This window comes from Neoarius graeffei, chromosome 11, assembly GCF_027579695.1.
Source record: "Neoarius graeffei isolate fNeoGra1 chromosome 11, fNeoGra1.pri, whole genome shotgun sequence".
Taxonomy (NCBI): domain Eukaryota; kingdom Metazoa; phylum Chordata; class Actinopteri; order Siluriformes; family Ariidae; genus Neoarius; species Neoarius graeffei.
Window position 1 is genome coordinate 31,285,094 of NC_083579.1, and position 124,726 is coordinate 31,409,819.

Genomic DNA, 124,726 nt, shown 5'->3' on the forward strand with positions numbered 1-124,726 from the left:
GCTGGCCACGGGGCTCAAACCCGGACCTTCTTGCTGTGAAGCGACAGCGCTAACCACTACACCACCATGCCGTCCCTCAAATGTTTCTTTTGGAGTAAATTTGTACGCTGGCCGACGTGTCTCTGGAAACGATTTCTTAAAGTGCACCTTGATCGATGTTTGAATTCTTAGAAATTGCAATCTGATAGCTGTGCATGACCCGAGTGAGAATTTTTTCCTCCCTCCCTCCGACACCATCAATGTTGTGACTGATATCTTAGGAAGGGGAATATAAAACAAACAAAAAAACGTTGCTGAAATGTTAGAAGAATGACCGATACCAGACAACAGGTGCTGCGATTTTTTTTTTTTGGGGGGGGATGAAATTTTAGCACAGCATTCCAAAAAAAAATTTACATAAATTAAAAAAAAAAAAAAAAAAGTGATTTGCTTGAACAAGCCAGCGTCTCTGGGACTGATCATTTGTTCCCACCACCAGTCTGGTCCCACTTATTTAAAAAGATGCTTTGTATGCGTGAAAGCAGTTTGAGGGTTATAGTTACATATGGCTTTAGCGAGCACAACAGGCAGTCCAAAGCATCTTGTGGTTGGCAGCGAGGATTTGAAGCTTTAATTGTTTTTGCCTTCAAATAAAATGTCACAAGAACTTAAGGACAGATCCTGAATATCAAAGATGAGAACTGACACAAAGAAAGAAAGAAAGACGTATAACAGCTCCATATGCTTAACAAAAACATGACCCCAAAAGAAAGAAAAAAAAAATGCATCAAGTGGTTCATCTTGTGGAAGGGACAGAGAGCAGTGCACATTTCCATAAAGGCTGGAAGGTGTTCAGTCTTCACACTCCTCATACGTGGTCTCATCATAGGGCCGATCGAGAGTGGGGAGGATTCTGTGGCGCGAGTATTTCACTTGCAGCAGATCTCCCACCTCACTGATGGCACTCAGAGCCTGCAGAGAGACACACACACGAAGTTACACACAAGATCACTGTTTCATATACAGGTTCATTTTTCAGGTGTTCACCCCCCCACAAAAAAAAAACCCAACCCACACATCTGGATGACAGCCAAGACTGCGTTACCAAAAAAAAAAAAAAAAGGAACAAAATTACTGGGGGGGGAATAGATGAGTAAAACGTGAAGGATAAGGTTTAGTATTGTCATGGTATTCATGAAGAGGAAAAATCAAATCAATTCATGGATGCACTTGTAAAGATTATGCAGCACATACAAAATTATTATGAATAAATTTTTCAGTTCTCATCAGTTTTCCAAAAACTTTATAACATCGAGTTCATCAGGGGCGTAGGGGTGGTGTCATGGTTAGCGCTGTTGCCTCACAGCAAGAAAGTTCTGGGTTTGAGCCCCGTGGCCGGCGAGGGCCTTTCTGTGCGGAGTTTGCATGTTCTCCCCGTGGGTTTCCTCCGGGTGCTCCGGTTTCCCCCACAGTCCAAAGACATGCAGGTTAGGTTAACTGGTGACTAAATTGACCGTAGGTGTGAATGTGAATGGTTGTCTGCATCAGCCCTGTGATGATCTGGCGACTTGTCCAGGGCGTACCCCGCCTCTCACCCATAGTCAGCTGGGATAGGCTCCAGCTTGAATAAGCAGCTACAGACAATGGATGGTCGAGTTCATCACGTCATTTGTTTACCTGGGATTGGAAGTTGCCAATAATGGTGACCTTCTCCTCACTGAGCTCAGACAACGTGGACTGGTGACGGGTGTCATGAGATGCCTTTGAAGACCATTCTGGAGACGATGTGACCTCTCCCAACACACCAAGCTATGGGTCTACAATGCTGCTGTTCGTCTGTGCTGTCCAATGGCGCAGAGACCCGGTCTCTCAGCAAGACCTCGGCCACCCGTGCCCTCAGGGGCTGCGTTGGTACGACCATGTCTCCAACGAGGAGCTCTGCCAGAGGACCAACCAAATACCCTCTGCACCATCACACAGCACTGTGTTCGTTGGCTCAGACATATCTTGCACTGCACAGACTACTCTCAAAAGAGCCATTTACGAGTTTGATCCGCCAGCAGTGGGATGGAGATACTCTCGCGGCCAACCACGTGCCCGTTGGAACGATGTTGTTCAAGACCTCGAGCAGATCAATTTGAGGCTGGAGCCAGCACGGTGGTGTAGTGGTTAGCGCTGTTGCCTCACAGCAAGAAGGTCCGGGTTTGAGCCCCGTGGCCAGCGAGGGCCTGTGTGTGGAGTTTGCATGTTCTCCCCGTGTCCGCATGGGTTTCCTCCGGGTGCTCCGGTTTCCCCCACAGTCCAAAGACATGCAGGTTAGGTTAACTGGTGACTCTAAATTGAGCGTAGGTGTGAATGTGAGTGTGAATGGTTGTCTGTGTCTATGTGTCAGCCCTGTGATGACCTGGCGACTTGTCCAGGGTGTACCCCGTCTTTCACCCGTAGTCAGCTGGGATAGGCTCCAGCTTGCCTGCGACCCTGTAGAACAGGATAAAGCGGCTACAGATAATGAGATGAGATGAGAATGCCCCGGCACTCAGTCAAGACTCAAATGGCAGAGCATGGTGGCACTGGTAGGCTCAACGCCATGCTGGCACGAGGTTTCAGAGGAGGAGGATGATACACGTCAAAATAGTCCTTAAAAATTGCAAAATCATTTTAATTCTATTTTGTAATACTTGACATACTTATCCACCCACAGCACCTTGTGCGTCATGGATATTTCTCCCGATTTCATATTTCTTAAGGTGACCCAGGATCCACATAAACATCCGTCATCTTCAAACACACCAAATGGCTTGTGGTTCGCTGCATACGCTCACTACATCTGGTTGGGGATGGATGAATGCCAGAGGTTCATAAATCCAGCCACAAAAAATAGGAGCCACAACTCATTAAATAATACGGCTCAGGATGTACGCTTTCCTGGGTTCTTAAAATGTATAATTTGGGTGGGTGCGTGTGCAAAAATACACAATAAAAGTATGTTATTTTGAAAATTAAAAGGGTATTAAGCAATTAAACATTTCTAAATTATATAAAAAAAATTATCTGAACAACGTTATGAAAAAAAAAAAAAACTTTTCTATTGCAATCTGAACAAGAAGTAAATTAATAACACTAATTCAAACCGTGCAATTCATTCTGACCGTTTTCCAAGATTAAACACGATATGTTTTATTTCAGTATGAACTTGTCTTTAAAACGCAAAAATTAATAAATCTGGTTGGATAAAGACGCGTTTTATATAACGTGGCTTATAATCTTGACATGCTGAGAGATTCTCTTACGCTACGTTCACACTGCAAGGCTTAATGCTCAATTCCGATTTTTTTGTGAAATCCGATTTTTTTGTGAGGTCGTTCACATTAACAAATATATGCGACTTGTAGGTGATCCTCAGTCTGAACGAAAAGCGACCTAAAAGTGTTCCGCATGTGCACTGCAGGATACGACGACGTCACACGCAGTGAGCATGGCCAGTGTTTACGGAAGTAAAACCGCCCGGTTGCGGTATGACTCATCCAATCTAGCTTGAATAGCTGCATCCCCCCAAATGGAAATCAGCTCCCTAACCTCTGCGTCCTTCCATTGAGAAGATTCAGAACCTTCACAGCCCGAAGCGTCCCTCGCATTGATGTCATGCGCAGGGGCGCAGATACGTTTTTTTGAACTGGGGGGGACAAAAAACTGGGGGGGACAAAGCTGCCAGCAAACCAACCCCAACCCCGATATGCCTGTCAAACTTGTTGTTAGTAACCATAGCAACCAAGCTCGAGCTCGCAACCTGTGCAGTCTGCGCAGCTCAACCAACCGAATATCAGTCTTTGTTTTGTTTTATGTGAGTTGTTGCAACTATATGTATACACTGCTGTGCACCTCAATAAACCGAATGGTAATTAGTCTTTTGATTTTTCCGTGAGGTTTGCCTTATGCAAAGAAAGACAGCATAGACGTTTTTTCCTCCCTATAAGTAGGGGGGACCGAACGAGGTGAATTTAAATATGACTCGTCCCCCCCTCTATCTGCGCCCGTGATTATGCGCCATGTTGTTGTAACTTTTTTTGAGAGACCCGCCGCCTACTTCAGCGCAGAATAGTGACGTTTGTGGCTTGTTGATGACGTGTAAGTCGGATGAATGCGACCTGGCGGTTCAGACTGAAGTCGCATATGAAAAGAGCGGATAGGAATCGGAATTAGCACCACATATCCAAACGGCCTGGGTCGGATTTGAAAAAATCGGATCTGTGTCGTTCATATTGTCAATAAAAGATCGGATACAGGTCACATATGGGCGAAAAGATCGGATTTGAGTCACTTCAGCCTGCAGTGTGAACGTAGCCGTAGTATACAATTTATTTTTATAAACAGAATTTTCTCTCATGGGTGTGGCAGCAATGCGAAAAATAGTCCAGGTTGTTATTATTATTATGCACAGGAATATTGTCTGCTCTGAAACTCGAGATCTTTTCTAACCCTAAAGCTGTCCAAGGTCAAGTGACGGTGACACATGGAGGTGTGTGAAGGGGAGGAAGCTCACAGGTGAGGAAAAAGCCGCAGAAAATCTCACCAGTCACATGTTCAAGAGTAGAAATGCGGCATAAAATCCTAAATAATGCCGAGAGGATCATTGGCAAACCCACATGAAAGGCTGAGAGCTCCGTCACATGCTGATCTCCTTCTGCCTCCTGATGATGCCACAGCTGAAAAACCCCACCTCGCTCACGACGAGACACTCACGGACACGATAAGCGGTCACATCAAAGTCTGGCCTGTTTTCTCAGTGCTGAGGAGGAGGAGGGGTGGAGGGGCGATTTTTCAGTGTGCTTAAAATCAAGGGTCCTTGGGGAGGCAGATTAAGATGCTCTTTGATCTCCTGCCAGAGCAGCCCCCTACGGCAGGCCCTTCTTATGTAAACCCGTCAGCTGAGAGCCGAGAGAGCCGACGCCGTCGATTAATTTACGGCACGGGACACTTTGAAGACACAGCCTCGCATTCCTTTATCAGTGATAGTGTTCAAACAAAGAAAGGCGTATCGAGGTAGAGACAGTAAAGCACACACTGGGGATGAAGGGATTGCTTCCCTCCGGAAAAAAGAAAAAAAAATCAAATCTCTGGGATGAGACGTAATTTCAAGGTCTTGACACCAAGACACCGAAATCCTACATTTAAGGAAAAAAAAAAAGTTTCACATCATGGGTGACATCACAGACCCGGTTTGATCTGTAGCTGGAATTCCTGTGAAAGAAAATCAACCAACAATTTGACTAATCAGAGTCAAGAATTCAACAGAGCTGTGGTGTGAAGAACCATGCAGAGGCTGATGGGATGAAGGTAATGCGTGCCCGTGTGTGTGCATGTATATGCTGTGTTTATTACCATGTCCAGCATTTCTTTGGTGTGAGCTGCAGACAAGCAGAAGCGAGCTCTGGACTCGATGATGGGCGTGGCAGGGAAGCCCACGACAACCACACCGATGTTCCTTTTCAGCATCTCCCGACCAAACGCCCTGAACGAACACACACAGAAATCTTTAATTTCTTTCACATGCATTTTGATTTCACACCTCTCAGCTAACTAATTAAAAGCAAGCGCTGGAGATCTGATTCATCATCAGTAACAGTACGTAAACTGATACAGATCTGATGGACGCTCTCTCATTGAGGAAAATCAAGAGGAAAAAAAAAAAAAAAAAAAAACACAGTATAAGCTGCAAAACACACTTAAAGTGCTGCTCTTGGAACACTGGTAAGGAAATACTCATTCACTCACTAACACTATCCTCGATGTTTGGCTTGTTTTGTTGCTTGACCCCTAATTTGCTTCCTGATTGGCTAAATCTGAAAGGGCATATTCTGGACCAATTTCATCGTTTTTTTTTTTTTTTTAAATATGAAAGTATGTCCCTTTACACACTCATCCAGAAAAGTAATTTTGCACAAGGCCATCTGTCTACAGCAGAAAAATAAAACACGTCTGGAAAAATCCCAAGGGAGTCTGGAGCCAGATTCGTGACGTCACCTGCAGAAGCGCCAGCAGACTGCGCGAGCTTTGCACGGTTTCAGTGCACAGCCTGTGTACACCAAGCGCTCCCATTTCTCTCTCATTGTCCGGTCTTTTGGGAAACGATGAGTACTAATCCCATCAAGATAGGTGTTGCTACACCCTCCTACGATACATCTGTTCACCATTTTAATAATTACGCGATAACGTTGAAGAAATTTGCAGAAAACCACCAGGCCGTTTTCTCAAACAAACCAGCACTGACGTAGGATTCAGAAGGAGGTGTCCCGCACGCGACGTCACGAAAATCAACGTTTCCCAGGAAATCCAAATGGCAAGTTTTTTCAGAGACGGACCAATTCGCCTCAAATGGCTTGATTTCAACTGAATTTTTCTGGTATTGCGCAAGGTAAAAAAAATTGCACTAAATGGGACAGATATTTGACCAAAGTTTAATATAAAATAGGAGAATTACACTGATCTTGCTCCTGAATTTACCCGTGATATGCACTTTAATGTCACTCAGTGCTCTTCTGAAACTTTTGGAAACTCGTGTGACTAAATAAACAGTCAGCAGCTTTCCATAGGATTAGATACAAAACCTGCACTGGTGGGTTTGGAGGCTCTGAGTGTGAAAGCATTCTTAGAAGACCGCCATCCAAATAGGACTTGCTCCCTACCTAGGCAGCCTCTTCTTAAAGTGAGAATTTTTTGCTAGCAAGGATGCGTGGGCCGAATATGACGCGATATTATATAACTGATCGTATTTATGATTATAATAAACAATTATCTTCAAGCTCAGTGAATAATAACCGACTTCATCTCTTATTATCAGGACTGTGAAATAGAAATGACAAAATCCGAGGAAACAATTTTAGCAGGGGGTCTGGGGGGGGCGCAGCTCCCCAGGAGCCGGGGGCCTGGGGGCCGCAGAAGCTGAACAGATTTTGTGTATATTGATAGATTTGAAGCATCTCCTGAAAGCAAATATTTTCAACCATGCCATTTAATTTGAACTGTTATTATTATGTTGAAATAATACAATTTGAACTGATTTACCTTTTAACTGATAAGGGTTCACTTGAATGAAAATATATCAATAACATACCTCATATTGCAAATTCACTTATATTCTTGTGTCGATTTGTATCAATTCATCGGGTACCATAATGTCTTTTCCAGGAGGGAAATTCTAGACTATTAAATAATAGTCGCTAATGTTCTTGAACTGATTCAATACCAAAATGTCTCTCTTGTTCATGTTAGACAGATTCTAGTCAAAAACTATATACAGTGAGAGTAAAAAGTATTTGATCCCTTGCTGATTTTGTTGGTTTGCCCACTAATAAAGACATGATCATTCCATACTTTTAATGGTAAATGTATTCTAACATGGAGAGACAGAATATCAAAAAGAAAATCCAGAAAATAACTTTAAATATATATTAATTGATTTGTATTTCATTGAGGGAAATAAGTATTTGATCCTCTAGTATGCATTAGGAGTTCTGGCTTTCACAGACCAGTTAGACACTCCCAATCAACTTGTTACCTGAATTGAAGACGCCTGTTCTAACTAATCACCTGTATGAAAGACACCTGTTCACAGAATCAGACAGATTCCAAACTCTCCAACATGGGTAAGACCAAAGAACTCTCTCAGGACCTCAGAGACAGGATTGTTGACCTGCACAAATCTGGAATGGGCTACAAAAACATTAGCAAGATGCTGGGTATTAAAGTAACAACCATTGGTGCAATTGTGAGAAAATTTAAGAAGTATAACATGACCATCAATAGACCTCGGTCTGGTGCTCCACAGAAGATTTCACCTCGTGGGGTGGCAATGATCATGAGAACTGTGAGAAATTGGCCTGCAACCACACAGTGGGAGTTAGTGAATGAATGACCTCAAGGCAGCTGGGACCACAGTCAACAGGAAAACAATTGGCAACACTTTGCGCCGCAATGGATTAAAATCCTGCAGTGCTCGAAAGGTACCCCTGCTTAAGAAGGCACATGTGGAGGCCCGCCTAAAGTATGCCAATGATCACCTCAAAGATGTACAAACTGATTGGGAGAAGGTTCTGTGGTTAGACAAGACCAAAATTGAACTATTTGGCCTAAACTCTACTCGTCATGTGTGGAGGAAGAAAAATGCTGCCTATGACCCCAGGAACACTGTGCCCACCGTCAAGCATGGAGGTGGAAGCATTATGTTTTGGGGGTGTTTCTCTGCCAAGGGCACAGGGCTACTTCACCGCATCAGTGGGAAGATGGATGGAGCCATGTACCATGCAGTCCTGAGGGACAACCTCCTCCCCTCTGCCAGGAAGTTGAAAATGGGCCGTGGTTGGGTCTTCCAACATGACAACGACCCGAAGCATACAGCAAAGGCAACAAAGGAGTGGCTCAAGAAGAACCACATTAAGGTCATGGAGTGGCCCAGCCAGTCTCCGGACCTCAATCCAATCGAAAATCTATGGAGGGAGCTGAAGGTCGGAGTTGCCAAGCGACAGCCCACCAACCTTAATGATTTAGAGAGGATCTGCAAAGAAGAGTGAGCCAAAATTCCCCCTGATGTGTGCTAACCTTGTGGTTAACTACAACAAACGTCTGTCCGCTGTGCTTGCAAACAAAGGCTTTGCCACCAAGTATTAAGTGCTTTTGGCTAGAGGGATCAAATACTTATTTCCCCTCAATGAAATACAAATCAATTAAAATATATTCTTTCAAGTTATTTTCTGGATTTTCGTTTTGATATTCTGTCTCTCCATGTTAGAATACATCTACCATTAAAAGTATAGAATGATCATGTCTTTATTAGTGGGCAAACCAACAAAATCAGCAAGGGATCAAATACTTTTTACTCTCACTGTACAACTATTTACAAGTCAATATTTATATTTATTTCCTTTTCTTTGTTAGCAGTTTCTTCAGCTTAGAAAGCCTACCCTTTTCTTTCTGACTTTCTATACAGCTTTTCCTTGCTCTTTTGGTCTTTCATTACATATTCATGATAACAATGAACATTATGAACAATAACAAGTTAAAACTACATAAATAATAAATGTGAACAAGATGGTCTAACTGGTAATCTATAGTTCAACAGCTTCAATTTCACCAATCCCGCATGTTTTTTTCCTTTAACATGGTCAACCAAATGTGTTCTTCCACCAGAACCGTACTTCACATCCTGATGGCACAAGATGCAGTAAGCTTTCCCCGGTTCTTTTATCTTCCGTGTGTGCTCATGGAGATATTCACTACCGGCTTTAAACTCCAGCCATCGCCAATTCCATGGATTTTTGATGCCGTTTTCCTTGTCAATGTTTTTGACATCGTGGGTCTCACCGTCCTCCCTCTGAACGATGTCCCTCCGTGACGCGGACATACCGCGAAATTCTCCTTTTCAAAACCGTCGATATCGAAAGCGTGTTTAAAGAGCACAATGGTAAAACGAAAAGAACACAAGATTTGCGCCATGGTTTGTAAGCATGATACAAATGCCGTAAACTGGTCTGTCATTGTCGCAAAAGAAGAAAAAAAAAAAAAAAAAATACCAAAAAAATTACAATGTCGTTACAGAAAGAACAATTTGCGGTAGGCTCTTTCCCAGACTCGCCGGCTCGGTGACACTCGCTGTAGGAGACTACTAGCGGTCAGTAGACAACAACCCCTACCCCCCCCCAATTTGTTATTGCAAAATTAGATGATTTACTAAAATTATATTTTTGGCGGCCAAATTCGCGGAATTTTCACAGCCCTGTATTATTCACTGATAGTCACTTCACCTTCAGCAAATAGTAGTCAAATACACAGGTGATTTTTATTTATTTATTTTTTTTTTTAAAAACAATTATTTCCAATTTCAAAAGCGGTATGCAAATGTAATAACAGCGCAGCGCAGACTTCTATCACTTATCTACGCCGACTCACATAAAATACCTTGTTTTGAGACTGATAAAATAATCACAATTCCACCTTACCTTTGAATAGTTTTAGACCAAACTTCGGAGCATCTTTAGTGCTTTTAGGAACAGTGTTCTTTCATAATTTGCAATTCCTCACTTACAGTCACGAAGCTATTGGCTGCCATTTTGCCGAGTCGCTTGAGGGGATTATCAAGAAATAGTCAGAATTTCTCGTCCAATCAGCGCGCACGATTTCCTATAAAATCACCTCCATATTTATACTAAAAACTTATTTTATGCAGAAAGTCTGCTCTTGTTAAATTTCCTGGAATGAATTTTAGCACTGCCGTCTTACCTGATGGAAGCTGATGGTGCAGACTTACCCGATTTTGGCGGGCATGTAGAGCATCAGGGGAACGACAGGTGAATCGTTGTTGCCGTAAATGATGAAGCCCATCTCCCTCAGCCTCCTGCGGAAGTAGTTTGTGTTTTCTGCCAGCTGCTGGATGCGATCCCTGCCTGGAATTTATGTAAAAGAAAAAACCACAAACATTTCAAACACTAAAAAGGGGGTGTTTGGGGCTTGGCGTTAATCTACTTTTTCCACGATCCTTTCATGCGATCAGACAATTTAAAAAAAAAAAAAATTACCAATCCACAGGACCCATTATTGGAGTTAATAGGAAACCTGACCATCTGAGCTATAAAAACATCGTGCTGCAATGAGAACGAAGCATGCAGCCGGTCCTGAACCATTAAAGTGGGAATAGTTTATACCTGCTGATTTTACAGGACTTCTTAAAGTTTCCCCTGTGATGTCATCGAACCACGGACGCTGGTTTTTACTCATGTTTGCAGCATGAGGTTTTATCGCACTTGAGCTCTGTGTAAGCCCGTGTGTCCTTGCCAGAAATGCTAAATTCAGCTGGCGAAAAACAAAACCCGCGAGGAGCTTTTCATCTAACGGAGATTGGACAGAGGCAGAAACGCTGTAAACAATCATTTCGAAAAAGTCAACAACTTGCCCGGAACATAGATTTGAGTGCTCTTGTTTGGACAGAAGTGTGCCTGGCTTGTGATGCATTGCGAAAGAATTTGCGAGAGACCACTGGCGTGATCTATTCAGAAGGGCTTGCGTTACTGGAAAGCAGGTCAAACTTTCCATGCATGCCAAGGAATGGCACGAAGGAATTTCCTCTTCGATGCTAAAGTCTCACCGTCGCGTCTCTTCCGTGCCAGGTGTTTCATTATGATGCACTTTGGATCGTGAAAGAAAGAGGTTGGATGAAAGATGAGCAATCAATAGATCTGCTATAGCAAGAGGTCCTTCAGTCTCTGAATGAGTTGGAGTTGAAATCTTCCCAAGTGGTGACCCAGAGGTATTTTGTACTGACAGAATGGGGGCACTTCCTCCCCCCCCTTGCTGAAAGCAGTAATGTGGGTAAGGAATGAAACAAGCCCAGCAGACTTGCGAGTGCATGTTGGGTGGGTTGTATCTGATGAGTAATTGCAAAAGAAGACTTGCCTCACTGAACTCGTAGTCCATATAAGCAAAATACTGACAGACATAGCTTTATCTCTTCGAGTCATGACCAGGGTCACTTGCTTTATGCTAATTAAACGAAACCTCAACAACTTGACAAAACACTTGCTTTGGGAACCAATCCACATTTCTACCAGCTTAAAGCATACGCAGAACCATGGCCTCACTTTGTTTTTAAATGCCTTGAGACCTCAAGAATGGCACAGGAATAGTTAAGCGTTAACAATAAATCTAAGTCATTTTTACGATTAAAGTGATTCATATAGGTAGCGGTCTGAGTGAATGACCTTGATGTCCATAACGTCACAGCAGGAAGTCCATCGGTCTAATCACCATTTCCGCTATACTAAAACACAGCTGACTACAACTCCAATCCTCCATTTTGAGCTATTTATCGCCATGCCACGTAGATGTGTTGCTGGCGGGTGCAGCAACACAACAGAAGGTGGAGTTACGTTACATTCATGGCCCAAGAATGTTCAAACTGCAAAGATTTGGACATGTTTTGTGAGAAGTTCACGGACACATTGGGTGTCTCTCCTCTGCTCTGCACATTTTACTGAAGACTTGTATGAAACCTCTGATCTGTTGAGGAGCGTTTGGCTATAAGCCCGTATTGAAAGAGGGTGCAGTAGCAACAAAGGAAAAGAAAACAAGAAAAGGAAAGCAAGTTCAGTTGCTCCAGTTCTCCTGGAGCGTGAGCCGAGGGTTTTTGGTAAAGCCCGGGATGGAACAGGACATTATTGCTTGGGCAGTGACCTCCCTGTGGTTGTTGCTAAAACCAGGGACGTTCCGTCCTGGGTTTTAGTCATTGCCTGAGCCGAGCAGTAATGGCGGAGTACTCCGTATCGAGAAAACGAGAATGAGTGGAGCAGCTGGCAGCGCAGTGGTGTAATGGTTAGCACTGTCGCCTCACAGCAAGAAGGTCCAGGTTCGAGCCCAGTGGCCGACGAGCACCTTTCTGTGCGGAGTTTGCATGTTCTCCCTGTGTCCACGTGGGTTTCCTCCAGTTTCCCCCACAGTCCAAAGACATGCAGGTTAGGTTAACTGGTGACTCTAAATTGACCGTAGGTGTGAATGTGAGTGTGAATGGTTGTCTGTGTCTATGTGTCAGCCCTGTGATGACCTGGCGACTTGTCCAGGGTGTACCCCGCCTTTCGCCCATAGTCAGCTGGGATAGGCTCCAGCTTGCCTGCGACCCTGTAGAACAGGATAAAGCGGCTAGAGATAATGAGATGAGAAGCTGTCTGATTTCTTCACTGGATATTGCTGCTATCTCGCCCTTATGTGGAAGAAGCGAATGAACAGAGAACTGAACAAACTGAGTCAGACTGTTTCGAAACAATCAGCCATAAGGTCGGCCTTCAAGAAGCGAGAACACAGACAGGTAAGCTCCGACCCATTTGGATACAAAACACTTGTTTACCTGCATTTAGATTAATACATGTAACTTGTGTTCAAGTTAACGGTATAAGATTATTTAATTTGCTTCAGAATGTGATTGTCTCAGTTCATCTGATTATTTAATTCGCCTTTTACGTTTTATCAGTGAAAATGCATGCAGGTACATCTATGTTGCATAAGTTATAGCACCTATCCTGTTTTAATGAGAGTCAACTCACAATCAATGAAGTTAAATCAGTCTTAGTTGAGCAAGTCGGTAACGGTATTTCTTACTTTCGCCGTAAATTTATTTATAGGACTTTGGTCTATAGCTGTCAAAGGCCTCGGCATTAAAACCGGTTACCGCTGTGACGTCACGCACTCAGGGCTGGCTGGCTCAGCGAGGCAGCCCGAATGTCAACTTTGCAGTCGATTTAACTCTCAAATATATATATTTTTATTCCCATTTATGCAGCATACAAGAGTCAAGGATGGAGATACTATCCACTCAAATGTATTTAAAAATAAAAAGGTTCTGTGCATCTCCTTTCAGATCTGAACCACTGCACAACTGATAACTGGCTTTTACTACTGAACAACCAGGTGGAATTTTTTGACCCTACATCAACACACATGGTCTCCTACATAATCGTCATCAAGTCTCATCATCCTTCTCATTAGCAGTGTAACCCCTATCCAGTTCATTGCGGCTACCATAAAAATGGCTGGTACATCCTCAGACCAAGTTTCTTCAAAAAGAAAGCGTGCTCGTCCTTGACATAAATGGAAAGATCAAACAAGAAGGAATGCTTCGTGCAGTGGTGAAACATCTCTCAAAAATTTCAGGATGCATCACAAAACAGACCTTCTCATGGTCTCATGAATTCCTTCACAATAAATCACAAAGCAGGCCTTCCAAACGAGCACTCAAATTCATCTGCTTGGAACAAACTGTTGATATTTCAAAAGGTTGTTTGTTTATAGCATTTCTGTCTTGGATAAGCTCTCTCCATCCAACTGGAGTTGGATGTAGCTTCAAAAAAAAAAAAAAAAAAAAACCACTCTGGAAATAAATCCCCCTGGACTTCTTGCGTGGTATTTATATGAAGTAGACGCCAAGTGGGATCCCAGGACCGAACCAGGTTTGCTGGCCGAGAAAACCCTGAACTGTATCATTCTAGCGACTGTGCAGAGGTCAGTCAAGGCAGAACTTCATGAATACCGGACATCTGCTCTGATCGAGATGGGAGATGCACACAAACCAGCAGCTATTCTTTTTCCGTGTCCAGTTCCTAGGGGAGCCCTTAATTAATGGCAACATTCGCACCACAGAAAGTCGCTACCCAAATGGTGTTAAACAAAAAAAAAGAGCATCTGAAAGCTATAAGGTTTTGCGAGGAGCTTAAACTGCCTGGACTTCCAGCCCTTGAACGGGTGAGCAGATCCTCCAGGAGGTGGGGGTTGGGTGGGGTTGCTGGGATGGAGAAAGGCTCTCCAAAGTAAATCTTTCTGGGGTACCCTTTCAACAGCTAGTTTCACAGTGCACACCCCCCAATAACTCCTTCCAGACATGGGGCTGCAGGATTTGAAGACGTGAGGGAAGGGCCAAGACAGACCGAAAGAGCTTCCAGATGTGGGGGGCCACTTCCCCCTGGTTCCCAACCCCTGAAAAAACCCAGTTCCTCTGCACTTCCTTTTCATCTAAAGGGGCGAGATAAGTACAAACATCCATGTGAAGTTCAGGGTCTCGAGATCAGGGCAAGATGAAACTTTGCAGCAGCTTCCAGGCTTCCCTAAAGCTTCAGCCATCTAATTTTGAACCACATCTTGCCAAGGAGAGAGTGGCCCATCATCTCTGCACTGAAGCATTTCACAGCCGTACAGCTCATTCACAGCTCATCATGCGGAAGATTAACGAGCCTGGATGGGACACCGGATACGATTCTAAATCCAAGCTTGACCTAGTTACACCACGGGCCAATCGTCATCGCTTACGGCTTTAGAATTTGGAACGCTACTCCATATATTAGTGTTTGGGTTTCACAGAAAATTAGATTAGAGCGCAAATAGTAAGGCGTTTATCTCTTGCATTCCCCTGCTGAAAGTTGAACAATAGGAAGCAAACACTCAAACACCTAAACCACATGTTACTGAGTTCACTACCCAATCTGGGTCAACATATTCAGACAGAGATGGATGGCTGATGTTTGTCAAGTCCCCGACACACACACACACACACACACACAATTAGGCTCTACAATGACCTTCAGATATATCGATTCCCAATACCAGGACAGAAACAATGAGGCAGGCAGCAAAGTTAGCAGCTAAAAGTGGAGATTTCTTGGATGTCGACTACAATGGAGTTTGGAAACTTAAAAAGAGAGCTCTATGTAACCATAACCACATCACATTAAAATAAGTCTTATGTTGTGTATTTGATAATGTTTTTCCTCTCGGAACTTGTTAGGTGTAAAGATTTAACTTTAAAAGTTTTTTTTTTTTTTTTAAATAAAGCCCCAAATACAAAAATTAAAACAAGTCAAATCTCAAAAATACAGACTACGTAAAACACACTGAATTCTCTTTATGTATTTTGTAAAATGACAAAATATCAAACTAGCTATTCTTTAAAAACAATAAAAGTTGCCCATAATATCTTGAAAGTGTAACGTGATGTAATTCACAAGTATGACAACGGCTTCTCGTCATATTGCTCAGCCCTGATTAAAATATCCAAAGTTTATATAAAAAACAAAACAAAAATACAGCGTGCAACTCTGTTCTTCACTGAGCCCTTTTCGAAGTGCATCTGTGAAACAAGCCCAAGAATTCCTCAGCGTTCTTCAGCAGCTGTCATCTCAATCCCAAACCTCGTCCGTTAGCAGACAGGTATCAGCCCCGAGCACGTTTACTTTAACGATGAACTCAAACGACGGCCGAGTGACCAAAAATAACAAGAGCTCCATGCAGCTTTGATGCTGGCGCCTGAACCGAACCTGACACCCGCGTAACAGCGGGGTTAACGATGCACACGGAGACGTGAAAGCACATTTACAGCTGATGGCAAATTGACTTGGAGAATCTTAGCCTGCTTTGAAAGTGTTAAACAGCGAGTGGGACATGATCTGCTGAGTGAAGCCAACGGTGACTCCTCCAAAGAGCATACACAGGCCACAGAGGAGCGCTGATTCAGGAATAATACATAGGGTTTATATTCATGTCTGCATGACCTTTCACATCTTAGCAAGAAAATCTGACTGAAAACTTAGCATTTAGTATTACTCCTTATTCGTGCAGAAAAGTTCAGAATAAAAGGGGGAAAAAAAGGTTTAAATAGTTCAAGGAGATATACAGAACCTTCATTTTTAAATAAATTTCTGAGTGGATAGTATCTCCCTATACTTGACATGTATGCTGCATAAATGGGAATTTTATATATATATTTTTATAGATTTTTATCAATAGTATATGTATGCTTAGTTAAACTTGCACATTGGAGACTGGTCAAACGCAATTTCAAACTTCTGTGCTAACCCTGTTACATAGATTTTTGACAATAAAGTACACTTGAACTTATATATATATATATATATATATATATATGAGAGTTAAATCGACCGCAAATTTGGCGTTCGAGCTGCCCCGCCGAGCCAGCCAGCCCTGAGCGCGTGACATCACTGCGGTAACCGGTTTTAGTGCCAAGGCCTTTGACAGCTATAGACCAAGGTCATATAAATAAACATTTATGGTGAAAGAAAGAAACACCATTACCGACTTGCTCAACTAAGACTGATTTGACTTCATCGATTGTGGGTTGACTCATTAAAACAGGATAGGTGTTAACTTATGCAACATACAACATGTACATGCATGCATTTTCACTGATAAAGCGTAAAAGGCTAATTAATCAATCAGATGAACTGCAATTACATTCTGAAGCAAATTAAATAATCTTATACTGGTAACTTAAACACAAGTTACATGTATTAATCTAAACGCAGGTCAACGGTTTTTTTATCATCCAAATGATGGTTGGAGCTTACCCATCTGTGCTCTCGCTTCTTGAAGGCCGACCTTGTGGCCGATTGTTTTGAAACAACCTGACTTTCAGTTGTTCATTCAGTGCTCTGTTCATTTGCTTCTTCCACGTAAGGGCGAGATGGCAGCAACATCCAGTAGAGAAATCAGACGGCTGCTCCACTCATTCTCCATACGGAGTACTCCGCCATTACTGCTCGGCTCAGGCAATTAACTAAAACCCAGGACGGAATGGAACGTTACCGGTTTTAGCAACACCCGTGGGGAGGTCACTGCCCGAGCGATATGTCCCGTCCCGGGTTTTACCACCAACCCTCGGCTCACACTCCAGGAAAACTGGTGCAACTAATCTCACTTTCCTTAAAAAAAAAATAAATAAATAAAAATAAATGCTTTCCTTTAATTGTTGGTACTGCACTCTCTTTCAATATGGGCTTATAGCCAAGGCTCCTCAACAGATCAGAGGTCTCGTACGAGTCTTCAGTAAAATGTGCAGACCAGAGGAGAGACCACTTTGTAGGCGCCCGATGTGCCCGTGAACTTCTCGCAAAATGCATCCAAATCTTTGCAGTTTGAACATTCTTGGCCCATGAATACAACGTAAATCCACCTTCTGTCATGTTGCTGCACCCGCCAGCAATACATCTACGTGGCATGGCGATAAATTAGCTCAAAATGGAGGATTGGAGTTGCAGTCAGCGCTGTGTTTTAGTATAGCGGAAATGGCGATGAGACCGATAGACTTCCTGCTATAACGTTACGGACGTCAAGGTCGTTCACTCAGACCGCTACCTATATGAAAATCACTTTAATCATAAAAGTTACTATAATTAGATTTATTGTTAACGCTTAAAACTATTCCTGTGCCATTCTTGAGGTCTCAAGGCATTTATAAACGAAAGTCAGCCCATGGTTCTACATACAGTGGTGCTTGAAAGTTTGTGAACCCTTTAGAATTTTCTATATTTCTGCATAAATATGACCGAAAACATCATCAGATTTTCACACGAGTCCTAAAAGTAGATAAAGAGAACCCAGTTAAACAAATGAGACAAAAAATATTGTACTTGGTCATTTATTTATTGAAGAAAATGATCCAATATTGCATATCTGTGAGTGGCAAAAGTATGTGAACCTTTGCTTTCAGTATCTGGTGTGAGCCCCTTGTGCAGCAATAACTGCAACTAAATGTTTGCGGTAACTGTTGATCAGTCCTGCACACCAGCTTGGAGCAATTTTAGCCCATTCCTCCATACAGAACAGCTTCAACTCTGGGATCTTGGTGGGTTTCCTCACATGAACTGCTTGCTTCAGGTCCTTCCACAACATTTCGAATGGATTAAGATCAGGGCTTTGACTTGGCCATTCCAAAACATTAACTTTATTCTTCTTTAACCATTCTTTGGTAGAACGATTTGTGTGCTTAGGGTTGTTGTCTTGCTGCATGAACCACCTTCTCTTGAGATTCAGTTCATGGACAGATGTCCTGACATTTTCCTTGAGAATTCGCTGGTATAACTCAGAATTCATTGTTCCATCAATGATGGCAAGCCGTCCTGGACCAGATGCAGCAAAACAAGTCCAAACCGTGATACTACCACCACCATGTTTCACAGATGGGATAAGGTTCTTATGCTGGAATGCAGTGTTTTCCTTTCTCCAAACATAACACTTCTCATTTAAACCAAATATTCTATTTTCGTCTCATCCATCCACAAAACATTTTTCCAATAGCCTTCTGGATTGTTCACGTGATCTTTAGCAAACTGCAGACGAGCAGCAATGTTATTTTTGGAGAGCAGTGGCTTTCTCCTTGCAACCCTGCCATGCACACCATTGTTGTTCAGTGTTCTCCTGATGGTGGACTCATGAACATTAGCCAATGTGAGAGAGGCCTTCAGTTGCTTAGAAGTTACCCTGTGGTCCTTTATGAACTCGGCGACTATTAGATGCCTTGCTCTTGGAGTGATCTTTGTTGGTCGACCACTCCTGGGGAGGGTAACAATGGTCTTGAATTTCCTCCATTTGTACACAATCTGTCTGACTGTGGATTGGTGGAGTCCAAACTCTTTAGAGATGGTTTTTTCACCTTTTCCAGCCTGATGAGCATCAACAATGCTTTTTCTGAGGTCCTCAGAAATCTCCTTTGTTCGTGCCATGATACACTTCCACAACCATGTGTTGTGAACATCTGACTGATAGATCCCTGTTCTTTAAATAAAACAGGGTGCCCACTCACACCTGATTGTCATCCCATTGATTGAAAACACCTGACTCTAATTTCACCTTCAAATTAACTGCTAATCCTAGAGGTTCACATACTTTTGCCACTCACAGATATGTAATATTGGATCATTTTCCTCAATAAATAAATGACCAAGTATAATATTTTTGTCTCATTTGTTTAACTGGGTTCTCTTTATTTACTTTTAGGACTTGTGTGAAAATCTGTTGATGTTTTAGGTCATATTTATGCAGAAATATAGAAAATTCTAAAGGGTTCACAAACTTTCAAGCACCACTGTATATGCTTTAAACATTTTAGACAGATGAGTGCTGATGTATTATTTCCTGGTTAATTTGATGCGACTATCCACATTTCACTGGATATGAGCAATCGCATGCTCTGATAGCCTAGTAGTAGAGTAGCCAATCAGCTCATATACTGTGAGTAGAGAAAACCAATAAAAAATAAATAGTAGCACGAGTTGCTGAACCAACTGAAGACAATAAAACCTCCACTCGCAAATAACCCCCCCCCCCCCAAAAAAAGCAGCAAAATACAGAATAAGAACTATTTTACAAGAATTATTACAGCATTTTTCACAAATTGATACTGTCATCTCACTGGCCTGTTGACATTCTAAGTGGAAATGATTTTGTTGGATACTTTGTATGAAGTTTTTATTTATCGAATTTGCAAAAAATAAAAGCCGCTCCGTTTCTCAAAATCCAGTGAATGTGGATAGAATAAAACTAATTCCACTCACTCAATCTCGCCGTACATGACTTACAGTCAGCTTGGCACTACACGCCTCATCAGCTCACGCACGACTATAACTTAATTATATGGGACTGCTTAAGAATTGGATTAATTCAAAAAGTGAAGCTAACAATAGTGAGTTTAAGCTTGTGTTTAAAAAAAAAAAAAAAAAGCTACTTCAAATGTTAGCAGTTATTTTGTTGAAATGGCCATGTTGGTTCATTGGATTGCTACTGCACTTTTTAAACTCGAAATTTAAAGAATGTGACCTTGGTGCCATTTCTTTGCATACGTAAAAATGTTAGCCAAAGCAAACTTGTGGGGGTTTTTTTGGGGGGACATTTACATAAATAACTTGAGTTGCTGGGGTTGGACAAAAATGATGCCACGTCTTATCCTCTGGCTAGTTCTTGCTTCCCAAAATGCCACGAGTCTGGAATCATGATGCTTTCTTGCTTGTAAGACAGTTTTTTTTTTTTCTTGACTCACTGACTAAACTGCTCAAATAAAGATAATTTAAAAAAGCAAATACGAAACTCCAATCCAGACATGCTTCAGCCCTTTCCACCAGTGTTACCTGGCCTACGGTTGCCAGTTTGACCATGGTTCGCTTCTTCCTAGATTTTTCCAATCCTCACACTTACGTGGGACTGATGTGGATAGGTTGGGTCTTGCCCAAGGGCACAACAGTGGCAACTTAACAGTGCTGGTGTGAACCCCCAACCCTCCAAATCAGTTACCCAGGGCCTGTTAACCCTGACTAACCCTGCCATAGCCCCTGACTATGGCTCGCTGTGGCAGTGAGAACGTGGTCAAGTGTCAGCTGTGAACAGCAAGGAGTCAGGCTGAACCAGCAGATAACCTGTGACGAGTTACCCATGTCTAATAACGTGCTTCTTTCAGATGGCCAATAACAAGAGCGCCATGTTCCCCCTACACGTGTTTGTGTCTTCAGCGTAGCAGTCACTGAAAAGTCCAAGTAATCAAGTGTACCTTGAAGTGTCACGCCTGTCTCCAGTTCATCATTAACCAAATGTAAAACGTTGTTACACTAGCTTTTAAAGCTAGATGGCCTTTCGATTTCATAAAACCAGTGAAATTTAGTCAGTGTGATGTTCATTTCTGTAACATCTTTTTAAAAAAAAAAAAAACACCCACCCCAGGCCATTGTGGCTGAGAAGTTATTTAAATTTAGGAGATTCCCGAGCAAACATCATGCATGAAAAATCGCTCGCTTCATGCAGTCAAGCAGACAGAGGAAGTCCGTGTGCGCATGCACAGGTTTACATTCTTTCTTCTTTTGGGTTTTACGGCAGCTGGCATCCACAGTGTCGCATTACTGCCATCTACAGGTTTACCTTGACCATGCACTGACCGTTCTATCATTCGGTCACTAAACGAACAGCTGATCGCACCGAGGTGCTCGCTGAGCGCCGATATTTATTAGTTTGGTCCTGCGTTTCCTTTCCTTCGTATAGAACATAACATCTTTTCTTCTTGCTTTCCATTATTGTAGTCAGTCTTTCACGTTTCATTCACGCACGTCCTCCATTTTTCTCTCCTGTTTCAAATTTGTATCCCACAATGCCTTGCGCAAACAGGGAAAGCCCACCATGTGATGCATGACGTAGGATCTTGAATTGGGTCATGGTGAAGCAGGAAAAAAAATAGCGGAGAATTTAGGGCCACATGGATCTAAATTCATTAATTGTTCTATTTAAAAAAAACTAAAGTTTTGGAAGTCTGATTCAAATTCAGTAGCTTTCGGTCCACTAAAAAATAACTGGGTGTCGGGGAAAATTCTTTATGACCTACACTTGAAAAAAATCTGAAAGGCAGTCGAGCTTTAAATTAAAATAAATAAAACCTGATGCAGTGACAATGTTCCAAAAAAAAAAAAAAAAAACATTAAGACAAACATTTTCTTCTACTTTAAGATGGTGTTAAACAGGATGTCATCATGCCAGGAAGACTTGAGGACAAGGAAGAAGTGTGTTCTCCCATGAGGCTATCTACCTCACTGACCTCCACTTGATTAGTTTTCTTTGAGCCGCCTCCTCCTCCTGCCCACACATCCACTCAGCCAATTGTTCTTCATGCCTCCCTGTGTAATCTTTCACAGATGCTCTGAAAGAAGTTAATCTGTAATGAAGTCATTAGTTAATCCGCAACCTGCTCTTTTGCTGTTCAGCTGCAATCTCGCTGTGGTTCGGCCATTAAACCTGAAGAGTCGTTCAGAACCGAAATCCGGCCAGCACATTTTTACAACGATTACTTTACCCCATCAATTCACTGTCTGCTCTCTGAATAATAAAGACTCAAATCTTCTCAGAGTAGACAGAATTTGCTTTTGAATAACTTTTACGAATTCCAAAGCCAAACGGATTTGCAAATTAAGTTCTACGTAATTGGACGACTTCCAGAAGTTGTGGTTCTGCTTCACCCTACGCTTCTAGAGATTCGTAAAAACAGGAGCGTCTGCAAAACCTTTGAGAAAGCACCAAATCTCCGGAAACATTTTAGCAAGACATTTTCATTTCAGTCCTATCGCAGGACAGAAGATAGCAGTCACATCACATCACATGACCCTGATCTGTCGAGTGCAACAGTTATAGTTTTGAGCGCATTTTACATTTATTGCACATTTTAAACACTTGAGTGATGAAATTCAACAGCTGCGCCTCAAAAGCTTTTTAAAACTTGGCACTTCTTCAATAAAAATATAATCGTCTGTTCTCGGTTGATACTAACACCAACGTTGAAATCTTTAGTATCAAAAGAAAGACTTGTATCCTGCCATCTCAAGTTTGTGTGGATGGGTTGATTAAATTCTCCAGTCACCAGAAATTTCATCGCTGTCTGTCTCTCGCTAATGTTCGAGTGTAACGATGGTCATTACAAGCATGTTTACCTCCGCCAACTTTGTTGGAGGTTATGTTTTCACCCCAGTTTGTTTGTTCCCAAAGCAGGTCAAAAAGTAGTGAACAGATTTTGAGGAAATTTGAGGAAAGGTGAGCCGTGGGTCAGTGGTGTAGTGGTTAGCACTGTTGCCTCACAACAAGAAGGTTCTGGGTTTGAGCCCAGCAGCTGACAACAACCTTTGTGTGGAGTTTGCATGTGCTCCCCATGTCTGTGTGGGTTTCCGCCAGGTGCTCTGGTTTCCCCCACAGTCCAAAAGACATGCAGGTTAGGCTAATTGGTGGCTCCAAATTGTCCATTGGAGAGGCATCAAGCTTATGCTGTGTTCATACTTATACCAGTATGAAAGTGGTATAACTGTACCGATACAAAGTATACCGGTACAGTTTAGTGCATCTGTCCACACTAGCAAGAAATGTTTGCGGTTTTCTTTCACGGTAGTTGAAATGCGCGTGTGCGAAATGTTCCCGTGGTTACCGAGTATCTTCCTTCCGAGAATATATGGCATCCGTTATTTCAAGAAAACAAAGCAATTATTTCATGATCTCAGCTGGATCACTGTATCTCCATCGGTAGAGACGAAGCCGGGCTAGTCTTCTGCGGAGGTGCCACGGACTAATTTTGAAATGATCCCTTATTAAAAGACTTAATGCAATCTCTCCCTGCGTCAACCCCTGATCAAAATATTGCCTTATTAGGTGATCGATTATTCCAGACATTCTAATGACCAAAGTTGCGTCTATACAGAATGAGAAATAGCCCCAAAATCAGCATATCACAACTCTCTTGGCGCACCTGAATGAACCATTTCTCAGCTGTTTACTCGAGATCATGAAATTGTTTTGTTTTCTCGAGATCTCGAAATAACGGTTTTGTTTTCTCGAGATCTCGAATTAGTTGTGTTGCTTTCTCGATATCCTGAATTAATTATGTCGTTATCTCGGGATAACAAGGTGAATAAAAAAAAAAAAAAAGATTATATGAAGGGCCTCTCTTGGCTTCCGTACGGATGAAACAACGTGTGTGTGCTTTTTGTTGTCAATGTACAGTCTGTATTTCTGGTGGTCATTTCTTCAGTCAAATCGTATAAAACACGCGAGGCAGTTGAGAAAGAAACAAACGAATCTCCGTTCTTCACTATTTTATTCAGCGAAGACGTCGATTGAGGTGTGTGACTTTGCGCATGCGCATTATATTTGTATCGATACAGAGCTGCTTCATCTGTCCACACTACACGAAGCACTACAGTACCGATACTGTACCGGTACGAAACCCATACATTTGTGGGTTTTGTACCGATACAGTTATACCACTACAGTACCGGTATAGTTGCTAGTGTGGACAGGTGTTGCGGTACGAAAGTAGTTTCGTATTGGTACAAAATCCCTAGTGTGGACAGGGTATTAGAGGGATGGACTCTGCCAAGTTTAAATGCCTGAGACACCAATGATGGACTTAAAATGGTCATCAGTGGTGCCGCTACGGCCCTTGCTGGCTATGGGACGAAGAAGAGCCGTGGGCAAAGGAACAAGCAATTAGATTTTGATGCAAATCCAGATATGTGGATCCAGGATTTGTTTCCAACGTAACTCAAAAAGTAGTGAACAGGTTGGGATGAAATTTGGTAGACAGCTTTAGTATGACCCCAGGTTCAAGGGACTTGATTTTGATATTATGTAGCATGGAGGAGGAACGGACTCTACCGAGTGCCCTTCGAGTTTAAATCTGTTACTGCACGTTTTAAACATCCAACTGAATCCACCTGTCTCTAGATTTTGATGAAACCCCAGTTTCTGGTTTATGAATTTTCCATTTTAACCCCCCCTCCAATAAGGGGCACTATTTGACATGCTTATCCACATCAGATTGATCAACACACCCCAGACTTTATTTAAATGGCATGCTCAAAATAATGTAAGCTGGCTTTTTTTTTTTTAAGTGGTAGATCAGATAAGATTCCATTCAGCTAGCATGATACTGAACAAGTCAAAAGACGAGTTAGCTGAATGGAATAGATCTGATACCATGAAAAAAAAAAAGGAAAGAAATAATAGCCATTATTATTATTATTATTATTATTATTATTATTATTATATGGGTGGCACGGTGGTGTAGTGGTCAGCGCTGTCGCCTCACAGCAAGAAGGTCCTGGGTTCGAGCCCCGTGGCCGGCGAGGGCCTTTCTGTGTGGAGTTTGCATGTTCTCCCCGTGTCCGCGTGGGTTTCCTCCGGGTGCTCCGGTTTCCCCCACAGTCCAAAGACATGCAGGTTAGGTTAACTGGTGACTCTAAATTGACCGTAGGTGTGAATGTGAGTGTGAATGGTTGTCTGTGTCTATGTGTCAGCCCTGTGATGACCTGGCGACTTGTCCAGGGTGTACCCCGCCTTTCGCCCGTAGTCAGCTGGGATAGGCTCCAGCTTGCCTGCGACCCTGTAGAACAGGATAAAGCAGCTACAGATAATGAGATGAATGAGATTATTATTATACATACACATTCTTCATACCAGCATTCTCGAAGGCCAAATGCTAGCTTACCTGCGACTTGGTGCGGTTAGTGCAGCAACCTTCCAGCTGGTATCGCGTTCAGCAGTAGTGTTAGCAAAGGCCAGTGCTATCGAGAGCAAGTAGCACAGGCCAACGACCAAGAAACTAAGATTTCTGTCTCTAGACTCTTCTTCCACACACGCTCACTACAGTGTTTTTCCACTCGGACTTTTCATTTCCCTGGGTAATTTACCTAGTTACTTTTAAAAATCAACATCTACACACAACGGAGCGACCAGGCAGCCAAAATTCTCTCAAAATCTTCTCTATTTAAATGAAGCGAACCTGGCAACTATGTTTGTTTACAAATTGACAGTTGCTCGCTAGCATGGAAGTTCTACATCTCTGACGTGTGACGTCATGTCTTGACAACCATGCAGTATCGTAAACCATATTCATCCAACGCTCATTCTCCATTGGGTAGAGTGACGCAATACACGCAAGATAAGCGATATGCTAACAATATTGCATGCCAACAAACCAAATGAACAAAACCTGCTAGAAGGGAATAGAAGTTTTTATTCCATGGAAAGTGCCCAATATGTTTAATAATTTTATTTATTGTACAGTTTATATCTTTACTGGCCAAATCCAACAACTGCCCCGAGCTCACTTCGATCTGCGAGTTTAAATTCCACAGGTTTTCTGGTGACCCCCCATTCCAGTGCACGGCCACTTGATAATTCTTATCCATGATAGATATGAAAAATGCTACAGATGTCATGGGCAGAATTTAAAAAAGGCTGGAGTATTCCTTTCATGAAGAACCCGAGCCTGGTCCAGAACATTAACTCTCCTGGACCTGCAGCTGAACTTAGACATGCTTCTCAGAAAAGACTTCAGTCAATCAGCAAATGACCGAAGTGTCCAAGCTCACGGGTTTCAGCACGACCCTGTCCGGCTCAGGAGAACCAGCTTGCGGCCACGTGGAACAAAAGGCTTTTGTGGAACCCACATGTGCATAAGAGATGGGCAAAGCCTCCGTCGCTGACCTACTTTCGCTCATATTAGTCACAGTGAACACTACCTGGGCCTGACAAGCCTGGAGGGCCTGTTTGCTGTAGCTGCCGGCTGTGATTGAGTGGTGCAGGAGAAGAGAAGCCATTTGAGAGTCCAATCAAAGAAGCGGCTCGGGCCCGAGCTGCACGCAGGTAATTGTTAACACATTTCTGGAGTTTAAACTCCGAGCTAAATATTTTACCTGGACGCTGCCTGGACATCTGTAGAAGCAATCAGTCTTATTTCATGAGCAGTGAGAAATTGTACAAAGAAAGGAAAAAAAGAAGTTATATATTCATTCTCCCTCCTCTTCATGCTCTCGCTTTGAAAGACCAGATTCTGATTCGGGTCCAAGCTTATGTGCGGCATCTTGAGCAAATAAACGTCTCAAGGGCTGTACTTGCATCGTAAAATAAAAACAGCCGCTAAAGCAGTTAAAAGAATGGGAAATGTCGACAGTGCGTGCAGCTGAGTCATGCCTTTATCACAGGAGTGTTTTGCTCCAAAAACAAACAAAAACCACCCATACGGTCCAGTGCGTCATTTCTAGATATTTAAATTAATATTTCAGGGGAGGGGGGACCTCCCTATTTTCTTCTTTAGTTTTGAACTAGAAAAATAACCATGTTTATAAACGTGCTTCAAGTGACTAACCTCCATAATCACATTTTCAAATTAACTTTTGTGAAGTTTGCTTCTTTAGTTCTGCACTAGAGCTACAAGACTTGCATCGCAAACCATTTTTATTCTATCCGCATTTACCGGATATGAACAATCGCGTGCTCCGATTGGCTACCTGACTACTAGGCTATCAGCTCACATACCTTGAAGAAAGAAAAACAAAATGGCTGCGCGCATTGCTGAACCAACCGAGGACGAAATAAAAACCTACTCGAAAACAAAAAGCCCCCCCCCCCTTTTTTTAATTTAAAAAAAAAAAAAAAAAAAAAAGTTTGATGGTGGGCGGCACGGTGGTGTAGTGGTTAGCGCTGTCGCCTCACAGCAAGAAGGTCCTGGGTTCGAGCCCCGGGGCCGGCGAGGGCCTTTCTGTGTGGAGTTTGCATGTTCTCCCCGTGTCCGCGTGGGTTTCCTCCGGGTGCTCCGGTTTCCCCCACAGTCCAAAGACATGCAGGTTAGGTTAACTGGTGACTCTAAATTGACCGTAGGTGTGAATGTGAGTGTGAATGGTTGTCTGTGTCTATGTGTCAGCCCTGTGATGACCTGGCGACTTGTCCAGGGTGTACCCCGCCTTTCGCCCGTAGTCAGCTGGGATAGGCTCCAGCTTGCCTGCAACCCTGTAGAAGGGTTGTATTGTACTGTATAAAGCGGCTAGAGATAATGAGATGAGATTGATGGTAAGAACTTTTTTTTTTTCAGGAATTATAGCATTTTTCACAAATTGCTACCGACATTTTGCCAGTTTCACATTCGAAGTGGAAATTTTGTTGGACGTTTTGTATAAAGTTTATTGAATTTGTGCAAAAAAAAAAAAAACCTCCGTTTCTCAAAACCCAGTGAACGTGGATAGAATAAAACTTCTTCCACTCACTCAATCTCATCATACACGGCTTATACCCGACTCAGTGCTACGCGCTTCATCGGCAATCAGCTCACGTACGACTTGATTTTGTGGAATAACATCTAGCGCTACCAGTTTAATGTCACAATAATCAAGCAGACATTTCTCGATTCTCATTGGTCAGAAATTTTTTTTTGCTCCAACACATTGTTTCTATAGTAACAACTCATTGACCGGGACTTGTACAGCAAGAAACTGTCAGAAAATTGTTTTTTTAATATTTATGGAAGGAGTCTCCAGTGTCAGTACCTTGTAGTTTCTTGGAAACATAAGCTGCGTTTTTCCCAAATCTTAACTTCACAAGGGGGAGGGAGCCGGTTGGTGAAGGAGTGACTTTATAGCTGCAGTAACATAAGCAAGAACAGGAACTAACTTGTTTCGAGGAAGCGCCAGGACATTAACAGGACAATGAACATGTAAAAAGTATATTCTTACACTGAAATGAAAATGTTAGTTCTGGCAAAATGCAGGAAGGAAAAACAAAAACTTCAGGACAGGCTGTTATAGGAAAATTAACAAGACCAACACCACGACACTACAGTACTTTGTAAAACTATTATATTTACATTACAGTATTTTTAAAAATCTATTTTGATATTTTGTGAATCCTTTACAGCTTATCACAAACTAAGTCAGTAATTCTAACACAAACATATCCATTACAATCGACTCCATTTGGAGAAAAGCAGAATACTGTGTGCACGCACACACGCACCTCATCACCGGCTCACTGTTCCTGCACAACAGATTACCAGAAAAGGCCCGTGTTTCCCCCCTGCTGGCTCACGTGTATTCGTTTCGCACACTAAAGCTGCAGATAGGAAGTGATCCAAGATGTGGAAGTAATCATAAAGCTGTGTGCACGCAGTGGTGTGGAAACACTGGCACTCCAGCTAAACAGCTTTCACAGAAGGCGTGAACTCGACACCAAGGCAAAACACTGAACAAAAAAAAAAAAAAGTCCAACACAAATATTACAGGTTTCTTTTCTGACAATTGATCAGTTAATACTTTTTTCCTCTTCTCTTTTCTGCATGCTGCAACATGAACACACATTATGTACACAGGGTCCAGTGCTGGGTTAGTCCTGCCCCCTAGTGGCACACAATATCAGGCACACCTGCACACACACGCACTTTCAGGGTTTCCCAAAATTGTCATCTTTAAGGATTTTTTTTTTTTTAAATATAGTATAAATACTCCCATCTCTTCCAAAAACTAACTCAAATTATTCAAAAACTTGCATGTCTAAGGGAGGAGGAGGAGAAGAAAAAAAAAAAAACCCACCCCAAACACTCCATGCCATGGTATTCTAGGACAGCCTCTCTCAACCAGAGTGCCGTCTGGCTTTGTTAGGGGTGCCGTCAAAAAATTATATATATTAAAATAGTAATAAATAAAATGAATTAAAATTCCAAAAAAACAATAGTGGGGCGGCACTGTGGTGTAGTGGTTAGCGCTGTCTCCTCACAGCAAGAAGGTCCGGGTTCGAGCCCCGTGGCCGGCGAGGGCCTTTCTGTGCGGAGTTTGCATGTTCTCCCCGTGTCCGCGTGGGTTTCCTCCGGGTGCTCCGGTTTCCCCCACAGTCCAAAGACATGCAGGTTAGGTTAACTGGTGACTCTAAATTGAGCGTAGGTGTGAGTGTGAATGGTTGTCTGTGTCTATGTGTCAGTCCTGTGATGACCTGGCGACTTGTCCAGGGTGTACCCTGCCTTTCGCCCGTAGTCAGCTGGGATAGGCTCCAGCTTGCCTACGACCCTGTAGAACAGGATAAAGCGGCTACAGATAATGAGATGAAAAACAAGTTACATTAATGCAGTGGCTAACGCGACTTCAAAGCTCTCCGAGCTATTGGTCTGGCAAAGATATTAAGCCCAACCATTTCCCAGAGCCCGTGGTTGACCCGCCTCCCTGAAATGCCTCAGTTTGCTACTGGTCGAAGCCAGAAAAGGCTGTGACGAAGCTTAAACCAATCACATCACTCTTTCCTCTGACGTATGCGACGCAACGGGGCTAACTGGTAGATTAAACTCTTACCGAAGCCGGTTGGGAGCAAGGCGAAAACGTCCTTCCTTTCAATAAATACCTCCAGGGCTGCTCTTTGCTCCATTTTCAATGAGAACTTCCCGTTGAATTCTTTCAATACAGCATCTATGCGTAATAGATGCGGAAGCGTGAATGAAGCGCTTCCGGCATAGATTCTGTAAACAATCTATGGCTTCCGGTCACAGTTCTACTATGTCACTGCCTTGAACACGCCTCTACCCAGGGTCGTTGGAGATGCTCAAAGTTGATTGGTTCCCGATTTTTCGGGAGCTTGGAAGAGCTGTAGATAGCTTGCCTGGCCAGACTAAGCTCGCAACAGGCCCTCGTGTTGCGTCACGCTTAGGATGGGCGGGCCCAGGCTACCCTTTCCCATGTCCCAACGTCACTGCCGGGGTCAGCGCATGGTCAGCGTGACTGCGTACATTTTATATGGGGGTGCCTTGAGAATTTGCATACTTCTGAAGGGTGCCGTGACTGAAAAAAGGTTGAGAAACGCTGATCTAGGAAAAATCAAATCGATAGCAAGATGGTGTGATGAAGAAAAATCACTCATTCCTCTTAAACCCAAGCACTGAACCCTCAACTCCTTCCAGAACTTAAATCTTCACACAGAAAACAGCACTGGATCACTGTACAATCATACATTTTGTAACCGGCGTCTACAGTGCACGTCCCTGTGAACAAGCAGTTACTATGGAAACGACACGGTGTTAAAAGTGAGTGCATTCATCTATGCACACCACAGAGTTGAAAGAAAACTAATCAACATCTTCTGACCAATCAGAGCTAAGAATTCAACAGCGCTGGGTTTTAAAAGTCAAACAAAAACATGCCTGCATTTAAAAAACATGGATGAGAAGTAAAGGTGATGAGCAGAATGTCGTTTAGGCTCAATCACCAGGAAACAAAAAAAAAAAAAGTGATGCATTTGTGAACAAAAATAAATAAATGTCTCATTTGGCAAAGAAAGGCCACATTCCTGCCATCTTCGTGTCCTTTCCTTACTTCATCAGAGGGAAGATATCAAACACGAAGGAGGAAGGAAAAAAAAGGAAAAAAAAAAGAGGCAAGGAAAGGAAAGGAGTGTAATTGAGAAAGGAGACACAGCCCAGGACTCTTACCTATCGTGGTCCCGTCCTCTCCCATAATGCACTTCATAGAAGCGATAATTTGCTCAACAACGGGAGGAGACATGGAGGTGGCGTATACGGCACTGTGAGAGTGAGCACGCAGGTACGATATCAACTCCTACACACAGAGACAGACAGAGAGAGAGAGAGAGAGAGAGAGAGAGAGAGAGAGAGAGAGAGAGAGACACACACACAGAGCGTATGCAAGAGACAGACACACACAGACACAGAGAGCGCATGCAAGAGAGACACAGAGAGACAGACAGCGTATGCAAGAGACAGACAGAGCGCATGCAAGAGACAGAGCGCATGCAAGACAGAGAGACAGAGAGAGACAGACAGAGCACATGCAAGAGACAGAGCGCATGCAAGAGAGACAGACAGACAGAGCACATGCAAGAGACAGAGCGCATACAAGAGAGATAGAGCGCATGCAAAAGAGACAGACGGAGCACATGCAAGAGAGACAGAGTGCGTGCAAGAGACAGACACAGAGCATGCGAGAGACACACAGAGAGAGAAAAAAATAAATGAATAAAATCAGTTATCAAAAGCTACAATCATCTGATGTTGCCTACAACCAACAAACACTGACGCGCCGCACCTTTCTCCCGCCGATGTAACCCCCCGCTGAGCCGAAGCTCTTGGTGAACGTTCCCATCATGATGTCCACATCTGTGGGGTCGAGGTCGAAGTAGTCCACCACGCCCCTACCCCGGGGGCCCAGAGCGCCGATACTGTGGGCCTCATCCAGGTACAGGTAAGCTTTATACTTCTTCTTCAGGGCGATCACTTCAGGCAGGCGCACGATGGAGCCCTCCATGCTGAGGAAATGGGTGGAGTTAGCAAAACATTTCAAAGTTTCAGACAGTAACCAGCCTTTATTTATTTCACATTGATGGAAAATGTGCAGTTCCAAATAAGCAAGATACGCATCTCGGGGTCTAAGCACTTCAGCGGGCCCCAAAGGTTGATCAGTTAAATCGAAGCACATGTCAAATGTTTAAAATGCTGCAACAACAAAATACTTCAAATGCTCGGCATGATTAGTGTTCACACAAGCTCAAAAGCAGCACCTTTTATGATGCAATGATTGTTTAACCATGTGTAAGGGAACTGAATTTTTCTGCAAGCAGTCAGCGAGCCCATAATTTGAGTCTTGTTTGTTTTTCTGGGGGGGGGTGGGGGTCATGCGGTCTCGTGCATCAGTTCTATTTTTATCCAAAAACAGTCTACTTAAAAAAATAAAAATAAAAATAAAAAAAATACACCCCACAACATTCCGTAGTGCTCATTCTTTATACTACTGGAACTGGGTAGTTCTTGCTCTTGTGTGTTCTGGACTTCTTTAGATCATCAGGTTCTGAATTGATGCTTTTGGATCCAAAATTTCTAGGGACTTGGAGGAATGACCCACTGGGGCACTCCCTGAAGAACTACACACCTTCAAGGGCTTCCGCCATTAGCATTTGCACCACCAGCATGCTACGTTGACAAGACTGTTAGTTTGACATTAGCAGGAAATGCTAGCAAAGATTTTTATATTTTGCTTAGATGCATCAAAAATTGAGTGGCTGACAAAATACGGATAAGTCACAGACTGGATGACAATTATAAAACAAAGGATACAAAAACACTGCGTGGTTACAGACTTCATACGGGTGATCCATCACTACTAAAACAAATTAGCTGTGACGGATCACAGCTAATTCGGCCATGTTTGGACTGCCGAAGTCCGTAATCAAATTATCTTGCCTCCATTTATATGTTTACTTTAATTTACTAGTGATATTTTCCCTGAAATATCAAATCCATGAATAAAAGCGCCATACATGTGTTATTTACCAGCTGGGAGGTCCATGTCGTGAAATACCGTGACCGAGGTCTTGAAAGTACTGAGCGAGGCCAAGGTCACAGGATTTCACCATACGGACCGACCTTAAGCTGGTAAATAATATATTTATTTATTTCTTTACCAAATTCTAACAGAAAACGAGAGCGCCCGAAAGGGAAAACCGAGCCAAGCCGCCATTTTGAATCCTCATTCACGGCTGTAATGCAAATTGCTTCCTCCTCGGTATACAAGTGCACTTCTATGGCGGGGGGGAATATGTTTTGCTGCCTATGTAGTCCCCTATTTATACAAATAGGAGTCATTCAGGATTCAGCCATGTTTTTGCTCAGCGTTCGCAAGTTAGAGGTTTTTAGCTTTCTCCCGAAATGTTTTCTTTTATTTCTTCTTCCTCAGGGCAGTAAAACTGGCTTTCGCTATCCATGCTGTAAAATTAATGCTATTCTCCTTAGAAATGCTGGCTAAAATTAAGATTCTTGAAATCTTTTTTTTTTTTCCTTTTTTAAAATAAGATCAATGTTGACAAATTCTACCATGTTTGTTGTGAATGAGCGAGTTGCCAGAGGTCCATAACTGGGGTCCGTAACGTAGGTTATGGACCTGCTCGCCAGCCAATCAGAGCACAGGATTTGGGCCACGGAAAAAATTTGAATTATTTTATTTTCCGTAAAGCCGTATTCCGTGACTCGTCCGTATTTTGTAAACAGTGCCAAAATCGCATTGTATTCCTGCCGTTGCATTTATGCTCAATAAAGCCGAGACTTCTGTCAGGCCATTTGTCTGTTTTGTCATCCCCCTCCCATCCCCCATTTTTAAAAATGGTGGTTGCTGGTGCATCATTGACTCATAACATTTGACCAATCAGCATACACTTATGGCTCCTCTTGTGCTGGGAGAGGACCAACCCTGGAGCAAGAGCTTTTATATTTAAAAAAAAAAAAAAGCCCACAAAACATTCCTGCAGTGCATGCACACAAAAAGAAAAAAAAAAGACCCCTCCAACAATTCGAAGAACTACGAAAGTTTCTCTGGCTCAAAAAGCTCCTAATGTGTCAATGTAAAGGAGGAACTAGTCCAGGAACTGTAGTTCTCATTCTGGAGAGTACTGGAACTTTAGTTCATAAGGTTCTAAATGTGCTAGGACTGCAAAGGAGGAACTGTGCAGTTCTCCTTCTTTTGAGTACAGGGACTCTTTAGAACACAAAAGGTTCTGAATATGACTGGGAACACGTAACGAGGAACTTATCCCTGAACTGTGTAGTTCTCATTCTGGAGAAGACCAGAACTCCTTAGTTCATCATAAGCGTTCTCAAACCTCAGTGAAAACATCAATGCAGTTGAGGATTTGTTCTTGGACAGAACAAGAGTACGAGATTTAAAAAAAGAAGTTTGAGATCTACCTATAGATCCCCTCCACCAATATGAGGATCTTCTTCCAGGGCCGGTGAGTTCTGGGCTGGCCGTGCACTACAGCGTCTCTGAGCAGCTTCTCCAGGCTCTGCATGTCTGAGACGAGCAAAACAATCAACACACTCATTCAGAAATTAAAGTAGCAGTGATCGAATCATTCAGGCTAAAATATTTCACAAGCACGTGAACGATACGCTGACCTGAAATGGCTTTGAGCAGGGAACTTTAAAACTGCACCAATTACAGGCTACACTGGGTTTGTAAACGTTACTTTAAAATCAGCGGAAATTACAACGCACAAAAATGAGAGATCTATACCCTGCTTGACCAGATGTGGACCAGATGTGCGCCATATCCTTAAGGCCGTTTTTAGATCCTTCCGAATACCAACATGCGTTTATTGTCCCACTCACGCATGCTGAAGATATAAATATCCCGACAGCTTATATTTACATAATTAACCGACTTTTCATTAGAGGCTCACTTCCTCTTTACCTTAATCTATTTAGACAAACAATCCTCTGACAAGTTGGAGGAATTTATTCTATCCACATTCATTGGATATGAGCAACCACGTGCTCCAATTGGCTGCTCTACTACTAGGCTATCAGCTCATATACCGTGTGTGTGTGGGGGGGGGGGGGGGGGGGGGCACAAAGTCAGATACATGACTTTCGAAGTATTTAAAAGAAACAAATAGCTAAAAAGTACATTGGTTCCGTTCCTTCCCCACCCTCTCCTGTTCCACACTCCAGCCCAGTCGGTGGTAGTAATGCACCAACTGTCAAAAACCCTAAAAGACGAAGAAAATGGTGGAACTGAACCAACAGAGAACAAAATAACTACTCAAAAACAAACCTTCTACCCCCCCCCCCAAAAAAAAATTTAAATTTTACAAAGAAAAAAAAAAAAAAAAAAAAGGTATTTGATGGTAAGGTATGGGTTCCCCCCCCCCCCAAGAATTATTGCATTTTTCCCCCAAATTGTTATCGTCACCTTGCAGATTTGTTTGCATTCTAAGCAGAAGTGATTTTGTCTGATGTTTTGTACAAAGTTATCAAATTTGCAAAAAATAAATGCTCCGTTTCTCAAAATCCAGTGAATGTGGATAGAATAAATAAAAAAAAAAAAAAAAAAAAAAAGTTATTCCATTCAATCTCGTCGTACACTGTATAGCTGAGGCGCGTAGCACCGAGTTAGCTATCAGCTCATGTACGACTCGATTTCATGGAATAACATATCAAAACATTCCCCCTTTTTTTTTTTTTTAAATTACAAAATGCTGGAGCTAACATTTTGCTAGACATGAGAGCAGATGACCAAACGAAATTAAACCTTTTTAGCTGCACCTCTACATGTGGGATTCCTCAAGGCTCAATTCTAGGGCCACTTCTATTTTTCTATACTTTCTCGGTTTATAGCTTCTATTATTTCAATACAATGTCTTATAGAAATGAAGACCTGGAGAACATTTTCCTCGAGATTAATAGTGGTCAAAACTGACATGTCTTAATAAAAATAAACCTAACTTGACACTACGCATCTTGTTCTGCTCATATACATCATCTGATTCTTTAGCAGCTCCAGAGCAGAAATTTAATTTATATAAATAAAACAAACCCAACCAGTATTTGTTTGTTGCATTCGCAGCTTTATTTCTAGTCGCTTGCACTTCTGTAATTCCCTTCTGACTTGAATCCGCTCCTTTTATTAAATTTAGAGAGGTCAGGATTCAGCTGTTTGCCCCCTCTCAAATCTCAGCACTGAATCGGACGTTCGCTTCCCATAAAACAATGTGCGCACAAATTCTTCCTCTCACCTTCCAAGGCCTTTGCTTCTTCCTGTCTCTGATCACTGAAAAGGACTGCTTTCTTTTCAGTGAAACTTGGTCAAATACTTTTTACCGTCATGTTGTTGAATTCTCAATTCTGATTGGTCAGGAGAAGTTAGCAATTTTCTATAATATAACAGCAGCTGTGGCAATAATACAGCATCAAGACAAGCCACAGGTTTGTCATAATGTGCTCGTTCTAATACTCTTGTGAAAACAACCCACACATGGGCTTGTAGGATTTAAAAAAAATAAAAAAATAAAGAGTACATAATTGGCGATATACAGTGCTGCACAAAAGTCTTCGCTCCATGTAAAGAAATGCTGATCAAAAATGGCTTAAAAATAATGAAAATGTTTCAACATTAAAAGAAAAATACTACAAACAGCAGTAAGTCATAATAAATGAAGCCAAGTCAATATTTGGTGCGAAATGACATTTGCTCGTTTCTCTAGAGACTGTTGTGTGTGAAAACCGCAGGAGATCAGCAGTTTCTGAAATACTCAAACCAGCCCATCTGACTCAAACCAACACCCATGCCACAGTGAAAGAAAGTCACACTTAGAGATCATAATTTTTCCCGTTCTGATGTTTGACGTGAAAATTAACTGAAGCTCTTGATTTGTATCTGCAGGATTTGATGCGTTGCTCCGCTGTCAAGGGATCGGCCGATTAGAGAACTGCATCAACCAGCAGGTGGATAGATGTTCCTAATAAAGTGGCCGGTAAGTGTATAAAAACCGCACTGGATGTGTGTGGGGGGTTTGAGACTTTTGCGCAGTACTCCAGCGTGTCGGCTTGTATCGGGAGACGTTTCTCCAAATGTAACGAGTCTCCAGTTTCAACATTTACACTTTGCGGTTTCACTGTAGCATGACAAGTTGCGTTCCAGAGTTTACAGACAGAAAAACAGTTATTCCACGAAATCGAGTCGTACATGAGCGGATCGCTGACGAGGCGCTATAAGCCATGTACGACAAGACTGAGTGGAATAACTTTTCTATCCACATTCACTGGATTTTGAGAAAAGGAGCATTTTTATTTTTTTTTGCAAATTTGATAAGTTAATAAATAAAAACTTTATACAAAATGTCCAACAAAATCATTTCCACTTAGAATGTAAACAAGCCGGTGAAACAACAGCAGCAATTTGTGAAAAGTGCCGCAATAATTCGGGGGGAGGGGGTCCCCTTACCAAATACTTTTATTCCATATTTTCTTGCTTTTTCTTGTTTTTTTTTTTTGTCGTTTTGTTTTCGTGTAGTTTTTATTTTATCCTCGGTTGGTACAGCAACACGCTCCGCCGTTGTTTTCTCTACTCACGGTACATTAGCTGATATCCTAGTAGTAGAGTAGCCAGTCAGAGCATGCGATTGCTCATATCCAGTGAACATGGATATAGTAACTGTTTATAGCTCCGAAAGCATCAGTGATAACAGGAACAGTTCAACATAACACTAACTATAAACAGATAATAGTGCAATGTGTCATTCGTTAATCAATGAAAACTCTGAAACTTGACAAATATTGCTGTAACTCCACTCCTTGATTATTTTCCTAGGACTGCGCTACACAGTGTTTTATTCCTTACAAGCAACTTGCCAGTTTTATCACACCTGGATCTGCACCCTTTCACAAAGGACTAAAGGCCAATTTATGCTGACAACCCAGTCCTCGCAGATGGCGTCGCAGATAGCGTCTGCATAGCCCCCCCACCTTCGCAGATGCTCTGCGCGCACCTCCCAAAAATTGTGACCACCGCAGAAGCCTCGCAGACAGCGTCGCAGACAAGAAGGCTCTGATTGGTCCACTCTACATCCGCTGTACACGCACTTCCGTTTCCCTACTTTCCCGGCTTGGTTTGTTTTCACGACCGGCATTTTTAAAAACACGAGCAAAGATGGAGCAGCACGAAGAGCGGTTGATCGAGGAAGTACGTACATCTATACGACTCCAGTTCTAGTCATTATAAGTAACCGGAGGATAAACACTCCACTAACCACACCCACCAACTACTCCTAGCGATTTCGCGACTTCGCGCCCCCTTGCGTTGTGGCAGTGAATAACATCACGCATGCCTATTACTCCCCGCTCAACGATAAATTACAACTGTCTGCGAAAGCCTTGTCGCAAGAGCATGCAGAGGCCTTTACAGCTATTCAAGCCGAAAAAAAGGAGGCACTTTTATTGCATCGGAGGTTTACATGGTGATAAGATAGCGGACAGTCACCCATAATTAGTACAGAAGAGCTCCTGTTGGGTAGTTAAAATATCAGTCCAGTCCCAAATACACACTCCTGACCTTCACACCAAATAAACACAGCGCTGTGAATCATCATCACAACATGAGCAGCTTTAGAGTCAATAAACTGACTTGAAACCAGGAGACTGAAGGGACTTAAACAGAAATATCATTATGCACACTGCCTATTACACATTCCCCTCAAGTCTTTCATTAATTTAGAGGCCCAGTTAAAATTCACCAGCGCTACTGTGCAAATTGACAGTTTAAGGGTTTCATTTCCAGTAATGTGGTGAACAAATTGTGACGGGGGTGACTTTTCAAGTGACAAAACTCCTATTTGAGGCCTGTAACGGTTTCTTCAGAGACAGACGCGTTAAGGTCAAGCTGAAGAGACTCCAGCAACTTTATCTAGAAAGACGCCCTAGCCGGAGCCGTCCTGAAATAATAAACACGGCTGAACGACATCATTATTAAATTGGGTGGATGTTCTTTTGTGAACTTTGGAGCTCGTCCAAGGAAATTATCTGTAGGCTGAGTGTCTATTGGCAAGAGCAGGGAGTCAGGTAGGTGTGTGTATGTGTGAGAGATAAAATACACAGCAGAAATAAATAATTAACTCGAATGCACAGGTACATTTAAAAAAAAAAAAAAAGTCAGTGGAGGAAAATTTTTATTTTGACCTTCAGCATGCAACAGGAAGCCGTGAAACTTTCTACAGCTTCATTTAATCCTTTTTCTGGAGACTCTTGCTCAAACAGGAAGCAAAACAACAAGTTGCGGTTCATTTTCCACTAAACTGAGACTCTAAAGGTCAGGGCAATCGTAAAAGTGGCAGTTTCAGTATTAATAATGGCACCTTCGCATAGCATAAGTTAAAAATGGCACATTAATGAACATGGTTTTAAACTATTCCTGTTTGGTTAATGGGCTGCAACAAATTTCCTGATGAAAGGGCTCACTAAAGGGAAAAAAAACACGTTTGATCAACAACAACCTACAGGATAAAGACATGAAACTGATTTTCATTCTTTAAGATCGTTTGTGAAAATTGTGTGGATTAAACTGTTAAGATGCAACACACAAGAAATCTTAGTAAGGTCGTACGACATACGATCAGAAAATAAAAATACTTCTATTCAATAGTGCCGAGCTTACCTCAGCTCAGCTGTCCCCCCGACTAGGGGTAGTACATCAATATAATAATTTTTACTAGTTGCCCAAGTCACCGTTTCCGTAATTAAAGCAATTCACTATATTGAGGCAGTTTTATGAGTGCAGTTAAATGCTAATAAATAACACACCATGTTAAACTGAACTTCACTGAACCATACACCGGCTACAAATTACATTTCAATGCTTTATAAGCTGCACAGTTAACAATAAAAGTAAATATTTAAAAAAAAAAAACCCGCAGCATCATATTACATACAGGGGCATGCAAAAGTTTGGGCACCCTTGCTGAAAGTGTCCGTTACTGTGAATAGTTAAGTGAGCAGATGATGAACTGATCACCAAAAGGCATAAAGGTAAAGACGAGACATTTCTTTTCAGCGTTTTCTGCAGGATTTGTGTATTTTTGTTTTGTACAATTGGAGTGAAAAAAGAAAAGGAACACCATGCAAAAGTCTGGGCACCCCAAAACATCTGAGTTCTCAGGTAACTTTTACCAAGGTTCCAGACCTTAATTAGCTTATTGAGCTGCGGCTTGTTCAAATTCTTTGTTAGGAAAGGTCAGATGATGCAGATTTCAAAGCTGTATAAATTCTCTGACTCCTCAAACTTGTCCCTAAAAATCAAACAGCCATGGGATCCTCTAAGCAACTCCGTTGCATTCTGAATAATAAAATAATTGACGCTCACAAAGCAGGAGAAGGCTACAAGAACATAGCAAAGTGTTTTCAGGTAGATGTTTCCTCAGATTGTAATGTTATTAAGAAATGGCAGTTAACAGAAACAGTGGAGATCAAGGTGAGGTCTGGAAGATGAAGAAAACTTTCTGAAAGAACTGCTCGTTGGATTGCTAGAAAGGCAAATAAAAACCCCTGTTTGACTGCAAAAGACCTTCAGAAAGATTTAGCAGACCCTGGAGTGGTGGTGCACTGTTCTACTATGCAGCGACACCTGAACAAATATGACCTTCATGGGAGAGTCATCAGAAGAAAACCGTTCCTGCGTCCTAGCCGCAAAATTCAGCGTCTGAAGTTTGCAAAATGAACATCTAAATAAGCCTGACGCATTTTGGAAACAAGTCTTGTGGACTGATGAAATCAAAATTAGAACTTTTTGGCCACAATGTACAAAGGTATGGTTGGGGGGGGGGGGGGGGGGGGGGTGTTAAATTCCAGGAAAAGAACACTTCTCCGACTCTGAAGCATGGGTGTGGATCGATCATGCTTTGGGGTTGTGTTGCAGCCAGTGGCACAGGGCACATTTCATTGGTCATAAAAAGCGTTTACAAGCTGTGATACTTGCCAAAGGAGGTGTTACTAGGTACTACAGTGCCTTGCAAAAGTATTCATACCCCTTGAACTTTTTCACATTTTTCCACCTTACAACCACGAACTTAAAAGTTGTTTTTTGAGATTTTATGTGATAGACCAACACAGAGTAGCACATAATTGTGAAGTGAAACGAAAATGATAAATGGTCTTCAAAATTTGAAACAAAAATCTGAAAAATGTGATGTGCATTAGTATTCAGCCCCCCTGCGTCAATGCTTTGTAGAGCCACCTTTTACTGCAATTACAGCTGCAAGTCTTTTGTGGTATGTGTCTACCAGCTTTGCACATCTAGACACTGAAATTTTTGCCCCTTCTTCTTTGCAAAATAGCTCAAGCTCAGCCAGATTGGATGGAGAGCATCTGTGAACAGCAATTTTCAAGTCTTGCCACAGATGCTCAATGGGATTTAGGTCTGGACTTTGACTGGGCCATTCTAACACATGAATATTCTTTGATCTAAACCATTCCATTGTAGCTCTGGCTGTATGTTTAGGGTCATTGTCTTGCTGGAAGGTGAATCTCCTTCCCAGTCTCAAGTCTTTTGCAGCCTCCAACAGGTTTTCTTCCAGGATTGCCCTGTATTTAGCTCCATCCATCTTCCCATCAACTCTGGCCAGCTTCCCTGTCCCTGCTGAAGAAAAGCATCCCCATAGCATGATGCTGCCACCACCATGTTTCACAGTGGGGATGCTGTGTGCAGGGTGATGAGCAGTGTTAGTTTTCCACCACACATAGCGCTTTGCATTTAGGCCAAAAAGTTCAACTTTGGTCTCATCTGACCAAAGCACCTTCTTCCACATGTTTGCTGTATCCCCTACATGGCTTCTTATGCCTGTCTTTCAACAATGGCTTTCTTCTTGCCACTCTTCCAAAAAGGCCAGATTTGTGGAGTGTACGACTTATAGTTGTCCTGTGCACAGATTCTCCCACCTGAGCTGTGGATTTCTGCAGCTCCTCCAGAGTGATCATGGGCCTCTTGGCTGCTTCTCTGACCAGTGCTCTCCTTGCTTGCTCTGTCAGTTTAGGTGGACGGCCATGTCTTGGTAGGTTTGCAGTTGTGCCATACTTTTTCCATTTTTGAATGATGGATTGAACAGTGCTTCTTGAGATGTTCAGAGCTTGGGATATTTTTTTATAACCTAACCCTGCTTTAAATTTCTCCAGAACTTTATCCCTGACCTGTCTGGTGAGTTCTTTGGTCTTCATGATGCTGTTTGTTCTTCAGTGTTCTCTAACAAACCACTGAGGCCTTCACAGAACAAGTGTATTTATGCTGAGAGTAAATTACACATAGTAGGACTCTATTAACTAATTAGATGACTTCTGAAGGTAACTGATTGCACTGTATTTAGAGGTATTGTATTTGTATTTAGAGGTATCAGAGTACAGGGGGCTGAATACTAATGCACACCACATTTTTCAGATTTTTATTTGTTTAAAATTTTGAAGACCATTTATCATTTTCGTTTCACTTCAAAATTATGTGCTACTCTGTGTTGGTCTATCACATAAAATCTCAATAAAAAACTTTTAAGTTCGTGGTTGTAAGGTGGAAAAATGTGAAAAAGTTCAAGGGGTATGAATACTTTTGCAAGGCACTGTAACCATGCAGGGTGCCCAAACTTTTGCTTCAGGCCCTTTTCCTGTCATTTTGAAAATATAAAAGATGAAAATAAAAAATGTTTTGCTTAAAATATAAAGGGAATGAGTCATCTTTAACTTTATGCCTTCTGGAGATCATTTCATCTTCAACTTGCTTAACTGTTCACAGTAACAGCAATTTTGACTAGGGGTGCCCAAACTTTTGCATACCACCGTATATATAAAATTCAACAAAATTATTTATATATTGCTATAATTGTCAAAGTGGCATATTTACCATGTACTAGTTCCGTATCCAGACTTCAGAGGTACTCGAAAATATCAATTTAAAAAAAAAAAAAAAAAAAGGGTGTCTTCAGTATGGGTATAGGTAGACCTAGGACCAGTAGAGGCTTTTTTTTCTGAAGCATATTTTCAGCTTGTGTGTTCAGGCACTGTGGGATGGGATCAGCTAGATCAGTTAGCTTAATAATGTTAGTGATCAGTTTTTAAAATGATTAACACTAACAATTGCAGAGTGTACATTTCACTGTCTACTTTGCAATAAACCCTTAAACTGATATTTAATACTGTCCCAGTCCATTCCAGTATAATATTATTGTAGGCCATGTATTGAACGCCTCTAATGACAACAGGACTTAATTGCGGCGGACTTTGTGGTTTGGCTGCCAAACTACATGCTGATTGAGCTACCAGTTAGATTTCTTTATTTTTGTTAACGTTTTACCAGAATTATATTTATCAAATTAGATGCCAAGATGGTCAGACTTAATAACTTGAAAAATTAGCTCCACACTAAGAAACCCTGATGTCGGCCATGTTGGTGGACATACAAATGCGGGATCAAGCGACATTCCAGACAAACAGTTACGCGTGCACAACTCTGTTTTTCCACTGCTTTAAGCGTTCTTTTAACTCTGCCATATCTTTGTACTGTAGATGATTGTGGTCACAACAGTACTTGTGACTGCGGTACGGTCTGATTACTTAGAATTCCGTCTGTGATTCGAAAAGAGGACGAGGAAACTCAGGCTTAGCATGGAGAAGGGACAAGCACGGCTGAACAACATCGGCAGGGCTGATCCAACAGAGGCTAAAACTTAAAAAAAAAAAAAAATCCCACCCAGCTCATGTTCGCAGTAATCATTTAATCTCCGGTGAGATTCAAAAGCTCCCAATCATGGAAGAATTTTGTGTTGCTAGAATTTTGCTATAAAATGAGCGTTGTTGTGGTTCACTCAAGTTGTTATAATTTTAACACGTCCATTACCATTTCGCTTCTAGGAGCGCCAGCAAAATTATAAAATAGAAACAATCCAGACTGGGCACCCACTCAGAATATGGGCTACGTTTCATCCAAGGTCAGACTTGATTCTTCGGCAGCCAAACCAGATAGAACACAATATCTGGGTACTCGATGGTCAGTAGAAGCATCTTATCTTAAGAAAAGACTGACTTTAAATAATATAGGTCAAAAAAAAAAAAAAAAAGACAAAAAAAAAAATAAAATAAATAAATAAATAAATAAAAGACAGGTTATAAGTGATGGAAAAAAAAAAACTCCTGTTTTCATGGATCATTCCAGATCAGTGATCCAGATCAGCACCAAAAGTCATAGCAACGTAATTCAGCACAGAGGGATTCTTTATGTGAAATCTGGTTGAAAACTGAGGGAGAAAGTATCCTAAAAACATGAGGAGAATAATGATCTTGAGTGAGTAACAATTTGCGCTGGCGCTACTAGCACAAATTAACCATAGATTCTGAAACAGAGTATGCGCAGCAAGGAAGCTCATATCAGTCAAAAAGAGCTCTTGCTATAGCTCCATGACCGGGCTTTTCTTGGACTAAAAAGTGCAGCGTGTACAGCAACATCCGGGAGGTTAACACCACGACCAGCTCTGGCTTAAATGGCGTCTGAAATCATGACAGGATTCACTGGTCCACAGTCCAACGATTTTATTTCACTTTAACGGACAGCAGAAGTGGGATTAAAAATCAGTCCCGTCAGGCCTCGGCATTTCAGAAAAAGAAAATCAAACAAAAGTCAACTAAAATAAGACAAAAGACTTTTCCCAGCATGATCTCTCAATGTTTTGCTTTGTGATGTGGTCCACATAACCAGTTGGCAACAACAGAGATCGTAGCCCCACCCACTGCTCAGAACCATTCATTGTTCTTGGTATCAAGTTTCAACATGGGGGTGTGGGGGGCATGGGGGGGAATTCAAAAAAAAAAAAAAGTTTGCAATATGGCAGAAAGTGCAGGACTGTCACAACGGGGCACAATCACAGCAGGGATGAGCAACAGGACTGCTTTGTAGGCTGGAAGGTTGTGTGCGAAACTCATTTTAACTCAAATTATGGCACTAGTGCATGCATGCGAGTGTGTGATTCACTGAACTAACCGGAAAAGCAGTTTGTGATTTTCATTTCTTTCGATATTCACAGGAAATGGAATAAAACATTTGCATCTACTCACTGTTGTGCTTGAAAACTCGGATGGTGGATCCAGATAAGCGCGCTCCCAAAACTAGAGAGGCGTGGTTCAGTTCGTCGCTCAGAATCAGACACCCCTGCACACACACACACGGAAACAATGTCAGAGGAGGGTCAGTACATACGGCTCAGATGACACCACAGACTGGTTTGTGTGGTCAAAGGCTCATGGGAGGTTAAACAGCCATCATGATGCTCTTTCCTAAAAGTCAGTTTCAGTTTGCAGTAGAGAATCTGTTCGTCCTCATAATTGCACAACAAATCATTCAGCTTTGCAACAAGAGGAACTAAACAAGACGGTGTGTGTCAACGTGTGTAAGTGTAGTAAGAAAAAGGGAAGTTGGGGAATTTCATTGAATTGCAAAACACGCTCATGTTTCGTACGGCTGTGCTTGTGTTCTTAAACGTAGTAGATGGTGATTTCTAGGCACTTTTTCCAGTTCCATGAAAAGCATGTCGAATGCATAATTAATAAATTTCACAAGGCATGAATATTCAAAATTCTAGGGTTTATAAATATTCATTAGCAGACAAATGAACAGGAATATGCAAATGTTCATTTCCTTAAACATGTATTAGATTCCTAAAAAGGTTTAAACAAGATCAACTGCTCACTTACATACCACCACCCCCCCTCGCTTATATCAGAATGCAAGCAACTGAAGGAATAGGGCACTTATTATGAATGTTGACTTGAAGAAATAATTAACCCTGAAACGAGTAAAGAGCAGTGTTCTCACCAGGGATTTCAAATAGCATCCTAGTAAATGGTCATTTTGAAATGGTGTCAAAATCCACCCTGTGCGTTTCATAAAACACATTCAATCGGAAGTCGATGTGCGACAGACCTGAAAACAGTATACATGGTATAGAACCCCAAGCTGAAGCTCGGTACCAAATATCAAGCAGCTGTGATTTGTAGTTGCTGAGAAAAACGTTATGAAAATTTTGTAAATCCACGCCATGTTTCATAAATGCATTCAGTCAGTAAACAGGAAGTCGATGTGCGACAGACCTGAAAACGGTATACACGGTATAGAACCCCAAGCTGAAGCTTGGTACCAAATATCAAGTAGCTGCGATTTGTAGTTGCTGGGGGGGGGGGGGGGGGGGGGGAATTATGAAAGTGTAGATTTACAAAATTTTCATAACATTTTTCTCAGCAACTACAAATCACAGCTGCTTGATATTTGGTACCAAGCTTCAGCTTGTGGTTCTATACTGTTTTCAGGTCTGTCACACATTGACTTCCTGTTTACTGACTGAATGTATTTACAAAACATAGCGGAGATTTACAAAATTATGTTCCGTAAATGCATTCAGTCGGTAAACAAGATGTGTGACAGACCTAAAAACGGTATTGAGGTTTTTCACCTGACGTCACAGGGTCACGTGACGCCCTGGTGTCCGCCATTTTGAAGGTCAAGCTAGCTAATGTCAACAACAGTAGCTAGTATGTTACTGTAGCAATGTTTACGTTCAGTCATTTGGATGACTGTTAAAACCTTTCAGTCTCAAGTTTTTCCTTTACTGGATTTACTAGTTTACTGTAATTATGATCCGGCAGCTATTTACACTGGATCCAGTGTAAATAGCTGCCCGAGTGCGCTAGCTCCCAGCCTGCCCGAGTGCGCTAGCTCCCAGCCTGCCCGAGCGCGCTAGCTCCGGCAAGCTCGGACGTCGGCTCCAGCAGCTATTTACACCGGATCCGGTGTAAATAGCTGCCGGATCATAATTACAGTAAACTAGTAAATACAGTAAAGGAAAAACTTGAGACTGAAAGGTTTTAACAGTCATCCAAATGACTGAACGTAAACATTGCTACAGTAACATACCAGCTACTGTTGTTGACATTAGCTAGTGCTAACAGCTAGCTGCTAGTACACTGCTACAACACAGACACCGACCCTAATAATACAGTTCTTGGTCATTGCCTGGTAACAGCAAATTTATAACGGGCCATGTCTCAGACTAAGAAGTTATTTCAATGACATTTAATAACATTTTGTTTATCCTGAGGACCGAAAGTAAATGAAAATGTGAACAAACCTTAGCCGTAATAAGATGGCGACCACCGGCTCCAGGGACGACCCGCTGATGTAGGCATGTTACCCAGCCTGACACAAAATATTTGTAGGCATCCAAACTCTTATACGCTTTCAGATCAATACCTGTGTATGGCGATGGGTTTTTAACGACATAGGTATACAGATCATGTGGGCCGAAGTCAGGTAAAGACGAGGGCTTCGCGTACTTCCGTACGTCAGTGAACAATCCTGGTGGAAGCAGGCAAACGTCGTTCTCTAAGCCTGCTAACCTCAATTTTTGCAAATACCTCTCCCTCTGCTCGCCCTGTAAATGCCCTACGTCGCTGGATAGTGAAGGTGTTTTCTGCATCTCGCTCCTTTTTCTTTTACGTTTTTTGTTTGTCGCCTTCCTCGCATTCAAACCGATTCGAGCCGTGACGTCCAAAATGGCAGCATCACATGACTTGGTCACGTGGGTGAAAAACCTCAATAGAACTGCAAGCTGAAGTTTGGTACCAAGCGGCTATGATGTGGTTGCTGAGACAAATGGTGTTTGACGGAAGGAAATACGGATGGACGGCGGTAAATCAGTATAACACCGCCCCCTGCGTTTTTAAAATGAGGAAACGCATTATTAACATACCCATGATTAAACTAAAATGAGGGAATGATTAAAAACATACAGGAAGTACAGGAAACCCCTCCAGTATCGCCAATTTAAAGCAATTAAAAACCATCATACCACAGTTCTAAGAACATTTCACAATTTCTGTCTTGTCCATGTGAAAGCACATAGTTAAGGGTTTTTAATGCCACATTACAGCATGTGCTGGCAGGTGAGCGAGACCCGCCCAGGAAAACACCCACCAGGTTGATTTGCTGGTCTGAGAAAAATAGAAAGGCATGACGAGGAACGAGAGATGTTCAGGGAGAAGCCTGGAGTGAAAAACAACGATTTGGATATCAGAGGAGGGGGAAGAAGTAGTTAATTTGACTTGAAAATAAACTTTAGCAAGGAACCCCCCTCCCCCCAACATCTTCGCTTCAGTAGCTGACAGGTTGGAACTTTCTGTTGTGCAGATATTCTTGAAGTTCTCCGTAATGACCTTTGTATGCTGGCTCAACATTAGGTCGATAACATGTACAAATTCTCTCTGGTCAATATTGAGCAAAGACGAGAACCTGCTCCAGAAGGCTCTGAGAAATTCCATCATGAAAAATTTAGAGTAAAACACGTAAATTTTCCAACTTGAGTTGGCAGTTGGAAAGGCAATAAATTGAGGCCGATCTCAAAACTGATCTTCACCCAGATAGAACAATAAAAATCCTGGTATATCTTATTTCTCGTGAGGTAAAGTGTGAATTCTAGTCGCAGGGCTGCATCTCATTACAGGTGAAATTTTTGCATCTGAAGCCTTGCTTAGATAAGAACGCGTTACATTCACAGAAAAGTGGCCCATATCGCCATTCAGGCATCTCTATAGAAAATAACTCCATTTGGTTCAATTTTGTTTGTTGGAAACAATAAAAATAAACTTTACCCTGTAATACACAGCATCTATTTAAAAAAAAAACCATTCACTGGATATGAGCAATCGTGCACTCTGATTGGCTACTCTACAACTAGTATATCAGCTCATATACCATGAGTAGAGAAAAACAAAATGGTGGAATGTGTTGCTGAACCAACCGAGGATGAAATAAAAGCTACTCAAAAACAAAACCCCCAAAAATACCAAAACATGGAATGAAAGTAAGACCACAAGAACTTTTCCCCCCAAGAACTATAGCATTTTTCACTAATTGCTGCTTTAATTTTGCCAGTTTGTTTCCAATCTTCAAGTATTAAAATGTGCTGAATTTTTTTTTTTTAGATTGGTTCAAAAGCTCAAAGTTGTTTAAAAAAAAAAAAAATTACAGAACTGAAATGTTCGGGGTGGGGGGGACCACGAAAAAAAAGTCAATTTGTGCAGCCATCAATAGGTGAAGAACTCCATGCAAGTGGAAATGATCAGACGTTTTGTATAAAGTTTTTATTTATCGAATTTGCAAAAATATAAAAATGCTCCGTTTCTCAAAATCCAGTGAATGTGGATAGAATAAAACAGTTATTCCACTCAATCTCTTCATATGCGTCTTATAGCACCTGGTCGGCTATCAGCTCATGTACGACTCGATCTCGTGGAATAACGTAAATAAATTTATATAAAAATCAGATTATGTTGTCAAATATCTAAATTCAGAAGGGCAACTTTAAGATAAGTTCACACTCCAGAAGTCCATTAATTTGTAAAAATGTGATTTCAGACAGATGTAAACTCTGCACCTTCCCAGTCAGGGCTGGAATGTTCATAGAGTTGGTTGCGAAACCCATCCCAAATGCCATGGCCGACTCCACGCCCAGGAACCTCGCTACCAGCTTCTCCAATTCCTCATGTCTGTCCAGGTTACCTAAACAAAAACAGGGTGCAGTCAGCCAAGACAAACTTCAAGGTCACTTCCTGCAGTATAAACATTACAGGATGTGTGTGGGTTTCCCCCCCCCCTCTGAGAACTAGCAGCCCACAGCAGCACCTTTAAAAAGCAAATCACTTCAGTAATTATTTATCTGCACACCATGAATTGTATTGTGATGAATATAAACACACCCATCTCCTGCCTGGTGCTGCTCACGCCAACGCCGTATTTCAGAGTGACCTCTGCTGCTGCGTCGGCACACGAGCCCGTGTTCTCGGCAAAGCCCAGGTAATTATACGAGCCCATGTTGATCACGTCTTTCACCACTCGGCCTGTGTAGCTGCGAGAGAAAACCCCGGTGTTCTGAAAATCAGCATGTACACACGCATTGCTCCAGCAACGTCTGAGTTTTCTGTGCTGTGTGCATGAAGCAACAAACCAAGAGGTGAAAGCTGCCCTGAGCTGGCTCTGTATTTGCTCTGATTTATGTCGCCTCTTATCGCGAAGGCTGAAACAGAATCGACCTTTTGAGACTAAACATGTAGCACCATGTTAGTAAGCTTGAAAGGTGCGATTTGTAAATTTAAAAGAACATCAGAATACTTGCATACACTATATATGATGATATGCACGTTTCCAAAACAGTGCTGCATTAAATTTAGGTCATAAAAAAATTCCACAATTAAATTTAAACCATAAAAAGGTAAAGATTCAATACAAAACTTTATCCAATCAGCTGCTTCCTATCAGAGTTTAGCCGTAGTCATAAATAAATAAATTTATTTTTACAAAATAGTGTCATGACCTCCACAATATCTCAATTACATGATATAATTCAATCAACATCGCTTCCATTTTAAAGATTCTGTGCAAAACCTTGGCATTTGAATCAGTTTGCAAATGCTGCAATAATTTCAAAAACAAGTCACATGATCCACATTAATAATCAATTGACCATAATCAATATTTCCATGTCATCATATTCCCCAGCTCTAATCTGGACCTGTAACAATTCAGTTCCATCATAAGCCATGAACAACAATTCGAGTTTATATTTTTCTGGCCCAGAAATTAGCCCCTCCCCCGATAAAAATACAGTTTGTTATTGTTTTCAGTACAATTCAAGCAAGGGAGGAAAAAAAGAAAAAAAAACGCAAATTCCTTCTTTGGCTTGAATCCAGGGGTCAGCGCTGCTCACCTGAAGGTCCAGTTGTAGTCATGGGACACTCGCTCTACCAGGTCCATCTTGTCCCCGGGAACGCTGCAGATGGGTCTGTTCCAGCTGTCCCGGATCCTCATATATAAATTTCGGGTGTAGAAATTCTCAAAGTCTTGATAAAGTGGGACAAAATCCTTGAAAATGGAGGGGGGAAAAAAATAAAATCAGTATTTTGCACACCATCTGTGCACGTTCCTGCTCTCAGATGAACTGATAACTGCAACAGGCAGGTCAATAAATATCATGATTAAATTCGTACCTTAAATTGTGCTATAAATTCATGACCGTGCACGAGGATGATTTAAGCGAGTGTAGGAGTTACACCAGAAGAAAAACACGAAGATTTAAACCGGGTGTCACCAACCAGAGGACCGCGGTCCAGAGCCGAACCTGGAGAAGTATTTCAGAGGACCGAACCGAGGATGTGAAAAACACTGTAGTCGAGGTCATTGTTCAGCAACTCCAGCTTTCAAAACATGAACCAGCTGAGCGATTCAAATTATGTGTGCATTGATGCAAATTACTTAGCTGAAGGTAACCAGAAACTAGCTGGATCACTCGAGAGCATTTTTTTTTTTTTAATTTAAAAAAAAAAAAATTAAAAAAAAAAAACTTCGCAGATTTCATTTTTTTTTTTTAGGCTGCAGATTGGCAAATCCGATGATGGGACTTGTTTATGCCATCATATTTAAAAAAAATAAATAAATAAATAAATAAAAACCTCATCTGTGGCACTAGGTCAACTAGAAGTAACGTAGCATCACAAACAATGTTTTTTTTAATCGTCTAGTTTTATATGTCAATATAAAAATCACTGATCTAAGGAAAGGAAGGAATTTGATCTAACTGGACCTTTACACCTGTAGGAGTGAAAACCACCAACTGCAGCTTGAAACATACACTTAAATATACTGTATAGATAAGATATAAAAACTGATCAAAGTGATTCAAATGAAACCCTTGAATGAAAAATTGACCTGCAGTACATTTTTACATTTGCAACTAGAAATTTAATTTTACAATTTCTCATTTGACAATATTCTATAACAATTATACAATAATAAGTCTACTGTACAAGTACAGAAATACTGCATCAAGGATACGGATTTTGTTTCCGTGACATGAATTTCGTATTAGCGAGTTTACCTTTTGCTCCTCTCTTTCTCTGGCGATGTGGCATTTTTCGATCTTCCACTGGCGGAGGAAGTCTCTCAGGTAGCCGAAGATGGTGAGGATGCCGTAGCCCATGTACGTGAGCACAGCCACCAGCATCGGGGTCTCTTCAAAAGACTCGATGAACGGCTTGCTGTAGAAGCCTCCATTACACTCGCTTGGGTGAAGCTGAGTCAGAAATCAAAGAGATCCATATAGAGTTTCAATTCCCAAAAAGACTCAAAGAAAAAAATTTATTCGTTTAGCAAAAAGACTTGCCAAGCCCTGCAAAGACTCACAGAGCAAAAAGATAATTTTAAAAAATTGCTTAGCAAAAAGACGCACTGGGGGGGTGGGGGGTGGGGGGTGGGGGTCCGATTAGAACAAACACTTGCTTATCAACAAGATTCACCTCGCAAAAAATTCACATAGTAGAAAGACTTGCACCGTAACGATCTTTCTATATAAACTAAGAAAGCCTTGGTGTGGACGTATCCCATAGTTACTGCAAACAAAATCATTTTAAAAATTAAGATGCAAATCTTAAAGGAGAACTGAAGTCATTTTTAAAACTTGCTTTAGTTCTTAATTAACCTGTGATTCAATTGCGTTTTCAGTTTTAGTAACCTTATATCGTGACTCGTCTTGGCAACTAATTGCAATTAAATATTAAATTTATTGGCCGTTCTGTTTTTTAGCCGTGTTGAATTTAGCTCGTTTGGTCCATGGCAGGCGTCGCTTATCCACGCGATCTTCACGAGACTTGTAAACGTGAAGTGTCAGCCAGCTGTCAGTGCCGCCATTTTGAAAACTGTTTTCCAAACGAAGTATTGCACAAAAACGAGTTTAAATGATGATTACTGCCTACTTTTTTTCAAACTTTCCTGATTGCTATCAAAACAAACAAAACTTCCGTCTCGATTACGTCAGCATTCGAAAAAGAGGGCGCACGTGTCTTGACAACGTTGGCAGATGTCGGTCGCCTTGATTTCCGCTGTACGTTTTACTTCCGTCCTACGATGTCTCGCACAGGTCTCAGCGAATCTTGTTTTCGGCTGTTGCTTTGACATATGGACTGATATTACAGAGCGTATTTCAAACACTCATAACTTGCTATAGCAGCGACAAAATAGCAGTCCTATATTTAATAAAATGAGAAATAGAATTTTGATAAATTTACCTTCAGTTCCCCTTTAAGACAGGTCTCCATTACGGGTCAGATATCCTCGCAGGCGCTTTCACTGAACTTAACCTATGGCCTTTGTTGTTATTCCTGACCTTCACTCTAAGAGCTCCTGTGAAACTTTGACAGGAAATAAAAACACTAATTCCTCTAAACCAGCGTACTTTTAACACAAGAGGAAGTGGCTGAATCCATGTTTAAAGTTGTGTTTCTTACAATCTAAAATATACTCATTTTACACGATAGCTTTTGTATGCGTGTTGAATATCAAGATACTAATGCCGCTTTTCCACTACAAACGCGGCTGAGCTGTGCCGTGCTGAGTCGGGCTGAGTCGAGCTGAGCGGGGCTGTTGGAGTTGCGTTTCGACTACAACCGCGCTGAACCGTGCTGGCTGGAAGTGGGTGGACACATTGGGTGGAGTTAGCGAAAGTGGGTGGACGTCACGTGATGTCGTTAAGCAGCGCAAACAGTGACATCAGCGACCTTTTAAGCGGTAGTCTCACAACCCGGATAGTAAACAATAAACATGGAGTCGTTAGTGTTGCTGGTCTTGGTGCTGTGGCTTGTTGTCACCGACAACGCCAACAGATACTGGCAAGAGCGTATAGATGAGGCGAGGCGCATAAGGCTTCAGAAATTCTCGTAATTCTTCTTCCGGGTTTGCGGTGTTTACAGATCCCAGCGCGCTCGCGGGGCGTGTGTGGGCATGTGAGGACACTCCTCCTCACCAATCAGTGCACAGGGGAGTGTCTGCTCACGCCCCCAGCCTCACTCGGCACGGTTTGGCTCGCTTCAGCCCCACTCCAAAACCGTGCGAGTTTTAGGGGCTGAGCAGGGCTGAAGCGAGCCGAGTCGTGCTGTTCTTTGGTAGTCGAAACGGGAGCCGTGTCGGGCTGAAGTGAGCTGAAAAAGGGTAGTGGAAAAGGGCCATATGATTAGTAGAAATGAAATAGGGTCGCAGTAAAGTTGCTCTCTGCACTCAGGGTTCATTTCTTTAAAGTCTCCGTCACTAACATGGTATTATTAGAACCTGTTGCCAACATGGAGGTCCTACTCATCCAGCCAGATGCTTAGCTTTTGCGCTTGAATACACACACACTAGTGTGAAACTGGAGTGTTGGGTCATAGGCCCAAAACAATAGCACACTTTCCAGCATTTGCATTAAGCCAGTAATTTAAAGCCACATGTCTTAAAGGAACACAATCTTCGTCGTCATGTCTAACGAAAATACCAAGCAGCACGGAAAAACACGCTGATGGATTAGCTGCACAGATTTCGATCATTTACAATGACGAGTGGCTTGAGCATGTAGAGTACGCACATACAGTATCACCAAAAATATTACAACTATTAAAAGTCTGTTAAATGATTAAGTGAATTAATAAACAGTCAAATTTTCTAAAAATTACACCACCTGAAAATGAATCGTCCCTTGGGCCCAAAAAAAAATAAATAAATGAATAAAAAAGGTTTTATAGCAATGAACTATAAACCCCTTTGCAGTAAACGTCATTCATACGCAAGAGGAAATTGCGCGCGCAGCCTGGACTCAAAAAAGACTCTGCGACGGTAGAGACAAGAAATATTTGGAAGAAATGCCTACCGTATTTTTCGGACTATAAGTCGCACTTTTTTTCATGATTCGGCTGGCCATGCGACTTATACTCTGGTGCGACGTATATATGTTTTTTTTGTTTTTTTTTTCACCGCGGAATAACTGGAGCTGATGCCGAGTCTAACGACAGCCACGCAGAAGAAGAGGAAACGGCGCTTCATCTGCCGCTGGAGGCAGAGTTGTTCAGAAGCGACACCGAGGATGAGGAATTCAATGGATTTGCTGATTTGGAGTGAAATCGTCAGCTTGATAAACTTGATTGGCCTGTGTTTTATTATTAATGATAGGCCTATAGTTATTTAAATAAGTTATGTAGTGATTTTAGGCAGTGCTTAATTTGTGAAGTGGGAGGTCCCAGAACGCAGGAGGTGGGTGGGTCCGGCGACTCAAAAAAAAAAAAAAAAAAAAAGGCGGGGGATGGTTTACTATAACTTTACGCACATGCGCTTATTGTGTGTAAAATAATAATAATAATAATAATAATAATAGACATTATGATCTTAGAAAACGCTTTAGTGACAAACAGTTACAGACAGTAATATGTTGTGATATTATATTATAAAATATTAATTTTTATTAGTCTATATATTAAATTATATATTACATTTATCTTCTAAAATAACACTGTACTCATCACAGCCGGTTTATTTCACCATTGGAGATCAGATCACACAAGACATGAGTTAAATGACTCATTTTAAGGATTTAAGTAGGGGATTTAAAAGCGGTTGTTTTTTTTTCACTAGACAGTTGTTTTTACTACCGTACCTGTCTTTGGAGATGATATACCTATAGCCTACTTGACCTCTGATTTGATGAAATAAAATTCGACAAAAATGAAGAATGACTCTCCTCGATGATGACTACAGCTTTAATAACACAGATGAAAGAGCCATGGGGCGATAATAAGCCCTACCGGTAAAAATATTCTAAACGCAAACTGATTAATGCATCAGTAATAGGCTACTAATATTAGTTATAATAATAATATAGGCTATTAGTAATAACGATAGTGATAGTATTAAAGATAGTAGTAGATATTTAAAATAATCAGACTAGGCTACTTACAGGGCAAAGGGCGCGTTATCACTGCTCAGCTGTTCGTTTATTAAATAAACAATGCAGTCGCGCAGTAACCACGCGCCGCTTATCAGACAGAATCACAGATTCTATGGATAGAATAACCCTTCAAAAAAAGTGCGACTTATAGTCCGGTGCGACGTATATATGTTTTTTTCGTCTTCATAATGCATTTTTTGGCTGATGCGACTTAAACTCCGGAGCGACGTATAGTCCGGAAAATACGGTAGTTGTTGTGTTGTCAGGTGTCAGAATCGTAGCAGTGATGGGGTTAAAATGTACAGAATTCCAGCAGGATCTCACCCATTCCAAAAAAAAAAAAAAAAAAACCGCCGACGTCTATGGCTACAAGCCATCAAACGTGTAGACTGGGATGAAAGCACCATCAAAAATGCGCGGGTTTGCAGCGCCCACTTCATCACAGGTAAGATCAGGCTATTTATTAAATCTTTCTTTTTTATTCTTCCTAGTCTTCGTTTATTGATGTAGCAAAATACTTTGGTAACGTTTGTCTGATTAGCTGGGTCATAGTTACACAATGTAATGAATATTGTTAGCATGTTAACTTAGCTTTGCATGCAATTTTGTTTGTCGGAGAGCTCTCGCTTGACTCAAGCAGTCCAGATTTTGTGCCATCATTATTTGTGTATGCCGAAAATCACAATTTTAAAAGCAAGGATGGAAAGGTAATAGTTAGATGCGACCAAACTCTTCCACGTTTTTCCTGTTTACATAGGTTTATATGACCAGTGACATGAAACAAAGTTCAGTTACACAAATTGAAACGTGGCGATTTTCTATGCTATGGAAAGTCCGCACTATAATAACAGGCGTAGTAACACCTTCTGCGCACTTCAACAGCGCATTGATACCTTCACTCCTGTTTTCCCCCTCTCCCCCGCCCCCGACTTCTGTCAATACACAGCCAATGTGACTGGAAACATCAGTGCTGTGGTCAGTAATAGTCAGAGGTTAGTCGAGGGGCGGGGAGAGAAAAAAAAACAGGAGAGAAGGTATCAATGCGCTGTCGAAGCGCGCAGAAGGTGTTAGTACGCCTGTCATTATAGTGCGGACTTTCCATAGCATAGAAAATCGCCACATTTCAATTTGTGTAACTGAACTTTGTTTCATGTCACTGGTCATATAAACCTATGTAAACAGGAAAAACGTGGAAGAGTTTGGTCGCATCTAACTACAGCCCCAAAAAATACCATTGGCCATGCTGAGCCTAGCTACATTGCTAACAGGAGTGACAGCGCGTCTGACTGACTGGGAGGTCGCGCAAAGCTCGGAGAGGTACAGATCAGCTCGTCTCAATTCAGAGAACAACATTTTTCATTATGGAAGTACGGTGGACTGTTCCTTTAAAACTATAATGAATTTCCTGGTTACCCAGTTATACTTGGTGACTCTATAGGACACAGTGATAGAAGTGAGTTATTTATAAATCACATTGTTATCACCCAAATGAGGATGGGTTCCGTTTTGGGTCTGGTTCCTCTCGAGGTTTCTTCCTCATGTCCTCAGAGGGAGTTTCCTCGACACCGTCGCCACAGACTTGCTCATTGGGGATAAAATTAGCTCGTGTTTAAAGCCTTTAATTTTCTGCAAAGCTGCTTCGCAACAACGTCTACTGTTAAAAGCGCTATAAAAATAAACTTGACCTATGAATTTACTAGCTCTGACAGGAATGTGATTAACAAAGTTTATCAAAAAGCAGGTATAGTTATGATAAAAATCATTAAAGCATAATGATTTAATTTTTCAATAAAACTAAGAATAAACAAACTGTCCAGTGTCCCATTATGGTACGTCTTATTGTTCTAACCCATTACCTGATCTGCAGTTTTAAGAGTTAGACTCACCCAAATTCAAAACTTCTGGAGGAAATAAAGTTAAACCTTGAGTAATCCAGTAAAACTTAGTACAAGTTAATTTAAAGAAATGAAACTGGAAGAGGGGGGAAAAAAGGGGCCAAAAAAGGGTGACAATCACATCATGAATGAAAAACCATAAGAGTTCGGCACGGTCGTAAAATTCCCGAGAAATATTTAACAAGAATTGTGATTGTTAATGTAAACCATACAAAAGAAAAATACAATAAAAAGTCCGAATGAAATAAGGATTCACCAAATATTTATTTTACTGAGGTATTTGATCGCCATTTCTCCGATTTCAATGAATTCAGAGTCTAATAACCGATAAATTAGATATTACAATGTGATTATTTTTACACACACACAGTACTCAGCTTCCCTGGAATTTCATAAACAATAACACGGCTGGATCACTGAGGGGATGGAACTAGTTTTGTTGGAACTTTGATGTAATTCTCGAATAATTACTATAAAATAGGGATTTTTAACAAATATTTCACTTTGTTTCGTTGGACAGGCAGATACAGATTTGACTTTTCTGGACCAAACATTTGGTTGTCCCGGACAGTTGGACTACCATTAAGGTCGAGCCGTGGGTAATGTTCATGAGTCCACCATCAGAAGAACACTGAACGCCTAAACAATAGTGTACATTTCAGAGTCACGAAGAGAACATTACTGCTCTCTAAAGAGCATTGCTGCTCATCTACAACTTGCGAAAGATCACATGGACAAGCCAGAAGGCTATTGGGAGAAGGGGAAAAAAAAGGAAAAAAAAAAAAGTTTAATAATTATGGACTGAGGAGACCAAAATACAACTCTTTGGTTTAAAATAAATAACATTATACGTCTCGAAAAAGGAAAATACTGCATTCCAGCATCAAAACCTCATCTGTGAAACATGGTGGTGGTAGTAGTGTAATGGTTTGGGCTTGTTTTGCTGCATCTGGGCCACAACAGCTTGCCATTACTGATAATAGAGCAATTCCAGCGTTATGGACGTGACACTTGAACTCAAAATGGCAGCAAATGACCCAGTGCATGTTTTATTGTCTCCCAGTATTTAAACAGGTGTTGCATATTTTAAGGCTGTACCATACTGGAGAAGTGATAGAACAAGAACAATTCCCATAGTACATCTAGGGCATGCCAGAAAATGCCAATAAAAGATGCGTTATGGATGTGACAGAAAAAGTATCACTTTTCTTGGGTGACTGTACATTTTTATCAAACTCTGTGAAATTGTAAACCTAATGTCGAAATGGAGATATCCATTTGATAGAGGGGTCCAAGGTGAATATTAAAAAATCTTTGTTTAAAATATTTTGTATTTCATGCAGAGTTTCGGAAGGAAAAGTCAGCGTTATGGATGTGACAAAATTCCGTTATGGATGTGACAAATACAATGAATTCTGAATTATCCCAGTGAATTCTAAGGGAAAATATCAGGACATCTGTCCGTGAACTGAATCTCAACAGAAAATGGGTCATGCAGCAAGACAACAATCCTAAAGCATACACGCTGTTCTACTAAAGAACAGTTAAAAGAACATAAAAGTTAATGTTTTGGAATGGCCAAGTCAAAGTCCTGACCTCAATCCAATAGAAATGTGAATCAACATCCCAGAGCTAAATCAGTTCTGTACAGAAGAACAGGATAAAATTCCTCCAAGTCGACGTGCAGGATCATCTGATCACCCGTTACTGCAAATGCTTAGTTGCGGTAAATGTGACCAAAAGCAAGGTTCACATACTTTTGCCACACAGACACACAATACTGATCATTTTCCTTAATAAATAGCCAATCAAGTGTAATTTTTGTCTCATTTGGTCGTCTTTATCTCCTTTTAAGACTTGTGAAAATCTCATGTTTTGGGTTATATTTATGCAGAAATATAGAAAATTCTAAAAGGTTCACAAACTTTCAAGCACTACTATCTACCAAAGTCGTCCCGATTGGGGAAATTCTTCCAGTTAAATTTAAAAAAACTTGACAGTTTTTTTTTTAAATTCATCCAATACTGTACTGCTATCCTCCCCAGTTAGTGTATTTATTATTCAGTGAACAGGTTATAAATATTCATTGCCCAGAGTAATAATTGTCTGGGATATTTTATGTCTTGTATACGCACTTCCTAGAGTATTTATTGCTCTGTGGACCCATTATACTGCACATTTATCATCATGAGTATCCATTGTGGGGCTACACAGTGGTGTAGTGGTTAGCACTGTCGCCTCACAGCAAAAAGGTCCGGGTTCGAGCCCAGTGGCCGGCGAGGGCCTTTCTGTGTGGAGTTTGCATGTTCTCCCCGTGTCCGCGTGGGTTTCCTCCGGGTGCTCCGGTTTCCCCCACAGTCCAAAGACATGCAGGTTAGGTTAACTGGTGACTAAATTGAGCGTAGGTGTGAATGTGAGTGTGAATGGTTGTCTGTGTCTATGTGTCAGCCCTGTGATGACCTGGCGACTTGTCCAGGGTGTACCCCGCCTTTCGCCCGTAGTCAGCTGGGATAGGCTCCAGCTTGCCTGCGACCCTGTAGAACAGGATAAAGCGGCTAGAGATGAGAATCCATTGTCCTGTGTACATCACTGCATTTATTGTTATGAGAAAGTATACTTATATTGCTCTTTGCATTTACATCACGAAGGACAGGCTTGTAAAACTTGTGTCCAGGACGCCGATTCAAGTCCGACTCGTGCCCTAAAGTTAAGGACTCGTGACTTGACTTGGACTTTAGCACTGATGACTCAAACTTGGACTCGTAAACTGGAAATGAGGACTCGGATTTTTTCTTTATTTTTTGCAACATCTGGCATAAGATATTTATATCTACATTCATTTTTATACTAATTTTGTGCAAGAGATGCACATTCACCTGTTCATACGTCACGTTCAGGAACAAACTAACGTTAATGGCGTTAAAATGCCTGGAGAGACGCCCCTAGGATTGGCCGCTTTGCTTATACAGACTTCTCGTGCAGTGGGGGGGAATGCACTGCTATGTGTTCCATAATGTAGCGCCTCCGATTTTCCGCGATCGCGGAAAACGGACGGAAATCACGGAAATTGGGGTCAGAAACGGAATCTACGGAGCCCCTCTGGTGACATGGGTGAAAAAAAAAATCCGTGGCCACAAGTTAATAACGCGTGGGAACGAGATCCTATTCCGTGACCACAAGCGTGGGGACGAGATGATTGGGTGGCCACAAATTAATAACACGTGGCCACAAGATGATTCAAGTTCCAGCCTGATGGGATGTCCAGTTTTTGAGCGGCCGTCAACTATGCAATAAATACAGGATTTATCCTGTATGATGAAATCTATAACTTCCCCGAGGTCAGCATATTGTCTACGTTTGAGCCCGTGCTTTTTGAGCAGCCGAATGAAGTGTCTCTTGCTCAGAATTACTCTGTGTCTAACTGCAAGTGATTTAAGGATATCATAATTCTTGCCTAGATTAAAATAAAACGAAATCAGATCAAACTTGTCCATATTTGCGGCTGAAACTACTGATGCCAGAAAGTCCGCAGTCTCAGTGATGAAATGACTAACACTTCTCGTGGCCACGAGTTATTAATTCATGGCCACCTAATAATCACCTCGTTCCCACGCATTAAACAAGTCGTGGCCACGGAATAGGATCTCGTTCCCACGCGTTAACGCGTGGCCACGGAATATTTTCAAGCACAAAGGAACTCCTAATGCTGTATTATAATGCTGATATTGAAGGCAGATTTTGAACAGTCAGATTTCCATTAGTAGTTTGCACCAAGGCTTTTCAGTTTAACATTATATAATAGCAACTGATTATTTTCATGATTTAATGGTTTATGTTCTTAAATAAGAAGTTATGTTCCGAAGAATGATTTTCTATATAAAGGAGTTTGAAGACGTGTGCATTATTAAATGAATAATTTACAGGCAAAATGTAAATTAAACTAATAGAGTTAACTGTTAAATAATTTGAATCATTTAAAGTATATATTAAATGGACACTGTCACACACACTGTTAGACCTGTCGTTGCACTGAAAACACTGTAAGCATAACAATGAATAAAAGTTTGAAAAACATGGATAAAATGATAACAGATTGTTTTATTTAAAATGTACATGTATAAAGAGTAAGGATAACCATAAAAGTATTAATATACAATATAAAGTTTAAGAAAATAGCAGGAGCCAGTCAACAATCAAGTTAACAGCACTAATTAACTAGTCTGGCTAACGCGACTTCAAAGCTCTGCGAGCATTTGGTCTGGCAAAGATATTAAGCCCAACCGTTTCCCAAAGTGCGTGGTTGACCCGCCTCCCTGAAATGCCTCAGTTTGCTACTGGTCGAAGCCAGAAAAGGCTGTGACGAAGCTTAAACCAATCACGTCACTCTTTCCTCTGACGTATGCGACGCGACGGGGCTAACTGGTAGATTAAACTCTTACCGAAGCCGGTCGGGAGCAAGGCGAAAACGTCCTTCCTTTCAATAAATACCTCCAGGGCTGCTCTTGGCTCCGTTTTCAATGAGAACTTGCTCCATGTTCGTGATGTTTCTAGTGAATGAAGCGCTTCCGGCATAGATTCTGTAAACAACCTATGGCTTCCGGTCGCAGTTCTACTACGTCACTGCCTTGAATACGCCTCTACCCAGGGCCGTTGGAGATGCTCAAAGTTGATTGGCTCCCGATTTTTCGGGAGCTTGGAAGAGCTGTAGATAGCTTGCCTGGCCAGACTAAGCTCGCAACAGGCCCTCGTGTTGCGTCACGCTTAGGATGGGCGGGCCCAGGCTACTAATTAACTACAGTCTTAAATAAATGAAAGAAACACATTTTCAGTGAAGTGAAATTTAGTGTTGATTCTAAGGTGCATTAAGATATTAGACTGTGTACAGAAAGTTTAAAGCTTTATATGAAGTTGTACTACAGCAGGCCAGTAAAGCAGGATTACAGGGGTAGATGCACAAGGACGACAAACAGCAGATGCCTCCCAACACCAGCATAATGTCATGCATTTATTACATGTACTTAAGAATTCTGATTCTGAATTATGTACTTTATATGTTGAAAATCTAAAAATGCCAATTTGTCATTTGACCATATAACTGAAGCAAATTGTCTGAAACGGAATTTAATGTTTTTTGAAACGGAAAATAGGAGGCTCTATCCATATGTAGAAGAACTATCGAGGAGACGATGGGGACAACCTCGAACTTCAAGCGTCATTTTGCAAGACTCCACCCAGAGAAGGAAGGTGACACGCGATGTTCATTGCTCTGCTGATAGTGGGCGGGGCTTGCTGAGCGATGAACAAGCTTTTTATCTGTAGCCTGTTAACTAAACTGGGGCAGTCGATCAGAAACATTAGTCCAAAACAGTAGCAGAAACGCTTTCACATAAAGTGAGCAACAGCCACCGTCACATGGTGCGATTGGAGTCTTGTTCTCTGACTCGACTCGGACCTGAAATTCTTGAACGACTTGGACTTGACCATTGGGGACTCGAGACTGGACTCGGACTTGAGGTTTTGTGACCCGACTACAACACTGATGAAGGGTATTAACTGTCCAGGAAGGGGAGTATTCACAGTCGGAGATATTTACAGCCAAGTGTATTTACAGTCCTGCGTATTTATAGTCCAAAGAATTGCTCTGTGTGTTCATTATCCAGAGTAGTCATCATTCTGTGTACATCTCTCCCCCCAGCACTGCATTTATTTATTATCCTGGAGTGTTTATCATCGTATTCATCATTCAAAGCATTTACTTCAATTATTTATAATCCAGAGCATTTACTACCCAAACTATTTCATGACCAGATACCCGTTTAATTTTGCCACATGGTTCACTTATTTTCACACGCCTCATTTACTTATACATTTTCTCATCTGGTTTTATTGATCACATCCACACTTGTGCAATCTCCGGATACAGTTTGCTGAAACGGACTTGTACATATTCGTCCCCTGAAATGAGCGAGACTTCAGTTTCTTCTAAGGATTACTGTACTGCTCTCGTCCCAGCGTATACAAGTCCGAGGGAGGGATAACAACGAAACCAAACATGACAAACACACGATCGATTGGACAAATATAGGAAATCAGGGAAATTTGTTCCGATACCGATACTCAATGTCGGATCAGTCCACCCCTTAGACAGCAGTTTTAATTAATTAATACTCAGGCATGGTGGCCAAGTAGGAAGGTGTCTGTCTTGTAAACCGAAGATCGTGGGTTCAATCCCCATTCATACCTTTTTTGTTTGTTTTTTTTTAAAAAAAAAAAAGCTCATCTAAGTGTACTGATACAAGTAATACATGTGCACAAAACGCTCAGCAGCATTAAGAGTGGCAAGAATTTGCAAAAACTACTGTGACAAACCAAGAAAGTAAGGACTCGATTGACGCACGAAAGGTCTATGAAACTAGGATGGGCCACACAACCAGGCTTGTAATCTGGGAGTCCGTGTTGGTAGAGCACTCATCTTGAGCATCACTCAATTTTTAAACGAAGGAGAGTGGGACAAACCATGGTTTGAAGGAGAGAGAAGCAGCTTTGGGACCAAAAGGTTGTCAGTTTAATTCCCTGGAGCTGAAAAAACGCTCAGCAGCATTAAGAGTGGCAAGACTTCGCAAAAACTACTGCGACAAACCAAGAAAGTAAGGACTTGATTGACGCACGAGAGGCCTATGAAACTAGGATGGGCCACACAACCAGGCTTGTAATCTGGGAGTCCATGTTGGTGGAGCACTTATCTTTAACATCACTCCCCCCCCCCCCCAAAAAAAAAAAAAGTAGTTACATTTTTTTTTTAAACGAAGGCAAGTAGGGCAAACCATGGCTTAAAGGTTAGAGAAGCAGCTTTGGGACCAAAAGGTTGTCGTTGTAATTTCCTGGACCCCAGAGCGCTTCCCAGGAACTGGATATGTTGTACTGTACATTGCTCTGGATAAGAGTGTCTGCTCGCGGTCAAGTACAATTGGCATTTTTTCACTCAGGGTACACATTTCTGTTCCAAAATGGTCATTTTTTGAAAGTTTGGTTTTCAGATTTTTAGTCAGTGCATTTTGCTTCCACATATCTTAATATTACAGTGTGAAAATTTCATGAGGTATCCTCATCTGATTCAGAAGATATGGCCTGTTGATCAAGACGACCGTTTCGGTGAATTGGTGGGGGCTCCGGAGACTATACCAGTGTATTTTTTTTTCCACAGAATAAAAAAAAAGATTTAAAAGGTATAACTAGATATATTTTATTGGAAATATTATGAAATACAGTTTGTATGGCAATGAGCACAGAACCAAATATCTTTTCTAGCGAAGAAACGCCTAACGAAGAATTGGGGGCTACGGAGACTACAGTTCTCAATTAAACCACTACTCAGTGCAATTACTTCAAGTCTGTAATGACTAAAGGCATTTTTATACCTTGACTTCTCATGGTAATTATAAAAACATTATGGGAAATTCTTTAACGCTGATTAAACCCCGAGTTTAAAGAGGGCTACGGAGACTACATTGCTTTTTCTATCATCCCAGTGAACATTTTCAATGAACGCTAGTCAACACATTTTTTCTGTGCATTATTCCTACATATATAGAGATTGAAACTACCAAAATGGATACCATTAAAGTGCATATCCTGGACCAATTTCGTTTTTTATATGAAAAGTATGTCCCTTTACACACTCATCCAGAAGGGTAATTTTGCACAAGGCCATCTGTCTACAGCAGAAAAAAATAAAATAAAAACACATCTGAAAAAATCCCAAGGGAGTCTGGAGCCAGATTCGTGACGTCACCTGCGGAAGCGCCAGCAGGCTGCGCGAGCTTTGCACGGTTTCAGTGCACAGCCTGTGTAGACCAAGCGCTCCCATTTCTCTCTCATTGTCCGGTCTTTTGGGAAACGATGAGTACTAATCCCATCAAGATTGGTGTTGCTACACCCTCCTACGATACATCTGTTAACCATTTTAATAATTACATGATAATGTTGAAGAAATTTGCAGAAAACCACCAGATTGTTTTCTCATAAACAAACCAGCGCTGACGTACGATTCAGAGGGAGGCGTCCCGCACGTGACGTCACGAAAATCAATGTTTGCCGGGAAATCCAAATGCCGAGTTTTTCAGAGGCGGACCAATTTGCCTCAAATGGCTTGATTTCAACTGAATTTTTCTGGTATTGCCCACGGTAAAACAAAAAAATTTGCAAAAAATGCAACAGATATTTGACCAAAGTTTAAGATAAAATAGGAGAAGTACACTGATCTTGCTCCTGAATTTACCTGAGATATGCACTTCAAAAGAATCAGCGACTGAATTTTTAGGTTCCTTTTTGAGAACACAGACCAAAAACGTCATTTGGCATAACGACAGACGCGTTATTAAAGAACTGCAAAATTTTTGCCAGGTGATAAATGACTCCTTTATATGCATAAAAAAAGGCATATAAAGTACATAGTTCAGTGTACAGTGGAACAGTAGAACATACCAAAACAGCACAAAAATGTACCAATTTAAAAAAAAAAAAAAAAAGGTTCCTGGGGTAATCCAATGACACTACTGTAAACAAGTTTAATACAAGAAACTTCATTTTTTTTTTTTTAAATACACCTGCATAACATTTTCTCCAAATGTGTACCGAGTGTGTGGGGGGGGGGGGGGGGGGGGGGAAGCCAAATACAAAAATTACATACATACCATTTTTTTTGTGTGTGTGGGGAGATATAACTCCCCACACAAATACATTACATATACACTTTATTTATAGAAATTTTGTATATATATTTAATATTTTATTTATATATATATATATATATATATATATATATATATATATATATAAAAAATTTGTGTATAGGTCTCACACATATGGTATATAGTGATATCTATACACAAATTAAAATTATATTCATACACACGTGTATATATATATATATAAATAAAATATTAATTTAAAAAAAATTTTGAATTTGTAGATATAATTTTTTTAATGTGTGGTATCTATACACAAATTAAAATTATATTTATATATACACATATACACACATACATATATATATATATATATATATATATATATATATATATATATATATATATATATATAATATTAAAATTTAAAAACGGGCGGCACGGTGGTGTAGTGGTTAGCGCTGTCGCCTCACAGCAAGAAGGTCCTGGGTTCGAGCCCCGGGGCCGGCGAGGGCCCTTCTGTGCGGAGTTTGCATGTTCTCCCCGTGTCCGCGTGGGTTTCCTCCGGGTGCTCCGGTTTCCCCCACAGTCCAAAGACATGCAGGTTAGGTTAACTGGTGACTCTAAATTGAGCGTAGGTGTGAATGTGAGTGTGAATGGTTGTCTGTGTCTATGTGTCAGCCCTGTGATGACCTGGCGACTTGTCCAGGGTGTACCCCGCCTTTCACCCGTAGTCAGCTGGGATAGGCTCCAGCTTGCCTGCGACCCTGTAGAAGGATAAAGCGGCTACAGATAATGAGATGATGAGATGAAAATTTAAAAACATTTATTTGAATTTGTATATATAATTTTTTTTAATTTGTGTGGTATCTACACAAATTAAAATTATATATATATATATATATATATATATATATATATATATATATATATATATAGAGAGAGAGAGAGAGAGAGAGAGAGAGATTTGTGTATAAAAATCTATATTAAATTTAAATTATATATAATTTTTTTATTTGTAAAAACACATTTAAAAAAAAATAAATGCATGTCTTATCAGTCAGTGGATGATTTGGAAGTGTGTGCTGAGAGCTGGTTTGTCAAGCTGCTTATCATGTTTAAAATCATGTGATAAAGCTGAGATCCCAGAAGTAAATAAAGAGCTCCAGGAGGGCTGGGCTTTGAGCTCAACTTTCTGATCTGAGATCAGGTGTGTGAAGTGTGAGTGTTTCTCCAGGGTGATGATCTGCTCACCTTCTCGTCCTGCCTGTACAGGAAGCCGGGTTTGTCCTGGCGACAGTGCTGCTGCTGCTCCTTCAGCGCGCGCCTTCTTCCTGTTTTCAGCCCGTTGACCGCCCGCTGCTGCGCCTGACACGCGTCCCCCTTCGCCTCCCGGTTCCCCGCGCTCTCGGTCATCCTGCTCTACAGACACGTCTTAGGACACATCAATAAAGAGCCAACAATTCATTCAGATCAAACCCACCGTGCAGGGAAATAAACACACACTCTTCCTTCCCTACAGACCTCTCCGGAAACACACCCGCACCGACAAGGAACCTGAAATTCCAGCCTCCGCATTCCGGAAGTCGACGCCTATGGTAACTAGAGGTGCAGCCAATCACAAGCGGAGATTCCGCATGTTGGGCGTGGCTAGTGTGTCAAACTCCACCCTCCGCCTGAGCGGACAGGGCGGGGTTTAAGTAGGCGCGTGATGAACGAGAGTAACCTCCAGGCGACCAATAAGAAGCGCCTCCTGAATGTTGTCTCGCCCTAGCGGCTGCAAGTAGTACTGCAGGGAAAAGGTTGTTATGGAGACGTCAGTTAACAGGAAGCGGACGGAATACATGATCACAAAATAATCAATGGGATTAAAGATTAGAACAAGAATCAGAATCAGAATCATGTTTATTAGCAAAGTTTGATGACATCACTGATCTCTTTGTAAAATATCTGAACAGCTCATCATAGGAGTCACAACCCCCCCCCCCCCCCCCCCCAGGGCTTTCTGACAGGGATATCAGGACTCCGGAGGGGGGTGAGGGGGGGATTCCCCCCCCGGAGGCCGAAATTGTTTGAAATTTTGACATCAATAAGGTGTAAAATGGTGCATTCTGGCATAGTGAAAGCTATTTTTTTGTAACTTACTATCACATCAATATGTAATTGTCACATGTTTAAACTCAAGCAAAACAAACATTAAAACCCTTTGATGCAAAACATGGGTCAAAAGTGACCCGGCTGAGTTTTTATCTTCTATATCTTTGCAATAAATTAAATCCATCATTCAGTATTCAGGGCGGCACGGTGGTGTAGTGGTTAGCGCTGTCGCCTCACAGCAAGAAGGTCCGGGTTCGAGCCCCATGGCCGGCGAGGGCCTTTCTGTGTGGAGTTTGCATGTTCTCCCCGTGTCCGCGTGGGTTTCCTCCGGGTGCTCCGGTTTCCCCCACAGTCCAAAGACATGCAGGTTAGGTTAACTGGTGACTCTAAATTGACCATAGGTGTGAATGTGAGTGTGAATGGTTGTCTGTGTCTATGTGTCAGCCCTGTGATGACCTGGCGACTTGTCCAGGGTGTACCCCGCCTTTCGCCCGTAGTCAGCTGGGATAGGCTCCAGCTTGCCTGCGACCTTGTAGAACAGGATAAAGCGGCTAGAGATAATGAGATGAATGAGATGAGATTCAGTATTCAAGGTATTCCTCAATTAACTTGTTTTTGACCATCTCATCTCATTATCTGTAGCCGCTTTATCCTGTTCTACAGGGTCGCAGGCAAGCTGGAGCCTATCCCAGCTGACTACGGGTGAAAGGCGGGGTACACCCTGGACAAGTCGCCAGGTCATCACAGGGCTGACACATAGACACAGACAACCATTCACACTCACATTTCACACCTACGGTCAATTTAGAGCCACCAATTAGCCTAACCTGCATGTCTTTGGACTGTGGGGGAAACCGGAGCACCCGGAGGAAACCCACGCGGACACGGGGAGAACATGCAAACTCCGCACAGAAAGGCCCTCGCCGGCCCCGGGGCTCGAACCCGGACCTTCTTGCTGTGAGGTGACAGCGCTAACCACTACACCACCGTGCCGCTTAGCACAAATCATCATTTTTATTTTTCCTTTCTTAAGTTATGAACAAGCACAGCTTTTGTAATTCTACATCAAGTTTACACACATGGGTCAGAACCGACCCGCATGCATTTACTACAGCGTTTGGTGGGAACTGTGAATTGTGCTTGTGTCAGACATTTCACAGCTCAGCACAGCGCCCTTTGCCCATCTAATACATGCAAGTAATGTTTTTCAATTGTTCTAACATTACCTTAGAAAAAAATGGATTATGTTTAGGTTACCTTGAGAGTGAGTAGATTACTTGTCAGAAAGTTACAAGTAATTACTATTAGCTACCGAGCTGTTGACATATTCTACTTTAGTGAGCTAATTTTACTGTAGTTGGCTTAGCTAACTACATAGTTAATAAATAAATAACTGGCCCCATTCACTGCTAAAGTAATTATTTGAAGCAAATTATTATTATAGTATTAAGACATTTAATTTTAAATCACACTTGGATGACCCATGTGTAGTAATATAAAACGTATTTTTGTTCATAAAGTAGGAAAGAAAAAATTAAATTAATGGTTTGTGGTAATTAAAAACAAGATATTTAAAGAATACTTGGAATATTCAATCATAAAATAAATTGATTTCAAAAGATAGAGCAAAGACAAGCTCAGTCAGCATGAAATAACCTGGAAAATGAATGCAGGTCATTTTTGACCCATGTTGTGCATTATAAGGGGTGTGCATATGTTTTGCATCAAAGGGTTAAAGGGAAACTTGAATAACGCCTGCATATTTTATTTCCTCCTGAGACAGGCAGCACCTCACAAAATTCAGGCTAATCAGAAGTATTACTTCCATTGTGATGAACATGATCTAGTTCTCACTATCTTATTTAAAAATCATGACTATCATAAATTGGGTCAAGTAACTATTCCGAAGATGTCCCTTTAATAACTACACAACACCTTTAAAAAGTTTCTATGCTACAATTTTCACATTTATATCACTTAAATTTTCAAATAAACAACAGCACCTTGCAAAATATTACAATGTATCATCTCAACTCATCTCATTATCTCTAGCCGCTTTATCCTTCTACAGGGTCGCAGGCAAGCTGGAGCCTATCCCAGCTGACTACAGGCGAAAGGTGGGGTACACCCTGGACAAGTCACCAGGTCGTCACAGGGCTGACACATAGACACAGACAACCATTCACACTCACATTCACACCTACGCTCAATTTAGAGTCACCAGTTAACCTAACCTGCATGTCTTTGGACTGTGGGGGAAACCGGAGCACCCGGAGGAAACCCACGCGGACACGGGGAGAACATGCAAACTCCGCACAGAAAGGCCCTCGCCGGCCCCGGGGCTCGAACCCAGGACCTTCTTGCTGTGAGGCGACAGCGCTAACCACTACACCACCGTGCCGCCACAATGTATCATGACATTTCAAATTTATACTTTAATTCAATGCTCATCATATAAGCAAAAAAAGTACCTTGATATTTATATCAACTAAATTTTCAAATAAACAGCACCTTGCAAAGTAAATAAAAAGTAAATGTATGTCATTACATTGCACATTTATATATCAGTGCTCAAATAAGCAAGCAGCACCTTGACATTCAAATAAACTTGACGGCGATGTCAGCGCCTAGCAAAATATATCCTAAAGTATATCATAACTTCACATTTACACACCAATTCAATGTTAAAAAAATCATACAAACAGTAATTTGCAAAGTTTACCAAAAAAAGATATCATGGCATTTCAAATTTATATCAATTCAAAGTTCATATAAAATAACAGCACATTGACACTAATATCAAATCTCATCTCATTATCATTATCTGTAGCTGCTTTATCCTGTTCTACAGGGTCGCAGGCAAGCTGGAGCCTATCCCAGCTGACTACGGGCGAAAGGCGGGGTACACCCTGGACAAGTCGCCAGGTCATCACAGGGCTGACACATAGACACAGACAACCATTCACACTCACATTCACACCTACGCTCAATTTAGAGTCACCAGTTAACCTAACCTGCATGTCTTTGGACTGTGGGGGAAACCGGAGCACCCGGAGGAAACCCACGCGGACACGGGGAGAACATGCAAACTCCGCACAGAAAGGCCCTCGCCGGCCACGGGGCTCGAACCCGGACCTTCTTGCTGTGAGGCGACAGCGCTAACCACGACACCACCGTGCCACCCTAATATCAAATCAATATTCAAATAAACAGCACCTTGGATAGTTTACCAAAAAGTACCTAATAACACTTTTATTTTCACAGTTCTGATCAAGTGTGCACACCATGCATGAGCCACTGGTAACTTATTTTTTTATCAGACTTGTGGCTGGTGTTATAAATCCTTGTGGCACTCTTACAATCCTGCAGGACCTTTGAGCTTAACTCAACATCATGACAACAGCTGTCAGAGTTCATTTTGCAGGACAGAAGACTACATATGGTGTCCTTCCCAAGTTCACTTCTGAATTCTGTGTCAATCCTGAGAATCAACGAAAAAGTCCTCTCACACGTTTGGGACATGTTCACAGCTTTCTATGTTACGCTGATAGCAACCTAAACAAACAACACCAAAATCACGCAGGGGAAAGCTGATGATATCCCAAGATGCCCCAGGCACAACCCTGGTGGCAAGTTTTACCGCTTTTTACCGCCGAGTATCGCTTCGCGAAGCAGCGACATGAAAAAAAACTTTGTGGTTTAAAGTGGTTTAAATTTTTTTTCAGTACAGGATCAGAGCTGATCCGGGAGATTACCAGGGTTATTTTGGTGACCGGGAGGCAGGTTCCTGTACCGGGAGATTCCCGGTCAAACCGGGAGGGTTGACACCTAAGGCTCATTGGCTAATGCACACTGGACAGAAGAGTGAAGCCTGTGTAGGCTGCCATATTACCACACCCATCCCATCGTGTGTACTTGGTTTATGTGTTAAACAGTCGGATCTGATCAAATTTGCCCCAAGAAAAGTATTTCCTGACTTTTCTCCCCTTTCATTACCTCCTCTTATTTTCTCAACGTTATCCTTAGATATCTTTATCGCGCTCCGCTTCACTGTTCTTGTTATTTCCTTTTCCAGTTCAGGATCTGGACTGGAAAAAAAAACAAATACGACTAGAATTATTTTTACAGAGATGATTTCAGTTTTTCTCTTATACAGTGTACCTTTCTCTTTCATGTAGTTATTCTTCCTTTCGATTTAGGACAGGATTAATTTTTCATGTTATTTGCCATTTTTGCTTCATTCTCACAGTCATGTCTGAACAGTATTTATTGGTCATATAATTCACATCACACATGAATCAGTCCTGATAGAGTTCAATAACTTCTAGATTATTCCTCAGTGCTCACACTAATACCCACATCTTTAACACACATTGGCTTTTTTGAATTGTTATATTGATCTTATTTTTGTTTGATATAGTTATAAATAGAGATTGCCTGATGTTATTTACAGTGGCATGCAAAAGTTTGGGCACCCTTACTGAAAATGTCTTTTACTGTGAATAGTTAAGTGAGCAGAAGATGAACTGATCACCAAAAGGCATAAAGGTAAAGACAACGCGTTTCTTTTCAGCGTTTTCTGCAGGATTTGTGTATTATTTTTGCTTTGTACAATTGGAGAGTGAAAAAAGAAAAGGAACACCATGTGAAAGTTTGGGCACCCCGATACATTTGAGTTCTCAGGTAACTTTTACCAAGGTTCCAGACCTTAATTAGCTTATTGAGCTGTGGCTTGTTCAAATTCTTCGTTAGGAAAGGTCAGATGATGCAGATTTCAAAGCTGTATAAATTCTCTGACTCCTCAAACTTGTCCCTAAAATCAACAGCCATGGGATCCTCTAAGCAACTCCCTCGCATTCTGAATAATACAATAATTGATGCTCTCAAAGCAGGAGAAGGCTACAAGAACGTAGCAAAGTGTTTTCAGGTAGCTGTTTCCTCAGATTGTAATGTTATTAAGAAATGGCAGTTAACAGAAACAGTGGAGATCAAGGTGAGTTCTGGAAGATGAAGAAGACTTTCTGAAAGAACTGCTTGTTGGCAAAAAAAACTGCAAAAGACCTTCAGAAAGATTTAGCAGACCCTGGAGTGGTGGTGCACTGTTCTATGCAGTGACACCTGAACAAATATGACCTTCATGGGGGAGTCATCAGAAGAAAAACGTTCCTGCGTCCTAGCTGCAAAATTCAGCATCTGAAGTTTGCAAATGAACATCGAAATAAGCCTGATGCATTTTGGAAACAAGTCCTGTGGACTGATGAAATCAAAATAGAACTTTTTGGCCACGATGTGTAAAGGCATGTTTGGAGAAAAAAGGGTGCCAAATTCCAGGAAAAGAACACCTCTCCAACTCTGAAGCATGGGGGTAACCACTGTATCAATAAATTATTCCTATTTTAGCAACTACAATCTGAGCTCCTGCTCAGGATATTCAATGTACATATAAGACAGTGAATATACCCAGATAAACTGAGGGAATGTAAATGGCCACTTAAAACAGAGCCTAATATGGAGATAACTATAAATAAAGACTGCAAGAGTTGCATGTCTATAATACAAAGTCAGGAACTGCAATCTGAGCTCCTGAGTCTAATAGACTGAGATAACGATACAATGATTGTGTGAGTTGCACGTGAACAAGTCCTATAATAAGTCTTATGGCCCTTTTCCACTACCCTTTTTCAGCTCACTTCAGCTCACCACGGCTCGCGTTTCGACTACCTCAGAACAGCACGACTCAGCTCGCTTCAGCCCTACCCAGCACCCAAAACTCGCACGGTTTTGGAGTAGGGCTGAAGCGAGCCAAACCGAGCCGAGTGGGGCTAGGGGCATGAGGAGACACTCCCCTGTGCACTGATTGGTGAGGAGGAGTGTCCTCACACGCCCACACATGCCCCGCGAGCACGCTGGGATCTGTAAACACCGTAAACCCGGAAGAAGAAGAATTACTAATTACGAGAATTTCTGAAGCCTTATGCGCCTCGCCTCATCCATACGCTCTTGCCAGTGTCTGTTTGCATTGTCGGTGACAACAAGCCACAGCACCAAGACCAGCAACACTAACGACTCCATGTCCTCCATGTTTATTGTTTACTATCCGGGTCGTGAGACTACCGCTTAAAAGCTCACTGATGTCACTGTTTGCGCCGCCTAACGACATCACGTGACGTCCACCCACTTTCGCTAACTCCACCCAATGTGTCCACCCACTTCCAGCCAGCACGGTTCAGTGCGGTTGTAGTCGAAATGCAACCCCAACAGCCCCACTCAACTCGACTCAGCCCAACTCAGCCGCGTTGGTAGTGGAAAAGCGGCATTAGTTCCCAAGACTCAGGGGATTTCAAGCAGGTTTTCGTCAGAGCCATTGCAAAAATCAATGTCTCTCACAGACCTATCCAGCCGCAGTTGTATAAATCAAAGTGAGGCTCACCCCCAAAACAGCACGTGTCCCATGTACATACACAGGGTATAGTGAGTACAGGGAGACCCTATTAATGAACACGAGCAGTAGCTGGACAGCCGACACGTGTGTGTACGCAGTAAGCCTGCTGCAGTATCTTGTCATTTTGGCTTCTGAACATGCGCAATTTTCTGAACAGCAATTTTGACCAGAGGTGCCCAAACTTTTGCATACCACTGTAGGTTTTCTTGAAATTCCCTGCCTTGGTCGTCTTCCTTGATGCTCTAATACGATGTCCACACGTCTTTTCCATTGAGCACGGTCTTCCATGATCTGCATGTTTTCCAACCTCTTGTCATTCAGAAGGTTGTCTATATAGGTGGTTTTCGTTCTTCCATGACTTGGCCTTCCATCAGAAGGTGTCCAGAGAATGAGTTTGTTTGCGTTGATGAAATTGATGTCAAGAAATTTTGGAAATATTAATTTCTATGGAGGGCGGCACGGTGGTGTAGTGGTTAGCGCTGTCGCCTCACAGCAAGAAGGTCCGGGTTCGAGCCCCGTGGCCGGCGAGGGCCTTTCTGTGTGGAGTTTGCATGTTCTCCCCGTGTCCGCGTGGGTTTCCTCCGGGTGCTCCGGTTTCCCCCACAGTCCAAAGACATGCAGGTTAGGTTAACTGGTGACTCTAAATTGAGCGTAGGTGTGAATGTGAGTGTGAATGGTTGTCTGTGTCTATGTGTCAGCCCTGTGATGACCTGGCGACTTGTCCAGGGTGTACCCCGCCTTTCGCCCGTAGTCAGCTGGGATAGGCTCCAGCTTGCCTGCGACCCTGTAGAACAGGATAAAGTGGCTAGAGATAATGAGATGAGATGAGATGAGATGAATTTCTATGGAAATATTTTCTAATAAATGGAGTATTAGAATAATGTATTGTTTTGTTATAATTCCGTAGTAAGATGTAATTAATTTAGGACTTGTTTAATTTTATTATTATTAGATGATTGATTATTCATCATTTGTAGCTACAGTGACAGATTGGTATCAGTCTGTTTCTAAGTAGTTAATCTGTAACGTCTTCATGTAACTCTCTTCCATTATTTACTTGATTAGTTTAATTTCATTTTTCATTCTGTGCAATCGAATGTATTTATTTATTTTTAATTATTGATCTGATAACAGCAATAATAATAATAATAATAATAATAATAATAGGGCGGCACAGTGGTGTAGTGGTTAGCACTGTCGCCTCACAGCAAGAAGGTCCGGCTTCGAGCCCCGTGGCCGGCGAGGGTCTTTCTGTGTGGAGTTTGCATGTTCTCCCCGTGTCCGCGTGGGTTTCCTCCGGGTGCTCCGGTTTCCCCCACAGTCCAAAGACATGCAGGTTAGGTTAACTGGTGACTAAATTGACCGTAGGTGTGAATGTGAGTGTGAATGGTTGTTTGTCTCTAGGACAAACAACCATCGCCCTGCGATGACCTGGCGACTTGTCCAGGGTGTACCCCGCCTCTCGCCCATCGTCAGCTGGGATAGGCTCCAGCTTGCCTGCGACCCTGCACAGGATAAATGGCTACAGATAATGGATGGATGGATAATAATAATTAATAATAAAATCTGCAGTAAAGAGATGTATCCATGATGATAAAATGTATTGAATATTGTACATTATGATTAAAACACAAACACACAAAAATCAACCGTTCACACAATGACACAAACACACACGTGTGTATAAATAACGTGTCTGGATAGATGAATAACATGTCCAGTTTTGTGTAACTTCCTCGGCAGAGATATGACTGTATCAATCCGATATGTGTGGTAATATGGCGGCCATATAGCTTCACTCTGCCTGGCCAATGAGCTCTCCAGATGTTTTACATAGCGACCAGTGGATGACACACACACACAAGGAATTTGGTTCGAAAATTCCAGATTCCAAAACGTATGAAAACAATCAGTTTTTTTCTCTCGCTCTCATTACTCAACATGATGAACAAATAATCATGTTTCTCAGGTTTCCTTCTTAGGATGAAAAATGAAAAACAGAAAATTATCAATTTAACTGTATTTTTTTGTTTTGCGAGATTTGAATTTTTATAATTTATTAAAAAGAAACATTGTACAGGAAATTTTTGTTTTAATTTGCTCAATATTTATTATTGAAGATAAAAATTACATATTGCTGTCATTTTCTTCTAAGTCTGAAAAAAGGGAGCCAGTATTGTCATGAAGATATTAAAATAAAATAAAATGAAATGACTAAAAAGCATGAATATTCTAGTCCTTAAAGGAACAGTCCACCGTACTTCCATAATGAAATATGCTCTTATCTGAATTGAGACGAGCTGCTCCGTACCTCTCCGAGCTTTGCGCGACCTCCCAGTCAGTCAGACGCGCTGTTAGTCCTGTTAGCAATGTAGCTAGGCTCAGCATGGCCAATGGTATTTTTGGGGGCTGTAGTTAGATGCGACCAAACTCTTCCGCGTTTTTCCTGTTTACATAGGTTTATATGACCAGTGATATGAAACAAGTTCAGTTACACAAATTGAAACGTAGCGATTTTCTATGCTACGGAAAGTCCGCACTATAATGACAGGCGTACTAACACCTTCTGCGCGCTTCGGCAGCGCATTGATACCTGCACTCAGGAGCTCAGTATCAATGCGCTGTCGAAGCGCGCAGAAGGTGTTAGTACGCCTGTCATTATAGTGCGGACTTTCCGTAGCATAGAAAATCACTACGTTTCAATTTGTGTAACTGAACTTGTTTCATATCACTGGTCATATAAACCTATGCAAACAGGAAAAACGCGGAAGAGTTTGGTCGCATCTAACTACAGCCCCAAAAAATACCATTGGCCATGCTGAGCCTAGCTACATTGCTAACAGGACTAACAGCGTGTCTGACTGCGTCTGACTGACTGGGAGGTCGCGCAAAGCTCGGAGAGGTACGGAGCAGCTCGTCTCAATTCAGATAAGAGCATATTTCATTATGGAAGTACGGTGGACTGTTCCTTTAAGTTAAACATCTCATCTCATCTCATTATCTCTAGCCGCTTTATCCTGTTCTACAGGGTCGCAGGCAAACTGGAGCCTATCCCAGCTGACTACGGGCGAAAGGCGGGGTACACCCTGGACAAGTCGCCAGGTCATCACAGGGCTGACACATAGACACAGACAACCATTCACACTCACATTCACACCTACGCTCAATTTAGAGTCACCAGTTAACCTAACCTGCATGTCTTTGGACTGTGGGGGAAACCGGAGCACCCGGAGGAAACCCATTCGGACACGGGGAGAACATGCAAACTCCACACAGAAAGGCCCTCGCCGGCCACGGGGCTCGAACCCGGACCTTCTTGCTGTGAGGCGACAGTGCTAACCACTACACCACCGTGCCGCCACCCCAGTAAATTAATCTAAATTAAAATTCTATTTATCATTGATTTAATTAAAGCCACTTATAAGTTCTGATTATGATTATAAAATGAAATGCATCGATGCAGACTTACCTTAAAAATGAAATTTAGAAATTAAAAAAACAAAATTTTGGCACCCAGGCCTCTCCAGATGAGCACTACTTATACATTTAACGACACAGGAAGAAAAATCTGTGTGTGAATCTGTGTATTCATATACAGTCCTTGTCCTGAATCTGCTTGTGCTTCAGCTTGTAAAGACAATTCACCTCAAAAGAAAAGGCGTTATTCATGTGGAGAAATATGAGGTAATGAGGATGTAGTCGAGGCCTGCAGGCTGAAATGAGCTCTGAGAGCCTGATGGTGGCTCTCAAACATCATAATTCACACTGCTGCCTTACTGGACAGTCAGGATGTGTTGTGTGTGGGTTTTTTTTTTTTTTACATCCTGTGTTTGCTCTGGGGAGACCTGCTAACCCCCGAAACAAAACGCACAATCCACCATTGAGGTCCCGTGCATGGACGTGTCTCTCAATTAGCCGTCCCACCCCACGAGGACATCCAACCCACGAGGCTGCGCTCTGTTTCTAACATAATGGCTTCATTGTCAGTGGGAACTCGGTGGGGAAAGGCTCGGGATGAGAAAGTAAAGCTCTCTCCTGCTGCCAAGAAGAGATAAGACAGTGCTTAAGTTTTATTAAATGATGGCTGCCATTATTTTTATATTTGCACGCTAAATAGGTTCTATTCCAGGCAGCCATCCTGCTGAAAAGACATTAACCACATGGATAAGGATGAAGTTTAAAACGGTGATCTTCTGATAGTGTGTGTGTGTGTGTGTGTATTCATTTATATATAAATCTCATGAATGTAAAATGGCTTAAATTATGTGATACACACACAAAGCCAATTTTTTTTTTTTTTTACGTTTCATACAAAGTTCACATAAGGTCACTTTACACTTCCTGTTTCAATCCAAATAGAATTTCAATTACAGCAAAATATGAATATTGAAAACCACCAAATCTGGTCATTGGTTAAAGACGAACTCTTTTTTTTTTTCACCCCATGAAAGATATTTGGTATGAAATATTTAAAAATGTGAACAAACAAACCCAACTATAATCATTTATTCTTTCTTACACAAAGGGACGTTTCTGTAATGTTTATATTTAATGTGCTGCACAAATCAAAGTCATGAAATTACAATCAAGACAAAAAATAGCACGAGCACATTTCAATTGGGACGCATGTGCTAATTAAATTCCCATAAATGATGAAGGTGCACATGCTGCTTTATGAAGAAATAATTCACCAACAGCTTTTCATTGCAATAAATTAAACCACCATTTTACATACACATATACACACACACACACACGTTTTACTGGGGAATACACCACTTGTATTTTTCATACGAGCTCCATCCGGGACATGGAGAACCAAATCCGTGACATAAATCTCTGTATGTCAGTCATGAGCAAATCGATGAATTGTTTTGATAAATTTGGGTACTTTTTCTTTGTGACTGTGTCGATATAATAAAAAGAAAATCACACATTGGCTTGAAGATATGAAGTTTATCTTCTCGTGTTGAAAAACTCGCATTTTTCATACAAAATCCATCGCGGATCTGAGTGACAAATTTAAATAATATTGGCTGGCGTTGAGTGGTATATCAGATATATTCCATTCAGCTAGCATGATACTGAAAGAGTCGAAGACGAGTAGCTGAATGGAATATATCTGATATACCACGAAAAAAAGCCAGACATTATTATTATTATTATTATTCATACACATTCCTTTCAGGTGTTCAACACATCTTTCTCTTTCAAAATTCTCTCAAAATCTTCTGTATTTAACAAAGCAAACCTGGCGGCCATGTTTGTTTACAAATTGTCATAGTTGCTCTCTAGCACGGAAATTTTACGTCTCTGATGAGTGACATTATGTTGTCTTGACAGCCATACAATATCGTAAACCATATTCAACGCTCATTCTCCATTGGGTAGAGTGACGCAATACATGTAGGATAAGCGATATGCTAACAATATTGCATGCTATCAAACCAAATGAATGAAACCCACTAGAAGGGAATAGAACACATGTTTTTATTCAATTGAAAAAAATGTCCTGTATGTATAATCCATCCATCCATTATTTGTAGCCGATTATCCTGTGCAGGGTCACGGGCAAGCTGGAGCCTATCCCAGCTGACTATGGGCGAGAGGTGGGGTACATCCTGGACAAGTCACCAGGTCTGACACATCGAGACAAACAACCATTCACACTCACATTCACACCTACAGCCAATTTAGAGTCACCAGTTAACCTAACCTGCATGTCTTTGGGCTGTGGGGGAAACCGGAGCACCCGGAGGAAACCCACGCGGACACGGGGAGAGCATGCAAACTCCACACGGAAAGGCTCCCGTCGGCCACTGGGCTCAAACCCAGAACCTTCTTGCTGTGAGGTGACATTGCTAACCACTACACCACCGTGCCGCCCAGCTTAAACATTCGGGAAAGAAACCCAAATCCTGTTCGTCCTCCGTTCCGCTATCTCACTGAGCTGCTTTGTGGTTCTTTAAAGACAGAAACAGAAGAAAATGAAAGGAGGTGCTGCTGGTGTTCTCTGTCTCTAAAGCGCGTTTCTGTCGCTCTTCATCTTCCTGTGCAGTGACTCTTCACACTGATCCCGGACTCTGAGCCAGAGCTGGACTCAGACTCGGGATTAGAGGAGCGTTTGGGTGGAATGTCACTCAGGGAGATTGGTGTCAGAGCTGATAACAGCAGCAACGTGATCGCAGTCTGAGATCTCAGCACATAATTACACAAGCTCTCAGCCACGGTGCATCTGCAGCAGGGAGATAAGAGGAACAGAGCTGATGGGAGGAGGAGGAGAGGAGAGGAGAGAAACAGAACATTCTCTCATCAGAGGAGGAAGAGGAGAGGAGGGAAGGAGGGATTGCTGTACACATGATCACTCCTTCTCTCTAGTTTTGTCTGTCTATCTGTCTCTCTGGCTGAGAATTATGTTTAATGTTGTACATAATCATGCTGAGAGAGCAGATAGATAGATAGATAGATAGATAGATAGATAGATAGATAGATAGATAGATAGATAGATAGATATTACAGAATTCCCAAGGGTAAAAGGTCAAGCAAAAATATAAGTCGAACAAAAACGAATAAATAACAAACAAGCAAGTCCATGCATCCATAAAACATTGAATAATTCAACAAAAAATAAAATACAACTCCAAACATCAAAAACAGAGGCGGTGCTTTCAATGAAATGCTAAAAAAAAAAAAATGCACACTGCTTGACTTCTTACTCCAGAGTGGTTTTGAGTTCTACAGTTTTGAAGCGTCGGGACATTTCCATTTTCTTGAACTACACAGATGAGATGAAATGGTAAAACCAGGCACGTATACACACATCCTTACACATACACAAGCCACGTTCACCTGTCAGTAGATCACAGCGATTCGATCACATGTACACTAGTACACCACACACGCTTGTGTCCCTGCCTCCCTTTTATTCAGGAATTAATGGCATCTCAGTTCATCACAAAGCACAAATCATTTCCACTGGAGTCTCATGATAAAAAGCAGCAGTGCTTGTAGCGTGAGCTGTGTAAATCCCTTTACAGCCCCGGCCTTTGTGTTTTGTGAACTCGTAAAGTGGACAAGGGCGTAGCTGTTGTAGAGACTGATGAGGTATAACACACCATTGCTTTACTCCTCATCCTCCATTTCAAAACTTTAGCCTACTAAGGTCTTAAATCTTGTGCATATTAACACATCCTACATTACCCACAGTGCTGTTTGACTCCCTGCAGATAGTGGTGCAGTGGGATTCAACCCTCGCTTCAGCTCTACCTGATGAAGACAGCGATGCAGCAGCACTTTAGTCTTTTCGTCTGTCCAGATCACTGCACTCTGCTCAGACGACTGTTCAAGTCAAATTTATTTGTATAGCGCTTTTAACAGTAGACATTGTCACGAAGCAGCTTTACAGAAAATGAAAGGCTTTCAACATGAGCTAATTTTATTCCTTTTTTATCCCCAATGAGCAAGCCTGTGGGGCGGCACGGTGGCGTAGTGGTTAGCGCTGTCGCCTCACAGCAAGAAGGTCCGGGTTCGAGCCCCGGGGCCGGCGAGGGCCTTTCTGTGTGGAGTTTGCATGTTCTCCCCGTGTTCGCGTGGGTTTCCTCCGGGTGCTCCGGTTTCCCCCACAGTCCAAAGACATGCAGGTTAGGTTAACTGGTGACTCTAAATTGACCGTAGGTGTGAATGTGAGTGTGAATGGTTGTCTGTGTCTATGTGTCAGCCCTGTGATGACCTGGCGACTTGTCCAGGGTGTACCCCGCCTCTCGCCCGTAGTCAGCTGGGATAGGCTCCAGCTTGCCTGCGACCCTGTAGAACAAGATAAAGCGGCTAGAGATAATGAGATGAGATGAGCAAGGCTGTAGCAATGGTGGCAAGGAAAAACTCCCTCAGATGACATGAGGAAGAAACCTCGAAAGGAACCAGATTCAAAAGGGAACCCATCCTCATTTGAGTGATAACAGATAACGTGATTATAAATAACTCGCTTCTATAACAGTGTCCTATAGAGTCACAAAGTATAACTGGGTAACCAGGAAATTCATTATAGTTTTAACATGAAGTCTGTTTTGTTCAAGTTATAAACTGTTCATTGATGGAAACTTGAGTGCAAAACCGTTCATGACAACCAACTGCAGTCCTAAAGTTAGCAAGTCAACTTTTGTCCTCAGCCATAAAAGCATGACTGTAAGCGTCCAGAGCGTCTCCCAAATGCGACTTTCAACTGTCCATATGATATGGAGCCGTCCTCTACAGGAGTGATGTGATGAGACTCCAGCCAGACGTAGGGCATCAGGATGGATCAGGCAGGTCCAAGGAGCAGGAGAGGTCAGCATCTTGGTCTCAGGATCAACATGTAACTCAGAGGGACATATGGTGGGGTGGGGTGGGGGGACAGACAGAAAACACAAGTTGTTAGGTATGCCCAGTGTCATCTGATGAGTAAGAACAGGATACATTTTGCACCGAGTGCAAGAAGGGACTCTGCCAAAATTAACTATAACAGTACAACGAAAAAGGGAAAGCCAGAAGGTAACACAGGCATGAGGGGGCCCCGGGACATAAAACATCCAGCCACTGATGATTGATGTTCGTCCATTGCCAATGCGAAGATGACCATTACACCAGAGTAGTTGATTAGGTTCTTTGTGTCTGAAGATGACTAATGAGGCCAATTCGAGCACAAAAGTATCGACCACATGTTGGGCACAAATGTTCAGTAATAGCTGATGGGGGGCCTGCTGCCCTCGTCTTACAGACTTCATGTTTCCTCTTACACTCTGCCAAGCGTAAAGACTCAATGTCATTAAAGCCTTTATTTATGGCAGCACTCCAGGAAGGATGGTCTTGTGCGAGGCTTTCCCACACAAATGACGTAATGACTTGCGTGTGAATTGGTTTAAAGTGAGAAGGATTTGCGCAGCATCATCCGCACTCTCTCATTAAGAGACATCCGGGTCCAGTGGCAAGACATAGTTGAGACGGCTGGGGATGAAACCAGATGCAGGATTTGCCAGGGACTTGCTGAATTGGGACAGGTACCAGCTACGGAGCTCCACTCCGATATTTCTGTTAGGGTTGTTTCCCTTAGCCTTTCACTATCCCTTGCAACCTGCAAGGTAGCGGGACCCAACGATGTCACTGTGTTGGGGATTTTTTGTTAAACCTCCTATAACATAGATGGTGGGTTTAATTTCGGGGTTCCTCCTCCCCTAGATCCGCCATGTTTTGCGAAGGTAACAGGAGCACCATGAGTAGGACACATGGTCGGTCTTCACCTTGGAGAGGCTAGTGTGATCACCTGCTGAGTGATCGTGTGTTGCGCTTCACAAGGTGCTGGATGTAGGGAGACCAGTCTAGGATGCCTGTGAGGCCACTAGGAAAGTTCCTACTCCTCCAGTGATCCTTTATCCAGCCACTACACCATCACCAAACCCAAGTGAGCGAGTGAGTGGGGGGCCGACAGCATCCATGCATCCCAGTTTACCAAAATACGACGTCTGAGGACCCTCCAGATCTACTCCTTTACCTAATACAAACTATTAACAAAATACTTGACTAAACAGATATGTTTTTAGCCTAGACTGAAACATTGAGACTGTGTCTAATGCCGCTTTTCCACTACAAACGCGGCTGAGCCGTGCCGTGCCGAGTCGAGCTGAGTCGAGCTGAGCGGGGCTGTTGGAGTTGCATTTCGACTACAACCGCGCTGAACCGTGCTGGCTGGAAGTGGGTGGACACATTGGGTGGAGTTAGCGAAAGTGGGTAGACGTCATGTGATGCCGTTAAGCAGCGCAAACAGTGACATCAGTGACAGTGGCGGAACAAGTCAGAGCCGGGCCGGGGGCGGGGCAAATGACCGGGCCCTTTATTAAAGCTTATCATAACATCATTTTAGGCTACAAAATGTCCGCAACTGCGGTGTTTACCAATTTCAACACTACCGGGTGCAACTATGTTATTTAGTACATCAAGTCCTTCAAACGAACATGTAACTCAGAAACAAAAAACATTAGGATACTGTACATGGCTCATAATAAAACATCAATAGCCTATACTGCGCACATTATTTGAAGGGCATACGAATGAGCGCTCAGAGGTTGCAACGCTGACAGGAAGAGTCAGAAATAAAAGGAGGGCGGTGCAAACCTCACTGAATGCACTGTGTTTACCAATTTCAACACTACGGGGTGCAACTATGTTATTTTGTACATTAAGTCCTTCAAACGAACATGTAACTCAAACAAAAAAAACATTAGGCGACATACTGTACATGGCTCATAATAAAACATCAATAGCCTACTGCGCGCATTATTTGAAGGGCATACGACGAGCCTTGCGCTCCGCGAACTCGTCCACGATGCTCTGTATGTCACTGATTCAGTGAGCTTTTCAGCGGTAGTCTCACGACCCGAATAGTAAACAATAAACATGGAGGACATGGAGTCGTTAGTGTTGCTGGTCTCGGTGCTGTGGCTTGTCGTCACCGACAACGCGGACAGATACTGGCAAGAGCGTATAGATGAGGCGAGGCGCATAAGGCTCCAGAAATTCTCGTAATTCATAATTATTCTTCTTCAGGGTTTGCGGTGTTTACAGATCCCAGCGCGCTCGCGGGGCGTGTGTGGGCATGTGAGGACACTCCTCCTCACCAATCAGTGCACAGGGGAGTGTCTGCTCACGCCCCCAGCCTCAGTCGGCACGGTTTGGCTCGCTTCAGCCCCACTCCAAAACGGTGCGAGTTTTAGGGGCTAAGCAGGGTTGAAACGAGCTGAGTCGTGCTGGTTTTTGGTAGTCGAAACGCGAGCCGTGTCGGGCTGAAGTGAGCTGAAGCGAGCTGAAGTGAGCTGAAAAAGGGTAGTGGAAAAGGGCCATATGTCCCGAACACTACTTGGACTGTTCACACGATGCTTGTTTTTCAGTACGTGATCACAATCACATTTTATTCTCCTTATTATTTTATAATGTTCATCCTTTTGATGAACATTATAAAATTCACCTTCACACAGACAGTATTTCATATGATCCACATGTGCTTTGGGCTTGACGTCTCCGACCCACAGATGGCAGTGCTGGACTACAGGACTCGTCCAAGGATCCAGCTTTTTTATTTTCCGATTTTATTGGAATTGGAATTGATTGGGAAGGAGAAAGAAAAAAGAGACAGGAAAAAAGGAAATGAAAAAAGGAAATAATAATAATAATAATAATAATAATAATACAACCCCGATTCCAAAAAAGTTGGGACAAAGTACAAATTGTAAATAAAAACGGAATGCAATAATTTATAAATCTCAGAAACTGATATTGTATTCACAATAGAACATAGACAACATATCAAATGTCGAAAGTGAGACATTTTGAAATTTCATGCCAAATATTAGCTCATTTGAAATTTCATGACAGCAACACATCTCAAAAAAGTTGGGACAGGGGCAATAAGAGGCTGGTAAAGTTAAAGGTACAAAAAAGGAACAGCTGGAGGACCAAATTGCAACTCATTAGGTCAATTGGCAATAGGTCATTAACATGACTGGGTATAAAAAGAGCATCTTGGAGTGGCAGCGGCTCTCGGAAGTAAAAATGGGAAGAGGATCACCAATCCCCCTAATTCTGCGCCGACAAATAGTGGAGCAATATCAGAAAGGAGTTCGACAGTGTAAAATTGCAAAGAGTTTGAACATATCATCATCTCCAGTGCATAATATCATCAAAAGATTCAGAGAATCTGGAAGAATCTCTGTGCGTAAGGGTCAAGGCCAGAAAACCATACTGGGTGCCCGTGATCTTTGGGCCCTTAGACGGCACTGCATCACATACAGGCATGCTTCTGTATTGGAAATCACAAAATGGGCTCAGGAATATTTCCAGAGAACATTACCTGTGAACACAATTCGCTGTGACATCCGCCGTTGCCAGCTAAAACTCTATAGTTCAAAGAAGCCGCCGTATCTAAACATGATCCAGAAGCGCAGACGTCTTCTCTGGGCCAAGGCTCATTTAAAATGGACTGTGGCAAAGTGGAAAACTGTTCTGTGGTCAGACGAATCAAAATTTGAAGTTCTTTATGGAAATCAGGGACGCCGTGTCATTCGGACTAAAGAGGAGAAGGACGACCCGAGTTGTTATCAGTGCTCAGTTCAGAAGCCTGCATCTCTGATGGTATGGGGTTGCATTAGTGCGTGTGGCATGGGCAGCTTACACATCTGGAAAGACACCATCAATGCTGAAAGGTATATCCAGGTTCTAGAGCAACATATGCTCCCATCCAGACGACTTCTCTTTCAGGGAAGACCTTGCATTTTCCAACATGACAATGCCAAACCACATACTGCATCAATTACAGCATCATGGCTGCGTAGAAGAAGGGTCCGGGTACTGAACTGGCCAGCCTGCAGTCCAGATCTTTCACCCATAGAAAACATTTGGCGCATCATAAAACGGAAGATACGACAAAAAAGACCTAAGACAGTTGAGCAACTAGAATCCTACATTAGACAAGAATGGGTTAACATTCCTATCCCTAAACTTGAGCAACTTGTCCCCTCAGTCCCCAGATGTTTACAGACTGTTGTAAAGAGAAAAGGGGATGTCTCACAGTGGTAAACATGGCCTTGTCCCAACTTTTTTGAGATGTGTTGTTGTCATGAAATTTAAAATCACCTAATTTTTCTCTTTAAATGATACATTTTCTCAGTTTAAACATTTGATATGTCATCTGTGTTCTATTCTGAATAAAATATGGAATTTTGAAACTTCCACATCATTGCATTCCGTTTTGATTTACAATTTGTACTTTGTCCCAACTTTTTTGGAATCGGGGTTGTAATAACAATAATGAACATTCATATAGCGCCTTTGACAATCCCAAGGTTGCTTCACATGGAGAAAGAAAAAAAAAAACCTTGAAGCAGCTGAAGCAGTAAAAGAGAAAAAAGAAATGATTGTAGAAGAGAAAAGTCTTTACTTCAGATTTCAGTAAAAATAAATCTTAAAACCAAGCACAATTTGTGATGCTGCATTAATCATAATTTTGAACAGGAGTGCAGTTTTCACAAAATTAATCTTATACAGTACACTGTCAGAAAATAAAGTACATTACTGTACCTTTAGGGGTACAACGGCTTGTCACTGGGGCAGGACCCTCTAAAGTACTTATTTGTACCCTTTAGATACTGCTTGGGAACATATAAGTACCTTTTTTGGCCTTAAAAAGGTACACATAGTTACCTTGAGGTCCAGTAATGAGCCCTTGGGGTTACATGAGCGTAGATTATACTTTGGTGGACAGAAATGGACTCCCACTGTACACTTGTTTCTGCCAACGTAAGCACTGAGCCACAGTACACAATAACATAAAATTGTACTAACTGTAGCACATATTGACAAGTGATCATTTCCTTTCAGCAAAAAATAAAAGTTACTGTAATAAGCACTCTCTGGCCACTTCATTAGGAACACCCATACATCCACCTGCTGTTTTATGCAGTTCTCTCATCAGCCGATCTCTTGATGCATCAAATCATGCAGATACAAATCAAGAGCTTCAGTTAATTTTCACTTCAAACATCAGAACGGGAAAAACTGTGATCTCAAAGTGTGAGTTTCTTTCACTGTGGCATGGGTGTTGGTTTGAGCCAGATGGACTGGTTTGAGTATTTCAGAAACTGCTGATCTCCTGGGGTTTTCACACACAACAGTCTCTAGAGTTTACACAGAATGGTGCGAAAAACCAAAAAACACTGAGTGAGTGACAGTTCTGTGGATGGAAACAAACGCCTTGTAGATAAGAGAGGTCAGAGGAAAATGGTCAGATTGGTTCGAGCTGCCAGGAAGGATAGATATAGTAACTCATATAATCACTCTTTACAACCGTGGTGAGCAGAAAAGCATCTCAGCATGCAACAGCAGAACACCACATTGGGTTCCAGTCCTGCAGCTAAGAACAGGAATCTAATGCCACACTCACAACCCACCATAAGTGTTTTGGGCACGCACGGGTCGTAGGGTTTGGTAGCTCGCAGCCGTGCCACAGGATCGTGGTGAACCCGGGGGAAAGTTTGGGGGAAGAGTACAGGCAAAGTACTTGTCAAGTACAGGTTACATTCGGCAGAGGAAAAGAGAGAGGAAGTGATTGGGAAAAGATGGGACAGAGGCCACTGCATCTGCTGCCTTGTGTTCTGCCATCGGTGTTACTGTATGAGCAAAGCCAATATCTCTTCGTGCTGCTCCTCTGCTTCTATCATCTGCCTATAAAGGTCCAATTCCCTCAATCATTGCGGCGGAATGGCGACAGCCATCTTCTTCCCTTCTACAATGCTACACGCTACATAATCGGTTCCTTGGTTCCTCCACAATACCCAGAGTCTTACCCCTCGTCTCACATGTGGGTCGCGTGCTCTGTGTGCACGCCACACATAGGGGTAGAAAGGGAGATGTACTTCTGTCTTGGCGGCCGCAGAAATAGCAAGTGTGGAATACTTGTGTCGTACTTCTGAGGCACGTCACTCGTGCGTCTTACTGTCATCGCAAAAAGCCCCTACTAGCTGCGCTGCTGACTAGGTTCAGGTATACAAAAAGAGTACGGGTCCCTATGATGTGTGTACGTTCTTGATTTTTCGCAAGACCTGTAGAATTTGCATGTGCAGGACCAAAAGTCTCCATGGCCAGTCTGTGACCTTCTACAGCGCTGAACACATGCAAGTGTCACGCAAGTCTCGAGCACGGTTTTGCCAAATTTTTTACTGTAGACCGCCTGTAGTAGCACGTATGATGGGTTGTAAGTGAGTCTTTAGAGTCAAGAACAAGTTCCTATTAAAGTGGCCGGTGTGTGTCTCCCATCTCATCTCATTATCTGTAGCCGCTTTATCCTGTTCTACAGGGTCGCAGGCAAGTTGCTGACTATGGGCGAAAGGCGGGGTACACCCTGGACAAGTCGCCAGGTCATCACAGGGCTGACACATAGACACAGACAACCATTCACACTCACATTCACACCTACGGTCAATTTAGAGTCACCAGTTAACCTAACCTGCATGTCTTTGGACTGTGGGGGAAACCGGAGCACCCGGAGGAAACCCACGCGGACACGGGGAGAACATGCAAACTCCGCACAGAAAGGCCCTCGCTGGCCCCGGGGCTCGAACCCAGATCTTCTTGCTGTGAGGCAACAGTGCCAACCACTACGCCGGTGTGTGTATAGTTGCTAAATGAATGTGTACCTTATACAGTAAATACTCGATTCAAATATGGTACAACCCCGATTCCAAAAAAGTTGGGACAAAGTACAAATTATAAATAAAAACGGAATGCAATGATGTGGAAGTTTCAAAATTCCATATTTTATTCAGAATAGAACATAGATGACATATCAAATGTTTAAACTGAGAAAATGTATCATTTAAAGAGAAAAATGAGGTGATTTTAAATTTCATGACAACAACACATCTCAAAAAAGTTGGGACAAGACCATGTTTACCACTGTGAGACATCCCCTTTTCTCTTTACAACAGTCTGTAAATGTCTGGGGACTGAGGAGACAAGTTGCTCAAGTTTAGGGATAGGAATGTTAACCCATTCTTGTCTAATATAGGATTCTAGTTGCTCAACTGTCTTAGGTCTTTTTTGTCGTATCTTCCGTTTTATGATGCGCCAAATGTTTCCTATGGGTGAAAGATCTGGACTGCAGGCTGGCCAGTTCAGTACCCGGACCCTTCTTCTACACAGCCATGATGCTGTAATTGATGCAGTATGTGGTTTGGCATTGTCATGTTGGAAAATGCGAGGTCTTCCCTGAAAGAGACGTCGTCTGGATGGGAGCATATGTTGCTCTAGAACCTGGATATACCTTTCAGCATTGATGGTGTCTTTCCAAATGTGCAAGTTGCCCATGCCACATGTACTAATGCAACCCCAAATTTTGATTCGTCTGACCACAGAACAGTTTTCCACTTTGCCACAGTCCATTTCAAATAAGCCTTGGCCCAGAGAGGACGTCTGCACTTCTGGATCATGTTTAGATATGGCTTCTTCTTTGAACTATAGAGTTTTAGTTGGCAACGGAGGATGGCACGGTGAATTGTGTTCACAGATAATGTTCTCTGTAAATATTCCTGAGCCCATTTTGTGATTTCCAATACAGAAGCATGCCTGTATGTGATGCAGTGCCGTCTAAGGGCCCGAAGATCACGGGCACCCAGTATGGTTTTCCGGCCTTGACCCTTACGCACAGAGATTCTTCCAGATTCTCTGAATCTTTTGATGATATTATGCACTGTAGATGATGATATGTTCAAAATCTTTGCAATTTTACACTGTCGAACTCCTTTCTGATATTGCTCCACTATTTGTCGGTGCAGAATTAGGGGGATTGGTGATCCTCTTCCCATCTTTACTTCTGAGAGCCGCTGCCACTCCAAGATGCTCTTTTTATACCCAGTCATGTTAATGACCTATTGCCAATTGACCTAATGAGTTGCAATTTGGTCCTCCAGCTGTTCCTTTTTTGTACCTTTAACTTTTCCAGCCTCTTATTGCCCCTGTCCCAACTTTTTTGAGATGTGTTGCTGTCATGAAATTTCAAATGAGCCAATATTTGGCATGAAATTTCAAAATGTCTCACTTTCGACATTTGATATGTTGTCTATGTTCTATTGTGAATACAATATCAGTTTCTGAGATTTGTAAATTATTGCATTCCGATTTTATTTACAATTTGTACTTTGTCCCAACTTTTTTGGAATCGGGGTTGTACAAATGTAAAAGATTTCAACTGATACACATCTGCTGGATGAAACAGTGTGAGACAGAATATATATATATATATATATATATATATATATATATATATATATATATATATATATATATATATATATATATGTGTGTGTGTGTGTGTGTCACTGTGTCTAACCTGTACACAATTACAGGCCCTGGAACCATTTCACAGGGTTTGTCTGGCTACTCAGCAGATAGAGTTGCCATGGGAGCGGCAGTGATTGAAGGAGAAAAAAATTACAGGCTGCCAAAAAGCTGAGAGAGAGAGAGAGAGAGAGAGAGAGAGAGAGAGAGAGAGAGAGAAGAAGCAATAGCAGTGTTCTTACAATACAAACAGAGCTTCACTAAAATCTGAAAAAACTGCATTTAAAAAAAAATCCAACAGAAACTCAGCATCTCAACCATGATTTATTGTTGAAATATTGAAATCAGACTGCACTGTTGTATTCGATCAGTCTTGTCACCCCTTATACAGTGGCATAAGTACTGGTATTTACCTCTCTCCTTGAACTTTTCCACATTTTGTCATGTTACAACCTGGAACTGAAATGGACTTAACTGGGGAATATAGTGTGTCATGAATCTACATATAAATGAGTATTCATCTCATCTCATTATCTCTAGCTGCTTTATCCTGTTCTACAGGGTCGCAGGCAAGCTGGAGCCTATCCCAGCTGACTACGGGCGAAAGGCGGGGTACACCCTGGACAAGTCGCCAGGTCATCACAGGGCTGACACATAGACACAGACAACCATTCACACTCACATTCACACCTACGCTCAATTTAGAGTCACCAGTTAACCTAACCTGCATGTCTTTGGACTGTGGGGGAAACCGGAGCACCCGGAGGAAACCCACGCAGACACGGGGAGAACATGCAAACTCCGCACAGAAAGGCCCTCGCCGGCCACGGGGCTTGAACCTGGACCTTCTTGCTGTGAGGCGACAGCGCTAACCACTACACCACCGTGCCGCCCTCAATGAGTATTGTTTACAAAATTATTGACACAGGGGGTTGCGATTGTATAAATATTCATTCTCTTGTGGCTGTTAAACCTCTAAATTAGTTCAGAAGTTGCATAATTAGGTGATCAGAGTTGACCTGTGTGTAACTGAAATGTCATGTGATCTCAATATCAGTGCAGCTTCACCTGGAAGAACCCAGATTATGCTTGAGAACATACCCAAACAAACAGCATCATGAAGACCAAACATGATGAGCAGAGCAACCAGAGAACTCTGCCTGGATAAGGACATCCACTAAAAGTCCATAATGGGATAAAAAGGGGGCTGAGGGTGACTCTGAACATGATGCTACCACCACCATGCTTCATGATAGCATGCTTTTATTTCCAGCTGTTTCGCCATCAGTTCAGCAAAAAGAAAAATATATATATGTTATTTACCAGCTGGGAAGTCCGTATCATGAAATACCGTGACCGAGGTCTTGAAAGTACTGAGCGAGGCCCTCTGGGCTGAGGTCAGTATTCAAGGCCGAGGTCACGGTATTTCACCATACGGACCGACCTTAAGCTGGTAAATAATATATTTATTTTTTTCTTTATCAAATTCTAACAGAAAACAAGAGCCGAGCCGTTATTTTGAATCCTTATTCACGGCTGTAATGCAAACTGCTTCCTCCTCGGTATCCAAGTGCACTTCCATGGCAGGAAAACAACTACATTTTGCCGCCTATGTAGTCCCCTATTTATACAAATAGGAGTCATTCAGGATTCAGCCATGTTTTTGCTCGGTGTTAGTAAGTTAGAGGTTTTTAGCTTTCTCCTGAAATGTTTTCTTTTATTTCTTTTTCCTCAGGGTAGTAAAACTCGCTTTCGCTGTGAACGCTGTCCTTATCGCTATCCATGCTGTAAAATTAATGCTATTCTCCTGAGAAATGCGAAAATAAATGTTGACAAAAATTGCTACTATGTTTGTTGTTGTTGTGAACAAGCGAGTTGCCAGAGGTCCGTAACTGGGGTCCATACCGTAGGATACGGACCCGCTCGCCAGCCAATCAGAGCACAGGATTTGATGGAAACCGCACCGCGAAAAAAAATAAATGTAGATATTTTTATTATGATTAAATACAGAATTTTAATTGATGGTTATGTTGCGGTTATATTTTACCAGAGGTGGACAAAGTACCCAACTTCATTACTTAAGTCAAAGTACAGATCCCACTGGTCAAATGTGACTCCAATACAAGTGAAAGTTGGATAGTCAATTTTTTACTTCAGTTAAAATACTGAAGTACTTGCTTTTAAAAGTACTTAAGTATTAGAAGTACATTTTCCGTCAACGCATCGTTGTATTATTGCCACAACGCTTACGAAACCTAATGCCGTTACCAAAGACAGAAATGTGAATTCACAAAATGAACACATTCTGTGCCATCATGGTGGTTTAACATTAAGTCAGTGAAGCTTCACCTGACATGTTAGCAAACGCTTTTCAAACTCGAAATCATACTCGGTAGCTAACGCTACTAGAAAAGAAAGATGTCTACATTTTGTTTATTTGGCAAGATTGTGCTAAAACATTTCTGAAAGGACTTCAGTTAAGTTAACGTTATTCATGTTAGCGTAACTCCATGTTTACATGCTAACTAACAGCGTCCAAGTTAGCTAGCTATGTGTAAACGTTAGCTGTAGACAAGGCTACGGCAACTTGGCGGGCAAATCCATAGAAAGTCATTTGACTAACCAGACTGCATAGCTATTGCAACGTTATCACTAGCTCTAAAAGCACAGACAACTTTGTTGCAAGCTTTCTCTTGGAATAAAACGTTTACATACCTCAATATGCTTCCACGGGTTGGATGGCGAGTTTTTGTAGGCTGTGATGTGGTTCGTTTTTGGCAAACAAAGCAAACATTTAAAATGAAATGTATCTTTATTCCTTTCAGAAAACTGAAACATGGGTTCTAGGTATGGCCATGGGTGCGTGCATTCCCCAGAACCACCTCCTTCCATTCTGCCATCAACTCATCTCATCTAATTATCTGTAGCCGCTTTATCCTGTTCTACAGGGTCGCAGGCAAGCTGGAGCCTATCCCAGCTGACTATGGGCGAAAGGCGGGGTACACCCTGGACAAGTCGCCAGGTCATCACAGGGCTGACACATAGACACAAACAACCATTCACACTCACATTCACACCTACGGTCAATTTAGAGTCACCAGTAGGGGCGTCGTGGCTCGGGTGGATGGGGTGCCATGCCATGGATCCGGGGACCTGGGTTTGATTCCGACCCGAGGTCGTTTCCCGGTCCTTCCCTGTCTCTCTCTCCTGCTCATTTCCTGTCTCTACACTGTCCTATCCAATAATAAAGGTGAAAAAAGCCCAAAAAATATCTTTAAAAAAATTTTTTTTTTTAATTCAGAGCCACCAGTTAACCTAACCTGCATGTCTTTGGACTGTGGGGGAAACCGGAGCACCCGGAGGAAACCCACATGGACAACATGCAAACTCCGCACAGAAAGGCCCTCGCCGGCCATGGGGCTCGAACCCGGACCTTCTTGCTGTGAGGCAACAGCGCTAACCACTACACCACCGTGCCGCCTCTGCCATCAACTGATCGAGTTAAATAATGCTACTCAGAAACCACTGAACTTGATTTTATACAGTCTATGGATGTGACATGACCCTAGTGATTACTGATCGGCTGTCTCAACGTCACCTGTGAAAAAAATCACATTTAAAAAAAAAAATCTACTTTCAAAGCTGCTTCACAGTAACGAGGACCTTGACAGAAATGTCGTGGAGTGAAAAGTATGATATTTGTCTTTCAAATGTAGTGAAGTTAAAAGTCATAAGTTTCCAAAAAAATAATACTTAAGTACAGATACTCAAAAAGCCTACTTAAGTACAGTCCGCAAGTAAATGTACTTCGTTACTGTCCACCTCTGCATTTTACAATGATTTATTTTTAAAATTTCTATCATTTTTACTTTCTCTATTTTCTGAATCTTTTTATATTTTTCTGAAAAAAAAAGCTTGCCATGTTTTGCAAAGAACACTGGGCTGTATTTTATGATTACTTGAGCAAAAAAAGTGTTCACAATTTTCCTGCTTACTCCAAAGTGGAGGCAAGGTACAATTTTTTTATTGTCCAAGTGTCTAACGAGGCCATCACTAAGCGAACAGCAGTGAGCTGTACCAAAGGACACACCGCCCTGATGTTGGCACTGCCATGGCAACGAGGGCAAGCCAATTAAAAACATCATTGGTGCAAATAACATAATGGCCTGTAATCAACCCAGCAGGAAGCCGGCAGCACTGCTTGCTGAAATCACTCATCACCATAACAACAGCAGCTGGTGCTGAACACTCAGCTCACCTCATCGCTTCAGCTTTGTGGCTCGGGGAACGCGGACTTTCACTCGCAGCCTCAGGACTGTGCCATCATGACAGAACCATGCTCACAGTAAAGCCTGGAATATAAGGGCTCCAGGGATCACGAAACAGTGTGAGGCTGACAAAAGGTCGCAAGGTCATCTTTGTAAACAACCTTTTTCTGATTTAAAAAAACTACAGAATTTCAAAATGACATCCAGTACATTCACACATAACGGGTGTATTTATTTATAACGTCAGCTTTACCTGGTGGTTTATCATTCTTACACGGTCTCGCATGAGTTTAATGGACTGAATCGTTTAAACTGGTTACATACACTCACCAGCCACTTTATTAGATATACCCATACATCCACCTGCTATTTATGCAGTTATATAATCAGCCGATCTCTTGATGCATCAAATCATGCAGATACAAATCAAGAGCTTCAGTTAATTTTCACTTCAAACATCAGAATGGGAAAAACTGTGATCTCAAAGTGTGACTTTCTTTCACTGTAACATGGGTTTTGGTTTGAGGCAGATGGACTGGTTTGAGTATTTCAGAAACTGCTGATCTCCTGGGGTTTTCACACACAACAGTCTCTAGAGTTTACACAGAATGGTGCGAAAAACAAAAAATATTGAGTAAGGGACAGTTCTGTGGGTGGAAATAAACGCCTTGTTGATAAGAAAGGTTCGAAGAAAATGGCCAGATTGGTTCGAGCTGCCAGGAAGGATAGATATAGTAACTCATATAATCACTCTTTACAACCGTGGTGAGCAGAAAAGCATCTCAGCATGCAACAGCAGACAGAAGAACACATTGGGTTCCAGTCCTGCAGCCAAGAACAGGAGTCTTAGAATCAACAACAAGTTCTTATTAAAGTGGCCGGTGAGTGTAGTTTAGAAATGAGAAACTGTGTCTAACATAGACTAAGACAAATCTCAGCTTATCACACTGATCAGCAGCTACAGACACAGTGTATACACTCACTCACTTCCTGTTTATTCACAATTATCCAGTCAGCCAATCATGTGGCAGCAGCGCAGTGCATAAAATCACACAGCTCCAGGTCAAAAGCTTCAATTAATGTTCAACTTTTCATCTTTTCGGTAATTTTATGCACACTGAAGTCTCAGTCTTCTGTTCTCCATGGAACAGAATCGACCTAAAAAAAATCAACATGTGCGTTATAGGATGCTTTTCTGCTCACCACGTTTGTAAAGAGTGGTTATTTGGTTATTTATCGCAGCCTTCTGGTCACCTTGAACCAGTCTGGGATGAGTTTCCCAAAAGCATTGCAGCACAAAGATCATCGTTAAATGGTAGAGCAAGCAGCACAAAGAACACTCTCTCTCCTAAAGACGCTCTTAGTGTTAAGAGGCTTTTGGGAAACCCACCGCTGTCAGTTCTCCTCTGACGTTTCAACTGCCTTTCTCTGGATGTTTGTTTTGTTGTGTGTGAAAATCCCAGGAGATTTCTGAATTTTCTGAAACATTGAAAAATCAGCCTGCTCGGTACTAACGTTATTCTTGGGATAACCTTTCAAGAGAATTGTAAATACGCTAAGCATGCACAGGCTAAGTTAACCAAGGCAAATAAATGTTTTTATTTTTTTCACGGTGCAGTTTCCATCAAATCCTGTGCTCTGATTGGCTGGCGAGCGGGTCCGTATCCTACAATACGGACCCTGGTTACGGACCTCTGGCGACTCGCTCGTTCACAACAACATAGTAGCATTTTTTATCAACATTTATATTTTTTTTTAATTAGATTTATTTATAAGATTATCAAAAATCTTATATATTTTTGCCAGCATTTCTCAGGAGAATAGCATTAATTTTACAGCATGGATAGCGATAACGACAGTGTTCACAGCGCAAGCGAGTTTTACTACCCTGAGGAAGAAGAAAGAAAAGAAAACATTTCAGGAGAAAGCTAAAAACCTCTAACTTGCTAACGCCGAGTAAAAACATGGCTGAATCCTGAATGACTCCTATTTGTATAAATAGGGGACTATATAGGTGCAAAATGTAGTTTTTTTCCTGCCATGGAAGTGCACTTGTATACCGAGAAGGAAGCCATTTGCATTACAGCCGTGAACGAGGATTCAAAATGGCGGCTCGGCTCGGTTTTCCCTTTTGGGCGCTCTCATTTTCTGTTAGAATTTGGTAAAGAAAAAAATAAATGTATTATTTACCAGCTTAAGGTTGGTCCGTATGGTGAAATACCGTGACCTCAGCCCAGAGGGCCTCGCTCAGTACTTTCAAGACCTCGGTCACGGTATTTCACGATATGGACCTCCCAGCTGGTAAATAACACATATGTACATAATTAGGTCACTCAGAAAGGAAGGTTTTTCTCAGGTAAAGGTATATCGGTTTTTTAATACTTTAATTTTCCCTAATTTTTTTGTATGGACTCAGTATTTATGATGTTTCCGACTCAGATCTTACACAAATTCAGAATTTTTTAGACATATGTTATAAAAGGAATTATTCTATCCACATTCACTGGATATGAACAATCATGCACTCTGATTGGCTGCTCTACTACTAGGCTATCAGCTCATATACTGTGAGTAGAGAAAAACAAAATGGCGGCGCGTATTGCTGAACCAACCGAGGACGAAATAAAAAGTCTACTCCAAAACAAACCCCCCCCAAAAAATAAAAAAAGCAACAAATTATAGAATAAAAGTATTTGATGGTTAGAACATATCTTTTTTTTATTTTTCAAGAATTATCATCATTGCATTTTATATTATATTTATTACAGCTCATCATACATGGCTTATAGCCAACTTGGTGCGACATGCCTCGTCAGCTATCAGCTCATGTACGACCCGATTTCATGGCATAACTGTTAAATATAGTTCAAAGTAAATATCTGTTATCTCTCTGAGAAAGCAGATGTTAATATTTTTACGGATTGTAATTTAGACCCGTCCCAGCCGTTATATGCAATTTTACCGAAAAGGAAAGAAACTTCATATAACCGAAGGAAAAGCAGTAGCCATCACCCTCAAATAAATTCCAATAGATTTAAGAATTCTTATGTAAATAGACTGATTTTTCAGTATAAAAATTGTAAATAGGATTTTTAAAGCATTTTTGTAATTTTTTTGTGCTTTGTCGATATTTTATTATTTTTAGTTGTTTAATGTTTGTAACGTTAAGGAGATACGCAGAACCTATATTTTTAAATCCATTTCTGAGTGGATAGTATCTCCATCCTTGACTTTTGTATGCTGCATAATTGGGAATAAAAAATATATACATTTTTGAGAGTTAAAATCAACCGCAAAGTTGGCATTGGAGCTGCCCCGCTGAGCCAGCCAGCCCTGAGTGCGTGACGTCACAGCGGGAACCGGTGCTATAGACCAAAGCCAGACTCGGCAGGCGAGAGTGGTTGCAATGGCCTCTTCGTTCGGATTTATTGGAGATTCTTCGGATTCCTCAGATAGTAATACATCTGACTGTGATAGTCCTGAAATTGGAGTGTGTGTACATGCTACTGCTAAACACATAGAACCGTATCAGTTCCAACCATCGGAAAGTGAATCCGATAGTAACACGTCGGCCACGGAGGCCCCCACTTTACGAAATAAAGCCAGAGAACAAAGCCATCTAGAGAACTGGATGGAATTGAACTGACAGTCTCATGTGACTCTCATTAAAACAGGATAGGTGTTATAACTTATGCAACATACATGTACATGCATGCATTTTCACTGATAAAACGTAAAAGGCGAATTAAATAATCAGATGAACTGAGACAATCACATTCTGAAGCAAATTAAATAATCTTATACCGGTAACTTAAACACACAATACAAGTTACATGTATTAATCTAAATGCAGGTAAACAACAAGTGTTGTTGTTTTTGTTGTTTTGTATCCAAATGAGTGTCGCATCTTACCCGTCTGTGTTCTCGCTTCTTGAAGATGGAGCTTGTGGCTGATTGTTTTGAAACAATCTGACTTTCAGTTCTTTGTTCAGTTCTCCGTTCATTCGCTTCTTCCACGTAAGGATGAGATATTACTGCTGAGGCGAGCATATCCAGCAAAAGAAAAAAAAAAGCATATCCAGCAGAGAAATCTGACGACTGGTCCACTCATTCTCCATTTTCTCCATACTGAGTACTCCGCCATTACTGCTCGGCTCACACTCCGGGAGAACTGGTGCAACTGAACTTACTTTCCTTTTCTTGTAGTTTTCGTTTCTTTTAATTATTGGTACTGCACCCTCTTTCAATATGGGCTTAAAGCCAACGCTCCTCAACAGATTAGAGGTCTCGTACGAGTCCTCAGTAAAATGTGCAGAGCAGAGGAGAGACCACTTCATAGGCTCCCAATCCATGAATTTCTTGCAAAACACGTCGAAATCTTTGCAGTTTGAACATTCTTGGGCCATGAATGCAACATAAATCCACCTTCTTTCATGTTGCTGCACCGGCCAAAAAACACATCTACATAGCAAAGTGATAAATTAGCTCAAAATGGAGGATCGGAGTTGCAGTCAGCTCTGTGTTTTAGTATAGCGGAAGTGGCGACGAGACCGATAGACTACCTGCTGTGATGTCACAGATGTCAAGGTCGTTCACTCAGACCGCTACCTATATGAATCACTTTAATCATAAAAATGACTATATTAGATTTATTGTTAATGCTTAAAACTATTCCTGTGCCATTATTGAGGTCTCAAGGCATTTATAAACAAAAAGTCAGGCCATGGTTCTGCATATCTACTTTAAGATGTGTCTTTATCTTAAAATATAAAGATTATTATTGTATTATAACAATCACGCCCCAGTCAGATTATTAAAAAAAGAATAACAATTGCTGATACAATCATCAGGCATTAGGAGTCTCTGGATCTCAACTTGTACAAGACATAAAAAAAAAACCTGATTGTAATAGAAGTGCATTGAAACCGAAGCACATTAAATGTTGTGTTACACTTTTCTTTGCATCCCAAACTCGAAGTAATTCCTCAGTGTAAATTCCCAAGTTCAAAGTTCAGTGTGTGGCCAGACAGTAGAGACATAGATCTAATTTTGGACAAAGAATAGAAAGAACCTCCATCATTCCTGCTCATAATGTGTAATGATACAGTAATGAAGCAACAGTGCAGAAACACAGAGGCAGCAAAAAGAAGTCCTGATAAAATGGCAGCAGTAAAAATGTTACGACTACATGCATCATCCTGACCGTGTGCAAGTTTAGTACAATCCCAAATCAGAAAAAGCTGGGGCGGTATGGAAAACACATATAAAAAAGAAAGCAGTGATTTCTAAATTGACTTTGACTTATAGTTCATTGCAGACAGAACGAACCCAAGATATTTCATGTTTTGTCTGATCAACTTCATTTCATTTGGTAATATACTAGTGCATCTAAAAAAATTAGAATATTGTGAAAAAGTTCAATATTTTCCATCAGTTATTTAAGAAAGTGAAAATGTTATATATTATAGACTGTAAGATTGTATGTGTGTTCTCGTGCATAGCTGTACTGAACTTATGACCTGTTCACATCCTGGTAAACGTGCATAGCCGCGAGAACATACTTTTTTGCTTTTCTCTGTACCTTCTAGTTTCACTGAAACCACATTCCTGGACCCTCCTGTTCTAGGGGGTGTACATTCTGCTCTTTCATGTATAATAAAACAACTCCTTATTTGGTGAGTTCACCTTGTGCCCTCGGGCCTCTACTTATCTTGTCACGCAAGCTTCTTATGTATATAAACCCTGCTTTTTCTATGTATCATCGAGCAGTGCACGAATAAACCAGACTGATTCAATTCGTGTGGTTCGTTCCCTCCCTGCTCCAGAGCGCTCTTACGTCAACGCATCTGAACTGAGACAGACACAGGTTCTAACAATTTGGTGACCCCGACGTGATGCTCTCAATCAGGTAAGACATGTTTGATTGACTACCTGGTTGGCAGTAGTTTCGTAGTGTCCTACGGAGGACAGTTTTCCCTGGTTCGAGTCCAGGAAGAGCGCGCTATACAAATTTGTACTATATTTGTTGTCTGTTCCTCTTCAGATCCGTTTGTTGTCATTGTACGATGGGAAGCTCGTTCCCTAAGCCTGCGCCAGGGGAAACCCCGGCCGAATGGATGAATAAGTGTGGTTTAGGCTATTACGTTACGCCGTGGCTGGACAATTTGGCTGGGTGGACGGAGGCAAATCCTCAGATTCCATCGTATCCCCGTGATGGGACGTTTAATCCAGGCTTTCTTGCTTCAGCGCACCGTATGATTTATGAAAGCTTAGGCGATCCGGATTGGGACCGCCCTTATATGCGCGCAGGGTATGATTTACGAAGAAATGGTTTGACATGAAGAAGGTATGGGATAAATCAAAGGGTGTTTACACCCCGAGACCTGTTTTAAAGGCTATTCTAAAACCAAAACTTTCTCAGTTAACCTCCCATGTAAAGCGAGGGAGGAATAGTTACGTCCCACTCATTCCTCATCTCACATACATGTCCAGTAAATTTGTTAGCACATGATTTAATGTGCAAATTAGAAGTAAATCTCACATCCACTCCAGATGGACTAACTATTGAAGTAAGTGAAATGTGTAGTGTGCAGTATGGGTTTGGAAGCCCTCTGTATGTGTATGTCTGGCAGCTCTGTTCAGATCAGCTCGCACATTTGAACACCTCATCAGTTGACACAGATTATATGATGAGGAGCGTTTGCTCGAAATAGTCGATGTGTTGCAACCTAGAAATGACGTCGCTATGAATATAAAGGAAGAAATAGCTCCGGCTCAGGAAGGTGGCCGTCCGCGTCAGCGCACCGTGTCGACATTTTTTTGGAGGGACACACCGAATGCTTTGCAGCTCCTGCGTGAGCAGTTAACTAGGTATTTACTGGCTATGAAACAAGCGAACCGTGATCTGTCGCAGGTTACTAACTGTAAACAGGAAAAGTCAGAAGTGACGTCGGCCTTTTGGAAACGTTTTGGTGAAGTTTGGCAGCACCTGGGTGGGTTAGAATTGGACATGACTCAACCCAATCCAATGTTCCTGTCCACCTTTTTATCTAACTGCCGCCCTGAGGTTCAGAACGTTTTGAAACATCACTTGAGCGATAGGACTCATTTGGTCCTTCGCCAAGCGGGTGAACGGTTGAGGACAATGGAAAGTGATGGGTTGTTAGATTGTAAGACTAATAAAGCATGTTTATCTGTGGCCCCACAGGGCCCCGGGTCGTATCGTCATAATAATGACAAAACACGCACCGGGCCTCGCACATGGTCGGGTGGGAACCGGAAGAAAACAGGCAGGTGCCACTATTGTGGAAAGGAGGGCCACTGGATGAGGGAATGCTATGCGCGGCGGAGGGATGAGCAGAGTAGGACGGGAGAATTAGGGGATGTGTTGCAAGGCCAGAATCCCGGACCTAAGGGCTATCGGCAGAATAACGGACAGGACCAGCGCTATCACGCCCCGCTATAGGGCTGCCCTCAGAGCGATGAAACCCCGACCGTTGCTATGTTAAATCTTTTATTCAGCTCCCCTCTTAACGAAGATCTTCCCACTATTGTTTTATGCCTGGCAGGGACTGAATATCCTTTTTTACTCGACACCGGGGCTACCATGTCCTCAGTGGGGAGGGAATATGCGGGTCCTTTATCTACACGGTCTGTAAGCTCTGTGGGAATAGAAGGGGTTCCTTTCCATTCCAGTTGCACGCCCCCCCTTTCTGTTACTTGTGCCCTTGATCCTTTACTGAAGTTTTCTCACTCCTTTGTTTGCATGCCTGATTGCCCTTTTAACCTGCTTGGACGGGATCTCATGAGCCTCCTAGGGCTTTCTATTTCTTTCAGTGGTTCACACATGGTTGTTGACGCACCAGACGACACTTCGTCGGCTGCTCTTGCCCTCACCTCCCTTTCTCTTCCTCATAATCTTCTTAATGCTGCTTGTGCCGTTACCCACCTCACACCCTCTCTTTCTGACCTTCCAGCTTCTCTTTGGGCGGAACATAAGGACGAGGTGGGCTTTGTTAACTGTACCCCTTACGAGGCGGTCATTAAACACTCTTCGCCAGTATATGTAAAACAGTACCCCCTTTCCCCAGCTAAACTGTCTGGCATTGATGATGTTCTGTGTTCTCTCCTAGAGCAAGGTGTGGTTGTTCCCTGTGTCAGCCCTTATAACACCCCAGTGAATCCGGTGCAGAAGCCCAACGGCACGTGGCGTTTCACCCAGGATTTGCGTAAGATTAATGAGTTAATTATCCCAGTCGCCCCATTAGTTCCAGACGTTCCCTCTCTTATGGCCTCGATTCCGTGTGAACATGCTTTTTTCTCTGTAATTGATCTCTGTTCTGCCTTTTTCAGCGTCCCTGTGGGCCACGACACGCAGCCCCTGTTCGCTTTTACGCACAGGGGAAAGCAGTACACATGGACCAGGTTACCCCAAGGATATGTCGATTCCCCCGCGGTTTTTACAGCCGTAGTGAGGGACGCCTTGGCCGGTTTGTGCCTCCCCTCGGGCTCCTCCGTGCTCCAGTACGCGGATGATCTTCTGGTAACGGCGGAGGACGAGGACATTTGCGCTACAGCTACACTTGCTCTCCTCTCCCTTCTGGCGCAAGAAGGTTTCAAGGTCTCACGAACTAAGCTTCAGTTCTGCCTCCCCACTGTTCGATATCTGGGTCACGATCTCTCCCAGGGCTCCCGCAGGCTCAGCCCCGAGCGTGTGCAGGTCATCCTAGACACTCAGGTGCCTGCCACGAAACACGCCCTCATGGCTTTTCTGGGACTTATCAATTACTGCCGCCAGTGGATTCCTGACTGTTCCACCTATGACAAGTGTCTGCGCTCTGCAATTCTGCACTCGGACCCTTTGACTCAGCCCTTGGTGTGGTCTGATGAGATGCTGACGGCCTTTAGGGCCTTGAAACAGGCTTTATGCTCGGCCCCTGCTCTCGGACTTCCGAATTACCGTTTGCCGTTTCATTTATATGTGTGCAACCAGCAGGGAACTGCGTCTGGGGTTTTGGCGCAGGAGCACGGGGGGGGTATGCGGCCTTGTGCGTTCCTCTCTAAAACTCTTGATTCTGTGGCACAGGGCCTCCCTGCTTGCCTCAGGGCGGTGGCTGCATGTGCTGTCATGGTCACGGACGCTGAACGGCTGGTTTTGTCTCACCCGCTCGTTCTCCACACCTCACATGATGTAGTGCACGTTTTAAAGAACCTCAGTACCCAGCATTTATCTGCGCAGCGTCGCTCTGGATACGAGTCTATTCTTTTGGCCACCGAAAACCTTACTGTTAAGCCCTCCTCCTCCTTTGATTCTCTCGCGCACGCGCTTCAGCGCCTCCTCAATTCACAGGATGATTCTCTTCCTTCTGAAACACACGACTGCATTTCTAGCATTCTTTTCGAGACAAGTATCCGCCCCGACTTACGCTCCACCCCGTTACTTTCAGGTGATTCGCTGTTTGTGGACGGCTCGTGCTCACGCCCCTCTGACGGCGTTTTCGTGTGTGGTTATTCTGTGTGCCGCCTTCCTGATGAAACTGTTGAAGCTTTTTCTCTTCCTTTCTCCTCGGCTCAGGCTGCTGAACTATACGCTCTAACCCGTGCATGTGTTATTGCCCAGGACACAGACGTCACTGTCTACACTGATTCACGTTACGCTTTCGGCGTTGCTCATGACTTTGGTCGGATTTGGGCTTCGCGTGGGTTCACCACTGCAGACGGTAAGCCCATTTCTCATTCTTCGCTTGTTACTGATCTTATTACAGCGTGTCTTCTCCCGCGCTCTTTAGCCATTGTTAAGACTCGTGCTCATTGTATTGGGGACTCTTTTGAGATCAGGGGAAACTCTCTCGCCGATCGCATTGCCAAAGCCGCGGCTGCCTCCGGTGTTTTTCCGCCTTCGCTTACTCTCTCCCTGGTCTCATCCAGCCGTATGATTAGTGCCGTTCTTCCGGACATTGACTTGATCTCCCTCCAGGCCTCCGCTTCGGCCTCAGACAACCATTTCTGGGACTCATGCGGCGCGCAGCCGTCTGACGGCGTTCGGATCGATGCTCAGGGCCGCCTTTGTTTGCCTAGACATTGCACTCCATTTCTCGTCCGCGAGTTTCATGGTCCCACTCACCGCGGCCGAAGAGGGGTAGTGGAGGATTTATCCAAAATATTTTGCATCGACAAAATACACACCGATGTACATCACATTCTAGACAGATGTTTAACGTGCGCCCAGAATAATCCATCTAAACCAGGCGCGGTACATCAGCACCTTCCCATACCTGACACGCCGTTCCAGGAATGGCAGATTGACTTTACTCACATGCCAAAACAGGGCCCCTTTAAGTATCTCTTGGTCATGGTCGACAAATTTTCACGATGGGTGGAGGCTTTCCCTTGCGGGAAAGAAGACGCTCGCACGGCGGTAAACAAATTGACGCAAGAAATCATTCCGCGTTATGGTCTCCCGGTAGGGATAGACTCTGACAAAGGTACGCCGTTCACCTCTAAGGTGACACAAGAACTGTGTAAAGACTTAAAGATCCATTGGCGTTTCCACATCCCGTACCATCCACAATCCTCCGGCATTGTGGAGCGCGCAAATAGAACAATCAAGGGTAAGCTGCGTAAAGCCATGCAAGAAGCTGGTACTAAAAATTGGGTACAAGTTTTACCCTTAGTCCTCGCTGACATGCGAATGACCGCTCAAGTGGCCCTCGACAACCTGTCTCCGTACGAGCTCGTGATGGGCCGGCCTTTTCCTACACCCTGGCGCAGAGGTATGCAGGCTATAGGAACGAGTGATCTTGATGTACATCTCAGTGAGTACGCCGTGGGTCTCATGCAGGTGTTGGATGAGTACTGGACGAGACTAAATTCCAAAAAGCCTCCCATTCCTGAGGCACCCACTCACCCCTTTGAGGTAGGGGATAAAGTGTTGGTAAAGAAATTCGCTAAATTAGGCACTCCTCTAGAGGAACCACCCTACAGTGAACCCACGGATGTGCTCGCTGTAACTCGAACGGCTGTACTAACTGACCTTTTTCCACAGTGGATTCATGCCAGTCGAATAAAGAAGGCTCCAATGTAATAGAAATCTATATTGTTGATGCTTAACAGGTTTTTATGTTACAGAAAGTTGCTGTGACAATAGCTGACGGCCTTTTCAGGGATCCCCTTTCCAGCATCCGGAGTGATCCGGTTTCGGCTGATCTACAAAGAGGGGATGGTCGGTGCGTCCCGCAGACTTCTGAACTGAGGAATCTGGAAGACACGTGAGCCTGGGCTACCTTCAATCATCTACATCCTGTGGACACAGAAAGAACAAAGTCAGTGACCAGTATGACTTTCCTTCTGGTATTGGTCTTGGTGCTTGGAGCAGGGAATCCCGCTCAAGCCAGCCACGAGGACAACGTTTTTTGGCAATTTGCCAATTGGACTGCTAAACAACATACTAATCAGTCTTGTTATGTCTGTCAATACGTTAGAGTCTAAACTGTAGTTATACTCTGTAAACAAAGTATAAAAGAGGGGATTGTAAGATTGTATGTGTGTTCTCGTGCATAGCTGTACTGAACTTATGACCTGTTCACATCCTGGTAAACGTGCATAGCCGCGAGAACATACTTTTTTGCTTTTCTCTGTACCTTCTAGTTTCACTGAAACCACATTCCTGGACCCTCCTGTTCTAGGGGGTGTACATTCTGCTCTTTCATGTATAATAAAACAACTCCTTATTTGGTGAGTTCACCTTGTGCCCTCGGGCCTCTACTTATCTTGTCACGCAAGCTTCTTATGTATATAAACCCTGCTTTTTCTATGTATCATCGAGCAGTGCACGAATAAACCAGACTGATTCAATTCGTGTGGTTCGTTCCCTCCCTGCTCCAGAGCGCTCTTACGTCAACGCATCTGAACTGAGACAGACACAGGTTCTAACATAGACTCATTACACAAACTAAAATGTTTCAAGCATTTTTCTATTTTAATTTTAATCAGTATGGCATACAGTACAAAAACATAAAAAAACCCATCTCAAAATATTAGAATATTTCATTTCGAGTTTGAGTAAAACAGTATGAACACAGTGTATCTCTCGGTCTAGTTCAGTACACACAACCACAATCATGGGGAAGACTGCTGACTTGACTGTTGTCCAGATGATGATCACTGATGCCCTCCACAAGGAGGGTAAGCCACAAAAGGTCATTGCTGAAAAGGGTGGCTGGAAAAGGTGCACAAGCAACAGGGATGGCCACAGTCTTGAGAGGATTGTCAAGAAAAGTTGATTCAAGAACTTGGGAGAGCTTCACAAGGAGTGGACTGAGGCTGGTGTCAGTGTATCAAGACCCATCACGAACAGACATCTTCGAGAAAGGGGATACAACTTTCGCATTCCTAATATCAAGCTACTCCTGAGCCAGAGACAATGTCAGAAGTGTCTTATCTGGGCTAAGGAGAGAAAGAAATGGACTGTTGCTCAGTGGTGCAAAGTCCTCTTTTCAGATGAAAGTACATTTTGCATTTAATTTGGAAATCACGGTTCTAGAGTCTGGAGGAAGAGTGGAGAGGCACAGAATCCAAGGTGTTTGAAGCCCAGTGTGAAGTTTCCACAGTCTGTGATGATTTGGGGTGCCATGTCATCTGCTGGTGTTGGTCCACTGTATTTTATCAAGTCCAAAGTCAACACAGCCATCTACCAGGAGATTTTAGAGCACTTCATGCTTCCATCTGCTGACGAGCTTTTTGGAGATGCTGATTTCCTTTTCCAGCAGGACTTAGCACCTACCCACAGTGCCAAAACTACTACCAAATGGTTTGCTGACCATGATATTACTGTGTTTGATTGGCCAGCCAACTTGCCTGACCTGAACCCCATAGAGAATCTATGGGGTATTGTCAAGAGAAAGATGAGAAACACCCGACCCAAAAATACAGATATGCTGAAGGCCACTATCAAAGCAACCTGGGCTTCAATAACACCTCAGCAGTGCCACAGACTGATCACCTCCATGCCACACCGCTTTGATACAGTAATTCATGGTAAAGGAGCCCCAACCAAGTATTGAGTGTATAAATGAATATACTTTTCAGAAGTTGGACATTTCTGGATTGTAAATCCTTTTTTTGATTGATCTTAGGGAATATTCTAATAATTTGAGATACTGGATTTCTGATTTTCATGAGCTATAAGCCATCTCATCTCTCATCTCATTATCTGTAGCCGCTTTATCCTGTTCTACAGGGTCGCAGGCGAGCTGGAGCCTATCCCAGCTGACTACGGGCGAAAGGCGGGGTACACCCTGGACAAGTCACCAGGTCATCACAGGGCTGACACATAGACACAGACAACCATTCACACTCACATTCACACCTACGCTCAATTTAGAGTCACCAGTTAACCTAACCTGCATGTCTTTGGATGGTGGGGGAAACCGGAGCACCCGGAGGAAACCCACGCGGACACGGGGAGAACATGCAAACTCCACACAGAAAGGCCCTCGCCGGCCATGGGGCTCGAACCCAGGACCTTCTTGCTGTGAGGCGACAGCGCTAACCACTACACCACCGTGCCGCCCGCTATAAGCCATAATCATCAAAATTAAAACAAAAAAGGCTTTAAATATTTCACTTTACATGTAATGAATATAGAATATATGAAAGTTTACTTTTTTGAATTAAATTATGAAAAAAAGAACTTTTTCATGGTATTCTAATTTTTTGAGATGCACTAGTACATCTATTCCTGTGTTTCAGGCCTGAAACACATTCCAAAAAAAAGTTGGGATGGGGAAATTAGGGCTAGTAATGAGGTAAAACAATGAAATAATGATATGATTTGAAGCAGGTGATGTTAAGAGGTGACTGTGATCATGATCTGGTACAAAATCAGTATCCAATAAGATAAGATAAAACTTTATTAATCTCAAGGGAAATTCTTGTGTCAGAAGTCGCTCGATAACAAAACAGTATAAGTTAAAATACAACAGTCCAAGCTGGAGGGGAAAAAAAGTGATAAGAACTGTGCAAGAAATAAATGCCTAAAAAAACAGTGCTGAACAGAACAGTAGAAATACTGTAAGTTACATAAGAGAAATAGAAAATGCAAAAACCAGTGCCTCGATGGTTAGCATTCTAAGAGTAGAAATAAGTTATGTAAGACAGGGGTTCTCAACCTTTTCTACTTCAAGGCCCACCTATTCATACTTGTAACAAGTCGGGCCATTAAAAAAAGATCCCCAATTATTTTGGCTTATCTATTCTATTAGAATCTAATAATCTACTGTAAAGTGTATTAATGGGATGCAACATCACTCCCTGTTACAGATCAGAGTCCAGGAATTAAATGAATGCAATAAAAGCAAACTGTTTTTAATTGTAGGTATTGTATTTAAAACTGTATGGATGTGCCAGAAGCCGAACCATGCATGCAGGTCATTCTCAGTCAAAAGGGATTAATGATCCAAAAGTGGAGTCTGGTCCATTAACACAAGAACTTACTGCCATGTTTGCGTTCGGCAAACAAGCAAGTTATTAAAACCAAGAAGCGGATATAGAAACCACTCAATGAGATTAGATCCTTACACGCTAACAAAGAAGGATTTTTCCTTAGAAAGGAAAATTTACTCGCTAAATTTGACATTAGTAGAATAAAATTTGATCCTATTGTAGCCGTAACTAAATACAAAGACAACAGTATTGCATATTATTAATTAACTTAATGTGAAGATAATTAACAGATAATCAACAGATTTTATTTTTTTAGGTTGTGTATATTTTTAGTCTTTTGTATTTGTAATTATTTGGATCTGTACATGCACGACCCCACCAGCTCTGCTGATCAACTTATCATGTTTAAATAAAGTCATTCATTCATTCATTATGAGTTGGAAAATTATCCATCCGTCGAGTTCCCCGACATCTCAAACAACCTGGTGCTGCAGACATCGTTCTACATGGACACACAGATGAAAACCTGGAAGAGCATGGAGGAGAACAACTTTTTATATGTGGCTGGGTTAAAGATCTTGGGATCAGGACACTACAAAATAAATCCTGTATCATTTTTGCCTGGGTAAGGAGGAATTTCTGGGCTTTGTTCACGTCTTTGCGATGGTTGCTAGGACACTAAAAGTTTTAGTATCGGGTGTAAACAAACCACAGCCACTTGATTCCCAATCCTCCCTGCTCTTCTCTTCCAGCAGGCATCACAGATCCATATAATTTACCCACAAACGGATTTATTTATACTGTCCATTGCGTGTGCATGCTGTGTGCGCGCACATGGGGAATAATGCAGATGAGGAATGTGACAATAATAAAGACCTGTTCTTCTTAATTTACCCACAAATGTATTTATTCCACTTGAAAAGTGTACGTCAAACCAGCTATTCCATAATTCCCATTCCAAAAGCATGCGATCTCAGGAACAAGAACAACTACAGGGGAATTAGTTTGAGCTCAGTGGTTGTGAAAGTGTACAACAGGATGATTTTGAATAGAATAAGCCCTCCCCGGACCCTCTTTTGAGACTCATCCAGAATGGTTTCAGAGAGGGAAGATCGACAACTGCACAAGTACTGGCACCAAGACGGCTCATCGAGGGCGCAAAGAAGAAAAACCTGCCGGCAGTTTTAATATTCGTTAACTTTAGAAAAGCCTTTGATTCCATTCACAGAGGAAAGCTCATGAAGATTCTCCTGGCATATGGCATTCCTCCTAAAATAGTGCAGTCAATAAGCGATATATATGCTAACACCTCAGCGAAGGTCCTCTCGCCGGATGGCAAAACAGAAGGGTTCAACATCGAAGCAGGTGTCTTGCAAGGTGACACCTTAGCCCCATATCTGTTTGTGATTGCACTCGACTATGCTTTGCGAAAGACAATAAATGGTCACGAAGAGGAATTAGGGTTTACCATACACCCAAGACGGAGCCGGCGAGTAGGCCCAGTCATGATAACAGACCTCGACTTCGCTGACAATATTGCACTGTTGAGTGACTCAGTGAGCCAGGCTCAAATGCTGCTCAGTGGTGTGGAGAGAGAGAGAGAGAGAGAGAGAGAGAGAGAGAGAGAGAGAAAGAAAGAAAGAAAGAAAGAAAGAAAGAAAGAAAGAAAGAACAACTTTATTCATCACACACTTGTGAAATTTCCTTTCTGCATTTAACCCATCTGAAACAGTGAACACACACATGCACACACACATGAGCAATGAGCACACACACATATACCCAGAGCAGTGGGCAGCCATGCTAACAGCGCCCGGGGAGCAGTTGGGAGTTAGGTGCCTCACTCAAGGGCACCTCAGCCCAAGGCCATCCCATATTAACCTAACCTGCATGTCTTTGGACTGTGGGGGAAACTGGAGCACCCGGAGGAAACCCACACAGACACGGGGAGAACATGCAAACTCCGCACAGAAAGGCCCTTGCCAGCTGCTGGGTTTGAACCCAGAACCTTCTTGCTATGAGGCGACCGTGCTAACCACTACACCACCGTGCCGCCCAAATGCGATGCAGAAAGCTCAGGCTGGCCTTGAACGCAAAAAAGACCAAGGTAGTACTGCTGAACATCTCTGGCGAGGTCAAGCTGACTACTCTCGATTTCTGGCAAGCATGATTTCAAGTACTTGGGCTCGTACATTGTTTCATCAGGGAAAAATATTGGTGTGAGAAAGGCCCAGGCGTGGTGCGCACTCCATAAGCTGAAGGACATCTGGCATTCAAATATGGCAATCGGGTTAAAAAAGCACATCTTCGTGGCTTCTGTGGAATCTATTCTCACCTACGGATATGAGGCCTGGACACTGACAGTCCAGGAGGAATTGAGACTGGACAGTTGTTACACACGCATGCTCCGCAAAGTCCACAACATCACCTGGCAGGACCAAATTCCAAATGAAGCGCTGTATGGAGATTTACCACCACTCTCTTTAAAGATAAGATCAAGACTATTGTGTTTGGCAGGGCACTGTGTCTGCCACAGCAATGAGGCAGCTCACAACTTGGTTTTGTGGGAACCACGCCATGGTCAGCCTTCCTGGGGCGGACAGCGCCTGACATATGTCAACCAGCTGATGCGCAATACTGGTCTCGCTTCTGCAGATGAAATCAGAACTGTTATGGGTCACAGGCCATCCTGGCATGCCATCGCCAGTCATTCCTGAGGAGATCTGACCTAGAGAGAGAGAGAGAGAAACCAGCTATGGGATTTGGGACACTACGACATCCTGAACTACTTAGTATTTGGCTTCAAACTTACAAAAATGTGTGGCCCACTAGATGGTGCAGTGGGCCACGGCCCAGTGGTTGAGAAACAGTGATGTAAGAGACTAACCTAATGGTGAAAGCAAATATTGCACATGGTATTGTGAAAAAACATTATTGTACATGACCACTCAGAATATTCTCATCTCATCTCATTATCTCTAGCCGCTTTATCCTGTTCTACAGGGTCGCAGGCAAGCTGGAGCCTATCCCAGCTGACTACGGGTGAAAGGCGGGGTACACCCTGGACAAGTCGCCAGGTCATCACAGGGCTGACACATAGACACAGACAACCATTCACACTCACATTCACACCTACGGTCAATTTAGAGTCACCAGTTAACCTAACCTGCATGTCTTTGGACTGTGGGGGAAACCGGAGCACCCGGAGGAAACCCACGCGGACATGGGGAGAACATGCAAACTCCACACAGAAAGGCCCTCGCCGGCCATGGGGCTCAAACCCGGACCTTCTTGCTGTGAGGCGACAGCGCTAACCGCTACACCACCGTGCCGCCCCCACTCAGAATATTGCACATGATATTGGTAGTATTGTCATGATTGATCAGCTATCCGTGTTGCAGAAGGAGTTATGCAGTTTGATGGCCACTGGTAGGAAAGACCTCCTTAGTCTAGGACCTGGCTTAGACATGTATGCACATAATTTAGGAGAGGATAACTTAACTGTTATAGGCTAATTTGACCCCAAGGAATAACGGGACGTGTGCCAAAATCGCTATCCAGGGTGAACAACCTGAAAATTACCAATCCAAGATGACCGCCAATATTACAGTATTATTATTTTTATTGTGTTACGGTTTATGTGACACATAAACAGTAATAATATGATGTTAAAAGTTGTACTGTTGGCTCTTAAACATTTAGGCTCTCTAGATGTTGCTGCCTACTAAAGTAACAAGTTTTGTTTTGCATTTTTCACTTTAAGTTAATATTCCACTGATCATAATAGTATGATTGAAAATACAATTTCTTTATATTAATCAAATGATTGCTTTCTTATACTCTCCTAAATTATGTGCATAGGTCTCCCAATTCCATGATTTCGTGTTTGACGTCGGGTTCTTCTGTTTTTCTCATGCTTTCTGTGAAACTGCAATTTTGGCCAATTTTTTTTTTTTTTTTTTCCTACCTTGCCCTTGACCATAGCTTGTTCCCTTTTCTTTCAATCAGGAAAATGATGTCACTAATGGATTCCCCATACCCAAAAACCCATAAAATGCACATACTTCTGTGGTGAGTGGTTCAAAAATTGATATTTTCAATATGGCTACCGGCAGCCATCTTGGATTGGTAAGTTTTCGGCCTGTTCGTCCTGGATAGCGATTTTGGCACACATCCCAAATTGTTCCTCGGGTTCAAATTAGCCTACAACAGTTGAGTTATCCTCTCCTAAATTACGTGTATACATATCTATCCCAGGTCCCCTACTACCTGTGGTGTTCTGTGGTGTGGTGCAATAAAATCTGAGCTGGGCCAAGGATCTAAAGTTAGTCAATAAATGTGTGAGAAAATTACTGAAATGTTCCTCAAAGAAAGATACAAAGTGATTTGGACATTTTACTCATTAAACAATTCAAGGAATCTGGAAAAGTACACAGAGATTTTGGAGCAACATATGCTGTCTTCAAGATGACATCTTTTCCAGGAAGATTTCAACAAGACAATACAAAACCACATTCTGCACACATTACAAAGGCAGGGCTGTGGAAGAAGAGGGTGTCTGTCCCCTCTGTCCCCAGTAGAGAATGTGTGGAGAATTTTGAAATGAAAAATATGACAATGACGACCCCGTACTGTTGCACACCTTAAGACCTGTTTGGAGGAAGAACGGGACAAAATAACACCTGAAACGTTTCGTCACTTGGTGTCTTCAGTCCCTAAACATCTTTTAATTGCTGTGAGAAGGAATGGCAACATCATAAAGTGGGAAATGCTGTACCGTCACAGTTTTTTTTTAAATGTGTTGCAAGAATCAAAATGTGTTTATTTTGGAAAAAACAACAAGCAAAATTCATGACGTAAAATCAAGTAATGTGCTGTTGTCTTGTTCTGAGTGCAATACAGGACAAAACTTAGTTACAAATCATTGTTTTCAGTTTTAATGTCAGTTTCAACACATCGTCCCAGCTTTTCTGATTTGGAGTTGTAGGTCTTTCTGGCTGCTTTGAGACATTTCCCAAGGTGCTCAGAGAAGGTTTTTATTTAAATGGTAAAGACACACTTAGATGAAAGGGTTCCTTGGAAAATTCGTCAATTGCAGAAGAACATGGATGTTTTGGTTCATGGCTTCAGTCAAATGCCTGCCGTCTGCCTTGCTGCATTTAAAGTGTATGTATGCCTTATTGTCATGCTTTAAAATGAACATATATCATTAGTAACAACCAAAATGAATTAATAAAGCAGGGGAAAAATAATATTATTTGTAACTTTATTATCAAGCACAAAACTATCGATAAATCACGGCATCCGGATCCCGGAAAAAGGCAGCCTTGGCCCAGGGCTAATCTCACATGTTGTCATGCGTGGAACCCCAGTTATCTGGGTCATTTCCATTCATCTGACTCCGTACTTGTTTACTCACTGAAATTGGATATTGTTGTTGGAATCTTACAAAAATAACGATGGGAAAATGCTGCATTGTGATTGGATGTTCAAATTCATATACAACAGGACATTTGGTTCACGAATTTCCAAGAAATGACACTAATCTAAAGTGACAGTGGGTGAAGTTTGTGCAAACGCAGCGGGAGGATTTTGTGTCGCCGACTAATAATAAATCTGATTCATCAAGTGTTCATCACCACCAGAACGACCACATGGGAATTACTGGAGCAAAAAAGAAACCCAAAGAAACTCCTCAGGACCGTAACCCTCCCAGTCCACCAGGTACTGGAGACCTCTGCCTTGCCACTGTACCTTCAGCAGTTTCTTGACCGTGTAGGCCTCACCCCCATCAATGAGCCTGGGAGGAGGAGTGGGTTTGGAGGGTGGGAGCAAAGGACTGGAAACCAGAGGTTTAAGCTGTGATACATGAAAGGTGGGGTGAACACGTCGCATGGTGAGTGGTAATGCCAGTCTAACGGAACATGGGTTGATTACCTTCTTGATGAGGAAGGGTCCAAGGAACCTGGGTGCCAGCTTGCGAGAGACAGCCCTCAGTGGCAGGTGGCGTGTGGAGAACATAACTTGTTGACCTACTCGGTAGGTGGGTGCCTTGGAGCGATGTTTGTCGGCCTGCTTCTTGGATGTGAGTGCGGAGTGAATGAGTCTTCTCCGGGCCAATGCCCACGTTCTCCTGCAGCGGTGGAAAAGGACTGGGCTTATGGTACGGCGACCTCCTCCTCCTGGCTGGGGAACAGTGGTGGTTGGTACCCTAGGGAGAATGTTATGTGCGTATTTGATCCAAGGTAGGTACTTGCTCCAAGAACTGGCATCCCTGGACACCATGCACCTGAGTGCAACCTCCAAAGCCTGGTTCACCCGTTCTGCCTAGCCATTGGTCTGTGGGTGGAAGCCTGAGGAGAGACTACAGGTGGCCCCGATGAGTTTGCAGAAGGCTCTCCAGAACTGTGCAGTGAACTGAGGACCCCGGTCAGAAACCATGTCAGTAGGCAGACCATGTAGGCGGAAAACGTGGTGGATGAGTAGTTCTATGGTCTCTTTGGCTGAAGGGAGCTTGGGCAGAGGAATGAAGTGGACAGTCTTAGAAAAACGGTCCATGACAGTGAGGATGCATGTGTTGCCACCTGAGTTGGGGAGTCCTGTGATGAAGTCCAGGACGATGTGAGACCTAGGTCGATGCGGAGTAGGAAGGGGTCTTAGTAAGCCGGCAGGGGGTCGATTGGCTGTCTTGTTCCAAGAGAACGTGTCACAGACTGCCACAAACTCCTGGACGTCCTCCTTGATAGATGGCCACCAAAAGCACTGCTGGATGAGAGCCAGGGTTCGGGCGGCTCCTGGATGACATGCCAGCTTGGAACCGTGACCCCACTGCGGCACCTGAGTTCGCACATGACAGGGAACAAACAGATGGTTATGAGGAATATTGTTGGAGTTACCTTCACTGGAGTCCTGCTCCAAGGCCTTCTGCATGAGCGCCTCAACTTCTAGAATAGCAGCTCCCACCAGACAGTGTGGAGGAAGGATAGTCTCGGGTGGCTTGGACTCCTCTTGGTGGGAAGAGAACATCCTGGACAGGGTGTTGGGTTTGCCGTTCTTGGAGCCTGGGTGGTAGGAGAGCGTGAAGTTGAATTGGGAGAAGAAGAGAGACCAACGGGCTTGACAAGAGTTGAGACGTTTGGAAGATTGGAGGTACACCAGGTTTTTATGGTCAGACCAGACTAGGAACGGGAGGTCAGACCCCTTGAGCCAGTGCCTCCACTCCTCCGAGGCTAGTTTCACAGCCAGTAGTTCTCGGTCGCCGATGTCGTAGTTTCATTCGACTGGGGATAGCTGGTGGGAGAAGAAGGAGCATGAGTGGACCTTGTTGTCGTTGGCCCTCTGGGATAGGATAGCTCTGACCCCTGACTCGAAGGTGTTGACCTCGACGATAAACTGCTTGGTAGAATCGGGTATGGTGAGAATGGGTGCTGTGGTAAAAACCTGTGCTTGAGACTGGAAAAGGCTTTCTCTGCTTCCTCCCCCCACTTGAACTTGGTCTTGGTCGAGGTCAGGGCTGAGAGAGGTCCGGCCACCGTGCTGAAGTTGTGGATGAAACGCCTGTAAAAGTTGGTGAACCCCAGGAAGCACTAGAGCTCTCATCTCGAAGATGGGGTGGGCCAGTCAGCAACTGCCTCCAGCTTGAGGGGGTCCATCTGGATCTTGGCTGGTGAAATGATGAACCCCAGGAACGAGACAGAGCCTTGGTGGAACTCACTCTTCTCTGCCTTAATGAACAGCTTATTCTCCAGCAGGCGTTGAAGAACCTGCCAGACGTGACCCCGATGTTCCTCCAGGGAGCGAGAGAAAATCAAGATATTGTCCAGGTAAACAAAGACAAAGGTGTTAAGAAAGTCCCTCAAGACATCATTAACCAATGCCTGGAATACCGCTGGTGCGTTAGTCAGGCTGAAAGGGACTACGAGGTACTCATAGTGGCCTGTGGTGGTGTTGAAGGCCGTCTTCCACTTGTCCCCTTTCCTGATCCTAACTAGGTGATAGGCGTTGCGCAAGTCCAGTTGAGTGGACACCTTAGGTCCCTGGAGTAGTTCAAAGGCTGTAGTCATGAGTGGTAGTGGGTATGGTTTTTGACTGTGATGGCGTTGAGGCCTCAATAGTCAATGCAGGGGCAGAGTGACTTGTCTTTCTTCTCCATGAAGAAGAATCCCACCCCTGCTGGGGAGGAGGAAGGGCGGATGATTCCAGCTGCCAGAGACTCAGTGATGTATTTCTCCATGGCTTGTCTTTCGGCAGGGGAAAGAGAGTAGAGACACCCCTTGGGTGGCGCCATCCCTGGCAGGAGGTCGATACCACAGTCATAGGGCCTATGAGGGAGAAGGGACACTGCTTGGGTCTTACTGAAGACAGGCTTGAGGTCCAGATATTCCGGAGGCACATGAGAAAGGTCGGGAAACTCGTTGGCTGAAGGCTGAGGTGGTTTGGTGGGAGGCAGAGCTGAGTTCAGGCAGGAAGGACTCCAGCCTAAGATGCTGTGGTCAGTCCAATTTAAGTGGGGATTGTGCTGCATCAACCAGGGTAATCCAAGAATAACGGGAATGTGAGGGTTGTTCATGATGTGAAGTTGTATAGTTTTGGAGTGATTACCTGAAATCCTTAGGGTGAGGTGGGTGATGGTGGTCAACCCAGTGCCATTGAGTGTCAGGACGGTGAGAGGGACCTCAAGGGCGAGTAACGGGATTCCGAGATCCTTGGCGGTGGTGGAGCAGATCAGGTTCCTGTCTGCCCCCGAGTCGACGAGCACCTGAAGATGGTGATGCCAATTGTTGAGAGTGATGATGATGGGGAGCAACGGTCGGTCGGCAGGGGACTGGTTCCGAGCATTGCCCACCAGGACCCCTCGATTCACTGGTGGGTTCGTCCTTTTAGTGGGCAGGCTTGGCAGATGTGTCCCTGCTGACCACAGTAGAAACAAGCCCCCATGCTCCATCGGTGTAGTCGTTCCTCCGCTGACACCCGTACCCGATCTACCTGCATGGGTTCGATGGACGAGGCGGATGGTGGAGAAGGGTTGAAGTTGCGGCGGCTCCTCTCTCTCCTCCATTGTCGGACCCGCACATCAATACAATTGGCAAGGTCCATCGGGCTGGAGAGGTCCGACGGCAGTTCCCGCAAGATGAGCTCATCCTTGATGGCATCGGATAAGCCATGTAGGAACGCGTCGACCAGGGCACTCTCGTTCCAACCGCATGATGCTGCCAATGTCCAAAACTCGATGGCATAATCTTAGGTAGATCAGGACCCCTGCCGCAGCTCCATGAGCTCTCTTGCCGCCTCCTGGCCAGACAGAGAGCTGTCGAATGTTTGCCTCATTTCCTCAGAGAATTCCTTGAAGCTGGAACAACAGGGTGCGTCGGCGTCCCAGACTGCCGTCCCCATTCCCTGGCCTTGCCGGTGAGGAGCATGATGGTATAGGCTACCCGGGAGCATTCTGTGGGGAAAACCAGAGGTTGAAGCTCCAAGATCAGCGAACACTGTGACGAAAAAGATCTGTAGGTACCTGGTTCTCCACTGTAGGGCTGAGGCAAAGGGATTCTTGGTTCGTGGAGAGCGGCGGTGGCAGGAGGTGAAGAAAGAGATGGCTGGGCAGGGGTAGGCATGGCTTGGGAGTGTTGGAGTTGTGTGGCTAGGAGGTTGAGTGAGTCGGACAGGGTGGCCAGTTTCTGAGTAATCTGCCGGAGTTCCTGTTGGTGGGTCCTGAGGAGGACTCCTTGCTGCTACATAGCTGTTCTCAGATGGTTAAGTTCCGCTGGCTCCATGTTGGCCAGAACATACTTTTAAGGGTGGTGAGATGTGGTGAGTTAGGATCTACTAGCAGAACACAAACCAGAAAATCCAATGAATAAAAAATGATTTAATTAAAGTCCAAAAAGAGTCAACGAACAAAAATAGCAAAAATAATCCAGACAACAACGAGGCAGACAAAGTGCTAATATGAAAAAACATGAAAAATCGTTCTGACAAAAACTGGAGACAAAAAATGTAGTGCAAAAAACATGAAAAACTGACAAAAACGTGAGTACAAAAAACTGTGGCTAACACGAGGCAAAACAGAGAGCAAAAATCCAGGAAGCAAAAAATGGCACAGAGACGATGTGAGAAACAGACAAGACATTCTGGCAAAGTCCCCTTCTGAGAACGGCCTATTTATACAAAGCAGAGCAGACCAGGAAGTGAATTCCGGCAAGATGGAAGTCCCGTCCCAGATCTGGATTGTGCTGAACTGGGAGAAAGTACATCTCCGGAGTGGAAGTCCGGGGCGGATCATGACACAGTTCGTCGATTCCCCCATCATCACACTCACACGACGCAGAATTATGAGCAACATTTACACGCTTGCGACATCCGATCTTATCATATCTGATGCATTTTAACAGGAAGAAAAATGCACACATGCAATCATCATCATTAATTATTAACTGAAGCGTGTTAAATGCTCTCAAACTGCAATATTGCAAGGCTTGGTTTGTTTTTAGTTTTGTTCAGGAAAACATGATGAAAGGTAACCACCACGTTCTGCACATCTCTCTCTATCTCTCCATCTTGCACGTGCTACAGAGGAAGACTGGTTGTGAACTGAGTGAACTGGCAGTTTCTCGTTTTGGGGACTCGAAAAGATAACCATTTACTCCGAATATCCTTGATAATCATCTGCCCCTTCATCCAACATAGAAGAATCCCAATCACTATCAGAATTCTCTCCAAAACGTGATTCCACATCGAGACTGCTCTAACCACTGCTGCACACATGAACAAAATTGATGCCTGAATTGTTACACGTGTGACGTCACACACCCCTTCGGGATCTTCCGGTTCAGTCTCAGCAGATTCCATGAAAATTAGTTGATCTTACTGATTTGATTTTCCATCGATTTATGGACTTTTGGATCAGCTTTGGTTTGAAAACACATGGTCAATCAATCAACATAATGATTGTTGCTTTGTACAAGGAATAAAGTGGGGTTTAGAGGCGTTACATACACTTTAAAAGCCAAATCCAAGTCCGTTCACTGACATCTCATATTTCTCCCAAAAATTACATCAGCGTATGAACACAAAGCCGAATTATTCATCTCAGAGACGTACAGGTATTTACTGTACATTATTCTCTGGTGTAAATCAGCCTTGCTGATGATATTGCAATCGCTGTGATCTCAAATTTACAAATGGAAATACACTCACATATTTTAGCGTCTGCACATGAAAATGAAAATCAACAACTTGCAGAAAGCCTGAGCAAAATGATTATAGAGTGTGCGATAGCCAAGTAATAAACACTCTATCATGTACTTACCATTACTATGTTGTTGAAGCAGTTTGTTTTCCTATAACACCACATTACAGGCAGATTTAATATTCCAACAATCTGAATTTATTTCTGGATGAATGACATTTTATCTGTTTATTGTTATATTTAAACAATGTTGGCTGGTTTTGAAAGGTATATCAGATATATTCCATTCAGCTAGCATGATACTGAACGAGTCGAAGACGAGTTAGCTGAATGGAATATATCTGATAGACCATGAAAAAAAAGCCATTATTATTATTATTATAATACATACACACTCTTCATATCAGCATTCTCGAAGGCTAATGCTAGCTTACCTGCAAGTTGGCGCGGGATTGAAGTCACCTTCCAGCTGGCGTAGGGTTCATTGGCGCGGCAGTGAAGTCACCTTCCAGCTGGTGTAGCATTCATCAGTAGCACAGGCTAACAGCTGAGAAACTAACGCTACATCCACACGACAACGAGATTTTTTTTTTTTTAAATATCGAGTCCACATGGGCAACGGATCAGTAAAATATCAGGTACATATGGCAACTCAATGCTTGCTGAAAACGATGCAATACACATGCCACACCTCTACGTGCGCTGTAAGACGGTCCCATCGGAGACACCAGAACAATAGAAGTAGACGCATGCGCTTAAACCCCTTCTTCTGGAGCATCAGCCACAAAGTTTTGATTATTAATCAGTAGCGTAAAACGAAAGACGCGGAAAGAGGAATGAATGGGGGTAGATGGAAGCCTTTACGCCAACATTCTGATATCCTCCAGAATTCTTTAATGGTCCGGAAAAAATTGAATGCTACACGTTGATGGATTACTTTGTTCTTCTACGCCCGTTTTGAGGAATGTATTGTCGGACTTAAACCAACATCTGAAGAGGTGAGATCGCTCCTTTTTTTTTTCCTATTTTTGCTGGCAGGATTGTTTTTGGAAAGCGCACGGGCGGTGCGCGGTTTGGTACTGCTTCCGCAGTGTTTGGACTAAAGACTCTGCCCTAAGGGCTATTCTCTCACTCTCTCTCTCTCACTTTGCACCATTACACAATAAATATTCACAGTGAAAATATTTTGTAAGCGTGTTTCATGAACCAAGTTATAGGATTTGTTGACAACTCGCATCGAGTTCGTTACACTTCTACCCGGCGTGAAGCACTGACAGTCATGTGGTTGTGACATAATCGTAAACAAATCCGTTCTACTCATCCAGACGACTTCGCAACGGGGCCGTTGCCAGATTTTTCCACTCTGGAACCCGTTCTCAAAAGATTTCGTTTTGGGGCACCCAAAACGCCAGTGCCGTGTGGACGCCAGGCCGAAACGATAAACAATTTTATCAGATTCACCTGAATCCGTTGCCGTGTGGACAGGGCCTAAGATTTCTGTCTCCAGACTCTTCTTCCGCACATACTCGCCCCAGTATTTTTCACTCAGACTTAAGTATTCATTTCCCTGTGTAACTTACTTGGTTACTTTTAAAATCAGCATTGACAACTACACACAACGGAGCTACCAGTCAAAATTCTCCCCAAATCTTCTGCTTTCAATGAAGGAAACCTCGCGGCCATGTTTGTTTACAAACTGTCACAGTCACTCGCTAGCGCTGACATTTTACATCTCTGATGTGTCTCTTTTCCAGTTTTTCGATGTCCGTTGGTATGTTTTTCTCTTGTCAATATACGTGAAGTTTTGGTATAATTAAGTTTTGGTAGCTAGCACTGCCGCCTCACAGCAAGAAGGTCCTGGGTTCAAGCCCAGCAGCCGGCCTTTCTGTGTAGAATTTGCATGTTCTCCCCGTGTCTGTGTGGGTTTCCCCCACAGTCCAAAGACATGCAAGTTAGGCTAATTAGTGGCTCTAAATTGACTGTAGGTGTGAATGCGAGTGTGAATGGTTGTCTGCGTCAGCCCTGTGATGACCTGGCGATTTATCCAGGGTGTACCCCGCCTCTCACCCATAGTCAGCTGGGATAGGCTCCAGCTTGCCTGCGACCCTGCAGGACAGGATAAGCGGCTACAGATAACAGATGGATGGAAGTTTTGGTAGCCTTTCGGGTGTTCATCGTGTCTTTAGTTTCAGTTTATTTATTCAGTGCTTAATCCTAGCACTGGACGAGCCTCGTCTTCTCTCTTTCCTGACTGACAAAGAAAGGACTGTGCGCATGCGCAGCAGAAAAGTTTTGTCACTGGATCTTCGCATGAGCTCTGATGTGTGACATGTTGTCTCGAGAACTTGCAATATTATAACAATATTGCACACTCATTCTCCACTGGGGAGACTGGCATAATACATGGAGGATAAGTGATATGAGAACAATATTGCATGCCATAATTAAACCCACTAGAAGGGAATAGAACACGTTTTTATTCCATGGGGAAAGTGGCCCGTATGTAGTCTAATTAATGTTATGGCATGTCCTTGCCCTCATGTACAGTCTTTCCCTCCTTTCACTTGATGATTCAAAAATGGAACTTGTTCATTAAAAACTATAAAGCGTAAACGCATCTGTCCCGAAGAGATCAGAAAACTTCAAGGGACAGCTTTATTCCGTTCCAAAGCGCTGACACTGGAGACTCCTTCCAAGTTAAACATTAAATAAGCATCTCCTTGAATTTTATTCTGCTTATACCACAGTAACTTGTGGTACAAATCAATGATAATTTGTTTATTCATGAATAACAATATATATTTTTATCCCCTCATCGTTACAGTCATTCTTATGGAATGTCTATTAAACAAGTCTGTTCCTGTTCTCACTTACAGTGTAGCAGGTAAACAGTCGTTCCCGCACCAGCCCCCTTTTTTCCTTTGTGTATAAATTATAATCCATTTACAGTACCCTTTTCTGATCCATCACACATTTTGTGATAACCTTTTATAACTTGTTTTATTTTATTGTATTATTACAATCTTTGATTTTATGTTAAACTTCCTGTTGAGTGTTGATTAAAGAAGTACGGAATAACACCCTAGGAGCGCTGTTACGGGAAAATAATCAACGATGGACTGGTGTGATGAAGC

The 124,726-nt window shown here is 42.5% G+C and overlaps 1 protein-coding gene across 1 annotated transcript; it reads right to left on the reverse strand.

Moving 5' to 3' along the window:
- Positions 1 to 220: 220 nt before the first annotated feature.
- Positions 221 to 67,883, reverse strand: sptlc2a (serine palmitoyltransferase, long chain base subunit 2a). The gene is made up of 12 exons (XM_060933716.1): positions 67,556 to 67,883; positions 51,853 to 52,047; positions 50,686 to 50,840; positions 49,679 to 49,827; positions 49,357 to 49,481; positions 44,987 to 45,080; positions 34,316 to 34,421; positions 31,668 to 31,887; positions 31,055 to 31,181; positions 10,280 to 10,415; positions 5,359 to 5,488; positions 221 to 951 (listed from the first exon to the last, which is right to left on the reverse strand). Exons 1-12 carry the CDS (start codon positions 67,715 to 67,717, stop codon positions 832 to 834), a joined length of 1,719 nt encoding a protein of 572 aa, XP_060789699.1. The 5' UTR covers positions 67,718 to 67,883; the 3' UTR covers positions 221 to 831.
- Positions 67,884 to 124,726: the final 56,843 nt, after the last annotated feature.

Coding starts and splice junctions, on each gene's coding strand:
- sptlc2a (XM_060933716.1), bottom strand. CDS start 67,717: ATGACCGAGAGCGCGGGGAACCGGGAGGCGAAGGGGGACGCGTGTCAG. Junction 31,182..31,667: donor GTTACATCGGCGGGAGAAAG/GTGCGGCGCGTC, acceptor CTCTGTGTGTAG/GAGTTGATATCGTACCTGCG. Junction 10,416..31,054: donor AGAGGACGGGACCACGATAG/GTAAGAGTCCTG, acceptor CATAAATTCCAG/GCAGGGATCGCATCCAGCAG.